Source organism: Hibiscus syriacus, unplaced genomic scaffold, assembly GCF_006381635.1.
Source record: "Hibiscus syriacus cultivar Baekdansim isolate YM2019G1 unplaced genomic scaffold, ASM638163v2 tig00110462_pilon, whole genome shotgun sequence".
NCBI classification, from domain to species: domain Eukaryota; kingdom Viridiplantae; phylum Streptophyta; class Magnoliopsida; order Malvales; family Malvaceae; genus Hibiscus; species Hibiscus syriacus.
The window spans coordinates 1,529,293-1,673,471 of NW_024062747.1; the positions used below are offsets into that span (position 1 = coordinate 1,529,293).

Consider the following 144,179-nt stretch of genomic DNA (forward strand, 5'->3'; position numbering starts at 1 on the left):
TATGCATGTGCTTGTGAAAAATCATCCAAATTTGGGGAAAAATAATTCTAAATTAGAATATTCAATGTATAAAGCATTTTTCTTACTAGGGACGACCAAAACCCCTATGAAATCGTGACTGATCAATCGTCGATCGACGACGAATTGACTTTTTATACCCTGCGAACCTTAGGATGAAAATCGCGATCCCACGTGATTCTGACGACTAATCAGCGACAAATATGACAACATATAACTAGGATGATGACAGAGATTACGTCGACAACGATGGTCATGGCCGAAAAGGGAGGCGGTGGCGGGTTAGTGTTAGGATTTTAGGGATTTAGAGGCTTTTTTTTATAATTTAAAAGAAATTAGTTTTTTTAAAATATAATAAATTTTTAATTTAAAAAAATAAATTTCAAAATTACCAGATTGTGACACATGTCACTTAACGGAAAAAACTAATGGTTGTAACGTCCCGCGCAACTAAAATAGTCATGTTTGTAATGTCCAGATTGTGACACATATTGTACCTTATCTGAGTTATAATTATATATTTTTTACTTTATCAAATAATATTTTGATTACAAAAGTTAATATTTATTGAATCTGAAGCTTAGATATTAATACTGTCATTTATCATTTTCAAAATACAATAGATTCTATACCAACAAATAATTGATAGCTGAAATTATTAAAGATAATGGAATGTTTGATTCACTGCCATCCGTATACAAAATTTAAAGATATTACATATTGTCGGTAGATTGTACGTTTAATTACCTACCTAATCATAATCATATACGATTGATTAACGATATAAAGAAAAAGGTTTCCTTAAATGAGAACAATGGTAAGTTCATTTGCTTGCAGTTCTCTTTAATGACAATTTACGTGTATTCTTTTAGATAAAATACATTACAACGAATATTTATTAATACAAGTACATAAAAAGAAGGTAAAGAAAGGAGTAACCTGTATTCCTTTTCGAGCATAAAAATTATGCACGAATCGTGACCCCGGGTGCTTAATATTTATAATAGGTGAGCTCAATCCCTGAATATAATTCAATGTTTAAATGGTCCTTTTTTGGGTGCAGATTATTGTGCGACCCATGGAATTTTATCTTGTGATATTCGGAGTCCCAGCTGTCATCTTGAATGTAGTTGATCAATTATACTCGACGGTTCACACCTACCAAGAGAGATTTTGATCAATGCCGATGGTCGCCCACTATCTACCTAAAACCCAAGATTTAAATGACCAATATCTTGTATTTTGATTTTAATTAATTATTCTAAAAAAATTATATATCTATTCTACTTTAAATGATATTCAAATGATTTTAAATCTTAAATATTAAAAATTTATAACAATGAACTCGTTTGTTAAATATTCTTTTCCACCATAGATTATGAGATCATATTTCAGTTTGATTTTTGCATTGAAGATTATAAAGTGGACTACGTAGAGACAGATGGCATAAAAGATTTTTAGATTCAAAAGACCAAGTTTTACAAGGCACTGTCGCATTATTTTACTTCCAAAACGTCAAATAGAAGAGGTAACCAAATACAAACCGACAAAGCGAGCCTCACATTTTTCCTGCAGCAATAGCGGCTTGTACGAAATCCTCACACCGCGTAAATCCGCCTGATAAAACATCTCCCAGGGCCCCGATGATGTCGAACGCCTCCTGCAAATCGCTTGCAGAATTCATGTCATCGAGCCATGAGAGTAACTCTTTGGAGAACCCTAGCATTTCCTTCACATTTAACAACCGCTCTTTCATTACCACTTCCCAGCCTTCCAACCCTTCGCCTTCAGTTCCGGTCGATGTTCCTTCGGCTTTGCCTTTGACGGTTGCCATACTTGATGATTTCTTCACCTTGAATATTTGCTGCAATTGCTCAATCAAACCCGTATACACCAGCATGGGTCGAACAATCGACAATAGCTCATCACCACTAGATTCTGTGGAGGTGAGACTTTTGCTGCTACTTGCTGGTTCAATCTTAGCCGTTGACCGACCGTGAGTATGCTGCATGTAGGCATGATATATTCCGCGTTGCAAAAAGTCACGTCGATGTTGCAGCCATGACTCGTACGGCTCCGAAAGCAGTGAATTTACCATCATGAACTGAACGGTTTCCTCAGTCCCACTGGTGGCGGATTTTGAATCTAATGATGAAGAGGATATATATGTTGCTATTGCCTTGGCCATGTTACGTCTCTGAGAGGGGCCTCCCTGTTCGAGAAGGTGACGAGCCATTTGGATCATGAAAGGCAAAAAACGGGAGTTGCTTTCCCTTCCACCACCCCTACACTCTGCACTGAATGATGCTCCTGTTGCAAATCGAGCTAGCATCTGTAGAGAAAATAAGCAGATATATAAGGCCATCTACAAATGTAACATACAATAAAGTCGATAACAAGCTTACATGCAAGAGCATACCAGAACAATATCATAAGTCAACAGCCGGAGCCGACTTCCATCAGCACGACCAAGAGCATTGAGGTTATCCCAGTATTGATCGACACAGCGAACATACAGTGCTAGTGGAACTGATGGGCCTCTCACAGGAAATAAAGAATTGCAAAGCGATTCATTGTTTCTGAGAGTAGCACCCTCCCACTCTTTCTTTGGATTCCTCAAAGCAGCATCTGCTCTTTTGGCCTCCTGATGGCACTGAAAATGAATAATATTGAAGTAACTAACAGTAGTGTAAACACACTCTCCACGTGCACTTCCTGACGTGCCAACACCCAGGTTTACTCGCTTGCTATAAGAGTAAACACCCAGCAAGTCAGTGGGTCTCAAACTATAGCCTTCTCGACACACCATACAAGCCAGCCCATCTTCCTCCTCCTCCACATCTTCCAAACCTTCCAGAAGAGGCCGAGAAACAACTATTCGCTCACCACCATCTGAAGCTAATTCTTGTCGCATTCCAAGTCCCTGTATAGTCACCAGGAGAACACGATACAAAGAGTTGGCTCAGCTAGTAAAAAAGAAAAGAGAAGAACTGGTATGTGAATGCTTTGTATCTACAAGAATGGAGTAAGATTTATATTTTAAAGAAATACAACCATGCAATTGAAACCATTCCCGAATATAATTTCCAATATAAAAGAGATGGAGGTAAAAGGCTATGTAAAAAGACAACCCAGATACAAAATTGCAACTCATTTGGAAAATTCCACTTTCCTGCAACATGTATGCAAGCTCATACAGAAGTAGAGGAATTCAAATTCAATGAAGAGTACCTGAAGCAACTCTTCCCTTTTCCTTAGAGCTCGCCGTCTCATTTCATCTCTGGTTGCATGCCGCAACTTTCGCACCTTCTCCTCCAAGAATCCATCTCCTTTGCTTTCCTTATCTGATAGTGTGTCCAACAAATTCTCAGCCTTCGCTCCAATCTCATTTTCTCCGGGCACACCTTCCAAAGCATGGACTAAGGGCAAAATTCCACTTTCATCAATGCATCTTTGAGTGGCAAAGTGCCCCATTGATAAGCCCCTTAGCATTGACAAAACAAGTGGGACAGATGGCAGTTTCAAAGCTAAAGCCCATTCTGAACTAGATTTAAAGCCAGCCTGTCCTGCAATTGCAAAACTCTCACTCAAATGTCTGACAGCTACACCTGTAATGCCCTTCTCTAGGATAATATCCTTCAATCTCTCCCCACAGGAACTTGTCTTTAGAGATTCTGAAACCATAACAAAATTTTCCACTGTGAACCTCTGCTTGGCTGCTTGCAGGGCGATGGTTTCATCTTTCGGATCATCTTGATGCTGCTTCTGCAATCGGTCGAATTCTCCCCAGTCTTGCAAGTAGGGGTTAAAATGCTGGATAAGAGCTTCCATAGCATCAGGTTCACCATAAGTCAAGTAGGGTAATATTCTTGCGACCATCTCAGTGTTCCTCTGTTGTTTGTTTGATTTCTTATGACCAGAAGGATGAGACAGCCTCTCCAGGAACATAAGAACTATTTTCTTTGCTTGGTCTCCAGTGCCAGTTTCCTCACTGGTGACGGTAAGAACACTCTGTGAAATACTAATAGTGTCACTCTCATTTGCTTCAATTGTCAGACTCTCCACAATCAAAAGAATCCATTCAGCTGGCTCCATGGCATCCACGGTGAACGCACGCCTTGCTGTTTCAAGCAGTAGACCTAAAGCGCCAAGCCTTAATAAGGCCCTCCTGTTCTCTCTAATCTTGCAGCAGTGCATGAGGAGATTGAGAACAGCCACCAACTGCTCCTGATTGGACTTGAAGTCATCTCGCAAACGCTGTACATTCAGAGTACGAATAAGTTTCGACTTAAAGTTGTCCATTTATGAACCTCAAATTTCTATGCATGAGGTAAATAAAAAGTATGTGGAATCATTATCTATAAAAGGAAACGAATCCACACACCTGAATCATGCGCAACAAGGTTTCCAGCCCATCATACTCACGAACTGCACCAGCTATTGCAAATTCAACCTCAGGATCTTGTGATTCTTCTCTATCTTCCTCCAGTTCTTTTATCATAGGCTCAGTAGCTTCACCATCTAAACCCTGTGGAATCATTATGTAAATAAAACATAAATGCTAGATTACTTTTGGTCTCATAATAGCATATAAAGGCCATTTAGCATCAAATGTCATAAGCTCCACTCAAAATGGATTTTAAGTTCAAAACTGCAGAAAACATAGGATAAGCATGATTTTAAGTTCAAAGAATACAATCCCAAAAAAGGATTAGCATATGCAAAAACCATTGCAAAGGATTGATGGGCGAGCATTCCCAAAAATACATTCCTGCACAATTGAATCATAAAGTCCTTTATGAAAGACAAGGGATTGACTACAAAAAACAGTATCAAACCTGAAGTCGGTATGTCACAATCATGGGCGAGCATTCTCTACTTGATGTAACAGCACCAGAGGATAAAAGTGAAGAGTTAGACAAAGAATTTGAAGATTGACTATTTGACTTCTTCCAGACTTGTTCATAAACCTGAGCAATGCTCAAATCAAGAGAAATTATATTCCCGGCTACTAAGAGTTCCATGCCATAGTCATCTTCAAGAAGACCTATGAGATCCAATTGATGGCAAATTTTATTTTTAACATCACGCATTAGCGGACCAATCTCAGCACTTGAATAAGGATTTTTAGTCATTGATCCTCTGATAAACTCTTCCTGTGTGTGAGCTTTGTTGAGAACCAACAAATAAGTGGCCTCCGGTTTTGATGGGCAGATCAAGTTGCAGAGTTGCTCTAAAATAAACTGCCATAAAATTCATACAATTGAAGTTAATTGCAACATTATATCATTAGTAAATTAGAAGTTGGCATTATTGAAACCCAAGAGAACATTACAAAGGAAAAAAGGGATAACCAAGTTCCCCATACCAGACAAGTTCTTCCTTTCTTCTCCTCGCCATGAATCTGCAGACCGCATATACAAGCACGGATAAATTGCCTTTTGTTCTCACTACTCTCGAGCAGCAGACTATCTAGAAGATCTTTTAGAAGTCGGTTGCAATCACTAATTAACTTAGTCTTCTGCACTATCAAACCACGAATTACAATAAGTGCCTCAAGGACTTCAGTCAGCAAATTGTCTTGCATGAACCTGTTGTCAAAACAAATTCAATTAGAACATGAGGGAGAAATTTCATTATTAGTGAAAATAATTAGTAGTAATACCTGGATCTGATATTGGGAACCTCCAGAAATTTGCCAAGTAGCTCTATGAGCTTATGGAGGATGAATCCTTGCGAAATGTCAATATGCAAGCTCCTCTCAAGTGATTCAATATTCCCCACTTCTTTGGTAATCAACTTACAAATTGTATCTAGACACCCCCTTACTGTCAAGAATAGACAGCATCTTCTGATTCAATCATCTTGAATAGCAACTCAAAATACTCTGCAGCACTTTCACCAGCAGCAAGAGTTGACGGTAACAGACCCATCAGTAGGTTTAGCAACCGAAATCGCCTTGATGGGCTTTGAGCACAAAGTAAACTAATTAGCATACACATCTCAGACCTAATAGACTGGGAGCAAGCACTCAAAACAAGTTCTGTAACCCATGATCCTAGCTCAAATACTGACAAGTCACCTTTGTTTGCTTTACAAGCAGATCGTTTCCACCTTAGTCCATATTTGAGGGCTAGGAAGTCAGTTCGATGCGGACGAGACCTCGGGCCCATACCTTTGACAGTTTGAGACACTTTATATTGCCTTCGGACAAAATCAAGATAAGATGCCCCCTTCTCCCACTCAGAATAACTTAGCAATTGAATATCTTGGGTCTTATGAGAAGCAACCCAATTTTTTTCCATAGGTTCTGGCATTAGCTTACTGGAACTGATACCACCACCATGAGATCCAAATATAGTTGAATTATTTTCATCCTTCTGTTGCATAACTGGATTAGATTTGCCAACACCTTGCTCCTTTTCTGCAGTATCAGGTTTTGGAGGAGTACAAGCCAAAGATATAATCCTTAGGCAAGGAAGAACTATATGCTCCGATATGGCAGGATGCTTCGCACCCAATTTTATGGAAGAAAATAACAGATGAAAAACAACACGCAATCTTGATTCCCAGAATTCATCAGCAAGGGAGCACACCTCTGAAAGCAATAACAATTCCTCACGAGAGGCAACAGCAATGTCCATGGAGCGATGATGTTCAAGACAGTACATGACTTTCTTCTGTATCAAACTGTTCAACTCAGATACTGCATTAACATCGCCTTCAGAGAAAGCACAAAGGGCTGCCCTAGCTTGTACGCGAGCAGTTTTTGGACCTTGGTGAATATTATTTTCAAACAACTCAGACAAGATGCCAGATGAGACAAGTTGTTTCTTAGAATTTTGATGTTTCGACAGAACCTGGAGGATCTCAAGACACTGTGTGACAAATGTCATTGCACAACCATAGCAATTATTTGGAGATCTGGAAATCACAAACCTTGATGCAACCCCAGAGTTATCTGAATGTTTCTGGTGTAAGTAATTCATTAGAACCCGACGAAGACCCTGCAGTGTCTGTACACTCTTACTGACAGAATCGAAAGCAGCTTTGCACTTCTCACCATAGAGGACACCTAGAAGAGCAATTTTGCGGTTTATCTTGCATGAAGGACCAGGCAAGGAGACCATCATTTGCTGAACGGAGTCTTTCTGCTGCGAATCCATCTCATTTTCACCAATGCTTGACACAATCTTCAGAAGGGGCTTCTTAAAGCCCAGAAGTTGCTGATATCTCCTATGAGCATTTTCAGATTCAGCTTCTATAGCTGCCAGCCCTTTCTTCATGTCTTCATCATTCTCCATGTTGTCAAATGTAAAACTTGGCTTTGCCATGAAGTTGAACTCGAACCGACCATACTTGCTGTATCCACACTCATTGCATAGAAAAGAATCCAGATTTTCATAATTGATATTACGGCACTGCCTGCATTGATATGCATTTTCATGGCAGTTACTGCAAATTCCATGCTTATCAGTTACAGGTCGACTGCAACGGGGGCATTGCAATGGTTCAAGGGATAAGGCTTGAAGATTCTCATAGAAAGAATCAAGCTCAATCATGAAGTTACATGCAGTAATTGGAATGGGGAACTCCACTTTGAGCTCGCTCTGGTTGAAAGCAAGATGACAACTCTTTGCACGCTTCCATAATGACCAATTATTTTTCAGTTCTGACAAGTCAGCCACAGGTCGATTGTTGTAATACAGGTTCAGGACTTTAACTGACTTGGACTTACGGGCATCATGAACATTCATAGTCACAGTCTGGATTGTATAACTTCCAGTGCACTTCACAATGATGCGGTTGTCAGTGAACTTGGTTTCAGATTTAAGACTTTCCAACTTCATTCTGCTAAATGGGACCTCAGGAGTGCTGCAGGCAACACATGGTTCACTCTCAAGATAATAACCATCAAATTCCACCAGACCACTCAAGGTGTTGTATATCCGAGAATTCGGATGATTAGCTATGAGTTCATTTTGCGAATGAAGTGCCTCAAATATACTCCTAATAACATCAGGGGTCAAGCAGTGGTCCACAATTTCAGTCTGTTGTTTCGAACTTTTATCAGGGAACTCACCCAGTAACCAAGTGATAAGTTCAGTATACTCCACAATATTCTGACCATACATTGGCAGGCATTTAACCTTCCGCAGGAGAGCTGCCAACACAGTTTCCTTGAATGAATGTTTCCCATGATGCCACACCCATAAAGAACACACTTAGCCTCAGCACGGACAGAACTCGAGTTCCATTCCAGCAAAAAACAATCAATAAATTGCCTCAAGACATCACTCCCCTTATCAGTAAAGATTTCAACCACCATTTCCATATCCACAAAAGACTTCTCTAAACCAGTTTCAGCTCCATCATCACCCTTCTTCTTCTTTTTTGAATCCAAAGACTGCGTACCTGTTCTGTTCGAAATGGTACCTGAATCCCCAGATTCCGCTTTTTGCAAAGAGTGATTCATATCCTTCCCTAAATAGAATGCCAAATTTAATAATTTAAGAGTCTGAATGACAGACTCCTCACCAAAATAGAAAATCCCATTCATTAGGAAGGGCAAAACATCACTATGTCTCAAGCAATACTTCTGCCAGTTCCGAGGCCGAGCAGCAGCCACTTCAGCAATGGTAGAGAAGCACTTAACTATCTTAACACTTCTTTCATACGGAACAGGATTTTGAAATCCACCAGATTTGTTCACATGTTTGTATAGTTTCTTCACTTCAGTTGAGAATTGCCAAGAATCCCGAACACTATAATAGTGAGTTTTGCTTCCACACAGATGTAGAAAAAGTCTCCTTGCATATCTTCTCACGAATGTTGTATGGGGATTATTTATATAACTGCAGAGGACTTCCTGATATCCATCAAGCTTCAAATCCTTGCCAGAGGATGCCTTATAAACCTTATCTTTCTCCCCATTTTTGTCATGTTTTTCTGGCCTTACCAAGGTGTACACCAGTCGAAATGCATTCTCCAACAACAGCCTGTGGTAGTCCATAAAAGTATCTGCCCGATGAGCTTTGGCATATGAATCCGAAAAGAATGGAGAAAAATTACCAGCAGGTAGATCTCTTCGGATTGTTAATAGAGCCCCACATCCAGAAGCAACATTTGAACCATGGGCATTTTCAAGACCAGCTCCTGGTGACTTGAAAACATGCACTAGCTGTTGCAGAATATCCATTAGATAATTAACAAAAGCTTGGTTCCTAAGAGAGTTGCAAGCTCGAAGAAGTTGGGATGCAAAGTCATTTTTTTCATGATCCACCAAGGAAGACCGAGAGGCAGCGGAACTGGAGACTTGAGGAACACTTTTATCAGGACTGTCTGTATTTCCAGTTCCTTTTGAAGCAGTACCATCACTACCAGGCTGATGCCAGTTTCGGAGCATCAATGTGAAAACATGAAGACTAGGATTGCCACTTCTCCAAAAGAAGAACGTTTTCTGGCAACAAAAGGTTTGTTGAGGTTAATTTCATCCAGAAACCATTTAATTAGTTTCTCCAAATCTAAGGTTTCAGACTTTGAACTGTCAATAAAAGGCCCACCAACAGCAGATGATAATCTGTAGAAAAGTTGCATAACAGGAATAGCTCGAATACCAGAGGTGGTCTCCATCCACCCTTTCAACTGCTCAAGAAGCTCAGACAGAAGCAAGGAATTCACAGCTCGTTTTGAAGCAGAAATTGAGACAGATCAGTCATTGAAGAAGAGAACTCCATGGATTCACTTGGTTCCAAGACATGAATGGAAGGTGCTGAAGTCTGCATTCCAACATCTGTTACATTTGTCACAAGTTTGCATCACTCAAATCATCTGTAGAGAAGCGGATTTCACTGCCATCTCCTCCAAGAGATTCCACTTCAATTGGAATTGCAGTCATAGGGTGATCTCTAGAATGGGGCGGAGGAAGCCGATCAGCATCTAGAACTTCATAGCATGCCTCACATAAGTCAAAATCAGGACAAACAGTGCAATGCCATCTCCGCCTCAGAATGGGAACGGTAGAACATCCATCACAAGAATATTGAACAGATGAGGTTATAGAATCTTCTTCGATCATGACTTGTGAATTTCCACCAGATGTATCAGCAGGAACAGAGGTCGTTACTGCACTTTCTACCACATCATCAGTTCCTAACATGGTTTGTTTTGGAAATGGAACCTGGAGCAGTCTTGATGATATGGCCAAACTGAAAAGAAAGCAAAAGTGAGCACCCTAAAAGCTTTAAATGGACTGAAAAGAAGCGGCAATTTGTAATAAGACATTCTAAACATTGGAAATAACTTGTCAATAAATATTTGATTCATCTGAGCAAATACCTGCTTGAAGTTTGAACTGCCTCATTTGGGAAGAAGAGAAGCTTTTTAAATAATATAACTGCAGGTGCCACAGGGCGCCTCCCTGTGTCCTTTCCTTGCAGAGCCAAACATTCAGCATAACTGTAAATGAGCTCTACAGCAGACATCACGATATTGTTCATAGTTTGTGTGTCAGGAAGTTCCAAGTCTAAAATTCCCCACAGAACTTGCACAAGCCCATCCACCACTTCAGAACCTGCGTCAACAAAAATGGGTTTAGAAATATTAAAACAGCTCCCCCTACCCTAATCAGTAATCACACAAATAAAAAAACTTCTACATGCAAAACACAAATCCATTTCCTTTATATGGAAATACTTAGCATATTTACAAAGTGTTAACAAATTAACCCTATATTAACAGTTTGTTAACCAAAATACACAAATAATATACAAGAACACCAAGAGATAAAAACAATCACCAGTCAACAAGCATTCAAGCTTCAGAAAATTGTTTTTTTTCCCAGTTACATGCAGTGAGGTATTGAATATGCATAAGGCCTCTAGCCAAATGGCATAGCTTGAGGAAGTATCAGTATTAATTAAAAAATACACAATCATATGCCACATTTACAATAGAGAGAAACTATGCATAAAGATTATACCATTTATCTCCAAGAAAGAAGCTAGATTGGAGCGACGGTGAAGTGCAATTTTAGACACAGCCCGCATCTGGGCAGTGAACTCTTCAATAAGCCACCGTCCAGTTGCACCACCAATTCCAAGCATTGAAGAAAGAACAGACGTTGACTTGACCACCCCAAGAAGACGCATGGCGTCCTTTATCTAGAGCAAAGAATCTTGTTAGACACTAATGATGCACTCAAATTAAGTCATGCAGTCCAGTATTAGGTCATAAACATTCCATTTGGTGAGTACCTGGTAGTATATCTTTCTTAGGAAACACGGCCTGCAGGACACGGCAAGCAGCAGCCAGCATCAAGGGTTCCCTATCACTCTCAAATATTGCTTCCAACAACTGCTTGCTCTTTAGCTTGCTCAGATCAACTTTTAGCTCTTCTTCTTGTCGTCTGCAGAGAGAGTAAATCCTGGAGAGAAGCTTAAGACCATCAGCCACCACCTGTTCCTGAATTGGAGCAGACTGCATTGACCGGCTCTTTTTGCTAGATCCTGCAAGCACAGAATTAGCACCAAGAACACGAGCTTCTATATCTAACACAGCATCCATTTTCTCCTTCCAGCCAAATTCATCTTTAGGTCGACCATAAACTTCAAGTGAGTCTATTCTAGGTAGGGATGTGCCACTGAAGGTTGGACCAACAGAGATGATGAACTCTTCATCAGAAAGGAGTGATTCAGCTACAGTAAATGGAATGTCATACCAGGACCTCATGCCCTCATCAAGCTTAATCACCCTTTGGAAAATGGTGATCTCAGAAGGTATATGGTTTGCTGATTGATTACCCACATAAACACGAAAGCCGACCATGACAATATCAGGGTTTGAATTGGAAACAGATATCTGGGGGAAAAAAAGAAAAAAGATCAGTTATAATAGTCAGAGATGAATATATAAGAATTTAACAAATAGAACTCAACCATATGTAACAGCCTAAACAAGCACCAACTCTTCCTGCATGATTGATAGGATGCTTTAGGAAATAATGTTGGATGACCACTAAGCTTAACATTGCCAAAATACCAGTTTAAGTGAAATGTGAACAGTAGAAATATTGTTGTAGAAGAGACAACTCATTAAATGGCAATTTTACATCACAATGATAATATGGCAAATCCAACTAGCAGCTAGTAAAGGACAAAATCGAGTATATCTTGTCCGGGCCCATACATATTTGACTAAGCCTGACCTGGCCCAAATTATGGGCCTCGAATTTTGTCCAAGCCCTTCCATATTTGTAAATTGCTAAACCAAGCCAGTTTAGGTGCACCGTATTTTTTAAGCTCATTATTTTTTATTTAATAATTAAAAATTTTGTATGTTTTCTTTTGTAAACACAAAAAACTTGAAAAATTTTAGTATTAAATTATAATATTATATGTTCAACTTCCAAGCCGAGTAAATTACATAATGTAAATAAAAGAAGCTAAGAAAGATTACGTGTTACAAAATAAAAAAAGGGCCAGGCTGGGTTGGGCTCAAGCTTTGGATATTGGAGCCAAACCTGGCCCATATTTTAATCAAAAGACTAATTTTCCAAGCTTATTTTTGGTTTAAATATTTTCTCAAATCCTCCCAAATATTGGGTGGGCCATTGGGACTGGGCAGGTAGTCCAACTCCTGGACAGGAGTACATAAGCAAATATTATGTCACTTGCCAAAGCCAAACATAGAAGAACTAATGGCCTTAAAAGCTATAGATAACAAGAAAGAAAAAAAGCAATACCTTAAATCCTGCAGGACTTGGACTTTCTAGAAAACCATCCTCTGATGCCAAGCTCTGTTTAGCTCCTTCAAAATCACCATTCCTGATTGCATCACCACCCAGTTTCAAATCTGCTGTAATGCAAACTGTTTTCTCGAAGAAGTCAAGGGGGAATTCTGGCTTTGTGCCAGCATAAGCTTTATTATTAAGGATATTAGAACCCAATTTTTTCACTTTCTCAGTGGCACTAGCAGCAGCATCCACTCCCATAGGAACATGAGAGTATATCTGAAGGCTCCCATCATCATGTAAAACAAGGCAGTGGACTTTGTCTTTGGATAAGGGCTTATATGCAGTTATCCCCACTAAAGGCGAGGAAGAACTCACAGCATGCCTCAAATTCTGTGCAAATAACTCATTTGTGCTGAAGGACACCGCAATAGCAGAATTTGATTTCACACTTGAGAAGCCACAGAATAATCCACTACCAATCAGTAACTCTTTCCATCGATGCAATCCAGCTGGTCGCAGCATACCATCTTGTTCCTTCTCATAGGCACCAGATATCTCTGTCAATGATGTGGCATCGGGACTCAACCGACCTATCAAAGTAGTGCCATCTTGATAGGACAAGAAAAGTAACTTATAAGTACAAGAGAAGTACAAAGATGAGCCTTTTGCATGAATTTCTCTGTCCTGAATATGAATTATTTCCTTCAAAGGTGTAGCCCCCACATGACCCTCCAAAGATAATCCCAGCTTAAATAAGCTCCCTCGTTCCGAAAGGACAATAAGAAACATCCTTCCCTGAGAGGCCACAAAAAGTGTTGCATCTACTATTGTGTCATCTGGCAGTGTAAAGTAATGCATTGGACTGATGTTGTCTTGGGAGAGATCATATATTTTCACAAACCTGTTAGTAACCACCATCAACTGAACCTGAGAACCAGGTACCCACTCTATCCGTCTGATATAAGCACCTTGCAGGGCAAGTTCAATGGCTAGACGATCAGTCACTTCTCCACGAGGATTCAAAGTAAGAACCTGGCAATCTTCATAGCCAGCCACAGCAAGATAATTCTCTACGACATGATTAAATGCAAGGAGAACAATTTCAAATCGGGCGAGGTTCTTGGATAAAGCCTTGAGATTGGCCTTGTCAGCTGTTACAGGTGCAATAGTTGCTTGTCCTATCAACTGCCCAACATCAAAAATAGTAACTTTGTCACCTTCTCCAACAGCAAGTCTTCCTCGAATACTGACACTAAGCAATGATTTGACGAGAGAACCACTAGCTAAATGCATTTTAAGTTCTTTTCCATTTGAATAATCAGTCTTTATCTTCAGGTCCAACGACCCACTTTTATATGCCTTCTTCAACTGCAAGAGATCCATACCATATGAAAGCACTTTGTCTTTACCCAGAAAAATTTTCTTATCCGTTGAAATGTTGGATTCCCTCCTGCTTGTTATTGAAGGCAACAATGCAGAGCATAGTTCAAGCACCTGACTCTCAACATCAAGTTCTTCAATCAACATGGAGATCCCATCTTGCAAATCTTTTGGAATTGACAACCTCAGCGAGTTCTCAATATCAGCCCCGACATCCTCATCCACATCTGAATCACTTTCTGGCAGCTGATCTGCATCCTCTGTGAGAGGTAAAAAGGACTGAAAATTGTTGGCACTACAATTAAGGGCACTATCAGTACCAGTGAATTTTCGAGGCTTCAAGCATTGGCAACTACTGCCCCTAACACCTCCTGCTCCACAGTCGCAGAAAAATCGACTAGAGCGAGAATAAACAACACGATGACCACGATGACAAACTTTAGCACAAACAGAGCAGCAGCCTTTTGATACTGTTAGATCACAGGTATAACAAAAATACCAATGTTGCTCCATGAAATTGCTGCCACTTGAAGTGAAAGTACAAACTTTAGAAGCAAGGGCCCTTTCACTGTTAGTATCCTCTTCCTCCTCCTTATCAATGCTAGCTTCCTCACCATCAGATGTTCCATCATCCTCATCTTCATCCACAGAAGTAGCATCACATTCGAGAGCAGCAGATGCCCCATCTCGATTTGCAGAAAGAACCAGAACATCAGAATTCTTCCTGGACCCCAATGGTTTAGAAGCTACAGGGCCCACTGCAACACTACTGACAGATGGAGACTTCCCAGAACACTTTTCTGTTGTATTGCCTGGGGACCCACAATCACTCAAGAAACATCCAAGAAAGCCAAAGATAAACTTCAATCCTGGTAGTAAACGCTCGTCGTCTGCCAGTTTCTGCATCAACATTATTGTCCTCTTCAAAAGCCACTTCATTGAATTCTCCCCTCTTGCAAGTTGGACAACAAAATGGAAATATGACTTTGCAGTATGAATATCAAATTGCAAAAAAGAAGTCTCAAGTGAGATCAATACAGCTTCAAACAAATGATTGTATAGCTTTGATTGTAATTCAGATTGTGATGATACAAGGCACAAAATAAAACTCATAGTTGATTCTCTAAGAGAAACAGAATTTGCTTTGACAGTCTTTACCCCATCCATGGCTTCAGCTGTGTAACCTAGTAGCCGCTTCTCCAACCACTTGGACAATAATACTAAATCCATGCTAAGGAATTTAGTCTGTATCTTCAGTTTAAGATTGGGGCATATCTCTCCAGATAAAAGATCGACAAGGAAGCTAAGCACCTTAATGTTAACCGATTCAGAGTGACAGTTGGCCACTGAGTCAATAAGAACCATTATATCACCACGCTTTGACCCATGCAGCTCTTTAAGCGGTTCAGACATATCTTCAGCTCCAAGATAAAATTTGAAAACTGTAGATTTCTTAGGATCTTTTCTGAGGGCATCCATGGTATCAATTGTCTTGGTAATTACCCATTCAAGGATACTGGTGTCACCCAGTTCTCCAGAATGGATACATCTTAGAAATCCCTCCATGTGCTTCAGTAGAAACAGTTCAGTATAATCAGACAGTTCTAATCCAGCATTCAAGTTGAGACAAACATCATCACATTTTCCATGAAGCCTTTCAAGGATGCGATCCAATTTCACACTTGTCAATGAATCAAGAATTTGGTGTTGTACATCAATCTCCAAGAAAATATTCCCTTTCAACTTGGCTAGTTTCAGTAATCCATCCAAAGTGAAAATAATCCCCCTTATATTGAGAATGCAAGAAAGTAGGATTCCGCTAGAAGTTTGAAGATGAGAAGGAAAACCATGCAACATACATTCCCAAAATACCTTGGCTAAAATGCCAGAAGCTCTCTTCTCAACTGCTCCATCTACCTTCAATAAGATGTCAAGAACAGACTCCAACTGACGAGAATCCACACCACACTTCTTAAGGAGTTTATCCCAGAGGAACTTGTCAAACGTAGATAGCTTGATAAGCAGCACAGGCGAGAACATACAGTCATCATGCTGACTATCACCAAGGGTAGCAAGAAAAGCTTTTTCATAAGTCTGCAGATATCCTTTTAAGAAGGATGCGAACATTCTCAACAACTCTGAAATGTGACCATCTGAAATCAAGCAGGAAATGAAGCCTTCTGCAGAATTGCTATACACACTATCACCAGGTCTGTTCTCTATCCAAAATCGACCACCCCAAGGAATGTTCTTTACACAATATCTTCTGATGCCAACATTAAAAAAAGAGAGTACCAAAGACATCCACATTTCTTTTCTCAAGAAATCCCATCCTAGACTCTCAAAATTATCCTGCATATTTGCACCATGCAGGCGCCTTAGCAATCCAACCACAAGATTTTGAAAGTCGGCACCATTGCCAATAACATTACACTGGCCCAAAAGTGAATGGCTGAAGCGAAAGAAATGTTCTATGCTAGATATTTCCATGGTCTGCAGGTTGCTCCCTTGTGAAAGCTGATGATCCAACGGAGACTTCATACAGGGCATATCCCAACAAAGCAAGAAAATATACCGTTCAATAATAAGGTCTTCCATAGTTGCAGCTTTTTTACCATTCCACAACCCCATAAGATATGAGAAGCTTGAACACAGATCATCCCAACTCAAACATAATGATCCAATGGAAACATCATCAATGCAAAGTGGAGACTGAAGGTATGCAGCATCGATCAGTTGGTGAAACAGGCTACTGCTGCTTGGCTCTTCATCAACCAAAGCCCCTGTCAAATCCTTTGCTGCAATTGATGCCAGGGAGGAAAAATCATCAAAAGAATTTGTTGGCACATGAGAATCAAAACATTGGGTGTCCCTCATCTTTGATCGAAAAGCCAGCAGCAATGATGGTGGACAAGCTCTGGGATGTAAAATCATGTGACGAAGCACCAATATCAACCTTGAAACTACCAATGCCCAGCAAGAGAGCTTCATGCCATAAGAACCAGGAGATGGAACATCAGTTGTTCGAAGGGCAGAAAACATGAAGTTTGCCATGGTTGCCTTGTCTTCATCAGGTGATAAATGGAACGCCATGAGAAGAATTTCAATGTGAAATACAGATGGAAGTGTGACCAGAAGTTCCTTCAGATTAGGACAGTCAGAGCAAATAGATCTTGCCTTCTCAACAATAAAAGAAACAAATCCTCTGTATATTTTCGTTCTCAACTGGCTTCCAGCTAAGCCCACTCTAGAGAAAAGTGCATGAGCCAACAAGGTTAAGGTCTGATCATTATAAACAAAGGTACCATCTTCAACATTTAGAATTCGCACAACTAGGTAATCCTCAAGTGAACCAGACAATGCATGTTGGGTAAGAAGATTGCGCAGAAGTTGAAAAGAAAGTTCTTGGATATGCCCACTCTTCCTATCTTCATGAGCAGATGCAAAGTTATCTTCAAAATTGCACCCCTGACAGCTAAGTATGTAAAGTAAAATATCAATGTGTTCTGCACTAAGCATTTTGCAAGCATCCTCAAAAACAAAAGGAAGCCATTCATGAGAGAAGATGCATCCTTTCAGAAAGCTCAACAGTGCCGTAGCTGCTTGCATTGGCATATTGCAATTGTTGGAGCTAGAACTTACAGCAGATGTTTGATCACATACATCTCCAGATCCTAATGTCCGACTACCCTCTGAGAAAAGATTCCCAAAAAGGGCTTCATCATCATGACAAACAGCATTTTCCAATTCTAAGGAGCAATTAGATCTTCCAGAACTGGTTGAATTCTCCATTTTCGGCTTTAATTTCATTCCTTCAGAATGAAGAAAAGAGAAAAGATGCATCAGATTGTCCATCCACTTACTTGATGACGGAAATATCATTCTCGATAGTTCGTCGACAGTGAACCTCTTAAGCAAGGGAATCTTCTGAACACGTAAACAGCACGAAGGAGAATCATTTGATAAATCAACACAACCACCAAGTTCTGTGCTAAGCTCCTTCAAATCAACTACCTCATTTAATTGGATTCTGAGATCCTGAATGAGCTTCAGGGTATAAATAACAGTTCGAGGGAAGTAGGCTAAAGGGGCCTTTATGTTCGAAGCAGCCTTATTGTATCTCCATATGGAAGGACCAAGATGTTCCAAAATAGATGCTGCTATACAGGCTTGCACATTCTGAAAAATGACACTGTTGCAGAAAATAACTCGAACCAGATGAATAAACTCTTCCACTAGTGACAGTGCAAGACTCTCGAAATTACCCTCAGTAGCAGCAGTATTATTGACAAATTCAAAGCTGGGTCTAAACAAATTAGGCAACAGATCAGCACATGATGCAACTGCTTCTAACATTGAGGAATTGTATTCTACATATGCCACGTCCTTTACAAGGCATCCAAGTGACTTCAAAATCCTCAAACTGAAGGAAAGTCTCTTGCGCAAATTTGTACCTGCTATCCTTTCATCAAATATATAAGGAAAATCAACAAGCTCTTTGCACTGTAAAATCAAACTCCGAATACATTCTGCATGAGCAACTGCCCAATGTTGGGACAGGAATATTAGGCTATTCAAATCATGATGGAAAGTAGGAGCCTCAAACCCTGAAGCATTTCTTTCAGGTTGCACACACTCAGAAGCTAAGGCTAATAGAAGTTGATCCACTTGCTTCTCTGCCCTCGGGCACTTAATACCTTCTCAAAATTGTTTGAAGAGCAAATAGAATCAGTAAAAAGTCAGGCCAGTAAAATAAGAACAGAGTTTGAAAGAATTGAAGATACCTTGAAGACAACATTTTATGCTCTCATCCAGCTCAATTCCATCCAAATTGCTAGAAACTATTGGCAACAAGTCTACAAGGCTATTTACAGAGGCAGGTTGCGAGAAATCAACTATTTTGTCGGTTCCACCGCCCAATATAATCTCCAAAATTTGTATCATATTACTCTGGAAATCCAAAGAAAAAAAAAGCAAATTTACATCTGTGATTAGATTGGAGGGAAAAATAAATACTGCATCAAATATTTAGATATAGTTGGCTATAGAAAAAGCAGAAAGCATAAGATCAAAACAGAAAAGGAAAAAAAAGAACAAAACAGCGATCATAAGAAATGAGACAATAATGTTAGATTCAAATTTGCAGAAACTACTACAATGAGAAGCAAACAGTGCTAAGAAGAATGAACCTCCACTTTATACAACAAACAAATAAATTAGCCTTTTCTTTCTAGAGATGAAAGTTCCAATGCCTCCTTAGATCTCTCAAGCTAAAAGCCATAGTCTAGTTAATAAAGATAATCAATCTAGACATAAACAACCCAGCAAACAGCATAGTTACCCTAGACCACCCACAATCATATTCAACAGCTGCTACTAGAAATTTAAACTAATAATTAATAACAAAGTTTCTTTTTCGTAACAGCAACCATCACACAGGACTGGGCAATCAAATTATACAAATTTAAACTAATAATTAATAACAAAGTTTCTTTTTCGTACCTGTAAGCTCAAATCATCTCCACAAAAGTCTGATTTTTCTAAAAAAGAAACAGTAAATTCCACTAGTTTCCTTGCCACAGCAACAATTATCGGCTCCAATTGTTCCACTGCTCCAAAAAAAAAAATCTTTTGATTGATATCCTACATCATTGAAAAATAAAACGAAAGCCCAAAATTCCTTCCCTTAAAAAACAAAATAAGTTAAAGTCGATCGTATCAAAAACCCAACAACAAAGAAATCTAACTTTTGAAAAAGAAAACCAAGAAAAACAAACAAAAATAAAACCACGACAAAATAATGGCAAAAAAGGCCTATAAATTTCAGAGATCTTACAGTAAAAAGTAACAAAACCAGTTAACGAGCGAAAAAATTCTTTAAAAAAACTACACATGTATTCAAAACAAATACAAATATACACCAAGTATTGAAAAAGTAGAAGAAACGAACCTGAGAGAGATTGAAAGACGGTAATACAATAACCTAGAGAAGCGAGGGAGAGGATCTGATTATCGGACCATAACTTAAAACGGGGATGGGAACCGGGTTCGATCGTGTCGAGTCCAGCTTGAAGAATCAAGTATAACTGTTGGAGCCCTAGCTTGATCGACTCATCGGAACGAATCTTCCGAAGAAGATCAAGCGATGAAGACGATGGCGAGAGCTTCTCCTCGGCGAGGAATTGGCAGAGTCGCGTTAAGTGATCCGCCATTTCTTTTTGAGAAAGGAAATGAAATGAGAAACTACTAGATAAAGATATATGTAGTATGGTTACTATGCGAGACGGTTTTTTTTTTTTTTTGGATAAATCGAGACGGGTTTATTGAGAGAAGCAAGGACATGGGAAAAATAGAAGGGCCTTATTGAATTAAATAGAAACTATGAGGCGGTGGGAGAGATATTTTCACACTTTTTTTTCCCGTTTTGTTATAAAATGAAAGTCCACTTTTACTTTCTCAAATTATTTTTTCTCCCCCAATTTGTTTTTCTCTTTGAGGCGACACGTCTTGAGGTTATAAAAACTTGCATGAATTTAACTTTCAACTAATGGAAAAAAGTTAATAAAAGAATAAAAGCCAATTATTTATTCCTATGAAGTGGTTTTGTTTTCCTTTTATCTTTAATAAAAATACCTTCATGTTATTTATTTTTTTTCTTTAAAATTTATTAGCAATTAGGGGTGTGGATTTTTAGATATTAAATATTATCTATCTAAAATTTCGGTTCAGATACCTAAAAATTTAAATTATTAAAATTGAGAAATGTATATGTATTTGAATATAAAATTTAAATTTTATATTTTATGCCATGCCTTTTATACCAATTATAAAATTTAATCTAAAAGTAACATAAATTTTAACATTTGTTACATCGCTAATTATGATTTAAAGCTATGATAAGAGTGGGATGTGTTGGGAAATAAACGAGAACAATTAATTTCCCTATAACTAGATTAGTGAGAATGCGAAATAAAAGCGGAAAAATAATACCCGAAATTGATAACGGAGTTCAGCCAATTTGCTTACGTATCCGGACTGCTGCAGATCTTTTACTAAGAGAGAAATTTTACAGGTGTTTACAAAACACTCACTACTCACAAGAAAACTCTCTAGTATTTGGAGAAAGAAATGATTTTGGGATGATATTGAAGCTAAATGGGTTAGGGTATTTATATTTGAAACTTAAGGACTAATCTTGTAAATACCTTGAAGTGCAATGACTATTTATAATTATCCCATTATTATTTTTCAACAAACATCTACCAAACTTTGAAAAACTATTTTTCAAATAAACATTTACCAAACTTTGAAAATCATTTTTTTCAAAGTTGGTTACCAAACTTTGAACTAATACTTTCAACAATCTCCCACTCGAAGACTGATTTTAATCTGTCTTCACACCTCGATCGATGCAACAGCATTTCTAGTCTTGTTATTCTAGCATGTCAACTGAAGTTGAACACAACTTCAGTTTGTTCGTGGTCACCGTCTTTGTCAACATGTCTGTCGAATTTTGAGCTCCACTAATCTTTTCAAGTTTCAAAATCCATTCTTCCAAAAGAGACTGGATAAAATGATATCGCAATTGTATGTGCTTCATCCTGGAATAAAAAGATGGATTCTTTGCTAGATGGATAGTGCTTTGACTGTCGCAATACAAGACATTGTTATCTTGTTTCTTGCCTAACTCTTTTAAGAAACTTTGGAGCCAAACCATCTCCTTGCTGGCTTACGTAACAACGGCATATTCTGCTTCAGTTGTGGAGAGAGCAACTATCTTTTGTAGTTGAGAAATCCAACTCACTGCAATACCTCATAGAGTATAGACATACCCTGTAGTGCTCCTTCTGATATCAACATTTTCGGCTAAGTCAGCATCTACATAGCCTGTCAGTATCGTATCTCCACCTTTGAAACAAAGTGCTTTGTTTGTAGTATCCCGTAGATATATGAGGATCCATTTGACAGCTTTCTAGTGTACCTTGCCTGGATTATCCATGTACCTACTAACAGCTCCCACTGCATGAGCAATATCTGGTCTAGTACAAACATGGCATACGTCAGACTTCCAATTGCTGAGGCATACGACACATTCATCATGTGTGCACGTTCTTCCTCCGTCTTTGGTGACTGTTCTTTGGAGAGTCTAAAATGAACACCTAAAGGTGTACTTACTAGTTTAGCATCTTGCATACCTAGAGATACTTTCTTGATGTACTCAGCCTGTGATAACATCAAAGTCCCTGACTGTGTGTCTCTCTTGATCCTCATCCCAAGAATCTACTTTGCAGTGCCCAGATCTTTCATTGCAAACTGCTTCTACAATTTTTGCTTCAAGTTTATAATCTCTTGCATGTTTGAACCTGCAACAAGCATGTCATCAATATACAACAATAAAATAATGAAGTTGTTTTCGAACTTCTTGATATAGCAACAATGATCTGCTTGGCATCTGGTGAAATTGTTGCTACTCATGAAACTATCAAACTTCTTGTACCACTGTCTAGAAGCTTGTTTTAAACCATACAAGCTCTTTTTCAACCTGCATACCAGGTTTTTCTTGCCTGTCTCTATGAAGCCTTCTGGCTGTCTCATATAGATTTCTTCCTCCAAATCACCATGAAGGAAAATTGTCTTTACATCTAACTGCTCATGATGTAATTCTCTGCAACTACAATTTTCAACATCAGTCTGATTGTAGACAGTTTCACGACTGGAGAGAAAATTTCATTGTAGTTAATACCTTTTTTTTGCTGAAAACATTTGACAACCAATCTTGCCTTGTAGCGTTTTCTCCCATCAAGCTCTTCTTTGATCTTGTAAATCCACTTGTTATGGAGCACTTTCTTGCCTAGTGGTAATTCAGCTAATTCTCACGTCTGATTTGACATAAGCGAGTCAATCTCATCTTTCATGGAAGACTCCCACTTGACTGAATCCTCCACCTGTATTGCTTCATCATAGCACTCTGGTTCACCATTGTCAGTCAGCAACAAGTAGTGCAAAGAAGGCGAATAACGTTGAGTTGGTTTAGGAATTCTGGAGGAGCGTCTCAGTTCTGGTGTGTCTGGTTCTTATTGAACAGCTTCAGGACTGATCTGAACATCATTTCCAGAAATCTCCTCAAACTCAACAAATTCCTTTGTTTCAGCTTCGGTATTGGAGCTACTTGATTCTATGGTTGACCTGTCTTTGTACATCACATTTTTATTGAAAATGATATCTCTTATTCTGATGATCTTCTGATTTTCGTAGTCCCAAAATCGGTATCCGAACTCATCACCACCATAACCAACAAAGATGCATTTGTTGGACTTGGCATCAAGTTTGCTTCTTTCAGCATAATTTATGTGTACATAAGAAATACAACCAAACGCTCTTAAGTGTGAAAGGTTTATTTATTTCTTGCTCCAAACTTCCTCTGGTATTCTGCCATCCAAAGGAACTGAGGGCCCACGGTTGATCAGGTAAGTTGCAGTGTTGATAGCTTCAGCCCATAGCAATTTTGGCAATCCGGCATGTATCCTCATGCTTCTGATACGTTTATTTAGAGTTTTGTTCATGCGCTCTGCTACACCATTCTGCTGCGGTGTCATGGAACTGTTGTCTCCATCTTGATCCCAATGTTTGCACGCAAATCTCTGATCTACTATTTCTATACTCTCATTCATTGTCAGACCTCAACCGCTTGACTTTCAGACCAGTCTCATTTTCCACCATGGTCTTCCATTTTCTGAATGTATCAAAGACTTCTGTTTTCTTCTTCAGAAAATAAACTCACACCTTCCTTGTAGAATCATCGATGAAGGTGACATAATATAGTGATCCTGCAAGAGATAGAACTGGAGATGGTCCCCATACATCAGTATGAACCAACTCTAACTTTTCTGCCTTGGGTATCTTGCCAATCTTTGCAAAACTGAATTTTTTTTGTTTACCAAAGATGCAATCCTCGTATAGTCCGACATCTACACTCTTTAGATCCGGCAGCTTCCCTTTTGATAAAAGTGTATTCATCCCTTTCTCGCTCATATGGTCAAGCCTTTGGTACCATAGGTTTGATTTTTCATCAGCATCTACTACTGCAATGATATTCTCTAAGTTTGAGGTTACATAGAGAGTATCAATCTTCTTACCACGAGCAATGACGAGTGCTCATTTGGTAATCTTCCATTTACAGCTTGAAAAGGTTGTACTATATCCTTCTCTATCAAGCTGTCCTACAGAAATCAAATTTCTTTTGAGGTCAAGAATATGTCTTACTCCTTTCAGCGTACAGGTGGTATGGTTTGGCAACTTTAATCGGACGTTTCCTTTAAAGATGCCCCTGAATCCAAGATCCATGATTCAATCGGACTGTTGACGCTTAGAATCATGGCATCGCTTGTCTCCTCTGTTATGTTGGCAGATTCCTGTGCGCCGGTATCTTTCTTCAGTGCTCGCCAATCTCTTTTAAAGTGACTATTCTTGCCACAATTATAATAGGTAAAATCTTTTTTTCCCGTTCTTGATTTTCCCCTTATGGATTTCGATCTGCCACGATTTGAATTTCTTTCTGAAGTTCTCCCTCTAGACTCCGTGAGCAAGGCTGAGGAGCTTGATGCTTCACTTGATTCTCTCCGTCGAATTTCTTCACTCAATACAAGATCTTGAACATCGTCGAATTTTAATTTGTTGTTTCCCGACAAGCTGCTGACCGTTGTAACAGTAGCATTCCAACTGTCTGGTAGAGATGATAAGAGAATTAAAGCTTGAACTTCATCATCGAATTCAATTTCCACGGAACTCAACTGGGTTGTGATTGTGTTGAGTTCATTTAGGTGTTGAGCCACTGATGCACCTTCCGTCATCCGCAAATTGAATAATCGCCTCATCAAGTGAACTTTGTTTGAGGCCGATGGCTTCTCATACATGCTGGAGAGAACCGCCATAAGATCCGCCGTGGTCTTTTCCTTTGCTATGTTAAAAGCAATATTTCGGGACAACGTCAGTCGAATAACTCGAGGGCTTGTCTGTCGAGAAGAACTCAATCTTCATTTTTCATGCCCTCTGGTTGCTTTCTTGAGAGAGGTTGATATAGATTTTTTTGGTACAGAAAATCTTTAATCTGCATCTTCCAAAAGCCAAAGTCCGCACCATCGAACTTTTCAATTTTCACATTCCATTCGTCTGCAGCCATCGCTCTCACTCGAATCTGGTTTTGTTTGGATCGTTTCTGACAATTCTTGACAATCATCGTGTATTAGAACATCTCCGTCGACAAATTCGTATCGCCAACCAAATTTTACTATTCACGAAATTTACTATTTATGTGAATAGTAACCTCGCAAAAATTGACAAATTCACAACCAAAAGCTCTGATACCAGTTGTTGGGAAATAAATGAAACAATTTCTCTATAACCAAATTAGTGAGAATGCGAAATAAAAGCGAAAAAATAATACCCGAAATTGATAACGGAGTTAAGTCAATTTGCTTACGTCTCCAGACTGTTGCAGATCTTTTACTAAGAGAGAAAATTTACAGGTGTTTACAAAACACTCACTACTCACAAGAAAACTCTCTAGTATTGGGAGAAAGAAATGATTTTGGGATAATATTGAAGCTAAATGGGTTAGGGTATTTATAGTTGAAGCTTAAGGACTAATCTGTAAGTACCTTAAAGTGCAATGACTATTTGTAATTATCTCATTTTTCAACAAACATCTACCAAACTTTGAAAAACTATTTTCAAAGAAACATTTACCAAACTTTGAAAACCATTTTTTCAAAGTTGGTTGCCAAACTTTGAACTAATACTTTCAACAGGATGTAACCACAATTTCTATGTTTTTGGAACTGTTTAATATTTACAGCCACAGACCAGAAAGGAGTAGATGAGGGGATTTGGGAATTTTGAGATATAAGTATCTCTTATTGTCATGCGTGTGCGTGAGAAGTTTGTGTGTGAAACTGGAGGGAATTTAGGAATTTTGTTACCTAAAATCTAAAATGAATATTTTCGATATTAATATTTTCGGTAAAAAATAATATTTTAAGTATACCCGATTATATTTTCGGTAGGAAAAATAACATTTTAAGTAGTACTCTAACGGAAATGTTAAAATTAATATTTTCTATAATATATTTTATTAGTGTTATATTAAGTTGTCTTTCCTTATACATTCTTAGTTAAGTTAGAGGGTTACTCGATTGGGTTGTCTTTTGGATTAACTTTTATTGGACTAGAGATTAGGGAGGCTATCTATAATATAATTTAAAGGTTCATAAATTTTTGAATTTCCAGATAATTTAAAATTAAAATTTGTTCGATCCGTATTCATTCTAATTATACAAAAAAATAATATTTAATCTGAATTATTAAAAAAAAGTAGATCAAATATTCAAAATATGCGGATCGGATTATTTTACATACTCCTATTAGCAAAGGATGTCAATATGTATTCTACTTGCATAAATTTAAAAATACTTATTATATTATTAAAAATCATTTATTTACACAACTTTAAAATGTTAATGGAGTATAAAGTTAGATATCATGTGTAGATAATCAAAATGTGTATCAATTTTTAGTAATATAATTTTGAAGATAAACTAATTGAATGTGAAATTCTAATACTTTTATTTATTGCCGTAAATTATGGGTAAAGTATACCATTGATGGGTGAACTATACTGAAATGATATTTTTATCATTAAAATTTCAAAATGATAAAATGATAATTAAATTTTATAAATGATTATAGAATGATTGTAATTTGTCAAACTATTACAAAATAGGCACTAAACTATCAAATTATTACAAAATAATCCTTAATTTATCAAAATTTATCACTACTTTATAACATATAATGATCATTTTGTAGTATCACGATAAGTTTAATTTTTTGTTTATAAATTTCAAAATTTCAATGACCGAAAAGATAACTCAACATAGCTTAGTGACTATTTGTATATTATACTCTAAATTTATTTAGCCAACATTTAAAAAAAATGAATTATACGGTTCCTCTTTTCTTCTACAAATATCCCATTAGAATAGGATGTTCATTGTCCTGTTGTTAGTACTTTGGAGTAATAAAGTTTAACCCACCAAATGTCTCGATATGGACCGTCGGATGAATTTCACTTACAGTAGACAAATCAAGACCGTCCCTTTAAGTGTACAAGACATTTTCATTGAGCCATGCTTTTTGAATTCAGTTCCTTCTGCTTCTGCAACTTAGTATTATACAATTGCAAAGAGAAAGGCCATAATGAGCCAAGGTTTGTTTGTGTTCTTCTAAACTAATACATTTAGTAATCGATGTGGGATATTAAGAACATTTTGATGTGGTTTATTCAGGATTACCAGAGCATCTGTTGCATAAGAATCGTTTACAAGAATATGCTCAGAAATCAGAGCTAGATCTTCCGGTTTACGAGAGCAGCAGCGAAGGGTTCCCTCATGCCCCGAAGTTCAGGGCCACGGTTCGTGTCGATCGAACCACTTACACTTCTCACCAAACTTTCCCACACAGGAAACAAGCGGAGCAAAACATTGCCAAAATTGCTCTTCAAGCCATCACACAAACCAGTGCAACCATGGAAGAGAACAAGAAGCTCACCACTTCTGCTCTTTATCGGGTACTATAAAGAAACTTGAACATTTTACAACCATTTAACTTGGTTTTGTTTTCTAATTTCTGACCAAGTGAACCCTTTTTGTGTAGGGTCCAAAATGTTGTAAATCAATCCTTAATGAGTTTGCTTTTAGGCTGAATCTAACGAGTCCTAAATACACAACTATCCAACAGGATAAGCTGCACCCAGTTTATCTATCTTCATTGGTTTTCGATGGTGAAACTTATCGTGGCAGAGTTTGCCGAAGCAAGAAAGAAGCAGAACAGTTAGTCGCACAGATCGCCATCGAGTCTCGTCTTGGTACTTTCGGAAAACTTGGCTTTGTTCTTGTATCACGATCCATGCATTCTATGCAAAAGTAGCTTTGATTTCATTCTAAACGAAAATGGAAAAAAGAAAGAGGTTCATGCTACACTAAATTTGAAAAGAAAAATAACTATGTTGCAGGATCTGATTCAGGCATTCTTCTTCAAATAATCAATTCCAAAAACAAAGCTCATAACGATAAAAACAAGATTAATGGCAATAGCAACATCAGTCAGATCAACACTCAAAGACCAGGATCATCAGAAGAACCTGCTGTTAATGTATCTGTAAGTGATTTATCTCTTTAGGAATGCTACAAACTATTATTGTCGGAGATGATAAAACTATAAGTTTGTTATAATATTAACTTAAATTTTTGTGTGTGAATAATCTTCTATTGCCAACTTACTGCTCAGGGTCCAAGTGATAATGCTGATGATCGTAACAAGAAGCGGAAACTGCAGGGCGAGAGTTGGCATCAGAAACAAATGCGATATAATCAGCAGTAAATTTATGCAGAAATATGGTGTGCAATCTGCATCAAGTAGGAAAACTAAGCTATTTTCTTATTACTATTTACTGTGATCACAAAAGTAAAAGGAAAAACATGGAAGAAATGTGGCCTTAGCTAATCATGAACTCCTAAATTTACAAATTTGGTAATATTTTTTCTTCTTGTGTTTTTTATTCTCACATTTCAAAACCCATTGTTGGTACCGTACTTTCCTTTCATTATTAAGTTGGGTGAAATGGATTCCCCATCTCAGCATGTTAGATAATCAAAAGTGCTTAATGACATCTCCAAAATTACAATTTGTATCCTGGATTTGAATACTCCAGGATTTAATTTATTATGGTACGATAATTGTGACACAGTGATTATTATTGGGAATTTGCGTTTAGGACAAATTACAAGAGACTGACAAGAATGTTAAAAAGGTATTATTGGGATTCGCTGGGGGGACGCCAGGGAAGGGAGGAACAGGAGTGAAAGGAAATGGTGGAAGAGGAAACGGGAATCCGGGTGATGGTGACGGCGGCGGAGATGGTGGAGGAGTTAGCCCTGGAATTGGCGGCAAAGATGGTGTAACCGGTGCTGGTGGAGGCTGAAGTGGATTTGGAACTAGCGGAGCTGGCGGTGGCTGAAGTGGGTTTGGAGAAAGCAATGGCGGTGGTTGAAGTGGGTTTGGAGGAAGCAATGGCGGTGGCTGAAGTGGGTTTGGAGGAAGCAGTGGCGGAGGCAGAAGCTGATTCGGGTGAATAGATAACGGTGGTGGTTTGTTTTTGAGTTGTTTCAAGCTATCAACACTCGGTTTCTGGTTACACAAGAAAGGTTGTTTCAATGGCTTAAAGGTGAAAACCCCAGCTGAGAAAACATGAGCTCCTTGCTTCCTTGACTCGAGATGGAGTGAAGAAGAAGTTGCCGACGAAGCCACCGCACAATATGGTTCACTGCTTTTAATCAATTTCACCGAACACCCCTCGATTTGCTTCACGTGTTTGCTCACTGGAAACGGCAAACGAACTCTGAACTCGCCATGTTTGTTACTTTTCACTTGTAGCCGAAAGCTTGGCCTTGGACTCTCGACATCTTTGCATTCCACTGCAACAGTTGCACCTACAGACAGAACAGGGTTGAGAAGAAACATAGGTGAATTGCAGCTAATAATTAAATATAAAACCTGAAATGAAATGGGTGGCCCTTGGAAAATCCTGGTGGAAACACGTGTCGCAATACACAGTTCCAACAACAACAGCAGCTGATCCATGGCTACCCTATGAGGTAACATTAAAAATGAAGAAACTGAGCAGCAATGTTAAGAGAAACCCACACATCTTTCAACTCTGTTTTCCTTCCTGGAACAAGGATATGGTGCTTATAAGGAACTTGTTTCACCTTTGGTTCACGAGACCTTTTGGAGTAGCCACAGAATAAGTCCACGAGTCACCCCAATGACATTGGTGTCAACTTGAAGATGACACTGTAATTTGTAGTTCGTTCAGTAATTTCGCATCCTTTGTGAAGTAGAGATAATCATTAATTCATTTACATAAAAAAAAAGTCGTCACCAAAGCGGTTGAATATTAAAGATTTGTTTAGTATAAATAAAATGAAAGAAAATGGATCTGTCAATTAATTTTTTTTTTTTGTTCTTTTCTGGATTCACGGGTAAGTTGGAGTACTTTTAAACAATGTTGGTGTTGGATTATTTATCGGTGGGATAAGAACAAAGAATGTGCTCAACATTCTCTCATAGAAGTCCACATTGTGAGCATTACAAACTCACATTTTTACTATCAGTTTTGCATTAAATTCTGAAATATCAAACTCACATTACATAGATCAGATTAAAATTTTCCATTAAATGTAAACCACGTTAAATTACAAATCTTAAATGAAGGGAAATAGAGTGGTCAACATGACAACTAGTGAACTTCAACATAATAATTCTGATACGACAGAAAGTAGAAGAGTGATATTTGGTTGGTTTTACAAATTAGGCTGCGCTTTCATATTGATTAATATCACAGTTTGAGATGTCTAATTCTTTCCAGGAATGGGTGGAATAGGGAGCAATGGAAGGGGTAGGAGGAGAGGGGGGAGTTGAGGGAGTTGTGGTAATGGTGGCAGACTGGGAAGCAATGGAGTTGGCTGTGGTACTGTTGCAGGGTCTTGGAGTGGAGGTGGAAATATGGGATAGTTTGGTTCCCCAAATTCCATGGTGCTTTTGGTGTTGGATTCCTTGGAATCTGCAACTTTTGGTTTCTTGTTTCATGTTTTTGGTTGTTTCTGTGGCTTGAAACTGAGAATCCCAGCTGAGAAAATGTGGGTTCTTTGGTTTGATGACTTGAGGTGTAGTGATGATGAAGTTGCAGATGAGGCCACTGCACAGTATGGCTCACTGCTTCTCACAAGTTTCACTGAACATCTCTTGATTTCTTCACTTTTTTGGTTACTGAGAATGGCAAACGAACTTTGAATTCTCCGTGCTGGTCGGTTTTCACTTCTTGTCGAAAAATCAGCCTCGTATCCCCATCTTTACATTCCACTGCAACTGATGCACCTGCAGAAACAAAATCCCAGAAAAAAAATCAAACTAAACAGATCAAAATACAAAAATCTCGCAAGTAGTAAAACAGCTGACCAGGAATGAAATGATGGGCTTTTGAGAAATCTTGGGAACAAATATCACAGTGAACAGATCCAGAAACAACAGCAGAATGTAGCTTATGTCCATGACTAGCCTCTGATAGATTATTGATTGTTAAAGTAAGCAACAATATTAAGGAAAACCAAGTGATTTTCATCTTTCAAATCTCTTCAAATACCTCTGTTTTCTTTTCCTTTTTTTTTTTGTTCTGAATTAATGCCCTGAACTTGGAGCAATTTTTATAGTGCAGCCTATCAACCTTCTTTATATCATTCATGCAAAAACCAGTGAACTGTAAAGTGTAGAGTATCAAAAGGAATGTATGATTTGGGGATGGAGGTTTGAATTTGGAGATGGTTGGGAATTAGATTTACAATTATAGAATTGGTTCTATTGAATTTGATGTTATAAATTCAACAATATTGGATAGTTGGAGTGGTTCCTGCATGATGACGAGCAGCCACAGATATCATGTGCCGATGCCATGAGAAGTATGAGGAATTATTCACGAGAATGTAATTATTTTTGCTGGATCATGTTCTTCATATTTCATCCTGCTTTTTGCAAATAGGGGACAACTAATCAAATATTTATAAATTTTTAATATTTGAATTGGAATTTGATCTTAAAATAATTTACTATTCGAATATTGTTGTCCAAAACCATAATTAATTTTAAAAAATAGTATCCATCAAACATTTGAACCACCTTGTAAATAAAGCAAATTCGAGTAACGAATTGAGATATCTACATTGTTCAAACTGAAACAAAAGTAAATTTAGATATGATTTTATGAATCACTGCTGAAAAGAAAGCTACATTGTAAGCAGATGATCATTTCACAAGTTGGCAAAAATCTCTTTACAACACAAAGAGAGGTAACTTGTGTTTTTATAGTGTTTTCTTCTGGGAAATTCAAACCATACTACTACATACACGTACAGGGCTTTAGTGTAGAAAGTGTGTTTCCCAGTAAGCAAACAAAGTTTCACAAAACTTCCTTATCATAAAATGCAAGAAGTTGCTTTACATGAGAATGCCAAGCTCCAACATTCTGTCTATCAACTGTAACCCAATCAACAACAGTTGATGCCGGTTGCTCCCACCACTCGTCAAGCTGCAACACGATGTTAAAGAATGAAGGCAAATCTATGGAAAATAGAGTGTATGTAGGTACACGTCGGACACATAAGTTTAACACTGGTACTTTAAGGAAAAGAGAGTGCTTGAATAGCATAGACCTTGTATTTTGATATAAACAAGTTCAATTCCCAATTCCCAATCCCCTTTCCCTTGTTTCTCTTCTCACAATAAATAAATAAACAAACAAATAAGGTCATTGCTATGGCCAGAAACATCGTCCCCAGTAAATAACCAGTCTATCACACTGCTCCCTACCTCACTCTGATTCACAACTCCAACCCGCACTCATGATTATCAAAAAACCAATTGATTTCTTTCTTTTTACCATACTAATATTCAAATAGGTTGCATATAAACTGAAGAAAACAGTAGAATACACATGCACATAGCAAGAGCTGTAATGATATGGCCAAAACAATAATGCCGTTACTTACCAAACCCCTCACGTATTTGCAGTCCTCCAAGCACTTCTGAGCATTCAAAACTGCAGATCTAAGTTCAGATAGCCATTTCTCTGCGACAATCTTATCTTGCTCGGCAGCCAAATTCAAACAATAATTTGTTGTCCTGCATCATGCAGCAAGAAGGCACACAACAAATAATAATAAGAATTGTATAAGACTACATCTAATACAAGAATCTACCACTTCATATATATACTCTGTCCAAAAATGTATGTCAAACATTATCATGGTTGTTTCTTTTACTATTTGTATTTTTATATTTTTCTTCTGCTTCTTAAAAGGTAATATGAAGTGAGAAAAAAACAAATGACAAAACAATAATTAATCAAAAAATACTAAAATTTAACACACTTATGAGTGATTTGATAGTAAAATCATATAGTTCACCATATTTAACAAAAATAATTACTCACTTTTAATTATTTAAAAACAGTTTTCGACTTTGTATCCAAGTGTACTTTTTTTTTTTGAAAAGCAAATGACAAACATAAAAGCAACAACCACATGATGCCTAAGAAAGAATAGCCAAATCGATTTCAGATGAAGCACTATCTACTTATACAAACAAAGAGAGGGGAAAAGGAAAAACAGATGACTTCTATACAATTGTAACTTCCAAGAAGATAAACAGTAATTTATTACCTTGCATATTCTTGTTGAGCACGGTAAGCATGGTTCAATAGCGCATGACCACTTTCAACAAGGTCTTGCCGAATATGGACCAAATTTATTGCCTTTGCCAATTCCTCCAAGACACTAGCCTCAGAACCACGAAGCTTCAAACAGAACTCTAGAGACTCCAACACTGATGCCAAACCAGCATCAGAACCGTCCAAACCTAACCAAACAATGCCATTAGATAGAAAACAATTACAACTGAAAGAAATAAAATAGACATTTAAATGGGCTTTATGATCATTCAAATCCTCAACTCAACCAAGCAAATAATCAAACTTCTGAGTATTAGAAGGTGATTTGAAAGGAGAACTCTTTGGTTAATAAACCAAATAAATTCTTTTTGTTTTGGTAGAAACCAAAAATGATGTTAGTTAACAATTTATTCAACCCCCACAGTCAATCAAACACCACCAGCACTGTCACAAGTCAACTCAAAATCACAACCAGGGCTGCTATGAATCAAGCCTGCTTCATTGGAGAACAAAACTCACCAGCAGGGAATTGAAGAGCAGCTGAAACACGACATATGGATGGAATTGCTGATGGATCCCTGGCACCAGCCCTTGCAGTCAACAAGGAAGCGTTTTTCTCTGCAGCAGCCACATCTTCAGGTCCCGTAGATCCACTAGCACCCATGGACTCTAAAAGAGCCTGAAGTTGAAGAAATGAAACAAAAAAGAGAGGCATGTAATTGGAATTTGCAATTTATTAAAAATAAGATGAGAAGCAAGGTAGGAAGGGGGTAGTCTTAAAAGTTGATTTTCGTAGAGTTTATGATACGGTGAAATGGCCGATTCTCCTTAAATTAATGAAAGCTATGGGTTTTGGAGAGAAATAGGTTTCGTGGATTGCTTACTGCCTATCTTATGCATCAATTTCTGTTCTAGTAAATGGTTCTCCTACTGAGGAATTCACAATGGCAAAAGGGTTAAGACAAGGTTGTAGTCTTTCCCCTCTATTGTTTAATTTAATTGGTGAACTTCTACATCTAATGTTGATTAAAGCTTCTGATTTGGGACTTTTTCATGGGTTTGATACCGGTAGGTCAGTTAATCCTTTCCAACTGACTAACTTACAGTTCGCAGATGACCTTATTTTGTTCTGCCATGACTCTTTTACACATATCCAGAATATCAAGAGAGTGCTGAGGATTTTTAGTTTAATGACAGGGTTACATTTAAACCTTTCTAAGAGTAATTTGTTCGGTATTAATGTTGAAGCTACTATATTAAATGAATGGGCTACTGCTATTGGCTGCTCAGTGGGTTGTTTTCCTATGGAGTATCTTGGCCTACCTATAGGTGCAAAGAAAAATTCTGAAGTTCTTTGGGAGCCGGTTTTACAGAATTTTAATAAGAAATTAACTGATTGGAAGGCCTCTTCATTGTCAATGGCGGGCATATTGGTGCTTATAAAATCGGTGCTATCTTCGCTACCGATTTTTTTCTTATCTATTTTTAAAATGCCGTTCAAAGTTAGGCAGAAGGTTAATACATTGATGGCTAACTTTCTTTGGGGGGAAGGATCAAATAAAAGTCGTATTCACTGGGTTAATTGGAAGTCAGTTTGTAAACCTTTGGAAGATGGTAGCTTGGGAATTTTGGATGTGAACATCACAAATAGAGCTTTGTTGGGCAAATGGGTGTGGAAATTTGCAAATGAAAAAGAATCCCTTTGGAAAAAGATGATGTGCAGTAAACTCAACGTTAGTAACTTATCCCTGTCAATTGACAATGTAGTTTCACCTCAAGATTCTTGGATTTGGAAAGGAATTGTGAACAATTATTTGAAAAATTATGATATTGGAGGATGTTTGAGGTCTCATACTAGGATTCAATTGGGAAATGGCAAGTCTATTTCGTTCTGGAATGATGCTTGGGTTAATAACTCACCCTTGAAGACTCAATTTCCCAGGATCTTTGCATTATAAAATAATAAAACAGGTAAGGTGGCGGATTTTGGCAGCTTTGATGTAAATGGCTGGGTGTGGAATGTTCAAACTAGAAGGAACTTATGTGATTGGGAATTGAACCAATGGGTTGAATTAATGTCAACACTTAATTGTTTTGATTTATCTGATTCAATGGAGGACTTTCTTTCTTGGTATGGGAAGGGGGATGGTCACTTCTCGGTGAAATCCTGCAGGTTGGCATTATCAAATAATCTTGGAGTGTGTTTTTTCTGGAAAAAGTGGGTTTGGTCAGGTTTGGCTCCTCCAAGAGTAGAAACCTTTCTTTGGCAAATCTCTCACCATAAATTGGCAGTCAAAACAGAGCTGAGGAAAAGAGGGGTTCCTTTGGAAGACGTTCTATGCCCACTTTGTCAAAAGAACAAAGAAACAGTCCAGCATCTTTTTATCTCATGTTCAGTTGCAGGGGATCTTTGGAACAAATTTTTCAGGATGTGGGATATATATACAGCTTTGCCTCATGATCCACAAGTTTTGTTAAGTTCATGGTCGGAATTAAAGATTAATTTGAACATATGGAATTTCATCCCGGGAGTAGTTCTATGGTCTATTTGGAAAGCAAGGAATTCAATTGTTTTTGATAATATGAGCTTTGATATAACCTATCTCTTCTTCCTTATAAGATTTAGGTTGGCTAAATGGTTTCTAGCTAAGTTTCCCCAAGTCCAAATACAAGTTTATTTGTTGGTAGGGACCCCTCTCTTGCAGACAGTTTGTTTTATCAGCAGGTTCACAGAAGTTTGATACAAAGATGGCATCCTCCCCTACCAGATTTTTATAAATTTAATGTTGATGGGCAATTAAGTATGATGGGTGGACTGGTGGAATTTGAGATATTTTGAGAGACTGTAACAGTCTTATTTTATCAACATTCTCTGTTAGTGTTGATCCAAGCCCTCCTCCTTTGGCTGAGTTGAAAGCTATTAAGAAAGGCATAGACATGCTTCTATCATCAGATTGGGCTGTGAAGGGAAGACTGATCTTAGAAAGTGATTGCAAATCTGCAGTAGACTGGATCTTGTCACCTAATTCTGCTCCTATTGTCTTCAGTTCCATTGATTTGGATATTGTGTCCTTAGTTTTAGAGAGGGCGATTATTATTAGATTGATTCCTTGGGGCTGTAATTGGGAGGCTGATAAACTAGCTAAGGAGGGGATTGGTTGATTGTAAGGGTAGTTTTATAGGCAGCTTTAAGGTTTTTAGTTTTTATCTTCTGCCCTAAATGCATTGGTGTATTTTATTGTAATAGTTTCTCTATATAATAAATTGAGGCACTCTTTTTCTCCTTCCGCTAGTTACTCTTTTCTAGAGTCAACTAAGAGGGAGGTTTTTAATGAGGCTTACTATTCCTATAAAAAAAATTAAAAATAAGATGAAGAATTCGATTTCATTTAAACTAAATTTGCATCAGACCTAAACCCAGAACAGAAATAAGGAATGAATATGCATATATATAAAGGCCTTCCACTTGAGTTAAAAACAAGCAAAAATTTTAAGGGATGCAGGAATTATAATTACATGATGCAAGCAAAGAGTCTAAAATATAATGTCAAGCCTGCAAAGATATTCTCTAGGGGCTCGAAATATTATTCTGACTCTTTATTTTCCTTTGAGTACCCGTGTACAACACATTTTTGGATATGAGTATGAAGATAGGACCCTCCAAATAATGGAAAAAATTCAACATGCTTGTATCAGGCAAATAGTATCCGATACTCAACACCCGAGTCAGAGTAACATAAGCTCAAAGAATTTTATTTTTAAAAATTCAGATCTAAATAATATATTGTTGAAAAAGATAAATAATTCAGATAAATCAGTTGATTAGATTGAACCATTTTGATCATTTTCTAACATCTGTGTTTATCTTTGTGCTTATCATGTATTTATCTTGTAGTCATGGCCTATCTAAAATAGTTATCATGTATCTATCTCTGAGTTTCAGTCCATCTAAAAATTGTAAATCTTAACACTTTGTACCTATATATACCAAAGGAATACAGGATGGCTTTGTGTGTTTTCTTTGTAAGAATAGCTATCTTACTAAATTTCTCAGATATATGCATAAAATGGTAGAGTTTAAAAACTAAGGTAGAGCTCCCTTAACACGAAACATACATTCAAAAGTTCCAAGAACCAACAGATCAAATATGAGAATATCTACATAGTTAAAATCCACCGAGACAACTATCCACGAGTTTATGTCAAAAGTTACATGCAATTGATTAAGAAATATAAGATTTGGTCAAATAATAATGGTAGGTGAGAACTTGGAATATATTTTTATCAGTGCCAGAACCACCTATCGAGACTATGATCCTATTAAGAATGGGAACTCAAACCGCCATGCCATATTACATCCAAGATAAAATAACAAACAAATTATTCAGGGGAAAAAATTGACTACGTACTATATCATTCAATAGTTTATTTATTTTTACTGTATTTACAACTGAAAGAAGTGCGCTGTCCTACAAACCTGTGGAGTTGATGGAAGAATGTAGAGGCTATTATCAGGACTTCTATAAAATGCAGAAAATTCTTTAACAATATACTCTTTTGCACGATTTGAAATGTCTGCAACAACATTGCAAACTGGAATAATGGTGCTGGAAGCATACTCCCTCGCAGCCAATGGCTGTTGGTTCCAGAAAGCAGCTGCATCCTTTAAAACAACCAAAATCAGAATGAATCCTGTTAGATATCTGAGTTGGATCATAATGTGCGGTAAAAGTCAAGACTGAACTCTTTAAAGTGACAAAGCATCCATAATAAGAAAACAAACAAAATAAGTCCACTATTTAAATCCATTGTTATAAAACATAAATGATATTTGTTTAAACTGTTGATACTAACTATACCATCTAATCGGAGCTATACATGATTATTACAACACTATTACAGCATTTATCAGCCAAAGTATCTAGTATAACATCTAAGCTCTCCTCTTTTGAACCCTTTGTCTCTTCTTGAGAAGATGGATACAGATACCAACAAGAAGATATATTCTCTAATATTTTGGAACAAAAGAAAATGAAACAGGATATATGTATAGAGAATTTCCGTTGGATAAAAGAAGAAAGATTTTTCTATTTACAAGATAATTAAATAGAACATGTATATCTATATCTTTTTTTTTGGAAAAAATATATATCTATATCTTTTCTTACAAATAAGAGAAGTAATCCAAGATAACACGGATAGAGGAAAGAAAGAACATTATTAACCTATAATTGAAAAAGTTCAACCACAGTGCAAAGCGTAAGTTGGTAAAAAGTAATAATTGGTATCTAACAGCATCATAGTTGCACCGGCAGCACTGCCAACATGTTCCTACTGTTGTGTTTTACAATGAAAATGGACAAACTACCTTACCATATTAGCCTTCAGAAGAGTAGTATATATGGTTTCAAGTTCAGATCTACGCGAGTCAAACTCTTCAATCTTCTTCCACTTCTTTCTTAATGAATCTTCAGCTTCTTTCCTCTCTGCACACAATTTATTCAACCGCTGTATTTCAGACATTAATGTATTTAGGCTTGCCTTTAACCCAGCAGCCTCTCTCTCCTTGGCCCAAACCTCCAACTGAAAGAGGAAATTAACCGTACAATATAGCATGAGTAAATAAACATCAAGATGAAAGGTGTCAATAAAAACATCTAATCACACATGTTTTCTTGGAAAATCTAGTAATTCATAACCTTAAGAATCACCTCAAATTGTCTAAGACTGCCAACATTCTGTGTTGCAGCTCCAACAAGAGAGCGTGAAGGAACTAAATCACTACCTCCTTGTAGACGTTTTATAAGCTTTTGACACAAGTCCCTAGCTTCTGTAGCTTTGTTGAGAGCATCTTCAGTGGCTAAAAATTGTTGAACATGTGCTTTCTGCAAACAAATATGTATTTATAAATCAAACCACAAAAGGATGACTTAGCATAATCAACATAAGAAAACAGTGGAGTTAACAATGTTGATCCCAGCCAACAAGCATTCATTCAACTTAAAAGAAAATGCCACTAGTTTCATAATCCTCTTAACAAAAGCATTGTCAGATACAAGTAAAAGAGTAAATTTGTATAAGTTGAACTCTCAAAAGGAAACGAGACCTGTCATTCAAGAAGTTGATCATCCATTGCTATCTTCCCATTACCATAAAGTTGATAGTTTAAGGGTGAGCTCGCATCTTGAGCGGAAACATCCATAACTCTGTTGTTCTCATATTTGTACCTGATAAATATATAACTTTTTATTCAATGCAAGGTGCATTCAAACCAAACAAGCAACCAAGAAATTTAACTAAAAGATATTTGCATGAACAAAAAAAAAAACGTTTTAATATGGATATAACCAAAAAATATAGTTTTGGCCTCTCATAAATTGAAAAATAAAAATTTATAGGAAAAAAAAGATACTAGGAGTCTGCATGCCAACAACTTTCAACAACATATTCCAGACACAATGCAGAGACATTCTCAAATGCCTGACCATAAAGAAACTAGAAGCTAAAGATACTTAAAGAATAGAAGCTTTTACATAGAGAAGATATAGTTTGCAACCAAAACAGAACCCAAGCATGTCACTCACTAAAAATGAGACAGCTATAACAATGTGACTATAAAAGTTAACCTAGTAGTAGCAGCATTATGATATTTCTTTTTGGCTTATTTACTGCATAATTTTCTTCGTTTTAAGAACAGTAGGATTAAATAAAAGGAATAACTAGACAAATTGTAGTATTTTCTGTGCAACAATAAAGCAAGCAAATAGTTGCTAAGAAGCAAATTGCAGATGTAAGATTCTAAACAACAGTACACAGACAAAAACAGTTAATTATATGTGACCATACAGCTTAGACAAAGCTTGATAAGTAGAAGGAAATCCAACAAAGCTTATCTCAAATCCTATAACCACCAACAAGAAGGACACGAAAATAAAAGCCTACCTTAAGGTTTCAGCATCAGCTCTAACGTCAACTTTCTCTATTTCTCTAGAAATCAGGATTTTAAGCCTTGAAGTGTGTGTGGTAATTGACTGAAGTAATTGAGGAGGATTTTTTAGGCAATTTACAATAACAGTGCTAGTGTCATCAGGTATCTCCTCATCGAAATAAAAGCCTAATTTGGTAGCTTCTGGTTGAGGACTCAGATGGATCCCATTTCCTTCATATGCTGGAAAAGAATTTCGCACTTTTTCAATCATGCGTTCGGCAAGAGTTTCACATGCCTTTCGAATGTTTCTTTCCCGAGTTGTTTCAATAAGAATGACATCATCTGCTGCTTTAGTTCCTTTAACAGTTGAATATACAGCTTCCTTCTCACTGTTTCCGCCATAGTTGCTAACTACTTCAATAGAAGAATCAACACTTGATCTTTGAGCATCCCTCGCTTGATTTACATATTGATGAAGACGTTTGTGGTACTCTGCAAATATTTTTGCAGCCTCATCGCATTGTTGATCATAAGCTTCCAACAACACTTGTTTGTGCCTAGAGTACAATAAGGTATGTAATAACACAGGATATGAAAACGAGATTTGACGAGAAAACGAAATACATCTAGTAACTTCAGCTTTCAAGCAAGCTAAGGTCATTCTTAGTTTTATCATAACAAAAAAAATAATGTCTAGAATCAATGCTTAGATTAACAAAATGCACATCCAGTCCTCATTTATTCATTAAAATACATAAACCTACTATCAATCATTTATTTATTGTAAACTAATATAGCTCAAATGCAGCTTGACAATAGAGCATATGGTCACCCAAGTCCATAATAAACAGCATATCCACAAGATCAAAAAAGATAAACAATGTGATCTTGATCATCTTGGAAGAACAAGGATAAAGAAAATAATAGAGATAGTTGATTTCAAAAATCCAAACAAAGTACACGATAAACAAAAAAAGATGGTCCATAACTCTAGAAACACAATGAATCTAGTTAGCATTAAAGGTTTAGTTTCATCTTCTGCCTCCATAATGACGTTAAAATGCCACAAATTATAAGAAAAATCCTAAAGAATAATGAAACCCGATGTCGTGAAATGTAGCTATTAGATAAATTCGAACTGAATCGACTATTTATTGGTGAGCAGTTAAAATTAATTAGGAAAATGCTAAGGCATTTTTCAATTCTAAAACAAAGTGGGGGGGGGGGCATTAAAATTGAGGAGCAAAAAACCTGTAATTGGCCCTTTCGTCAAGCATTCTTTTCCTTTCTGCTTCCTCTCTAGAAACCTCTAACATCCTACCCTTCAAATCTTTCCTTTGTCTCCTCACAATATGCTTCAACCTCTCCACTTCCTTGGCAGCGGCTTCCCGTTCTCTTATCGCTGCTTCCCAAATTTCCGCCGCACCTGAACCCTCCCCTCCACCAATACCACCAGAACCAGCCGCCTTCTCTTTCCTCCTCCCTCCTCCTCCTTTACTCCTCCCCTCCTCTTGCCCCAAATTTCCAACACTCTCACTCTTTCCCCCCTTCTCCGTGCACGGTGATGTTCTTCCGGATATTTTGGACGGTTTTCTCGGATTTAACGCGGGTTAACAAGAAATGCCAAAGGGGTAACATATTTCCTCTACAAATCATGCGAAGCGAATCGATTGAAGGTAAATTCGACTTGTTGGAAGAAGAATTGTAGGGTCCTAAGGGGCGGTAAACCATTTCCTTTTGAAGCCATTCCAGTATAACTTCTGGCTGCACATTTGAGCTCTGCATTTTGGATTCAATTCCAACAAATCCTTCCCCGCAAATAAGAAAGAAATTGTGGACTAAACTAACATTAGGGATTTTCAAATGAAAATCAGATTCAGCTTTTAAAAAAGGAAAGGTATTTTGATAGATCTGAGAATGAGAAAGCCAATTTGACCGGCAAAAGTGAAGAGGAAGACTGTAAACGAAGCTGGTAGAATGGCAGTATTGTAATTTCGGGAACTTTTCTAACCTTTTTTTAGAGAACAATTTAAGAAAAAGTAAGTTTTAAATTAAAGTCCCGCTTGCTTCATACGGTAGCGTTTCTGTATTTTTTTCATTTAATTGTTCAAATTTAAAATGTTAATATAATAAATCCAAATTTAAAATATTAAATGAAAATTTGATTTTATGTGAATTTAATCACGAAGATTAAAATTCAAATTTAACCCAAATTAAAATATTAATATAATAAATGTATTAAAAATATTAATATAATAACAAAATTTATTTTATATTTAATTTATATTTTAAAATATATTTTTAAATATTAACATAAATATCCTAAAGCTGGAATTTCGGATATAATATCATTATCTCCCTTTTCTTAGGTATTGTTGGATTACCGGTATTTTGGACTAAAATGCCCTTATTTTTTTTTTCAAAAATATTATTCTTCTGTCATTAAATAATAAAAATTCTACGAAAGTTAAATTATAAATTTATCTTTAAACTATTTTAGATTTACAAAAAAAATTATAATTAAAATTTTATATAAAATTTTTATATGAAATTCAGGGATTAAAATAAAATTTTAACATTTTATAAAAAAATTATATAAATTTTATGAATTTACAAATTTTAAAAAATATATATAAATATTTTCTAATTTGTTAAAAAAACAAATATATAATAAGGACAATTTGGTCAAATATACATTTTAATAATCTTTTATTCTTTTAACCAAATACGATAATCTTGCATTCCTATTAAATTAACTAAACACAAAATATAAAATTCTCAATAATCTTATTTTTTGATAATATTACTATTTTTATTTATAATATTATATTTTGTGAACTAAAATATCAGCTCATCAAATGCACTTCACATTTGTTTAGCTGTCTCTGTCACTATCTCTTTCATTTTTTCCCCTAACTTTTCCTATCTTTTTAGTAAGTTTATATTTTCGAGATTCCCGGAGCTCTCTTTGGTTTGGTTCACTGTTCTTCTTACCTTCACCCACTCCCAATTAAATAAGTATTTATGTATGTATATATAATATAATAAAATAAAATTCTTCGCGCTGTCACTCAGCTGAATTTCCATCCAGGTAACTTATTTTATGTTCATCAGTATAAGATGTTTAACCGTGTCCTATTGGGATAATCTGAATTGGGATTTTTTCATTTTTTTTCAGTCCATGCATGTTTTGGACCAAAATCTGTGCTTTTATGTTGATTTCTTTTTTCTGCTTTCATTTTAGATGACCAAATTGGGTTCGCTTTACTTGATTGATCCAAGCTTGTTTCTGGGTTGATCTTTAGGTTTTTGATGGACTTTTTGGTGTTGATTTGATGAAAACCTAAATATTTGAATGGTCAAGTTGTATGTTTCTTATTCTGCTGATTTAAAGAGAAATATTTTTCACGTGTAACATTTAATTCCCAAATTGATCGTGATTTTTCTGTCGATATTTCCAATTTCCACTTCTTAATATTAAAGAAAAGAACCTTTTTTCTCATTACGATTAAAGCCTTAAAAGATGGCTATTACTTTCCCCATAACCAAAAAAGGAAGACATGTAATTCTTTGAAGTAGTTTTTCCTTTACTTCAAAAGGAAAGCTCTTTGGCTTCTTATTAGTGGCATTGTGAACTTGCTATGAAGATTGTTTTGCTGGTTCAGCTATTCACAAAATTGGCTCACATATGGTGACTCGTTAGGTTTATGTTATCTACAAAATTGACATTAGTATTTTTATTTTTTATTTTACAGCTGAAGATAGCTATTTAGCTAAATTTTACACGGCCATTCAGCATATTGTAAATAGAATAGAAGGAGTTCTGGTTGGTACAAGTGCCCGGGACTTCTGCGAGTTCGGTGTCCTCTCACATTGCCTTTTTTAGCTTCGAGAACTTTGATCTTGATGTATATGTATAACTAGAACGATTGAGCCATATTGATGAAGTTGTGTTGCGTAAAGAGTTTTAACTGAAGGGGAAAGCTTAAAAGTTCACATTATGGGTTCAGTTTGTTGCTGCTTGCATGCTGAGGATTTTGAAGACTACATGAATTCAAACAATAATATTTATAGAAACTGTTTGTGCATCGGTTGCTTCTTTCAGAATTTTATACAAATGGTATGTTTTCTGATACTTGTCAGTAAGCATTGGTTTGGGCTCCAGTATTGTTTCTTCAAATAATAGTATTTTCATGTCTCACTCGAGGTTATAAAAGTGGTTGTTCTATTGATTATTTCTTTCGTGCCACTTTTATGTTGTTAAAAATTAGGGTTATCATTGGAAATATAACTCTTCTATCTTTTCTCTTTGTGGCACATGTAAGTGGCACTAGCCTATTATGTCCACAATAATTTTGCATAGAGCATTGTAATAATTTACTAAAGATAAATCTCTATTGTTAATGCAGGCAAAGTCCTTTGTTAACTTTTTTACTGAGCCCCATGCTTATATTTTTGTGGAAGCCTTGGAGAGGGTTAGGGAGGGATGAGGTTTGGTGAATGAAGGAAGCTGAAAGAATGAATATAAAGTAGGAGTGGCTAATATGTAGACAAATTTCCCTAAGCCGGGGAAAGTTCCTTTATGGTTTACAATGTGTGTAGGGCTTTGGTAGTCTAGTTCATGTTTATGCAATAAAATGGAATAAGATAATTAACATGTCAGTGACTCAGTGCCTAAAGACTGTTTTGCTTAAAGAACTATCTTTATAGGCTCTTGGAGCAAGTGAAATCTGCTTACAATGTGAATACCTGAGTTCTTGATCTAGCAAATTCCATCAGCATTGACCTATATTGACTTTTTGGTGAACAGATATCTATTGAAGTCAATCATGGACCATGTACTAACCTAATCTTGAAAATTATCACTTGATCGTTTACATTCTGAATTCTGTGTTTGATTAATATTAAGAAAAGGAGGTTGACCGGAAATGTGCTTGGTATTACATCTTACATTTCTCTGAATTGATCAGAACTTTATCCTCAAATATTTCAGTGATGGAGTTTCAAATTTTTTGTCCTTATGTTGTTTCTTTGGTCCCTGTAATTATAGTGTACAACATTATTGCAACGAGGAGAGCTGCACTCTGTCCCTTCATCCATTCAGGGAACAGCATCTATGAACTCTTCTGTATCACTAGACAACTCACTTTCTGACATGTACTGTTCTACCCCAAGGCCCTTTCCTTGTGATGTTGATACCAGATATTTTCGCTTACAACGTGATGGTCTTGTTTCAAGACGTGAGAAGGGTTCAAGTCATTCACAAGAGGAATCAGAGCCTTTAAGAGGTGAAGATGATGTAGGTTCTGATTCTTTGAGTAGAGGGGGAAAATGGAATGCTTGTGAACAAGGCTCAATTGAGCAGCATTCTAAATCCTCACAACTGACATCAACAAAAACATCAGTTGGAATTGGGTACATCTATTCAACAGTAGAAGAGGAGGATGTCTGCCCAACATGTCTGGAAGGTAAGTTATCTATCTTGACAATGATGATGTTCTAGGCACTATATTATGCTATGAAATATTGTTACTAGAGATCATAGCCAATCTGCTATGATGCTGCAATGATGGCCGATGTGCATTTCTTGGCATGCGTCAATACCATCTTGGACTCTTACCCACTTATATCTATTTTGTGCTTTTGTGAACCTGGTTGGGTGTTCAGTCAATTTTCAGGCATGTTGTTTCATTTTCCCATCTTGTGTTTGCATTTGCTTGAACCTAAATTAGAAAATTTTATCACCTTGGAATTACAAAGAATGGATTTTACTTTCATTCCACATAAAAGGGAAAATGATGCTTGTTGCCATAATAGTTTGTCAAGAATATTGGGGTTTTCGCTTATTCGCCTTCGGAAGTTTGTAGCACTCAGCAATATCAATTCATGCCACCGTTGATTTGTGTCTTCCTCTCTCCCCTTCAACAAGGTTTCATAAATGATTGGTTGAATAGACCAAGTTTTCTAGAACTCATAATGGATGCCTTGTAATGCCAAGTTTCTGCTATATGTTTCTATCAAAAAAAGTTTCGGCTATATATTGCTTCTCTAACCTGGGTGCTTGTGTCATTAATTGGACCAGATGCTTGTGATTGAGTATTAAGAAATCCTGATTTAATTAGAGGAATCAGTCCTTTAGTCTTATACTAAGTCCTTTATATTAGAAACAATCAGTCAATCACTGCTATCAGAAACTGATAATGTCGCAAATCATATTAGGTTGGACTTTTTATAGATATATTATCCTTATTTAAACATATTGTTATAATTTATGTGCAGAATATACTCCAGAGAATCCGAAGATAATAACAAAATGTTCCCACCATTTCCATCTTGGTTGCATTTATGAATGGATGGAGAGAAGTGAACATTGTCCAGTCTGTGGGAAGGTAACCTGTTTTCGGCTAAATGATAATAGATGACTCATCAATAATCGTGCTGTTTACATTTTATTTTTATACCGCTTTAATCAGCAATTCTTTTCTTTCTAGAATTCCGATTTTACTAGGATCTACAAGCCTTCAAGGTTTACAAGTACTAGCATCTTAATTTGCCTTTGATATGTTCTAAATTTTGTGCCTTGCTCTCTTCTTTTACAAGTATCTGCATAAGATTTTTCATTGGTTTGTTTATCAACGCTCACGCACATTAATGGTTATTTGGTGTATGATTTTGTGTAGCTTTTCAACTAGTACTCATCTAATGGAATTGACATGTTTGGATGTTCAATGATAATTACTTCTCTTGTAAAACAATATAAACACTTGTTTGGTTTGCAAGTATATGTCATTTTTAAAGATAATTCTGGGAAAACTCATGCATTTTTCCCCTGTTTTTTTGGTTTACTTGGCTTTTCACCTTGGAATCGACTGGCAAATATCCTAGTTTCTTAAACTTTTCTTATCTCAACTTTGTATTTGTTTTGTTTGCTTTTCCAGGTGAAACAACTTAATCTTGCTTGGAAGTTTTTGTTGCAGATGAACGTCAACGACAACAACAGAAGATAGAACCAAGGAAAGACAACTCCTTTGTGAATAATTCAGGACAAGGTGATTGTCTCATACCATAAATATGAAAAGTGTCTTGTATAAAGATTTTAATTTAATTGTCTTTGTAACCCGGGAAGTGTTTTTTTTTTTTGGGGGGGGGGGGGGGAAGAAACCATATGGATGATTGCATTATTGTTGGGTAACTAAGTGTGGATTGTTTATATATATATATATATAAAGGAGGTTGGGTTGGGTAGTTGGATTCAGATTTGGATCTTGGATATGCTCTTACGGAACATGTTAATTTTCTTAAAAAGTTCAGTCATTTTGTATTTGTTACACAAATACTTCAAGATAAAACTCTAAGAACATAGGTTCCATCATTAACAAATGCGAGTTTATTAAATGGTCAATTTAATAAACTCACATTTGTTACTCAAAATGGTGAAACAAAAAGTGAAACTTGAGGCAAATCGAATCATGGCAATAGGGAGTTCAAAGAATATGGTAAGACCTTGGTCATACGAGCTCGAGATCCAAACTTCCTCTCAAAGTATTCTTCTCATAAATTTTTTTATTTCTATAAAAGGATGAACACAGTCTTTTCAATTTTTAATCGCTTATGTTTAAGACGGTGCAATGATTTTAATAAATTTATTTATAAAACTTAAATTTTGCAACGATACAAACTCATCTCTTTTGTTTTAGCTTAAAGAAATAATATGATAGAACATGATTTATTCAGTGTACTGAATGAAAGTTTTTAACTTCGAAAAATTAAGAACTCGTCATCTTTGTCATTTTTCTTAATATAATAATCTAATAATCTATGTTAAAAACTATGTGAATTACCACAAGCTTCCTACACAACCATAATCTTTCCACTTTGTTCATAATGACTGTCTAAAATTGGATGGCAGACATGTTAACAAGCAGCTGAGCCATGGAAGAATAACTTTACTCCATCACCCAAAAAAGTGTAGGCAAGAACAACAGTGCTTAACTAGTGTCAAAGCAAGAAAGGAACACAATTTTAATTATATAAAGCTTTTTGTCAAGTCTTCCATTGTTATATATAAAGAAGCTTAATTACAAGCCTCTTGTCTTACCAGCAAATTCAGTCACTGCGGTAGAGTTTTATGTCAATGCAGGATATTATGCATATATGCACTTGAAACCATTTTTACACACTTCCAGCGAGAAGAAGCATTTTTAGCTACTAGAGTTTATGATCATTTTAACCAATATTGGTGAAACCAAAAATTTAGAGCATCCATCCATGGATAAAGCCATTGACTTGATGAGCATGAGTTGTTGCAGCCATCTGGTCTGAAGCTACAGGGTTGCAGTACCTGCAGCAGGAAACAAGATTTAAGAGATTAAGAACAGGGATATGCTTATGATACTCAAACATCCATGTCCGAATATGTAAAGAATAAAGGAGTTGAAACACTACCCTATCTGCAAAGTAGGGTTGCATTCCAATGGCTGATATAACCCCATAGATTGAGCCTGCTGGTTACTGAATGATACACTTTGCTCACCACCTTCCCATGTTGCTCGAAACTGATTTCTGGCATTAGTTTCTTCAAGCTGTACAACACAAGAAAACTCTTCAGCCGATGAAATGGCAACTATAGGGATATGAAGAAACAGTCAGACGAAGGCCAAACAGAGATTGTCAAGTACAATGAATTAAAAAGAGCAATGGTAAAGAATAGTTGGCTACTTATTTTAAACCCAAAGTAACTCGTCACCTCCATACGACGAGTTCAAGATTTTATATTTTTTAAATTTTTGATAAAAAATACTACAAATTAAAAAAATTAATATTATTTTAATAGAACTCGTCTCATATATGATGATAATCTCAACAATATCCGTGCTACTATTCATCCATTCCAAGGGAAGACTGACCCGGAAGCATATATAGATTGAGAAACCAAGGTAGAACATGTTTTCGGATGTCATAACTACCAAAAGTACTACTCCCTCCATCCCATAATTTGTGTTTGATATTGACTATGCACATAATGTTTTGTAAACTAAACTATTGTTTTCACTATCATTAGGTGGGTATGATTGGAGTAAGTGTTTCAGCATAGTCTATGACTAATAAGACCTTACCAGCACACACCTCTGCTTTGTACATAGGCTATTCATCTCTTTTTCATGATATCCACAGCTTCACATTCATATTGGATCTTATGGGAGTCTAAGTATCAAATCTTTAATATGGATAGTGAGAAAGTAAAATATGGTTTGTTGGTCCCATAGGAGAGCAAGTAATTAAAATGATCCAATCCAACGTACAAGCTGCTTAGGGTCACTCATATACTATGTTACCTAGAAGTTCAGCTATGCAGATTTAATTTGTAAAATTCTTCATCACCATAATATCAACTTCAGCTCGTAACTTTTATCAGCTTACAATGTTTCCATGGAATACAAACTCTTATGTTACTTGCACTCGGGTATTGTGTAACAACCCGATTTTCAAAATAATATTTAATTGAAATTTTAGAGGTTAATTGTGAAAATTGGTAAATTGTTGGTGACTAAATCAAAATTTATGAGAGTTTATAGGCCATTTTAGAAGTGAAGAAAATCCAAGGACCAAGCCTTGAATTTACCCTAAAACTGTCGGCAGCTTTGATTATAAGCGTGCATATGGTTCTGATTTTCAGAACCAAAAGGCTTCCAATTTTCCTTTCCCATACGCAGTTTCCAACTCCGATTCCGACGCCGTCCAAATTCCGATCATCGTTTTAAACCCACCGTTGTGTTCATCATCGAGCGAGGAACAAACCCTTCAAATTAATTGAAGCGAAACGCGGCCAAACGTCGGGAATTTCCAGTCAAAGTAGCGACGGTTTTGTTAGCTCTATCGCCGAGGAAATCTTAAATTCACCGCTGATCGTTGCTCCGTTTACGACACCTCCCGCACCATCGTGTTCCTTGTGCCGTTCCGAGTTCACCGGTGTCAACCTTGTCCGCCGTAGACGGCGGCGCGTGAGGAGGTGGTGCAGTCAAAGATTCGGCCGATTTGAAATCGAGCTCTCCGCCGTTCAAAAATTTGAACCGATCGTTGTAAGTATCTTGAAATCGCTCAAAATAATTTTTAGAAATTTTTCCGGGATTTTTAGGGCCCCGGAGGACGCCTCACGCGCCACACGCGCCGCCGCAGGGCGAGTGGCTGCTGGAAACCGGTTTAACCGGTTTTCAACCGGTTCTGACCGGTTTGACCGGTTTCAACCGGTTCGAACCGGTTTGACCGGTCTGACTCGGTTTGACCGGTCTGACCCGACCCGACCGTTGACCCGACCCGACCCGACCGTTGACCCGACCCGACCCGACCGTTGACCGTTGACCGTTGACCGTTGACCGTTGACTTTCTTTGACCAAAACTTAAAATGGCTTTGACCGAGCATTAAACGACCGTTAATCTTTTCCGAGTATACCTATCCTGATAGTTTTCGACGTGCCGAATCCGTTTCCGTGGTCTGTTTTGTCAAATTCGAATCCGAAGGTCTCCAAATCTACGGTCAAAGTGGTTGACTTTGACTTTGACCAAGAATTTGAATTTTCAAAAAGTCATACTTTATGTTTTTCGACGTCCTGATTCCGATTCCGTAATCCGTTTGGCCAAATTCAGACTCGAAATACCTCAAATTGATAGTCAAACCCGAAAAATGCGTATATACTTAAGAAGTTTAGCTTTGAACAATTAAATAGGATTTGAGACTGATAAATATTATTGTTTGAAGGTACAAGAGACTCTCCGGATCGTTCGACAGCTCGACCCAGCTCTTCTAGATCAGTTAAACCACGTGTGCCAGTATTTACCCGTTCGAAAACTGTAGCAGAGCGTGGTGAAACCAGCAATCAGTAGATTTGTTATTTGAATCTATTGTCGAGGTGTGTTCCCTACTTATTATTGAACTGTTTTATTGGTTTTAATATGTGGTACACCGAATTCATTGGCTATTGTTTTATGGATGCACCAATTTAATGTGACAATTTATGGAATATGGCTGCTATCTAATTTTTGTTTTGAAATGGTATATGATTACCATGTTTTTGGATTTATGGAATTTATGTCACGGTGCAATTGAATTTTGGAATTGAAATACGATGGAATAGCTCTGATCAAGCTAATTGGGCCTAATGTGACTCTTGAGGGCCCCAAGATGTTTCATTAGGTCGGCTTTCCTTTGCTGTGTGCTTAGGGTAAGCTATATGGACTTATTGACTTGGGCTTAAGGATACAAGCTTCAGAGCCTATCCTTAAGTCGGCTTTCTTTTTGCTATGTGCATAAAGTAAGCTATATGGAAATTAATTTTGGGAACTACTGATGGTGTACCAGAAAAGGGTTTAAACTATGATTTTCAAAAAGTTAAACTCTGTTACGAATTTGTGAGATTTCTGGACTATGATTTGTACCTATTGTGATTTTATGGAAATGTTGGGACACACTGAGCCTAGCTCACCTTTTGAAAATGTTTTCCCCTTTCAGATACTGTTGGGTAGATACCTTGGTTCGAGCACTTGGAGGATCAACATATCTCTTGAAGTAAATCAGATTGTAATGTTTTTATCTGGCAAGTTTACTTTATTTTGGTGACATGGACCTTATTTTAAAATATCGGATTTTATAATGATAACACTTTTGCTACTACTGCTCGGTTTATTGTGATTTTGAATTTGAAGACATGTTTTAAATTAAATTATTATTTATTTGTACTATATTTACGAGTTGGTTTTTGATAGTATAAATTGTTTATAATTTCATGTTTTTATAATGTGATTTTATATTGATGGAATAACGGTTGCGAAAAATGTCTTTAATAATTATAATGTGATCCACTAGACTTAGTCGAAACGCATAGGCCGGGTCTAGGGGGTTACATTTATTGGTATCAGAGCTTTTGGTTTTTAACCCTCGGACTGTGTATGAGTCCACATTGAAAATACGGTTTTGAAATATTTTACAAAACGAGTTACTAAGGCCATGTCACAAAGTTATTAAGATTTTAACTATGTTTGAGACTCCAAGTGCTTATCTAACCCTAAGTTTTATCTTCTGTAGTAAACTTGAGATCCATCAAAATGAGTGCTAGACGTGGTCGTCGAACTAGCCGTGGACGAGGTCGAGTGGCTAGATTTGCAGATCCGATCGATGAGATACGAGTAGATCCCCCACCTCCGATAGGTGATCCTGCTCCTACGACCCCAACGAATCTGCCTCCTACCGATGGTATTGGCATGACTACACCGATCATAGGAGCGACAGATATTGAGTCAGAATCTACCGGAGTTGCTTTGGATGAGACTTTTGGTAGACAATTTCTGCAGTTGATACAGGGAGCAGTCAGAGCTGCTGGTGTTGTATCTGAGGTTCCTATTTCGCAGACTTTGATTGCCAATGGAGTTAGAACTTTTGGGGGACAGATAGGTGGAGCTCCTACTGAAGCTGAGGATTGGCTCCAGGATACAGAGAGACGCATGGATCAGTTGGGTTTGGACTCAATTAAGAGATATCAGGGTGCTGTGGCGATGTTAGATGGCAATGCCTACACTTGGTGGGAGTCAGTGACCAGTAGTGTTCCTACCGATCGTTTGACCTGGAATTTCTTTAAGGATCGCTTTCGGAGCCGTTTTCTGGGAGAGCGCTACTTAGCTCAGAGACGACAACAGTTTCAAGACCTGGCTCAGGGAGACATGACTGTTTCTGAATATGAGATCGAGTTCCTGAAATTGCTGAAGTATGGATTCAGTATGGTACCGACGGAGAGAGATCGATGTCGTAAATTTGCCCTTGGACTCAGATACGAGCTGCGTAGGCAAGTTGTAACCCATCAGGATGAGATATTTGATGTGCTGGTGGGCAGAGCCAAAGATGCGGAAGAGGTGGAGTTTTTAGCTTCTGGTAGAGAGCGTGTTGATCAAGATCGATCTAAGAAATTTTCAGGCCCGATGGAGTCATCAGCACAGTCCGGAAAGAGGACTCGTACTTCAGCTCCTCAGAGAAGCAATACACGTTTCAGGCCTGCAGCATCCTCACCTTTAGCTGTCAGTCGAGGAGGTTCCTCGTCGTATTATAATGGGCCCCTTTGTGAGTATTGTGGTAAACAACACTCAGGAGAGTGTCGTAAGAAGATGGGTCTTTGCTATCAGTGTGGATCTAGTGGTCATTATCGGAGAGATTGTCCTCAGTTAGTTTCGTTTGAGCAGACCACTACCCAAACTCCTGTGCGTTCGCAGACTACAGTACAGACCCCAATTAGAGATCGTAGTCAAGGAAAGACTCGAGGATCAGCGTCCAGGACAGACAGTAGAGCCCGACCTCAGCAAAATAGAGGGCCAACAGCTTCTGAGGCTAGACAGCCAGCTTTGGTTTATGCAACTAGACGTCGTGATGACAGAGATGAGCCTGAGGTTATTGCAGGTACATTTACTATTTATTCTATCCCATACTTTGCATTACTGGACAATGGCTCCACTCACTCCTATGTATCGAGCTCAGTATCTCGAAACCTTCAGATTCCGATAGAGAACACTGAAAATACTGTTACAGTTACGAGTCCAGTAGGACAAGCAGTATTAGTGAATAAAGTATTTCGGTGTTGCCCTCTCGAGGTTCAGGGAGAAATTTTTCTCGCTGATCTTATGGAGCTTCCTCTAGAGGAGTTTGATCTAATTCTTGGAATGGATTGGTTGAATAAACACAAGGTAAAGCTGGATTGCGAATACAAGCGGGCTACTCTGAAGACTTCAGATGGTCGGACTGTTGTGTTAATTGGGGAACGGCGTGGCTATCTCTCCAATATAGTTTCAGCGATGGAAATTGATCGTATGATCCGAAAGGGATATGAGACCTTCATTGCTTGTATTTTGAACACCAAAGGTGCATTGTCCACGATCGAGGAGATTCGTACAGTTAGCGAGTTTCCTGATGTTTTTCCGGAGGAGTTGCCTGGGTTACCTCCTGATAGAGAGGTAGAGTTCGAGATTGAGACTTATCCAGGATCTTCACCTATTTCTATGGCACCTTATCGTATGGCTCCAAAGGAACTTAAGGAGTTGAAAGTCCAATTGCAAGAATTATTCGATCGAGGATTTATCCGACATAGTACTTCACCATGGGGAGCTCCAGTTCTATTCGTGAAAAAGAAGGATGGGTCGCTAAGATTATGTATTGACTATCGGAAATTGAACAAGATGACGGTCAAGAATAAATACCCATTACCCAGGAATGATGACTTATTTGATCAATTGCGAGGAGCTACTGTATTCTCTAAAATTGATCTTCGTTCGGGGTATTATCAATTGAAAGTTAAAGGATCTGATGTTGCAAAAACGGCCATTCGCACTAGATATGGTCATTATGAATTTTAGTGATGCCTTTTGGTTTGACGAACGCTCCTGCAGCTTTTATGGATTTGATGAATCGGGTGTTCCGACCATATTTGGATCAATTTGTGGTGGTCTTCATTGACGATATTCTAATCTATTCTCGTACTGAGGCAGAGCATGACGAGCATTTGAAGATCGTTCTGCGGACTTTGAGAGAGCATCGTCTATATGCCAAACTAAGCAAGTGTGAGTTTTGGCTTCAAGAAGTGTCATTTTTGGGGCATATTATTTCTGCGCGAGGTGTTCAGGTTGATCCCAGCAAGATAGAGGCTATTATGAATTGGAAACGACCTAAGAACGTATCTGAAATCCGCAGTTTCTTGGGCTTGGCTGGTTATTATCGACGTTTTGTTGAGGGCTTTTCGATCATTGCTTCTCCTTTGACAAAGTTGTTAAGGAAGAATGTGTCGTTTGACTGGGGCGAGGCACAACAAGAGAGCTTTGAGAAATTAAAGGCGGTTTTGACTCAAGCACCGGTGTTGATTCAACCACAGTCCGGGAAGGATTTTACAGTGTATAGTGATGCTTCACATTCAGGACTTGGTTGTGTTTTAATGCAGGAAAGTAAGGTGGTGGCTTATGCATCCCGTCAGCTGCGACCGCATGAGTGTAATTATCCTACTCACGATTTAGAGCTGGCAGCAGTAATTTTTGCCTTGAAGATTTGGAGACACTATCTTTATGGAGAGAAGTGTTACATTTTCACAGATCATAAGAGCTTAAAGTATCTTCTGACCCAGAAGGAACTTAATTTGAGACAGCGTCGCTGGTTAGAGCTTCTAAAGGATTATGATTGCGTGATTGATTACCACCCTGGTAAAGCTAACATTGTAGCAGATGCTTTGAGTCGAAAGACGGTATCGGAGTTGAGGTCTTTAATGGCCAAGATGAATTTATATGACGATGGCACTTTGTTAGCAGAATTGCAAGTTAAGCCGACCTTGGTTGATGAGATCAAAGCTAAGCAGCCCCTTGATAGCTCCTTGCTTTCCATCTTTGAGCAAGTAGAGCAGGGGACAAACACAGATTACGCAATTGATCAGGATGAAGTTTTATGCTTTAAAGGTAGATATTGTGTGCCTGATGACGCTGAATTGAGGCAGACTATCCTTACTGAGGCTCATAGTAGTCCATATGCTATGCACCCCGGAGGAGATAAGATGTACCGGAATTTGAGAGAGAGGTATTATTGGACTGGTATGAAGAAAGACATATCTGACTTTGTGGCTAGGTGTTTGACTTGTCAACAAGTTAAGGCAGAACATCAACATCCATCAGGTTTGTTACAACCTATCAAGATTCCTGAATGGAAATGGGAGCGTATTACTATGGATTTTGTTACTGGCTTGCCTATGACTCCTTTGAAAAAAGATTCAGTTTGGGTGATTGTTGACAGACTTACAAAGTCAGCTCACTTCATTCCTGTGCGAGTAAATTATACTTTGGATAAGCTGGCAATATTGTATATTTCAGAGATTGTCAGATTGCATGGTGTTCCATTGTCTATTATTTCTGATCGAGATCCGAGATTTACTTCGAGATTTTGGAAGGCGTTACATACGGCTTTGGGAACAAGATTGGATTATAGTACATCCTTTCATCCACAAACTGATGGTCAATCTGAGAGAGTAATTCAGATTCTGGAGGATATGTTGCGGGGTTGCGTAATCGATTTTCATGGTAGTTGGGAGAACTTTTTGCCGTTGGCTGAATTTGCTTACAATAACAGTTATCAGACCAGTATTCGTATGGCACCCTATGAAGCACTCTATGGGCGTAAATGTCGCACTCCGATCTGTTGGACTGAGTTGCGTGATAGGAAGACGTTGGGACCTGAGTTAGTGCGAGAGACGGAGGACACAGTCAGATTGATTCGTGACCGTCTGAAAGAGGCATTTGATAGGCAGAAGTCTTATGCAGATCAAAGAAGGAAAGATATACAGTTTGAGGCTGGAGATCAGGTCTTTTTAAAGGTTTCACCCTGGAAGAAAGTATTGAGATTCGGGCGTAAGGGTAAATTAAGTCCAAGATTTATTGGACCATTTCGTATCTTGAAGAGGGTAGGACCTGTTGCATATCAGCTTGAGTTGCCTTCTGAGCTAAGTCGTATTCATGATGTCTTTCATGTATCAATGTTGAGGAGATACCGTCCAGATCCAGGTCACATTATTCAAGTTGAAGAAGTAGAGCTGAGACCTGATTTGTCATATGAAGAGGAGCCCATTCAGATCTTGGAGAGAGATGAACGAGTTCTTCGGAATAGACGAATTCCAATGGTCAAAGTTCAGTGGAGAAATCGAGGCCCCACAGAAGCTACTTGGGAGACATTGGAGTCAATGGAGGCTCAGTTTCCTCAACTATTCTCATAAGGTAAATTTCGAGGACGAAATTTCTTGTAGAGGGGGAGAATTGTAACAACCCGATTTTCAAAATAATATTTAATTGAAATTTTAGAGGTTAATTGTGAAAATTGGTAAATTGTTGGTGACTAAATCAAAATTTATGAGAGTTTATAGGCCATTTTAGAAGTGAAGAAAATCCAAGGACCAAGCCTTGAATTTACCCTAAAACTGTCGGCAGCTTTGATTATAAGCGTGCATATGGTTCTGATTTTCAGAACCAAAAGGCTTCCAATTTTCCTTTCCCATACGCAGTTTCCAACTCCGATTCCGACGCCGTCCAAATTCCGATCATCGTTTTAAACCCACCGTTGTGTTCATCATCGAGCGAGGAACAAACCCTTCAAATTAATTGAAGCGAAACGCGGCCAAACGTCGGGAATTTCCAGTCAAAGTAGCGACGGTTTTGTTAGCTCTATCGCCGAGGAAATCTTAAATTCACCGCTGATCGTTGCTCCGTTTACGACACCTCCCGCACCATCGTGTTCCTTGTGCCGTTCCGAGTTCACCGGTGTCAACCTTGTCCGCCGTAGACGGCGGCGCGTGAGGAGGTGGTGCAGTCAAAGATTCGGCCGATTTGAAATCGAGCTCTCCGCCGTTCAAAAATTTGAACCGATCGTTGTAAGTATCTTGAAATCGCTCAAAATAATTTTTAGAAATTTTTCCGGGATTTTTAGGGCCCCGGAGGACGCCTCACGCGCCACACGCGCCGCCGCAGGGCGAGTGGCTGCTGGAAACCGGTTTAACCGGTTTTCAACCGGTTCTGACCGGTTTGACCGGTTTCAACCGGTTCGAACCGGTTTGACCGGTCTGACTCGGTTTGACCGGTCTGACCCGACCCGACCGTTGACCCGACCCGACCCGACCGTTGACCCGACCCGACCCGACCGTTGACCGTTGACCGTTGACCGTTGACCGTTGACTTTCTTTGACCAAAACTTAAAATGGCTTTGACCGAGCATTAAACGACCGTTAATCTTTTCCGAGTATACCTATCCTGATAGTTTTCGACGTGCCGAATCCGTTTCCGTGGTCTGTTTTGTCAAATTCGAATCCGAAGGTCTCCAAATCTACGGTCAAAGTGGTTGACTTTGACTTTGACCAAGAATTTGAATTTTCAAAAAGTCATACTTTATGTTTTTCGACGTCCTGATTCCGATTCCGTAATCCGTTTGGCCAAATTCAGACTCGAAATACCTCAAATTGATAGTCAAACCCGAAAAATGCGTATATACTTAAGAAGTTTAGCTTTGAACAATTAAATAGGATTTGAGACTGATAAATATTATTGTTTGAAGGTACAAGAGACTCTCCGGATCGTTCGACAGCTCGACCCAGCTCTTCTAGATCAGTTAAACCACGTGTGCCAGTATTTACCCGTTCGAAAACTGTAGCAGAGCGTGGTGAAACCAGCAATCAGTAGATTTGTTATTTGAATCTATTGTCGAGGTGTGTTCCCTACTTATTATTGAACTGTTTTATTGGTTTTAATATGTGGTACACCGAATTCATTGGCTATTGTTTTATGGATGCACCAATTTAATGTGACAATTTATGGAATATGGCTGCTATCTAATTTTTGTTTTGAAATGGTATATGATTACCATGTTTTGGATTTATGGAATTTATGTCACGGTGCAATTGAATTTTGGAATTGAAATACGATGGAATAGCTCTGATCAAGCTAATTGGGCCTAATGTGACTCTTGAGGGCCCCAAGATGTTTCATTAGGTCGGCTTTCCTTTGCTGTGTGCTTAGGGTAAGCTATATGGACTTATTGACTTGGGCTTAAGGATACAAGCTTCAGAGCCTATCCTTAAGTCGGCTTTCTTTTTGCTATGTGCATAAAGTAAGCTATATGGAAATTAATTTTGGGAACTACTGATGGTGTACCAGAAAAGGGTTTAAACTATGATTTTCAAAAAGTTAAACTCTGTTACGAATTTGTGAGATTTCTGGACTATGATTTGTACCTATTGTGATTTTATGGAAATGTTGGGACACACTGAGCCTAGCTCACCTTTTGAAAATGTTTTCCCCTTTCAGATACTGTTGGGTAGATACCTTGGTTCGAGCACTTGGAGGATCAACATATCTCTTGAAGTAAATCAGATTGTAATGTTTTTATCTGGCAAGTTTACTTTATTTTGGTGACATGGACCTTATTTTAAAATATCGGATTTTTATAATGATAACACTTTTGCTACTACTGCTCGGTTTAATTGTGATTTTGAATTTGAAGACATGTTTTAAATTAAATTATTATTTATTTGTACTATATTTACGAGTTGGTTTTTGATAGTATAAATTGTTTATAATTTCATGTTTTTATAATGTGATTTTATATTGATGGAATAACGGTTGCGAAAAATGTCTTTAATAATTATAATGTGATCCACTAGACTTAGTCGAAACGCATAGGCCGGGTCTAGGGGGTTACATATTGAGTGTTGACATAAAGAATATTTATTTTTTAAAAGTTTTTTTTATATTTGAAAGATTTTAGAGGCAATGTCCTATGCTCATTTAAAAAAGTATTTACCGTCACATCTTGTTTTTGCATCTACATCTGTTTGTACTCTTGGAGTTTCAGTTAAAGTTTGTTTAACCTAGCTAAACACTTTCGATTTGATAAACAGTTACTTTGCTTTTTGGTATCTCAATTTGGCTTTATAGATTAAATTAGTATTTATACATTTTTTTTAACCGAACCAAAATGTACACAAAAGTCAAATTTGGATACCAATTATTATCCACAAATAATAAATATTATTATTATTTTAGAAAAATATCAGTTTATTTTTATTAGGTAAAAGTTTATCTCTTTCATTGTAGCCTATGTATAAGAGGCCTTTTCCCTATTCAATAGATATAAGCAACATTTTGGTAAACCATGACATGAGTTAGGTCCTTTCAAGTTGGCATATCATATATAGTTAAAAAGTTGGTGAAAGCAGATTACTTTTTACAATTTAAGAGATGAATTTACCTTTATTGACAAAGCCCTGTTAGCTTCAATTAGCATTTGTTCCTGTACTTAAAGCCCGTGAGTATATTAGTAGCACAAAAACTTCAGCTCTTTTACCCAAAATTCAGATGATTACCTTGTTCTGAAGATCAGAAAGCTGGTCAAGCATATATTGGGTCTGCAGAAGGAGATTGGAATAAAAACAAATGTTAGAATATGGAAACTTAAACTTGAAAAACATTAGGAGAAACAAATGAATATTGAATTTGACAAGTTAATTATGCCAAAATTACGATGATTAATCTTTTCATGGGAGGAGAAAAAACACTATTTACTGCTCTATGGTATCTTTTAAAAACCTACCAAAATAGTGACCGTTTTGCAGCCATGGTTGATATAAGTAGATATACTATATAAGAATGGTTGATGGTGAAATCAGATTGTGACAACTTTCGACGGTTTATCACTTCCGATTTAGATGGAGAGTCGCGATCAGTTGTTTAGTGGGGGCATAAAGAGCAGACGAGCTGAAGACTACGATGAACAATCGTTGAGGGAGGAAAAGAGCCCGGGAAGAGAAAAGTCTTTCTTTATTAGTCTTGCATAGAGAGGTATATATTGATCCTTAGTACTAGTGTTAAGATTAGGGTGATGATGATTATTTGCATGTTGACATGCTAAATAAATTTAAAAATTTCAGATCACATGAGCCTCTCAATAGTCACTTAAAGATGTTATAGATGTCCGTATGATATAAAATTTCGAAAGCTTAAAGGAACTGTGGAAGTCTTATGGAGTTTCAAACGCTTTGAGGACCTCCAAAAATCTTATGAAGCTATAAAAGATTTGAAGAAATGGTAACATATACGTGACTTTAAGAAAAACTTTGAGAAAATTGGAGGAGGTACAAACAAGTATATAAATTTAATTACATGCGAAACTCAGTTACCTTAGTGGAGCGAACATGTTTCAAGGATGATTCTAGCTGGTGCTCAAGCTGCTCAAGCTCCTTGGAGTTCAATGGGCCCAGGTCTTCGCCAAGGAGATTCCTGTTGAATCAAGGAACAAATAAGATTGCACATAAAACAGTTCATACTAAAATATTCAACCTAGGGATAAATGAATAATCACAATCATTGAACTTGAAGCAAGTTGACTTCTCCAATTCTTACACAAGGCATACATCTCATTTCACAACATGCATACATGTGCTTTCCTACGTTGTTCGTGTTATTTATCGTGTCATAATTATATTTAACATATCATAAGGAAATAAAAATACGGTACCTCTGCGTTCGTTGAAGTTCTTCGTATCTAGCTTTCAGTTTTAGGTACTCCCTATAGCTGCTCTGCAACAGCAAACAATAACAAGTGAAACTATAATCCGAATCATTGTGATCTAAAGGCACAAACAATTAAAAAATATATATACGTTAGATATTTATCAAACAGTGTATGAACATTGCCAAAATCATCACTCACCTCAAGCTCCTTAGCTGGCTTGTTAACTTCCACTGCTCCATAACTGCATTTCTGATATCTATCAAGTGTCTTGAGCATGCTGAGGAGGAAGCAAAAGCGAAAAGACGTTTACCATTCATGATGATAAATTGTACATGGAATAGTTAATCTTTGCATTGAAATATTCAACTTCATTTGCACACGTAGTTTATTAGTATTACATCTTGGATGATAATAAACTCTTTCATTTTTTTCCAGAAGTACTTTCGTATACAAGTACGACCAAAATACGCAATCACGATTTGCATGAATCTAGTTAACAACATGAACGAAAATATACCCTCAAACCTTCTATTTCACTACATACACACAAACAAAAAAAAAACTAGAGGAATCCAATCCATTTTATATCATAAAATCAACTTTACATGCATCCAAAGCTACATTCAAACTTGAGCTACCAAATTTCTGGTTTTATCAAAGGATTTAAAAGAATAATATAAAAATCCATTGAGGAATCATCGTGTGGGCATTTCAAGACATGACTCCCTAGTGACCAATGGTAATGTAACCCTACTGAGGAAAAGACATTTTGTATCTGTCGGCGTTTCAAATCTTCCTTTGAAAGTACTGCTAGTAAAACAAATTTTACTTCATCCAGGAAGAGACTGATCAATCAAAAGTTTAACTCAATTTACAAAGAATTAGCAGAATATTCTTATATGATTCTTATATTAAGGACATGCAAAAAATTCTGGTAGTTAAACTTCAAAAGCTTCACCCTAACAACCTGTAATGAAACGCTGTGTTATTAGAGGACCCCAGAAATTAAAGGTGATCGATTTATTTGTAAGAATTTCATCGACGTGCTTAGAGAAAAAGAAAGTGTAATTTTGACGAATGGAACTTGATTCATGGAGAAAAGTGCCCATATGAGAATTTTAGACAAAGAAACATCCGTAGGAATAAGGAAGGAAACTTGCTGTTTTATTACCTAGCTCGATCGATCTGCCATAAAAAAGGACGAGAGTTCTACACCTGAACTTGTAAATAGTTTCTAGAATAAGAGAAAACCTAGAAAAAAAATGTCATCTTCTGTATTTTTGTAGACATTGATTGTATTAAAATCCTCATTTTGTTGCTTAAGATGGAAACTTTTAGCTTAATCATCACAAGAAACTTCAACTTAGAAGCAAATAAACAAACGAAAATCATGAATCCAATTCAGATCTTAAAAAACTAGACCCGAAACTTAAAAAATAGAAAAATGAGCAAAAAGTAGGAAAATTATAACCTAATGAACCTCCTAATTCTAAAGCTCCATGGAAAGAGAGTACTCGAAGAAAACCATAACAAATAAAGCTTAAATAAAAACAAGTTTAAAATCAAAATAAAAAAAACAAAACAAACAAACAAATCCACGGATCAAAACAGAAAAAAGGGGGGATGAAGAAAGAAGAGAGGCGAAAGAGAAAGATCAGAAAAGGGTTGATACCTAGAGCTGCTACAGAACTCATAGAGCTTGCCACGGTTAGAGAAAACGATAAGAGCAACCTCAGCTTCACATAAAACTGAGAGCTCATAAGCTTTCTTGAGCAATCCATTTCTTCTCTTTGCAAATGTAACTTGTCTATTTATCTTGTTCTCTATCCTCTTCAACTCTACTCTTCCTCTCCCCATAATCTTCCTTAAAAAACCCTTTTTCACCTTTAATTCCTTACTATATTTATACTAACAACACACCCCTATAACTTTAGATTATCTATTATATCTCTCTTTGTATATAATTGTTTCTTCTTTTGCTAAAATTATGTTGTTGTTTTTCTCGGTTCTTGGGAAGCAGCTGCTGGTTGAAGGGTTGGTTTTGGTTTTGCTAAGTCAGGATCTCAGGTCCCAAAGTGAAACCAAATTTGTGAAAAACAAAGAGAAAAAAGAAAAGTGGGGTTAGGAAAAAGCAAAATTAATAGCAAGAGAGAAAGAGAAAGAAAACGAGAGAAAATTTGCTTGAATTATTCAGTTCCTTGTAACTTTGGTTCTTCACCAGTTTCAGCTTTCTAACCCCAAGGTTTTCATTTATGTAAAGAGATTATTCTTTTTCCTTTCAAAAAAGATAATTACTGTGTTGTACTGGGGTTGATTTTCTTTCCTCGTTTCGTACAATCTCTGCAAAATTTTGTTGATCTGTTTTGAGTAAGAGTTTTGCGAATTCTCAGTTTTAGCGTTTGATTACACGCTCCTAAGAATTGAACGCGTATCGGTTTAGTGAATGGATAGGATAATTTTACACATGCTATTTTTTAACTAATAAGATTAGGTAGTTTTATTGAATACGTAAAATATATTATTCGGTAAAACAGATATTTGATTCGTGTTTAAAAGATAAAAATAAGTCGATTGAAATTTTGGAGTCCTATGATCCTCGATGACGATGGTCACCGATGATCGATGACGACAATCGATAGTGATCAATAACGGTAATGAGTGGCAGCCAATGATAAAAACTTTAATTGAATTTAGGGTAAGATATTTTATCTAAAGTAACCAAGGTTAACACTCTAGTGATCAAAATAAGACAGATAAAAAATAAAAGTAACTAAAATATAACTTTTTCAAAATTGATGACCAAAATGAAACATATAAAAAATAGAAGAGATCACTAATATAGTTTACCCTATAATATTTTTACTTTTTCCTAAGAAAACAACTAAAAAAATATTGCAAAAAAAAAATCTATCATCCCATTAAATTCGTCCATTTTAGGTTTTAAAATCATCTCATCTAAAATGTCATATTAGAAAAGTTAATAAATAACAATATTTCTATTTCTATTTTTATCTTTATATGTCTCATTCTCTTACACTTATCAAAATAAATATGTTAAATCTATTAATCATTTTTTAAGAATAATTATGTTATTTCTTATATTTTTTAATAATTTAAGATGATTACGATATAGTATTTGTTGTTGCATGTTATTACACGTATTGAATGGAATATTTCGATCTACTTTATTTGGCAGGAAAGAAATGAGAGGAATCATGGGGGAAATTTAGATGTGTTCAGGTGAGTTTTAAGGTTATTAGATCTATTGTGCATACTAGATTGTTTGGAGTAAGGGGTGTGCCCCTTTCTCGGTTGCTTTGTTGAGGGGTTAAAGTTTGACTGGTTTTTAGTTTATACTGATTTTTTTTTGCATGAAATGAAATCATTTGATTATAAAAAAATACCGCACATACAAGATATTATTGGATGAATAATATTCTATTTTATTACCAAATATACTTATTATATAATTAAATGTATCTCTTCAAATTATATGAATGGTTAAAATGAAAAAAATAATGGAACGCGTGGAGTATAAAATATTGGGTGTGATATCACGCGGCAAGTGAGAGCGTGATAAGAAAGTTCATTTTGTTTTGATGGCTACTTTTCTCTCTCAAATTCTAGTTGTGTGTTATCAGAACGTCGTCATCTACATTAAAATGAATTTACACGTGTCAGATATTGGTTGGTTTCAAATGTATACTAGCGCCAATAAATTACAAATATATTAGAATGATTCGGTTAAAAGTTGTATATTGGAAATAAAATAATTGGTGAAAAGATGTTGGAATATAGAAATGTTGAAGTAGTATTTAATTAACATAATAAAATAATATCACTTTATTATGATTATCTTGATGTAATATTATTATATTATTATTAAAAATATTATTCTTTATTTCTCACTAAACGTGTGTTTTTTTAATTATCAAGATAAACAATAACACTTATATTTTTTGATTTTATCCTTTTATATTTGTCAAAATAAATCTAGTAAATATATCAATCACTTTTTAAGGATAATTTTGTCATTTATCTTGGTTAAATATATCTCCTAAAATTATGTGCATAATCAATGTGAGACGCAATTTATGAGATAGAGTGAGTATATTATTTTATTCATTTGATTGAAAATAAAATATAATTTTGTGTTTTATTAAATTATTTTTTAATAATCAACCAATTATCTAGTGAGAAAATATATTAAATCTCTTAAGTAAAATCAAGATTTGAATCATGATGGTGAGAATGAAACAAATGAATTAAAAGAGTTGTTCACATAATAAAATTTTACACTATCCAAGTCGATATTAGGGTTTTTTCTAAATATATTTATGTCGCCCTTCTCTTTCACTTTAATTTTTATTTAGCAGTCGACGGTGTTAGTATAAATGTTGGTTGTCGACCGTCAGTGATTATTAGTTATCTTATTCTTTTCATATTATGTCATTTGTTTTCCTTTTTTTCAGTTTTTATTTTTCAATTATGAATAAGAATCTTTATCCTTATAATACGTTTTTTCTACTCTCGTAGCATGTTTTTGCTTTACTCTTGTTGCATGATCCTTGTGGCTTTTGATACGTTTTTCGCATACATTTGCGATCATTTTGGTGCTCGCACAAATGTCATTTATTTTTTGATTGGTTTGTTGTTTGTCAAATATAGTCAAATCACCTCTTTGTTAAAAAAATTGTTTGTCAATATAATTACTAAATTGTTTTGATGTTGGTCGACATTTTCAAGGAAAGGTTTCGATTTTCTTCATATATTTGGTTTTAATATTTTTTGTATAAATTTTTTTGTGTGACTTTTGTCCCCATTTCTCTATGATTGAGTAAGTTACCATTTAGATTCATTCATTTTTATACTAATGAAATTCAGTTGTCATTGTTAAAAGAAAATTTTTTAATGTCATACTTAGATTAATCAATCAATTAACTAATGTGATGAGTAAAATTATGAAGAACCTATAATTATAATTTAAGAGTTAATTTGTATATGAAAAATAAATAAAAAATTAATATTTTTTTTCACGATCCTCTCTCTCCCTCGTCATCTTCTTTGTATTTCGATTGATCAAAGGTTTTTGAGGTATATAAATTTAAACGGTAAAAAAGTATTAAAAATGAGAATAACCACAATCAAAATTTCTATGTAATCGTGACAGTCAAATTTAAATATTGGAGTATGTATATCCAAAGTAGTTTTTGAATTCATGAATTTTAAGAAAGTTTTTATGACAAACTTGGTGCAAAGTCGAGTTAACAAGAAGCTATAACATTGATATAATATAGCGGCCGGAGCATTCCAAATCTCGTAGAAAACTAAAGGAAAGTATTGCTCACTTTTAATCCCTCTAAATTTCCTGAAATTTATTTCTTTTCGGACACAGTAAATGCGAGAGTTCCATGCGAATCTCGACATCAAAGACATGAGAAGATCTTCATCACTGGTATCTCGTAGACTTGAACCGGTCGAATCTCATTTGTAAAACTCATTTTTAAATTAAATTAGCTTGTAAAACACGTGTTAAAAGTGCCTGAATCTTGGATTCCCACGAAATCGAATTTGTCGGATCCCGTCGGAAAGTTTTACATGGATTACTTGTCATAACACGCTTTACTGCTCTATTGGCGAGTGAGTAAACTACTGGTGGGTCTCAGAGTATCAGGGGCCGTACGAATGCGTAAATATATAGAGTTAAAATTTTAAAAACCACTGTGAGACACGTGGCATTCTTGACGGCTGGCAAAAGTGGCTTTCAGAGCTTAGCTATGCTTTTCAAGAGTAATATTAAAATTTTAGAATGTATAAAATGTTTTCTCCTCTATGAATATTGTAAAAGAGTAGGTTTTTTATTATTATTAGAGAAAAATAGTTCTATAACATTTTCTAGGGATTTTTTTATTTATTAAAATTTAATTCTTATAATACAATACTAAATATCATGTACATGAAATTACCGAAACACTGCAACAAAATGAGAGAATATATGAAGGAAATGAAAGCGGAGAAAGGACATGTCAATGACACAATGCTAAGTTTAGTATTCTGATCAGTTCCACCTTTTATCCTGTTGGTTCATCTTCACTTTTGCACACCATGTCAATCCCAATCTCATTGCTCTTTCAGAATGTGGGATCTGAAAAAATAAAGTTGTCATTGATGATCAAAATGATGGCAATTTGGAGAGGTTAGATTCAATGCACTCTACAAAAGCTAGTAAAAGAAGTCACATCATTTCACGAATCAATAAATGAAAAATTGGGCATACATGCCATGTTACACAGGTTTAAAGTGTGTATCGAATTTGGATATATGTAAGATAATATATTTATTTTTTATGGAGTATGTATTTAGAGATTAAAAGTCGAATTATTGTTTAAATAGGAGAAGGATAATTATTAAATACAAATATTTTAAAGAAAACAATAAACGAGAAAACACAAGCACATTAACTTAGTGGTAGAATTGCATATCCACCCAACGACATGATCATCATCTTGTGAGAAATCAGTAAAAATAATGCTTGAAATTGATAAGCTTATAAAATACAGATGAATGTGAGCTGTCGATTCAACAACCTAAGAAAGAAGATAAGTTTGTGATGTAAAATATGTTGCAAGTGGGTAATAATCATGTCATAATCATATATGCATCTTTATTAGTCGAGGAGATGTTACAATAAAGACGACTAAAACAAATATGATCCAAAACAATCAGATGTACAAGTGGGATTACCAAATTCTTTCCATTCAATCATTTTCCCTAAATCATTCATGTCCAAACGCCGGTGTCTATGACATACCCGAATAAAAGCGATCGGATTCATCAGACATCATCATCATAACATTAGGATTGATGAATAAAACCAGTATAAATAGGTGTCATTGTCACAAATCACCTTCCATAAGTGGATTTACAGAACCCGGTGTACATACAATGGCTTTAGAAAGACAGCTAATGATCATATATTAAACACGAGCACGAGTAAAAACGAATTCCATGGCACGATCGAGAATCATCCAGCAGTTGTATTAGAGCAATCGGGACAGCTGAAGTGACCTCTAGCTTGACATTTTGTACATCCAACAGATTTTACCTTAAATTCCTCGGACTGATACAAATTATCAACGAGGTTAAAACTTAATGGTCCATTTGCTTTGATTAATCCAGTTCCCCTGCATCTCGAGCATGCTATCACCTGTAGATCACCACATCTCTTGCACAAGCCCAATGAACTGCAAGTTAACAGGTTGCATATCAGCTCGTGCATTGTATTAACAACGATCCTAACCGTGCAGATTACAGCAGCCAATTAAACATATACCAGAACTTCTCTTTTTTCTATCAAAGTTGAATAAAAGTGGGGAACCTCATAATATAGATAAGACATATTACCTACCTTAATATGATAATGTGCAACTCAGTTTAGAAAGAAATCGATTTAGTTCATTCACTCGACAATGATGCTGGAGCTTTATCCATTACCCCCCTAAAGCAGTCCTTGCTTAATCCTTATGTTTATCATCAGAAAAACCAAAAAGGCAAACTTTATATGCATTCCACTATTGGCATCCAAGCTTTTCCTAAATAAATGAACCACAATTACTATAGCAGGATAACTACATCACCAAGACGAAAGTGAAGCTGATGATTCTGAAAGGGTTTTTATATTCAGTCTACTACTTCAGGGCCACCTTTTTTTAGATGTAAAGGATGGCATAACTTGGAGATATGGGAAGGGATTACCGGTTTCAAAATTCGAACTCTAACCTGCAAGATATCGCCTCTTAAAAGTTACTGGGCGAACTGAGTAGGCTAAATCCTAGGTTCCTTCCGGGTCACTTTTGATTTGCACTACCATAACATGACAATAAAAAGTCATTTTTTGTTGTTGAATAATTCTATGTAGGGCAGTGCATTGGTTTGAGATACAATCATCACAAAGAACATATATGAAACATGAAGATATAGTAATCATTTCATAAAAATTCAAACAACCCCACAATTAAATCTATTCTAGGAATACATAAGACATTGAAATTATGAACTGAGTTAAAGTACAGTGGTCAGTGGTAGCATTTCCAAAGGACATCCAATTGTAAACCAACAAAGAGAAGAACAAAAACTAAACCAAAATAACAAAAGGTGTCAAAACTCACAAATCATGAACCAAACTAATAATCAAAGCACCCAACTTTTACCCATACCCCCATACCCAGTAAAAAAATGTTTTACTTTTTCCAATGTTTAATACCTAAAAATCTGGGTTTTACTTCCAAACTAAAAATATAGGTGATAATCTTTAAAACAGAAACAAAAAATGGATCTAGAACAGTTACATTCTTTGTGAAGCAGAGATGAAAGCATCGACTTTGGGGGCAGCAATCGTGGCACACAGTAACAAAGTGCCAACTCCAAAGCCTGCAACTTCGCTTGCTGTTATGTGTTCCATTTTTTGCTCTGTTGCTGATCAGACATCTAAAAACCTTATCGATTCAGTAATTCACTTTAGCTTTATGGGGTGCCATGAAATGTACTTTTTTTATATAATAATTAAACATTTTTAATTGAACCCCAACAACAGTGGCCTATTAGCTCAGTTGGTTAAGCGTCGTGCTAATAACGCGAAGGTCGCAGGTTCGAAACCTGCATGGGCCAAATTTAGTTTTTGTCTTTTGCTATAGTGTTAGGCCGATTTGGTCACACTTTGGGCCAAAATCTGACCTTTCGGTTGTTAATTGCTAACTGAAAGTCCATCTAATTATTTAAAACTTGACAAATTGCATTGGTGAATTATTTTATCATCAAATAAAACCTACTCAATTTGAGTACAAATTTTATTTATAATTAAATTATAAATTAAATACCAACAATTAGTTGGTTTAGTAGGATGAGACATTAAATTTTTTTATGTAAGATCATAGATTCAAATTTTGGTGTGTGCGAATAAAGCAAATTAAGTTGAAAGAGTCGCCATCGCATCTGCAATACTCGATTAGGATTAATAATAAATTAAAAATATATATATATATTAAATAATTTATTTTATTACTCATTCATAAAACTTAAAATTTCAAAATAATTTAATTATCATATCTCAAGATATGTTTTCACTTACATATTGAGTTTGTGAATTCTAATTTGTAAGATTTCCCGTTGAACATTGTTGGGTACATTCATGATGAAGGGACCCATTCAAATAACATAATCAAAATGGATTTAAACTTTGCGAAGGTATTCGAAGTCCAAGAACTAAAGGATAAATTATGTGAGAAAAAAGGAACAATTTTAAAAGTCATTTCAAAAGAAAGTTTGTTTATTTTAAGATTAATTTAATTAATTTCAGAATCATATTATTTAACTGCTTATGCAAACAATGTCACACATATCACAATTCGTAAAACAAGTACTAATTAATTAATCTTTTCAACTACGACTTAGTGAAGCAGATGCAGAAGTTCCTGGAGAATAAATCAACAAGGTTCCAAAATTATATAATTAGAAAATGTACCCTCCATCCCCTCCAAAACAATTATAATAAGCTGTATTTGCTTGGTTTTGCATGGCAGTCTTGTTGCAGCAATTACCAGGTTGATGATGATGATCATCATCTAGGTTCCACAATCCCCCCCATAATAACCCTTCCTCTACCAGAAATTGATCTATCCAAGAAGCAGCATTTGCAGTATAAGAATTCTTCGAAGCTGGCTCTTGAAACAAGCACTGATCCTCTGAAATAGGGTACAAGGAAACCATCTCATGCTTCCCTCGCGATTGATCAGTGATCTCTACTGCTTCACTATGTACTTTTCCATGATCTCCAGCTTCTTCTGGTTTTTCCTGTTGCTGTTGTTTTAGCTTTAGAATCTGAGCTTTTCTTTTTTGTTGCTTCAGAGAAGACTTCTCTTTCTTCTTAAAATGTGTTCTCCAATAGTTCTTTATCTCATTATCTGTTCTCCCTGGAAGGTATCTTGCAATTGTAGACCATCTGTTTGATTTTTCACATACAAATCAAACACCATAATCATACATACATACATACATATATATTAAAGGAAAAGTAGAAGAAATAATAATAAATCAAGAAGAAGAAGCATTATTACTTGTTACCCCAAAGTGCAGGCAATTCAATAATGATCCCTTCCTCCTGTGGTGTTATATGACCTCTTTTAAGACCAGGCCTTAGATAATTCACCCACCTAAGCCTGCAACTCTTCCCACTTCTATTCAAACCAGAAAAAAGAAAAATAAAAAACCATAATTCACTTAATATTCTTCATTTAATTTATCCAAGGTAATTACATATATGTACCTGCAGACCTAGCTACTGAACTCCATCGTCCTTTTCCATGAAAGTTAACATATTCAGTAAGCAGCTTATCTTCTTGAGGAGTCCAAGGACCTTTCCTCAACCCTAGTTTTGGAGCTTCCCAGCCCATCATTCTAACCATTCTTTCAACTTCTTTTTCCCAATAACTTTCACTAAAAATTGTTGTCTCCAGATTGCATGACACGAGTTCTCACCTTAACTCTCTTATATATCTCTTCAATCTTGTCAGTTCCATGATTTCCTTTTTAAAAAATCCATTTTGATGATCTCATCAGGAAGACAAGATTATTGAAATCAAATTTCAGCTTGAATTCCTCTCAGTTTAGCACAAGTGTTAAATGTCTAGGTGTTCACCAGCTCAGTCCATTTTTTAACCAGTTAGAGACCGACAAGTGTTGGTTATTACATGATCGTGATTCCATAACACAATCTCGAACTACATTGTCTTGTCATAGTAACAAGATAGACATAATCTGACTCTTTTAGGCCAAAAACACAAGTTGATGTCTCCTTGAAAATGGCTCATGGTCCAATCTTTATGGAACACTTGTTGGCATAAACAATTCTTAAATGCATGCATCAGGAATTGTTTATTACCAAAGAAGGTTCTAGGATGCCATTTATGGTAATGGAGGAATTAAATATATGGTGAAAAGGGGAGATTTTTGATGAGTCATTCATGGTCTTTTTACACCTTTACGTCGTATCTGTATATATAGCATATTTGGAATGTTAGGGCATTGCTTAATTGGACCAAAGTTAATATTCTAATGAACAATGGCTATATATAGGTGTTGATGTGTAAGATATTGAAGCTGTTGATTACTATTATAAAATGAAAAATGGTACATCTAAAGATTTTGTTCATTGTACTCATCGAGATCTTGTTTTATAAAGTAATAAGCTTTGTAAGCAGTGAGGAATGCTTGATTTGATAGTAGTGAAGAATATTTAATAAAAGTTGTGGTATTGGTGTTACCTTTCAAATAAGAGTCACTGGTTAGGCGCTTTTGAGGTTGCTTAGGCGTATGATTTATTGTTTTCTTCACTCTTCTTATTCTCTTTTAAGCTGTTCAAATCTATGGTTGCAAAACGATACTAATTCATTGAATCTATGGTTACATCTTCAAGGCTAGCAATAGTCTCCTGGAGAACGTCCGTCACTTTATTCCTTTCTTGGATCACATGCCGTAAACATACTTTCCATTCATACCTTAACATCATTAGTATTGAATTCACTAACACATAAGCTCTGCAGGAGCTGGTCTGTCCATTCAATATGATTGTAAACTCTCAATTATCCGTCTCGAATTCAATTCTTCTGAAGTTATCTGATTAGTGTTTTGTATTGATTGTTTCTGTTTATAGTGACACGTATAATATATACCTTTGTAATCAATAATCCAAAGAGAAAAATGGATTTTGTACTGCAAGCATCTATAAAAGATGGGATATAGCATCCTCAAAGCTTCTTGGTTTGTAGCTTCAATCTCTGGATTATCTGGCGTTGACAAAATTTAGTTGGTTTTCACTCTTAAGCTTTGGCCTCTAATGCATGGCTTTACTTCCTTTCCACTCTCTCTTTCAACTTAGCTCTATGCAAAGAGACAATGAGAACTGCTGAGCTAAGCGGCTTGCTCGTCCACACGTCCTTTACATTTCATATTTTAGGCAGGTTGAATTAAATTAGGCCATTACCATATATATTTTGATGAGTTATTATTTCAATTGAAATTTTATTGAAAAATTATTATTAAATATTCCTAAAAAATTATTATTAAATAATTTTTTATATCTTATTTATTGATCAACTAATTTAGATTAGATATTATATAGATTCATTATTAGAACGATCATACTTTACTATATTCCTAACGTCATAATTCAAAATTTTAATCTTATTTAAGGAATCTAACATTTCATCCCGTTAAACCAATTGATTGCCGGTTTGCTATCAAATAAACCTTTAAAACTTGATTATAAAATTTTCTAAAAATGGTTCAACTATGACGCTTTTTAATTTGTTTTAGTTTCAAGAGTTTGTTAGATCATAAATTTTTATATAAGAGTTCAATCGAGATAATATTTCCCTTAAAAATTCATTTAATTTGAAAGAAATTAATTTATATAAGTCTAATCTGTATAAAACTTTTCAACTATATTCGATCTCAGAATAATAAAAACAATTTTTGAGTGTATATCGATTATTAATTTATACATAAATTTAATTATGATGTTAACAAGAATGATATTAAACTTATCCAAATTTAAAAAATTTAAAAATAATAATTTGGTTTGAAGTTTTCAACCCCTGTTAAAACCAACAGTTGAAGCAGTAAAAGTTAATAATTTGTCTTTAATCCTTTGTTTTGAAGTCCCATAGGCATACGTGGTTAATTTTTATTTATGAAAAGACTTAATCAATGGTGGGTGAAATTCATCTTACACTATTTGCGTTAGTTTAATTTAAATTTGATTACGGACAAATCAATGAAGAATCTGGGACCTCATCAGTGTCGCAACCCTAAAGCCAAAAGCTAACAAACAATTCAATTTCTGCACCACAAAATGGTGGTTTAGATTAAAATTTATGATAAGAGTATATTATTTTATTCTAATTTTCTATTTAATTAATAAGATATTTTAAAATAACATATCTCTCATAAATGATCTGAATTGGAATAATATTGTTTGTAAAATATATATAAGTTTATCGGAAACTAAATACATAATAAATATTATCATAAAAGCACATAAAAATACTTTAAAATTTTAGATGAAAGTTAATTATATTTATTCTATTTAAATTTACATGAATTATATTTTAGAAACGGACCCTAATCCAATCCTACTCTAGTATAAGTCAACTTATTTGAATCCTATAATTTCTTGTAATTTACAAATAACAAAATATATTTCATGGAAGTCAATTGTGACAAACATTTCCGATATTTGTATTCTTTTTTATGGAACGATTAACATGATTCCAAGAGCTACCCCTCCCATTTCATTCTCACCTGCTCCTCCTCAAACCATGATTCTCCAATAAGTCATCTCCTGCAATCTTCAACAACTTCTAACAAAACTGCACAAGTTCTTTCCATGGCCGAAACGAGTAGCAATCCGAAGCCTGATCAGATGACCTTGTCACTTACACTGTCGCAGGGTTTAACCCCACGCGAGGCCAAGCCCGAAGAAAGAGGCATCCGCCTTATTCAATTGCTCTTAAAATGTGCCAAGCATGCTTCCTCTGGCAACTTACACCGTGCCGATGAGTGTCTCCGGCAGATAACGCTGCTTGCCTCCGTGTCCGGTGACTCCATGCAACGTCTCTCAGCATGGTTCGCCTCTGCTCTTGCCGTGCGCCTTGTTAAGCGTTGGCCTGGCCTACGTAAGGCCTTGAACTACTCTCAATTGCAGAAACAAGAACAGTTCGATCAAGCTCGACCGCATGTTGGGCGAGCGTTTACCTACCTCGCGTTCTCTTATGCCATCATATCTCGGACACTCGTCAAGGCCATGACGAGTGAGCGAGTCATCCATCTTGTCGACCTAGGTTCCGGTGATCTGAACTTGTGGATTCCGCTGATTTAGGAGCTTTTCGTGTTTGCACACCGAACCGCCTCTTTTGAAGATCACTTGCATGAATGCTAACAGGGTAAGATTGGAGAATTTAGGCACAAGGCTAGTGAAAGAGGCCGAAACACTCAACATTCCATTCCAATTTAGCTCTCTAAATGTTAGTTTAAGAGAGCTAACATTAGACAAACTTAAGGTAACGTCAGGGGAAGCCTTAGCTTTCATTTCAATCTTAAATCTCCATACTTTATTAGCCGAAGATGATAGTGTAGATGCACATTTCAGCCACAACAACAAGACTAATGGCATCAAAGATTCGAAGCAAATGTCTCGATTTTTATCGACGATCCGATCATCGTCGCCTAAACTTTTGTTCTTAGTCGAAAAAGAAGCTGACCATAATCTAAACAAATTAATTGATCGATTCGTTGAGGGATTGCATTATTACAGTGCGGTGTTCGATTCGGTCGATGCTACACTCAGGGCCAATGCCTCGAGTGGGGAAAGACTTGTTTTGGAGGAAATGTTTGGGAAAGAAATTGAAAACATTGTGGCATGTGAAGGGGTTGAACGAGTAGAGAGACATGAGAGGTATGGGAGATGGATGGTTCGGTTCGGGCAAGCCGGGTTCAAGCCGGTCCGGATGTGGCATGACTCGATGGAAGATGCCAAGGAAATGATGGAAGCATGTGGTAGAAATGGTTACAATATTGTTAATGAAAAGGCAAGTTTGATGATTTGTTGGCATGATAGACCATTATATGCGGTGTCTGCATGGACTTGTTAGAGGGTACATAATTTTTTGTTATTAAATAGTTTGATGTGATTATAATATAATATTTTAATCTATGAAGCATTCTTAGTAGTTAAAAGGAATATAATTAATAGAAAATAAAGTACTTTAACATCTGTCCAAGAGAGTTTCTTGGCTTCAAAATTTTGTAATTTACAAACTTTCATATGCTAAATTGCAAAAATCAAAGATTCCAAAAAGTTAGGCAGTAACGTTATTATAAACATTTGTTATTCGTAAATATTTATTATGACTAGAACTTTATTTATTATATAAATTTTTTATACATTCTATAATATAATTTTTATATCTATTAAGATTAAAATTTTATTTGATATATATATTTTTAATCTATATGCATAAAGTTTTTTTTTTGAAATAAAATAAATTTTCGTTAAAAATGTCTCTTAACTCGATTAAATTAAGACTCAATCGGAAGGCACTAACCCAAACACACGCCAAAACCAGTGCTTACAGAGCACTGACCGATCTTATAACACAACCAAAGTTAATACCTGCAAAACACACACAATACATCTAGGACTTATCCAATTTTAGTCACCGTAGAATCACTGATTCTGAAAGGCACTATAAATGCTCTTGAGCTGAATTATCCAGCTGCTACTTGTCATCTTCAACCAATGAAGCTCTTGTTGCCAAGAAGCTTAGTGCCATTCTTTTCACCATCTTCGGCAGCATTAACTGAGCAAATCTCCAACCCCTCATAATCACAGTGGAGAGCCCATGTTTGAGCAAGAGCAGCCATCATTTATAAAGGAGACAGAAACTCATTATCAAGAAACGGGGATCTTCCTTTCACTAAAACCGTCACCTGCAAGCAAAATCATAACTACCAGACCACCAAATCCAATCAGTAAAATAATTATCTCACATTCGGTCATTATTTTTAAGCACCCCTTCTTTCGCTAATTAGTGATTACAAATTCTAGGGCAATAACGAATAATCCATTTATTCAAATGAATGGCCTGCGAGATTTCAGAAATTTTATCAGCGTAAATTACCAGAGTTTTAGAGGGATCGACGATCCAGTTTGTTGCAACTTGACTGTCACTCTCAATTATTAATCTGAAACACGTCTTCCATTGGGATGACAAAAAAGCTGTGGTAGCTTGCTTAATTGCACAGATTTCGGCTAGAATAGGTAGACCTGGGCCGATCGACTTAGAGAAAAAAAGCAAGGTCGAACTATTTCCATCCTTTAACACCCACCCCTTTGATTCAGCACTACCATCGCTTTTCATAGCCTCATCAACATCAAATTTCAAAAAGCCAGTATGAGGAGCCAACCACTTAGTAGAAAGTGGCCTCTTCACCTTGATATTAGATAACCTCCATGCACAAAAAGGGTCTCGAACCAAATCCTCGAAAGGAGGAGTAGCATAGGGGAACTTGACCTTGAACCACCAAGTCAATCCAGTCTTGATAAAAAATTTCAATTCCAAGGGGTCATATTCCCCCCCCCCATAAAGATCACATCATTTCGACAAAGTCAAATCGATCATAATACTACAAACGAAATCACGTTCTCAACAAAGCTTCATGCCAAGAGCTCAAGAATAACTTGGGATCAGTTGGAATCAAGAGAGAAATGCTCCATAAAGAGCAAAAATGCATCCATAGCCTCCAAGAGATTTCACATGCGAAGAAAAGATGGGCCACTGTTTCTGGATTAGAATTACAAAGAGGGCATGAAATGTTTTCATCTAACCCAAAACATCTCTTCGCTAATTCAGTATATATTTATTTTCTCTACTTTCCTAATTATATAATTTTTCATTATACAAATAACAATTATTTATTAATTTCACTCATGTACACGTAAAACTAGCTTATTTTTAGTATTGTTTTTGAAAAAAACTATTAGTTATTTTAAATCATTTAAAATAAATGATAATATTGTCAATCAACTATAATGATGTATAATATATAAATAAATTAAAAATTTTAATTTTAATTTTAATTAAAAAAATATGTTTTTCCTATTTGTATTAATCATCTGTTTTAATTCATCTAATTTTACAATAATATAATAAAAAAAATTAGCTGACCCTTATTCTCATATGTAATGGGATAAGGGGGAGGTAGGATGACCCCCAACGCCAGGTTGAGAGCAGCTTCCGTAGGAGACCTCCAAATTATGAAATGCCCACCGTGAGACTCGATCCCATGATCCCAAAATTAAAAGCCTTGTGCTCTACCAACTGACCTGTATGATCATTTGAAAAAATAGTGAGTTTGGTTTGCCTTGGGCCTATGGCCCTTGGGGGTTGAGGTGAGGAGGAGTCTTCCCTATGGCTTGTACATCAAACCTCCCGTTATTTTACAGAAACGCTGCCGTTTTATTTATTTATTTTTAGGGTAAAGTATAGTAATGGTCACTGAACATTTTTGAAGTTTTCATTCAGGTCCCCCAACTTTTAAAACTTGCAATACAATCCCTTAACATTTATTCCGTTTGCAATATGGTCCCCAACTTAAACCACTATTAGAAAATTAGGGTAAATATATAATCGGTCATTAAACTTTTCAGACACTTGAATGTAGGTCTCCCAACTTTTAAAACTTGTAAAACAATCCTTAATTTCATTATAAACCCCAATTTCCAAAGTAATTCAATTTCCTTCTAAACCATTGATTCTACTAAATCATAAATGATCACTGTATGAGCAAATTCAGGTGAATCATAAATGATCGCACTGTAAAGCACTGAAGGGTTAGGTACTCAAATCTGATAAAAAAAATAGCATGCAAGAACATAGTGGTACTTAAATCATAATGCTCCAAATGAGTGTTCCGAATTTCATATTGTCAAAAGTTGAAGAAATGAGCAGAGTTTATGGGAAGTTGAAATACCGAATAGAGTGCTTCCATTTTGCTATTCGGGATGTTTAATCAATGCATATTGTTATTCAAAATTGATATAAATAGTTAAACAAACCTCAAATTTATATTGAAATAAATATTGTCAAATAGTAAATTCATGTTCAAAATTTCAAAACACCTTAATTTCATTCTAAACCCTAACTTCCAAAATAATTCAATTACATTCTAAACCTTAAATTGAATTATTTTAGAATTTGGGGTTTAAAATTTAATTGAATTATTTTGAAATTTAGGGTTTAGAATAAAATTAAATTACTTTGGAAATTGGAGTTTAGAATGAAATTGAGAACTATTTTACAAGTTTTAAAAGTTGGGAGACCTAAATTCAAGTGCCTAAAAAGTTCAATGACCGTTACCCTAATTTTTTAACAGTGGTTTAAGTTGAGGGACCATATTATAAACGGAATAAATATTAGGGAACTATATTGCAAGTTTTAAAAGTTGGGGAACCTAAATGCAAGCTTCAGAAATGTTCAGTGACCATTACTATACTTTACCCTTATTTTTATGGAATTCTTAAATTCCAAACACATATTCAATCTTCCCTCTTCATCGTAATAAGGACGTCGCAGAGCCAACGCCTCTGCTGTGAATGGGTCTTTAGCATTTCTTAAGGTCAGAGCAAAGATAATTATTTGTTTAGAAAACTATTTAATGTTTCATTTTAAAATTAATTTCATTTTTTATTAAGTGCATTGCTATTTATTTCGTTTCACAGATCTTCTCTTCTTTGATTTCTTGTTCGTTCTCCGCAACTGTATCAAGGCTGAACACCCTGTAAGTCCGTAACTCTCCACAGTGTAATATTTTTCTTCTCATTTCCCTGTGTGTTATTTTATTATTTTTAATGAAAAAGCTTGGATTTCTTGAGCAACTCACGGAAAATTAGCATTTTTTTATTAGTTTCTTAAAGATTTGGTTGTCTATGCAAGACGAAAATTTTAGGTTATCGATAATGATCTTAAAAGGGTTGTTTGTTTATTAATATATGAGCAAACTGGAAATGGGTTTTGCCGTTTTTGTCTTATTTATGATAATTAGGGAATAGAAGAGAAATCGGTTGTTAGAGAATCATTTCCGTGGATCTCTTGCAAAATAACAAATCTTATAACGATTCAGTTCTTAGTATACAGTTCTTCGCTAGCTGCAATTAAAAGGAAGAAAATTTAAAATAATTTTTTTCATTGGAAAAGCTTGGGTATGAAGCACATGTATATGTATAGAACTTGAGTATCTTAATGAAGATGTTCGTATCTACAGATTGAATAAGGTGTTATGCCATGAACTTATATGAAACTGTGATTAGTGGCATTAATTTATAGAAACAGTTTGTATAATACTTGGGGAAAACTATTTAGATATCATCAAACTTTAAGCGATGGTTCGTTTATATCATCAAACTTTTAATTTTGTCAATTTTAGCTCCCATGATTAGTTTTACGTTCAATTATGTCATTCAACAGTTAATGACATGGCAGCTGTGTGCCATGTTGCCTCACTAAAACGATGTCGCTTTGATTCCCCAAATGTCCAAAACGATGTCGTTTTGCTTAAGAAAAATTGTTAAAACAATGTGTTTGAAGGGATTCAAATTTCATACCTTTATAAACAAAGGTTATCCTAGGGACTAAACTCAAATTTTCCAATTATATTTTTCTCTCTTCTTCCTCCTCATCTTCATCTGCATGGCCATATGTGATTCATTCACGAACCCTAATTCCATCAATTCAGTTTGGGCCTCAAAATACACTTCTCCCTTTTTATCTCTTCACATCTGTAATACACCTTTTTGTAATTAAATAAGACGCTGCTGTTTTATGGGGTTAGGGGCAAGGATTTTATGATCTTTTTGTATTGAGGGTAAAACCCAAATGGGTGAGGATGTGGACAGATCAGAATTATAGAATGAAAATGTTTTCTCTCTTCATTCGTTTCTTATATTTCTTCTCAGCTTTTCCTACTGCTTAGCTTAATTTCTGCTGCCTTTCTTACCTTGATCTATTCTTCTTCCATTTCTTTTAGTTTTCTGTTTGTACCTGTTACAGCATCCAACTCTCTCATCCTTCGATCCTTCGACCTCCATTATTCAATCCATCTTCCCCTCCCAATTAACTGAGGTATCTCCATTCTTCTCATTCCCCTCTTTCATTTCTGCCTTTTCCTTCATTCTTTTTTTAAAAACTTTTTTGATTTCAGTAATTCCTTTTAGGATTTTTTTTGTGATTGATCACGTCAGTGGATCCTTCTCTATGTATATTCAAAATTTCTATCGAATCTACATTGTTCGGTCGAAAGAGTTGTGATTTTCTTCCGCTTTTAGGGTTGTTTTGGTGATTTTGTGATTGAATTGGCGTCTTCAAATGCTTGTTCTTTGATTAAGGAAAATAGACTCTGTTGAAATATGCTGTTTAGATGTATGCGTTATTATTCAGGGAAATAGAATACAAAATTTTCCATCTTTTCTTTTAACCTGAAATTCAGGCTTTTCATAAATATTCTTGAAAAGTTGGAGGCGTTTGTCATAGTATATTTTCTTCCGCTTTTAGTTTGTTTTGGTGATTTTGGGATTGAATTGGCTTCTTCGAATGCTTGTTCTTTGATTAAGGAAAATAGACTCTGTTGAAATATGCTGTCTAGATGCATGCGTTATTATTCAGGGAAATAGAATGCAAAATTTTCCATCTTTTCTTTTCATAAATATTTTTCAAAAGCTGGAGGCGTTTGTCTTGGTATATTTTCTTGTAAATTTGGTTGCAGCAAAGAATTGGTTTCTCTGTGATTAAAATCCAAAAACACGGGGTTTTAGTCTGCAACTTATCTATGTGAAGTAGTTTTCCCTAATACTTTTTAGCTTTTTGCCGCATAAGAGTCTAAGAGAATACATGTGATTGAAAATAGCACTACATATTATGGGTGATAAAGTTAAATTCAATCCAATTTCTAGGTTTAAGAGGAGTTGACATTCAAATATTTTGTGTTATAAATTCCTATGTTGCCAGAAAGGGAGATTATTTTCCCCCTTCAAAATTTATATTATATGTTGTTATTTATGCCTCCTAGCTTGAGCCAGATGTCACTAGTCATCCGGGATTGCAATTCAATGATAGAAATGGTTACTCTCAAATGCATCCCTTTCATCTGTAATATATATTTCTTCTTCACGGTTTGTCACTTTTCTGAGATTTTGTTTTTTGATAGTTTTCTCTGATCTCTGGCAAGATAGCTCTGCTGTTTACCATAAAAAGTACACTGTTTTGGATTCTATAATAATAAAAAGAAGGGAAGAAAAACCAATGGAAGAACCCCATTCAATGAACAGTCCAAGGACAATCCTTAGTTTTTCAAAAAGAGGAAGAACAACGACAGCCTCTGTCTCATTCGTTGATCCAAATGATGAAAAAACAAATTCCGTGGAGCATGGTCCAAAACCTTCTGAAGTTTATGGATTTGTTGGTTCCATTACGACTGTTGTTGCTACAGGTCCTAATCTCTTACTTCCCGCCTTTTTTATTTATAATTTTATGTTTTTTTTTGGCATGTTATTACTTTGTTGTTTCAGGACTGAGGGTTTTAATGTCAAGGTGGTAAGATGGGGATATGCGAAAAATGCATGTCTGATCGTTTTTCAGTCGGAGGAAGAGAAAATCGCAGCGGTGGAAGACAAATGGGAGGCATTGTCCTTCTGGATTGAAAGGCTGGAGCCTGTCTTGGAGACAAAGGGTGTTCCTTTATCTTACTGTTCTGTGTCCTTGATGGGTGTCCCTCTAAATTGCTGGTCAGTGCCATTTTTTTCTAGTTTGGCTGCAAGATGGGGCAAGCTAGTAAAAATCCAGGATCAAACAGCTCAAAGAGTGGACTGTAGAGTGGCGCATATGTTGTTAAGAGTGGAAAGCCCGTTTGATATACCGTCCCAGGAAATCATTAATACTTATGGTAGATCCTTTATTATTAAGATTAAAGTGGAAGGTTGTGATGAGTTCTTTCCCGAGCTAGATGATGGGGTTGTTGATGGTGGGGTAGAAGATGGTGGTTCTGTGGGAGGTCGAGTCGTCCCGGGGGCAGAAACTCGATCGGAAGGGATCAAAGGGTCAGATGGAGAAGATCTGCAAGGACAGTTGAATTTCCAGTTGATGTCAGGTGCAGCTCATGGGGTTGGCACGAGGATTGATGACAATTTGAATTTTAACATGGAAGTCAATAATATTATAGGAGTTGACCACTGTGTTGAGGGGACAGTACTAGGTGAGACGAAAAGCAAGCAGATTGTGTCAGAGTTTCCTGCTGCTGAGAGAAAAAGGGTGTTCAGCGTGGAAGATGGTACCTCGGGACAAGAGAAAGGAGTCAAAGATTATGGGACTACTTCTATAATGGGTAGATCTGAGGAGGTTGGGCCTGAGCAGTATGGGTTTGTTCCTTCAGCCCAGTGCTGTCCTGTGGATAATGAAAACAATTTTCAGGACCAAATACTATCTGATTCTTATGAGGAAAACAGCAGTATCAGGGTGGAGGAGGTGATTGATAATAGCAAGGAATGTGAGGTTTTGGATAGGGGTAAAAAAAGGTAGCAAATCTAAGAAGGCTATTAGTAATCCGATGGTGAAGAGTTGCAAGAGATGGAGATTGGGATATCAGGTTTCGAAAGGCATGTCAACCAGTAAGACCTCTACAAGTTTGAAGGGTTGTGGACGTTTTGATAGGGTGTACAGAAGGTCGAAAACAAGAAGAGTTTGGCTTTGTTCAGAGGTGAGTCACAGACACATTCAGAACAGGATGGTTCTTCATAATTTCAAACAATGTTCTTCAGCTTCAGGGGATAGGGGTCAGGAAAAGGATTCAATCGGCTCTGCCCTAGATCAGAATACTTCCCCGAGGCACATTAATAGCAGTCTGCCTCCAATTAGGGGGGTGGTAGATCCGTCTATTATTTCAAGGAATAGGAGATTATACAGAAAGAAGAGAAGAGGACTAATCTCAGAAGCTCTAGCCAATACAAAAAGTTTCTACAGTCTACTCTAGTTCTTTCTCTAATGTTCTTGAGGAAGCATTGAGTACTTGGGAAGTATGTCAGAGATTAGGCATTTCTTTCAAGAAAGGGAGGGAGGCTTTTATGGATAAAATTAGAAAGATGGAGGAAGGTGTAGGGGGGATGGATGAAGCTGGTCTGTAAGCCAGTTTCAGTTTCTCGAAGGTTTGGGATTGAAGTGTTTATGATGGAGTGTAATATTATTTCGTGGAATGTTAGGGGCTTAGGAAGAAAGGAAAAGATTAGAGGGGTGTCGAGACTTGTTAATAAGGTCAAACCGATTGTTTTGTTTTTACAGGAGACAAAACTGAGTAAAAGGCAGAAGGGACTTAATCGAAGGTTAGGAGGTAAGCTGTTGAAGGGATTAAGTTTTCAACCAGCGGAGGGGTCTGCGGGTGGACTGATGTGTCTGTGGAATGAAGATGCTTATGAGGTAAATGAGATGTTTAATCACAGTAGATTTCAGGTGTTAATAGGGAAGTTCAAGGTGTCTAAGGTGGAGTGTGTTTTTATCAATGTGTACGGTCCTTCTGTTGAAGAAGATAAGGAGGAGTTTTTCACGCAATTGTTGGGTTATGTTCTCAAGGTTGATCTGCCACTCTGCATTGGTGGAGATTTTAATGCATATCTCGAACAAGAGGAGAAGATAGGTGCATCACAAAATTGGCATTCAATGGGTCTGCTAAGGAATTTCCTCCAACAGTCAAACCTACTAGACTTACCAATGGTAGGTGGCTCGTTCACTTGGGGTAGTAATAGAGAAAGTGCCACTTGGGTAAGGCTTGATCGTTTCTTATTAAGTACTAGCTTCTTAAGATGCTTCCCCAAGTCGGTTCAGAAGTTGCTACCTAGATCCCTTTCTGATCATAACCCGATTCTATTGGTTGAAGATGGGAAGAACTGGGGACCTAAACCCTTTCGTTTTTTTAATTATATGTTGGAGGAAGAAGGCTTCGTAGATATGGTTCAAAATGCAATGTCAGATCGGAACGATGATAGAGGGGGAAGAGAAATGTTCGGTTTATTACAAAGTACTAAAAAGCGTATTAAGGATTGGCCAACCAGAAATAAACAGGGGATATCTGAAGATATTACGAGGTTGGAGCGCAAAATAAATGACTTGGAAATTAAGGCGCAAAGTGGTGGGCTATCCAGTTTGGACTGGGAACAGCTTCTTTCATCCAGGAAAGAGCTTTGGAAAATGCACAGAATTGTGGAAAGGATATGGTGTCAACTGTCGAGGCAGAAACGGATCAAAGATGGTGACAGAAACACTAGGTTCTTTCAAATATGTGCTGTAAACAGAAACAGATTGAACACTATTTCGGCATTGAAAGTGGATGGTGAGGTGATAACAGATCCAGAGTTGATTAAAGTCCATGTTTTTCAGTTCTTTAAGAAAGCTTTTAATTCCAAAGATTTTTTAGAGGTGGAGAACTTAAATCTAAATTTTGATAAATTGAGAGGAGAACAGAGGATTAGTTTGGAGACTATGTTTTCAGAGGAGGAAGTAAGGGAGGCTATTTTCTCTTCGGACAGTTCGAAAGCCCCAGGTCCGGACGGCTTTACAATGGGTTTTTACAAGAAGTTCTGGCCAACTTTGAAGGGACAACTTATGAAGTTTGTTGAGGATTTCTATTATGGGAGAAAATGGGACCATGGTGTCAATCACGCGTTCATTTCTCTGATTTCAAAGAGAAACAATCCGGAATGCATTGAGGACTATAGACCTATAAGTCTAGTTGGCAGTCTCTACAAAATCATCTCCAAAGTCTTAGCTAGAAGACTAGTTTCAGTGATTCAAGATATTGTAAGCCCTTCACAGTTCGCATTTATTCCGGGGAGACAACTTCTTGATTGTGCTTTTATTGCAAACGAAGGTATAGACTGCTGGAGGAAGAAAGGGCTGAAAGGGGCGGTTTTCAAAGCTGATTTTCAGAGGGCGTATGACTCGGTTGAATGGCCAATTATTTTCAGATTATTGAGAGTCATGGGCTTTGGGGACAGATGGGTTTCATGGATAAAATGTTGCCTCTCAACGGCGACAATATCGGTACTAGTGAATGGATCTCCTACAGAGGAGTTCTCGATGGGTAAAGGGCTAAGACAAGGATGTAGTTTGTCTCCTCTATTGTTCAATATAGTGGGGGAACTGTTAAATCGCATGTTATTAAAAGCGGCGGATGTGGGACTTTTTCAGGGTTTGCTTTTGGAAGTTCGGATGCCCTTAGTTTAACTCACCTACAGTTTGCTGATGACCTGATTCTGTTTTGCCGAGAATCATCTACTTACATTCAGAATATTAAGAGAGTCCTGAGGATTTTCAGCATAATGATTGGACTTCATCTGAATTTGTCGAAGAGTAATTTGTATGGGATTAATGTGGAGGTTGAGACATTAAATGAATGGGCGAAAGAGATTGGTTGTGCCGTTGGAGTACTGCCAACAGTATATTTAGGTCTACCATTAGGAGCAAAAAGAAACTCCGAGGCTTTGTGGGAGCCAGTTATGCAAAGTTTTAGAAAGAAGTTATCCGGATGGAAAGCTTCTACATTATCTATGGCAGGCATATTAGTGCTGATTAAATCTGTTTTATCATCTCTACCAATTTTTTTCCTCTCTATTTTCAGGATGCCGAGTAAGGTTTATAGGAAGCTTAACTCTATTATGGCAAACTTTTTGTGGGGGGAGGGTCCTTTAAAGGGCCGAATTCACTGGGTGAATTGGAAAAGGGTCTGTCAACCTTTAGAGGAAGGTGGTTTGGGAATCTTGGATTTGAATTTCGCCAATAGAGTGCTGCTAGGTAAATAGGTGTGGAAGTTCGCAAATGAAAAAGACTCACTTTGGAAGAACATGATTTGCAGCAGACATAATGTGAGCATCCAGTCCTTAGACCTCAGCAAGGCAGTCTCTCCGTCGGATTCTTGGATATGGAAGGGTATTACAAAGAATTTTTTGGCAGAGGACGAAATTGGATATGGTTTGAGATCTCACTCGAAGATTCAAATTGGCAATGGAAAGTCGGTTGATTTCTGGCATGATGTGTGGCTAAACGAGGATTCCTTAAAGAATCAATTTCCAAGGATTTACGCTCTTTGTAATAATAAGTGGGGTAAAGTTTCAGAGTTTGGCAGTCTAATGAGGAACAAATGGATTTGGAACATTCAGACGAGGAGGAATCTCTGTGATTGGGAGTTGGATCACTGGATTCTCTTGATGTCATTATTGGAGAATGTCGGTCTCTCGGATTCGGTGGAAGATTTTCTGGTATGGTCGGGGAAGGGAGATGGATTGTTCACTGCTAAAGCTTGCAGGTTGACCCTTTCTTCCAACTCAGAGGGTAATTTCATGTGGAAAAGGTTTGTTTGGTCAGGTTTGGCTCCTCCTAGGGTCGAAACCTTTCTTTGGCAGGTTGCTCATCAAAGATTGGCAGTTAGAACGGAGTTGATTAGAAGAGGAGTTCTTTTAGAGGAGGTCTTTTGTCCTTTTTGTGCTAAACAGAAGGAAACAGTTCAGCATTTGTTCATATCGTGTTTGGTTGCATGGGACGTATGGAGCAAGTTCTGGAGGTTATGGGGAGTCTCGTCTGTGTTGCCTAAAGATCCAGTCTCTTTGCTGTGTTCTTGGTCGGACTTAAGGCCTAAGTCAATTATATGGAGCCTTATTCCGGGGGTAGTTCTATGGTCATTATGGAAGGCTAGAAACTCGGTGGTTTTTGAAGATTGGAAACTGGACAGAGATACTCTTTTCTTCATATGCAGATTCAGATTGGTTAAATGGTTCCTAGCCAAGTACCCGAATTTTTCCATTCAGGTTGACTCTCTTGTAGGGGATCCTACACTGGCAGATAAGCATCAGAGTAGTGACCATAAAAGGATGAAGGTGCAGGGATGGAGTCCTCCTCCACTTCATTTTTTTAAAGTTAATGTTGATGGGGCAGTTAGTGGGGATGGGCTGCTGGGGGGTTTTGGGGGCATTTTAAGAGACTCGGATAGTAAAATTCTAGGGTCTTTCTCGCACGTTGTTGGTCCAGGTCCCCCCCCACTCGCTGAGCTGAAAGCCATTGAGAAAGGCATTGATTTCTTCCTTTCGACGGATTGGGCATTGGAAGGAAGGTTAATTATAGAAAGTGATTGTAAGTCAGTGGTGGATTGGATTTTGTTGCCGACTTCATCTCCTCGTTTTCTTAGTTCGTTGGTTCAAAAAATTGCTTCCATAATCTTGGAGAGGGAAATCATTATTAGACATATCCCGAGGAGTTGTAATTGTGAGGCTGATTCTCTAGCTAAACAGGGGATTGGATGAATATTATTAAGTGTCATAGAGGTTTTCTAGCAGGTTCTTGGTCTATTAAGGCTGAAGGGGCTGGGAAAGTTTTGTTATTGTTTAAGGAAGGTTTGGTCGGTTAGGGAGTTTTGTTTAAATATTATGTAATTTTTATGGCTTTGTCAGTGTGTCTTGGTTGTATTTTATGTAATGAGTCCCTGATCAATAAAATCCTAAGGCACTCTTTTCCTCCCTCCAATGATTAAGGAACTTTCCCAAGAATTCCTTTAATCAAGAAGGGGGATTTTAATGAGGCCTGTTATTTCTATCAAAAAAAAAAAAGATTTTATGTTTATTTCAGGTTCTGTTTAGTTGTGGTTTTTTAAACTGGTATTTTTTTCTGGCAATATAAATCAAGTGCCGTATGGGTTTTATTACTTTATTTTTTGCTCAAATCAACCAAACTGGAAGTATATTGTCAAGTTTCAACGAAATTGAAGTCCAATGGCTAAGTTTCACTTTCACCATTGCAGAATTTCCAATTTCACCTTCATGCCAGTACTAAAATATGAATATTGAGTGTTAATATTTGTGTCAGAACTGATTGGTCTGGTTTTCTCCTGTTGTGATGATTGAGTTTTGTTTTTCCAGTTGATACTTTGAGTTTGCTTGGATGTTCTTGTATGCCTGTGATATTTTAGGAATTGTTCAAATTTTGTATGTTTTTGTGATATTTCTGTGTTGTTTGTCCATTGCTCTTTGTACACCTTGGTCCACATTATCATTTAAAACTAGATATTTTGAAGCAATGTACTGAGGGATTTGTTTAAAGACCTAAACTGTCTCTGAAATTTATCTAACTTGTTTTTGCGCAGCTATTTATTTAGCATGGGCATATATTCCTGAACCTTGGTTACATTCAATCGGGATCTTCTATTATCCTAGCAGGTCAGCAATATTTTTGGTGCTTGCTAAATTTAGGTCTCACACACTTCTCTGTCTCTGAAAAATGGATAAAATAATGTGGGACAAAGTGGTTTGCTTGAATGGTAGTGTTTGAGGGATGATCGGAGGTCTAATATTACATTGATAGTATGTTGAAGCTTAGATCTTAGAATTTTATGACAAGGAAAACAGAAAGGTAGGTTGTAGGAAGCAATAGCAAATCTTTGCTCGATTGACATAAGCAACAAAAAAAAAGGGGGGGGGGAGAGAGAGAGAGAAAATGCATTTGTGGAAAGCAGGCAGTCACACACATAGGGTGTGCTTCCTTGAGTGGAAAGTGATAGGACGAATGAGGAGAATGAAAAAGCAGAAAGAAAATGAATTGGAAGTGTCCTTGGTAAAAAAGTAAAGTGAGATGAAAAACAATACGAAAGAAAGTTACTTCTTTCAATTTTTCAGGTATTGGGCTTTGGCAGTTCCAACTTATGCTATGGTGATAATAGTTCTAGCTGTCACATTTTATATCGGCCTCAACTTCATGTCAACCCCTCCACCAACTTCATTAACCACAATGTTTGGTAAGTTCTAGCTTGCTTTTCTATTGACGTGTTCATGGATTTTGCATCCCTACTAAAAGTGTGTATAAAGATACCATAATATTCTGAAGTCAAAATGGTTTATCACACAAATCTGTTTCGATCTGTTATATAGAAAGAGAGAGAGAAAGTTAAGATCCATTTACACATTTAAAAGTTCTACACTTTTTTTGGATAGATTAACTGAGTTTAGTGACTGAGATTAAAGCTTTAAATTTTGATGATAATTCACTTTTTTTTTGTTTGTAAAAAACTCCTCATTTGCTACTATTAATCTCTGTCTTTCATTTTCACCATCCAACAATTCAGAAAACTTATTGTGAATGGATCCTACCTCGTATATATTGCAATTGCATGATTGGAATTTATACCCTATTTTACATTTCTTTGTAGATGAATTTAGCAGAGAACCTTCGAGCTTTTTGTCTCATATGGAGGGAGATGAGCAGCCAATTGAACCCATATCCGATCTTGGGATCGACAAGATTAATGTTCTCATGTTCGATGATACTAAATGACACGTCCACTCTAGTCGTTCATCTATACTGCCTCTCCATTATTGGGTCTGGAAAGCATCCACGCTTCCCTTTAAACCGGATTAGTTGGCAAGTTTTGAAGAAATTGTCATGCAATTTCTTATTGTTTGAGGGAAAAAAGGTTTGTATTAGGGTTTAGGAGATGTATTTATGAGATGAATCAATTTACCTTCACTCTGTGACATAAGATTGAGGAGTTTTTAGATTAATTCGAAGATGCGTTATTCATTGTAATCGTATGATTTCGTAAATGGTCACATTTCAAATAATGTATTGGATGATGGTTTCATTCCATGCAATGCAATGACTAACTACGATAAAAGTAGCATAATATTTTGACATTTAAGTGATCCAGGGAGGATATTTTGATTTTTCAGTCATTGAAGGGATTCTGATGAAGCTTTAATTAAAGTTTTCATTTTTCAGAAGATTTTCAATATAAATAAATCGTTTCATCTCTACTAATTTTAATTCAATTGATAATATTTGCGAAAATAAATAGAAACATAAAATTAAAAGTTTAAATAAGAATAATGATTACTTAAAAAAATTACGTAATGCACTTTAAAAACATTTTTTTCTTCATTGACAAAATAAAATAATTAAAAAAAGGAAACTAGAAATAGGGTTTCCGCATTCAAAGCACACATGTCGAGAGGGATTTTTTTTTCATGAAGTTGCCGCTTTCACGACCTCTTAACAACAAAAAAACAATTTTAAAGTTCAAACTTCAAACCCCCAACGGATGTTACCAAAACCAAAGTGGGAAATATAAGAAGAAGAAAAGCTGAAAGCTTTTATCTGTTACCTCAAAAACTACTTGAAGATTGGCCAAAAAACAAGAAGGGAAGGGAACCCAGAATTTGTTATTGCATGTAAAAGGAGAAACAATGTCAATGGATCTCAATGATTACACTATCATCAAAGAGGGAGAAGCTGAGATTCTTATGCATGCTAAAAATGAAGTTTTTTACAACAAAACCCAGGTACCAATTTTGCTTTTTTTAAAAAAAAAAATTATTGAATTAATCTGTTAGAATTTTAATTGTTTTTTTTTTATTTTAGTGGGTGGGTAGCTTTCGGTTGAACTGTTGGGAAATTAAAATTTGATTGAATTCATGGTTAATTTTTTACTTAGTTGGAGGCTTTTGGTTTGATTACAAGGTTTTACATTTTTCGTTTTAGTGAGTTAAGCTATATCTCTACGGACTCACTCTTTCGTGAATATTGTAAAGTAATGTCACAGTGATTGGCTACTCAGAAATGGCAGGAAAGGAGAGCAAGTAAAAATTTCTCTTTTCAATGCGTACTACATTTCTGGATGCCTTGAGCGGGATATTGTTTCCTCTGCAGTATATTGTAGTGTTAGTTGTTTGTTTGGTTCTTCTTCACTAGTATGGATCCTAATTATTTACTATGATAATAATAATTAGGTTAACAACAGAGACATGTAAAAGAAACAAATCAGCAGCAAATGTGCCAGAGAAGAATGCTTTGATATCTGACATAGACAATAAAACTAATGGTTCTGATATGAATACCAAAAAATCAAATGAAGAATGTGAAGAGCCTGGAGAAAAACCTGAAGAAGAACGTTGTACCACATCAGAAGAACCAGTTAAGAAAGAGGGAAAAGTTCAAGGGGAGGTCAAACCACCAAGAGTTCTAGAGGTTTTTTCCAAAATCGTCTTTTTTCTCTGTTGTAAATTTCTATGCTTTTCCCTCCCAATGCTAGCCATGCCATTTTCTGAGTTACTTTTAAGGTGATTTTATAGGCCTTGTCAGCTTCCGGGTTAAGGGGTCTGAGATATGCACGGGAAGTAGAAGGGATTGGTCAAGCCTTAGAAAATGATGAAGGTATTATAGATGTATTGATGTTCTGGATGGTATATTTATATTATTTGAAGGATTGAGGGAGGACCTATAGTTTCTCCATTTCTGGTTCCGATGCATGTCCATGCCATTACTGTGTCTCTTCTTGCAGGGGCAGTTGAAGCTTGCCAGAGAAATATAAAGTTCAGTGGTTCTTAGCATGTTCAAAAGTGGAGTCGCATCTCGCTGATGCTCGTGTGTACATGCTTACCAACCCAAAAGAATTTGATGTGGTGTGACATCTGATAAATTATCTTTCAAAGTAACAACTTTATATGAAAATTTTGGCTCGCTGCAAAAGCATTTAATCTGATATGAATATGCAGTTGAAGCTTTAGGTTGAACTCTGTGGAAAATCTTCAATGTAAATCGTTCATATCATGCATTCATTTTATGTCAAAACCACTTTATATGTCTGATATTTTATCTTTTAAATTAACAACTTTACATGAAAATTTTTACTCGCTGCAAAAGAATTTCATCTGATATGAATATGCAGTTGAAGCTTTAGATTGAACTCTGTGGAAAATCTTCAATATAAATCGTTCATATAATCATATTATGCAATCATTTTATGTCAAAACCACTTTATACATAGTAAAAGAATTAGGTTGTTTTTGTTATTCACAATTCATGATTTTTTTTATAACAATTCACAATTCATGATTTTTTTTATAACAATTCACAATTCATGATTAATAGGTAACTTTTATTGTTTTAGGGTGGAACTATTCAAAGGCAAGACATGCTTATATTCTTTATTCCCAAATTTTGTGTTTCAGGTTGATCTTGACCCTTATGGTTCTCCTTCTGTGTTCCTGGACTCTGCAGTTCAATCTGTTGCCGATGGTGCCATGTTGATGTGCACTGCAACTGATATGGCAGTTCTATGTGGGGCTAACGGGGAGGTCTGTTATTCCAAGTAAGATTTACTACTTCTACCCTATTTTGACTGATTTTGAATACTTAAGCTCATCTTATAACTGCACATTGGAACAGATATGGATCTTATCCATTGAGAGGGAAATACTGCCACGGCTTTGAGGATACTGCTAGCCAGCATTGAGGTAGTTTCACGTCCTTCAGAAAACATGTTCGTTAAGCAATTAAGACACATTATTTAGTAAAGGACTCCTTTATTCTTTCACTTGCAGAACTTCTAATTGGTAAAGGACATTAGAAAACATAAATGTAATTATCGCCTTGTCTTAGAACTGCATTCTTTTAGAATTGAATTCCAATAAATTCTTTTTATTTGTCATAATTGGTACATCTTTCTTGAATACAGAGTCATGCAAACCGCTACAAACGATATATTGTTCCTGTACTCTGTCCAGATGGACTTTTATGTCCGTGTCTTTGTTCGCATATACACGTACGTGGCCTGTTTTATTTTAGTTTATTAAAGTAGAAGCTACTCTAACATAATGATGATGGAACGTCAATTAACTTGGTGCAGTTCAGCAAGTGCGATGAAGAATACTCCCCTGAAGCTATCATATGTCTATCAGTGCATCGGTTGTGATTCTTTTCATCTGCAGCCTATTGGGAGAACTGTTTCTAAGGTGTGCTTTCTTATTTATAATGCCATTGGTGCTTCTTATTTGTTATCATGATGCACATCTGAACTCCTTAAAAGAACTTTCCTTTGTCTGCCCATTCAATTGCTTAGTGTTGCCATCGGAGACACGTTCATGCAACTAGTAGGTTCTATAGAGTCTGATGATTGTAGAACTTTCCGTATGTTATCTGACAATATACTTCTCGCTGTTTTATGTGTGCTATGTTTCATCAAAGACTATTTTTCTTGGTGTAGCATAATTTTGAATTTCATGATATTTTGATATTACGTCGACCTTTGTATTTCTAGAATACCAGTGTGAGGTATCTCCCAGGTTTTGCACCTGTTGTCCCTCGAGAGTGTAGCCACTGTGAGAAGAAATTTAACATGGGTGGGCCTATATGGTCTGCTCCAATCCATGATCAAGAGTGGGTAATGAACATACTAGCAGATGTAAAATAAATGAAGGATCGTTATCCTGCCTATGATCGCATCTCTGCTGTTTTGACTACCATTTCAGAGGTATGAATTTTTTTACCGTCAGATGTTATTTCAATAACTTGTAGCCATCCCATTTTCTATTGTGATAATAAATTGTTGAATCAAATTTCAATATAACTGTTTTCACTCAAATATTTCGAACATGGAAATGTCAGCTACAATCTTTCAGATGAACATCCAGTACACGTTTTTAGATATCTATTTATGTATGTTACCTGATTTGAATTTCTTTGCAGGAATTGCCCGATGTGCCTCTCTTTTTGAGTCTGCACAACCTTTGTGCTACACTAAAATGCACTTCCCCATCTGCAGTAATTTTCCTCTCAGCTGTGATCAATGCAGGATATCAAATTTCTGGAACCCATGTGAATCCATTAGGACTAAAATCGGATGCTCCTATGGATGTCATTTGAGACATAATGCGCTGCTGGGTAAGAGGCATCTTTCTTTTGTTTCTATACTTCATTTTGTGTTAACGTGCACACGGAATAAAGTTAAAACAAGTAACCTTGATTACTCATTGGGATTTCAAACCCAACTCCAGTGCATTAATTTGGTCGAGACATGTAATGGAATGTTGTTTCATAAGTTTTTGTTTTTTCTTTAGGTTAAAAACCATCCGGTTAAAGCCCAACCAGCTGATCAGTCCAGAAGTGTAATACTTGCCAAAGAACCAGTTCTTCAAGTATGTTTCCTATGTTGCATTCTTTAATTGCTTACTAATACCCCCGCCATCCCTGGTCTTCCGATCCTTGTTTCATGTAACGCATGTGAACAGATGCATTCTCAGACATAAGTTCAGATTGAAGGTGGCAAAAGTTCTTTTTAACACCCGCAACCCTTTTCCTTTTGACAGGCAAATTTCGCTCGAGCTGTTGCATCCCTGAGCAAGGCACAAGCGAAGAAGGTTGCTCGATTCCTTCCAAATCCTGAAAGGCACTGGGGACCGAAGCTTAGGGCGGCCGCCAAATCACCAGCAAGCACATATCACTTTTGGGTGAAGAGACAGTAAATGGATGTCTCAGCCATCAAGATAGCGAGCTCAACACCAAACGTCAAAAAACCGAACAGATGGAGGATGCTACCACAGAATCATAGACCAGGCTGGCATTAATCTTATATTCCTTCCATCTAAATATTATCATGATTGAATGCAGGTTAGAATGATCGTGGCAGCATAATCAATTTTGCAAAATGTGATTTCTATACTTGATTAAATAATCGAACACATGAGTAAGTTATCATTTCAACGCCATTGAAGCTAAAAGAAGCAAAAGATTCTCCAAGATTTGCTAATGAAGCCACAAAATGAAATAGTACTGTAATTGGATCATTCAATGCCTTGCGTCTTAAGAATTCTATTGCATGTATGCATCTACCTTAACGTTTGCTTTTTTGGTTTTTGGTTTATCTTATGGTAATTATTTATCTATAATTTCAAAGGTAGTACTACACTTTTTTTTTTAGAATTTCAGATCTTATAGTCTAATATACATTTTTATTACCAAAAAGTAAAAATAACAAACAAAATAATCAAATGTATATTTTTATTACAAAGACTGTCACAAGGAGGAATAATATTTCAACAGAATTTTTCAAGTTCCAGTGTTGAATAGGTTAAGGCCATTTGATTGTGCTCCGAATGAAGAAACATGCATATATTTGGATAGAGAAAAACAAGTTAGTGGTTGGCGTAGACATTGATAATACTTTGATAACACTCATCATAGAACAACATTTAGCTTTTTCTGCACCTCTTCGCGCACGTTCCACTGCATTCATAATAAAAAACCACATTTTACAATGTCGTTTTACCTCAAACGAACACTTAAAAACTGAAATAACAACAAAGCTAAAGTGTAGTAGTGTGCCTGCAGGTTGTTAATCTCCTCATCCGTGAGTGATCACTCCATGGATCGATATGCAATCCGATAACAATGACTCGTCATTCCTTTCTTGTTCGTAAAGTTATCTATCAAGCTCACCTGGTTTTGACGAAGCAAAAAGTTATCTATTAAACTCCTACCAGAAAAGATGGTCAAATGCTTGTATCACTGTTGTTGAAAGGCTTTAGGTGATTGTTATTGTTTAAATTGCTTACCTCTTCAACAAGATCCCCGGCTATTCCTCTTATAACTTCACATAAGTTGTTCTCCGTAAACGATTCATTGATCCAAAAACTCATGTCTTTGTAACAGGGAGGATACTGCAAAAACAATTGAGTTGTCAACCCATGCTTCTGTAGTAGGCATTAAACGATTAAAAGAAAAAAATACCGTGGAAAAATGCAAAATTTATACCTTCGAAAAGGGTTTAAACTTCACTCCCATTTGACCTTCAGAAAACTGTAATCAAATAGCTTAATCAAACTTTGGAGGAGACACTACATTAGGATTCCAAGAATTCAACATTCAAATCATGGAGCTACATTAAGTAGCTACCTGTGAGGTAAATCGCTCATCGGTTGTCCAAAATAGGCAAATATCTGGAATGTCGAATAAAACCATTGCTAGCCTCTCCAATCCAAGTCCAAAGGCCCAAGCAACACTGTTCGGTCTGCCGTTACTTTTCAATATTTCTTGCTCCATCACCCCACAACCCAAAACCTCCATACATTTCTCCTGAAATTTGTTGTAGGTTGCTGGTAAGTTATACCCGGTGCTAAAGTTTACCACATGTACTAGTAATCAACTTAAAATGATTCAGATAGAACAACAATCAATGTAGAAAAGAGAACTAAAAGCCAGATTACAAACATGTAGTCACCACCCTCTAATGCTGTTAAACAACCATACAAGAATTTTTTTGACAAAAGGACTATGAACATTGTAATAAATCAAACAAAGGAAAAGGCTAAATAATTTAAACTTAAAGAAAACACTAAGACCATCTTACAGAAATAAAACAAAGAGAATACCTTAAAATAGATTTCAAGTTCATATGAAGGATTGGTAAATGGGAAATAGGCATCAATCCAACGCATCTCCACAGCACCTGGAATGTTAACAGATGAGGCTAATTGACGTATTGTAGTATTTACAATGCAAACCTTTGATGAGTAACTTCATAAAAGTGATCAGAATTTATAGTAGCCAGCTAGATAATTCTTTCCATAAAATCTTTTTTAGATTTCACGGCACTAATATATACATCTCTATGGTATCTCTAATAAAATTGCAAATCTGCAATTAATTCTTGTAAAAAAAGCTCCAACTCCTTGCCAAAACCAATAGTATATTCATGATGTGAACAAAGATATTGGTTCAATATGGAATACGAGTTTTTGCCAACGCCGATAGTATACTCATTGTGGCAGGCATTCATCATTCTGCAAACATGTAATCCTCAACACAGCTTTGAATCTAAAATTTACCAAATAAGTGACGAGCTAGGCCTTCTAGACTTTTCTTTTAAGTCATCAGCTGCATACAAGGTTGGATCCAAACCTGATGCCTCCCAAATATCTGGAGTAAAAGCACTAACCCCTTCCATCTGTAATGTAAAGGGGAATATACTTTAGAGGGGAACAAAATAAATGAACCTGAATTATGAACATTAGCATCTTATAACAAATTTTACATGTCAAATCAAAACTCTTCACCATGTGGCCCACAAAGGATCCCATGGTAGTGCCCAACAAATGGTTGAGCTGCACTTGTAGACTGAGCAGAAAATTACCAAATAAAGCTAGTAAAAATTGAAGATATTTTCAACAAAGTGAAACCTGATGAAACACAGAGTAATGGGTAGAATCTATAGAATCCCTACGGTAAACATCGCCAGTTACAAGGAAATGAGTGTGTCCCCTTCTCAACAGCTCTGCTTGATGAGCACTTGTATGACACCTCAGTACAGTTTGAGAATCAACATAATATGTATCATTATAGCTCCTGCTTACATGATCGGCAGGCACCAGTACATCATCAAAATTCTGGAAAAATAATTAATAAAGATTTACTGCAATAACCAAATAAATACTCTCAAAAACTTGTCCAATGATCCAACATATATTGTAACATAATTAAGACAATTAAATTTGTTCATCATACAGAAGACAAAAAGTCTCTTAAGGAGCACATAAAATTGGATAAAAATAGAGGCCTAGAATCCAATAACGTAGATTTTTGAATATATAAGAATGAATTAATTCATTTAATCATTCCATCGCTTCAAAATTGAATGGCCTTAAAACCAAAATAAAGACATTTTTAGAAGTTGGTCGTACTGCTTGCAGAGCTCCAAAAACAACTATGCAGAGAAGTAAAACCCTTGTGCACTGAAGGACTTGGTGAACATTTATCAAGCCATATGTAAGGAGAAAAATGTCTATCATCTCTCCCTCGGTCACTAATCCACAGACAAAAACATACAGAGAGGTTCAAACTTACATAGTAATCTATGAAATCCATAAGGTAATACACAAGCAGACAAGCTTCTGTTATCTACAAAAGTTCATAGAGATAATAGGAATGAAATTACAGAAATATCTAACCTCAAATTATATTCCCTTTCCATCCAATATTATTTACGAGAGAAAATGAAAATTCAGGGAGCAGTGGATTACGTTGTACCTGTTTCACTGAAACAATTGGGCAGAGATCATCAAACTTATCAAACATAGTAGGGTAATTAGTATCAAAATATTCATATATCCCATTCTTCAGAATCCCAAGTGGGTGGTTATTCCTTCTGTGGAGCTGCATTCCCAGTTTCGAGAAAATCGTGTCCGGGACATTGTTTGTCGGGTCATCCCTCACCACATCTACAAATCCCAACATCCAATAAATACTAAGCCAATTGTAAACTAAGAATACACATAAATCCATGAATCAAAATCCCTCACCTTAAAAATATTTAAACCAAAAAAAATCAACAATTGATTCCCATTGCAGAGAATTTCCAATCATTTAACATTTCAAAAAGAAGGGTGTAATCGGCTTCGATTAACCACCTTATAAAAATCTTCCATTACGAAGCATATCAAACAAATACCCCATAAATTTAATTTCCTTTATCAAATAAAACTTGCACACAAAAAGGCATATTCTCTTTGTTCCAAATTAGATTAATCTAAGGGGACAATGCCCATTCCCCAAAGAAAGAAAGTGCAATAATAGATGGGCTCATCTAGTTAAAATGCAAAATCAGAAAACACTGAAATGACCCAGTTCAAGAACAGTCAAGAAGAAACCAAGTTAACAAAAAAAAATAGCATTTTTGTACCATCTTTAGATATTTTGATTCCACCAAGCTCTAACACAGAGGAAGCCACTGGTTGCCTCCATTTTTTCTTAAAAGAAAGAGAAGAAGCAGAAGAGGAAGAAAAGGGTAAGAAAGAAGAAAAGCGTTTGAAACCATTTATGTGGTGAAAAAGGGAGGTTTTGGAAAAGATAGCTGAATGAGCACTTGAAACTACCGCCATAAAAAAGCCTTGGTCTTTATTTAGTGTCGAGAAACTTAAACCATCTGCCGCCGAATTGGTTTGTTTATCTAACATATTTCTCAAGGTAAATTCAATCTTAGATCATTCTATTATGAGTACATTTACAAATGAGTCACTTTATTTTAAACAATTGTAATCGAGTCATTTAATTGCAAGTGAGTCTTGATGGGTAAATTACAACATATGTCATAGTATTGTAAGTAAATTTATAATTGGATTAATTTAATTATAAATTTTAACAATTATGTCACGCCAATAAAAATAATTTGACTTTTTGTAACATATGATGGTTAAATTTAATTTAAAAAAGATTAATTTAATTAAAAATTAAACTTTAGGACTAAATTTACCTTTATACATTTTATTATTGTAACTTCTTAATAGAATTACATTACATCCCTAGTAAATCTCCTGAAATAAGATAATATTAATACATAAATAAAGGTACAAAAGAAGAAAAAAACTGTTTGTCACTGAGACTAGGAGCTTCAGCTGTTAAGCACAACCTGAACTTCCAAAATACGTTGACAATGGCTTTTGCATATGCTGCAAATTTTCTAACCTGTTTTGCCATTCGACAAAGCAGCAGCAGCAGCAGTGGGGTTGAGCTCATCCCAAACTTGAATCCACGTGACCATGGCCTCGGCGAGCTTGTGGAAGTAAGGGTCAATTTTGCCAAGCTTTTCCTTGATTTGCTTAGACAGTTCGACGTAGCATTTCTGAACAGTGGTGTAGTCTTTTGGAAGAACAACTTGCTGGAAAAATGGGATTATCTCAAATTGCCAGTATATTCCTTTGTATTCTTTAGGTTCACGACTGTGATAGATGTAAGGCAGACCCGTTTTCACTCCCAACTCCGTATGATCACATATCAACTATACATTTAATCATTGAACCAGGCTGGAGATTAATATCTGTAAACTTTATGTTATTTTTTTATGCAAACGGAGAACATGAAAATACCTTGATGCACCAGCCAGCCCACATATGTCATCGTATCGTCCTATTGGCTGATGATCCTCGCCCATGAGTCCGAAGTACATGGCGGGACCAATGAGGTGACGGTAGAAGGCCAAATTCATGCCACACATGGGGAACAAGGTGCTCTTTGGAATTGAGAGGACCGCGTCCACGTGTTCCTCTCTAGAGGTTTCACAAGTTGGGTTGGGGCATTCGTAATCTGGGATGTTTAGCCACAAACCATGAGAAACAGCAGTCGGAAGACCCTCTCGGAGACTGAACGAGTAGCCTGTAGCCACGGATGAAATCTACGCCGTCTGCGATTAGATCATACAACGTTTTCAAAAAGAAGGGAACTGATGGTGATAGCAGGTTCTTGATATGTTGCTCCAGTGCATTGATGGCTTTACCGGATGGGTCCTTAGCGACCTAATCATGAAAAAAAATAATGATCCAGAGAAGATCATAAAATGAACTTTTAACTTACGAAGCAGTCATCGTCGATGGTGAAAATGTATTTCTTCCTGGACACCATGTAACCGAAGCAACGACAAGCGGAGTCCTTGAACGAAATGCAGGAAGCCTTAGGGCCCGGAATCCTGTTAATCTCATTCCTGTTGTAAAGCTCATAATCAAAGTCATTGGGGACCTTGATGATCCTCGAAGGATCACCGTCTTGAACGATGATGAGGTGGTAAGGCTGAAAAAAGCCCTCCACATCTCAAGAAAGTCCAAGTTTCTTATAGTTGGTATAACGATGTCGAGCTCATCTTTCAGCTGATGCTCTGGTGTTGCTGCAACTGCTACTTCTATTGGAGAGGCTGGCTCATCTGTCATAATCGCAATTGTTAATAGAGAAGAGATTTTTGTTGGGGACTGATTGAAAGAGAAGGAGACTGTTAAGGCACATGGAGAAATGAGTGAGGCGTCACGAGTTTACGGATAAAGAGAGCCGAAAGACCTCTTAAAGAGTTTTGCATGGAACGAGGATTTCTTCAAAAGCTCAAAATCCCTATGTTTTAGGCTCAAGACTTGAGCTTTTGTCGAAAAAAAAATGTATTATTTAAAATCATTAAACTACAAAAAGTATTGTTCTCCTTAGAAATTCTCGATTCGAGAATATCTCGAATTCGAATAATTACGTCTTCAAGATATGTGTGCATTCATTGTCAATTGACTAAGTAATCATGTATAATTTATACAGAATTCAATAGTAAAGTTTGTTAATACAATTATACCATTCAGATGACAAAAGTTACATTTCTTGTTAGTAAATAACATCACTTAAACATCGGTTATAAGAACAAAACTACAACCGTTTTCCCTTAAAAAAAACCATAAAATTAGACAATAAACAAAACCCAGAATCAATCTTTTGACAAAGAAGTAGCAAACCATAGAGAATTTATATTTTCAATAACCATTAGAGAATATGAAAGGTGGAACTCTTTGCAGTCTGCAAGCTTTAGGTTGTGATGAATGAGTTGGTGAAGGTACAATGCCGCAAAGTAATATCCCTTGAATCCTTTGAATCTGTTGGTTTGCTTAAGATGGAGAAAGGTGCTGTTTCATAACCCTGCTCGTCAACAGCAAGACAAGTTATTCTAGCAACAGCTCCTTAGAGATGTAAATGAACATAAGGTTCGATGAACTATTCATGAACCGTTCTTATAGCATTTCATTATGTTTGTTTATTGATTTACACTCCTACTCGGATTATCAAGGATATATAAAAAAATGATGCTTCATGGGGAATAGGGTTATTAGTTAGGGAATGTACTTTTAACTGGGGTTGTTTTGGTGCATAATTTACATAGAATGATGCCTTCAACACCAATGGAGAGTGGTTTATCATTCACATCAAGCATGGGTTTGTAAAATGGTTGTGGTTTTGAAGCGTAGCCATAATCACTAGCAGAAGCAAAAACAACCATGAATGAATATAGAATCAAAGATATGAAGAGAGTGGTGAGAGCCATTGACTTGTAATGAAGAATAAACAAAAACACTAATTCAAGGATTAAAGGGATGAAGAGCTATTGCAATATGCCCACACATATATATAATTACATAATATCATTAGATAATCAATGAAAAATGTCTGATTAAAAACCAAATAATAAAATATATGCATAAAGATAGTGAGCTGTGCTTGCACGATGAATTTTTTTATATTTTATGTTAAGCGTATGGTATTAATTCATTGAACTAAAACCATAACAATCTTAAAGAAAATAATAACAAATTGGAACCACTTCTTAGAGCTATATAATTTAGGTTGATAATTGTGGGTTTGGGAACGACAATTTGGGCTTAATTAGGAGAGATAGGTGCTGAACAAAAAATATGGATTTGGAGATGGTATTGGAATTATTAGGAAAATAAAGATGTTTTACGATGTCGGTGACAAAAATCGACTTTGAAAAAAATTATCAGCAAGTTATGGACAACTTTGCTTCATTTTTTATTTTTCAAATTAAGTTAAAAGAAAATTAAACTAGAGGGATTAAAATGAAATTTAATAAAAATAGAATGATGAATTTAAAGAAGATGCCCAAATTTCATTTAATATTAATTTATGGAAAATCATTATTTTAATCCTTTACTTTTATTTCTTTACAATTTGGTATAAAATTATGGGGGGGGGGAATGAAGCAAAGTCGATGACAGATGAGTACGACTTTATCAATAATTGTAGAAACATCTCTATTTTCTTAATTAATCTGATACTATACCAAATCCCTATTTTCCCTATTTTTAAATTGATTATTTTGTTATTTATATTGTGTCCGAAAAGATAAGAGATATACTTAAGGGCCTAGGATTTGTTAAGTGAAATCAGCCTTTTCTTAAGTGGCTAGCCCATCCTCCCATCAGTTTTGCTGGTTCATAAAGATTTGAATTTTAAAGATAATGTTATTAAGAGAAATAATTATGAACTTTGAATATAGATCCTATTAAAATTATCATATTTGGAAATGCATGTTAACTTTATAATTAATTTCATCTTTTTGGCTGAACTTCCAAGCTAAACCATTCATTACATTTGGGACTATTTTCCACAATGATTAGATCCTGGAAACAGGAAAAATTTCCTACTCTTGTTAGAACATATTTTAACTGCACAAAGTTGATCACACTATATTTTACTTATATACATACATCTGTTAGTCGATTAGATGAAACTCTAATGTGCAGTCCATTTGGTGCTTCCACTCTTGGAAATTTCATCAATTTTTGTTCCCCAACTTCTCCCCATCTGCACACAAAAAAGAAAAAAAGAAAAATCAATTTCCCTTTTTTTCCTTCTTAAATGTTGTTTTTCAAGATTAATCAAATTAATTTTTTTAGACAATTAAATTACCTGTATCTAGTTACAAAATAGTGAAGGAAAGTCGAAACTTCTGCAATTCCAAGTTCCTTCCCTGGACATTGCCTGGTGCCCCCTCCAAATATCAAGAAATAACTTTGAGATTCCAAGCCCTTGTCCTGTTTCCATCAACCATTTAAAGTCAAACATTGAATTACATGCATGGATAAAAGGAAAAAAGAAAAAATAGGGTTTACTAACCATCCACCTCCATGGATTGAAAGCTAATGGATCTGGGTATAGGAAAGGATCATAGTTTATTTCCCTTGTATAAACATAAATTCTCCACCCTTCGGGAATCACAAATCCTGAGAAAATAAATAAATAAGATTAGTCATTGGTGAACATTCAATCATTTGACAAAGAGTTGTAAAAGTTCTCTTTTTTTTTTTAAAAAAAAAATCCTTTCTATTCAAAAAATCATTGAAAAAATTAAGACAGATTCATCCAGGGAACAGTCTAGCTGGATTGGTAGGTATACCATTGTAAATAATGATATGGTAAGGTCCACCAAAACAAGATGATCTGATTTTCTTTTACATTTTTTATTAGAAAATGTGTAAAAAAGTGTTCTAAAATGTGCAGTAAACTGCAAAGTCAGCTTATTGATTCCATGAAGTTGAAATTTGTAAAGGTAAAGAATGAAAAGGAATTCATTAATGGCTCACCATTTAGTTCCATTTCTTGAGTAGTTTTCCTCAAAACTCCATTAACAATTGTAGCTAATCTTGAAGTCTCAAAAATCACCTGCATAAAAAATGAACCTTTTACTATTAATTATTAAAAAAGAACAAAGGGCTCTTCAGAAAAGTTACAAATTACTTACTGCTCTTGTAAATCTCATCGACTTCAGGTCATTCCAATCAATTGGTTCATCTGCTTTTTTTCTTGCTCTAATTCCCATATGCTCTTTCTGGGGGAAAATATAACAGTAAATCTAATCCAGAGGAAACAAATGAAACAACGATAGAAAACAGTAAAAGTTGAACTTACTCTTAGCTCTTCAAGAACTGTTGGATAATCATGGAGAAACTTGACAGACATCATTGATGTTGTGGAAACAGTTTCATAACCAGAGTACAAGATTGTAATGATTTGATCAATGATCTCATCATCACTTAGTTTATGTCGATTACTGTCATCATTTCTCATCAAGTAACCTAGCATGTCCTTGTGGGATTCTTCACTCTCTCGTCTCTGTTCTATCAGCTGTCCCAGTATCTTCAAAATGTTTTTTCTTGCCTGAAAAATCATAGTTAGACCGTAAGAACATGAACTGAAGTGAAAGAGCTGGAGAATGGAGATAGCTTGTGAAATTACCTGAAATCCTCCACGATAATTCGTACCAGGAAGATCGATAGGTAGTGATAAGGTGCCTAAAACGAGTTTGAAGAACTCAGGCATGAATTCTTTAGCTACTGAACTGGATTCAGCACTGGCGATTTGCTTAAGTGATGATAAAAAAGCCATCTGTAGAAGAAGAACAAAACAAAAAACATATTAGAAACAGAGGAAAAACTTTGAATGTGATATATACAAGAAAGATACAAATGACGAACCTCTTTGGTCTTGTCTTGGATGTTAATAACTTTGTTGTCCCAATTACAGAGGAAAGCTCTCATGAATTCATCGATTTTGGGGAGGAGTTGTTCTCTGATCATAGTGGGGCTAATGAGAGCAAGGAGGGCTCCTCTCATTTGCTTATGAGTGGAGCCATGGACAGCTGCGATGTTGCATTTGCCCAAGATATCGAGCATGGACTGTGGATAACCGGGAACAAGGCCCTTGGCTTCATTCATTAGTATATACCTGTTGAGCTCTGGATCCATGGAAATAACAGTAGGACACCCTAGGATATGGGATTTGAAGAAAGTGCCATATCTGTTTGTAAATAACCAAAAAAAAAGCTCTATTAAAAACCATGAATTTTACTGTTTCTTTAAGCTAAATTTACAAGAAAACCCTCTCAGAATTGTTTTTGAGTGACCAAAAAGAAAACATCACTGCTTCCATAAAAGGAAAAAAAAAGAAGCAGCTATTTCATCAAACAGGTGTTGTGTTAATGTTAAGATTTGAGGGCTAAATTCACCTTGCTCTTTGGTTTTTCATGAAGTTAGGGCCTTGCTTGAGAAACTCAGTGGTTTCCCCAAAGACAGGCCAACCCATTGTACCAGGGGGCAGACCTTTCTTCCTGTATCTCATCTCATTCCATCTCAGAACAGCAGTGCATATAGAGAGCACCATTAAAAACAACCCAATAATCACCATGAAAACACTCATTGTTTCTCCCAAGAAGCTCTGTCTTCTAAGGAAAAGAAACAGCTTCTCTAAATGGTTAAGAGGGAGTCTCCAAACTCTAAATTATCCAGAAGGTCGAAGGGTGTATATATATAAATACGAGTGTGTATATAAATTAACCCCACCTCTATAGGCAAAACCATGCAGCACACTAGGAAGGGGACCCTACTCTTAGGTGTTTTTTTCACAAAATATAAGATTACTTTAGTAAATAAAACTATTGGAATGTAATTATATTATATTGTATGGTTTATTTAATTGGAGTATAAGATTAATTGGATACATATTTTACTAAATTATCCTAATAATATATGTTATTTTCAACGAGTTAAACTTTAATATTAAATTAAAATATTTGAATGAAATTGATAGAATATTTTAATTATTACACTATCTAACTTTCGAGAAAAAAATGCATTTAACATATAATTAATATAATTAGTATATTAAATTTACATTTTTAAATAATTTTCATAAATATCATGTTTATTTATATAAAACATAATATAATATGAAAAAAATAATATTGTGATCTCGAATGGATAAAAATATTATTTTTCAATTTATAAGATTCTTTTTTTAATAACTCAAAGTTAGATATTATTTCAAATAATTATATTTTATAATAATATCATTTTCACCACATAAAATAATACTAAATGATTATTATATTAAAAATTAAAAATAAATAATTTTTATCTACTCAAATTATTAATATTTTATTAAATCAAACTCTTTGTATATTATTATTATTATTATTATGTTTATAATTTTATGTAAATCACAAATAATAAGAATTGAGAATGATACATATGAAAAGAATTAATTTATTATTTCATGGATATTTTTATCCAAAGTGAGGGAAACTATAGTGATATTCTCAACATTTTAACCAAAAAGATTATTTATCTTAAAAATGATTTTTTCTGTGAACCAAACGTCCCTTAAAGATCTCAAAATAATATAAGCAGGTCCAATAAAAATTAATGTAGGAATCCATGGTTGATTAAAACATTTTTTAATAAGCTAATTATCAAGCCCTCTTAATTAACTAGATATATATTTAAATCTTACACATTTTCCCACTTAACTATGACTTAAAAAATTAATATGTAGATTAAGACACAACTCATTCTTCAAGATTTTCAGCATGGATGTTTGTTTGATAGTGTCAGAGACACCTTTAAGAGTTTATGTTTGATATATTATCGACGTAATTTGATAAATATTTGTAGTTTCATGTGAACTACAAGTATTCTTATTTATCCTCTAAGCAGAAACAAATCATGCAAGTCGTGTTCATAAGAATATAAAATTTCTCTTATAAAACATTGAAAGTTATTGTATTTATATAAAATATTTTTATAATGTTTATTGAGTGTATCCCTTTTCTTTTCTAATATCTAATTTTGTAATTCTAACAATTATGTATCAATTATCCAAATTAAATGTTTGAACGTAATTTTGTAATAATTTTTCATGATGAAGAAATGCTTTTTTTACAGGGAAATGATTCGGATATAATTGGTATGAAAACTAGATGAAAAATGAACAAGAAACAGAGTTAGGAAGTGTGTGAAGAGGCACATGCTCACCATCCTATTGGACCTAAACTTAAATTAAAATTATTATTATCCTTCACATGTTTGTCAACGAGAACTGTTCGTGGAATTACAGAATACCAAGAGGAGTCATATGAAATGAGAACAATATAAATAAATAATATGCCAAAAATTATATATAAAATAAATTATTAATATATCAAAATTTATTTAATTAAATATTGTTTTAAATACAACACGAATGCATGAGTTGTTAATTATGGATCATCACGTGAATAATAGAACATTGGTTTCATTCTAACTACAAGTTCATGGCATTGTACTTCGTAGAAAACTATGATGTTTATCTAATAAACATTTAATTTGATTTACATTTCCAACTCTTTCTTCTTTTATTTTTAAGGTAATTTTCGACAGAGATAAAACGTGAAAGCAATACGATTTTCGAGGAAATCACATGAACAATTAGAAACTATTTATTATTATAATAATTCTGAAATAAGATAAATTACTTCAAAATTGTCTGAATTTAAAAATGTAATCTTTTAGGATCGAGTGCTTCGTATATGGTTTAAGCTCTGATTGACGAGGAAAAAATGTTTTATTTTCTTTGCCAATTTAATTAACTTTTTATTTTTATTTTTTTATGCTTTAAAATTTCATATGAAGATTAAATAGTTTATTTATGTTTAATACATATATAAATTTATATGTCGTCAATTAATCATAACATATTGTCTTTAAAAATAATTATTATATTTATTTTGAAAGATTTCTGCAATTATTTGTTAAAATATTGATGGTGCATGTTAATATTCCAAAAGAAGGGTCAAAAATGAGAATTTTTATATTTACATTAAAAGAGAACAACTCTTGATATTATAAATCAATCACATTGAGTGAATAAAAAAAGATTGGGGATTTGGAGTTTTGTTAATCGATGTTATACGTCAAGCCTTTTTGCTTTACTAATTGATGGAAGGAATATGGGCATAAGCAATCAAACACTTACCCTAAATTTGCATTACGTGCCGAAATTTTCGGAATTTTCTTAATATACCAGTTAAATCATCATAGGTGTCCTTATATATATATATACATATTTATGATTTAATTAAAAAATATTTAAAATTATATCTTTTTATTAATTTCCTAACATTTTTATCAAAAGTAAATGTTTATTATTTTTAAAATTATTAATCCCCTAAATCCCTAAACTTAAAACCACACATCTTTATGAACCCTAAACCCCTAAACTTAAATCCATAAATCTACTAGAACCTTAAATTCCTAAATTTTCAATACCCAAATTCCTAATCCCGAAGCATATTATTATCATTGGACGTCATCAGTGTTGTTGAATATCCGATCACTCGTCGTCAAACCCCATTATTGGTCAACCTCATCACCGTAGCCTCAATCCCCTAAATCTTCATAAACCTTAAATCTCTAAATTTTCAATACTCTAATCTCTAATCTCAAAGTTTATTATTATTGTTGCTACCATCATCCAATATGCACTTTTTGTTGAACTCTCATTGTCAGTTATCCCCTTATCGTCACTCAAATCTCCTAAATTTAAATAGGGCATTTACGTTTTGTATATTTTAGAATCATGATTTTATGAATTTTGGTGTGTCTTATGAAAAATATAAAATTTTAGGTTTTTTTTTGAAAATTTAAGAAATATATTTTTAAAATTAAATTACATTAAAAAGTAGACCACATATTTACTTGACAATTAATAAACATCAGTGTGTATATGACAATTAACAAATTTTTAACGATTGTATTAACAAACATATATCGATAGTTTGAGGATAAAATTGAAATATTCAAAAGTTTAGAGATCAATTTTGAATTAGAATTATATTTTATCGTTAAAATTAAAACATTCAAAAGTTTAAGGACCAATTAAAAATGAAAGTCCTAGTTTGAAAATGAATTTCAAATTTTTAAAAGTTTAGAAACTAATCTATAATAAGAGTCATAATTTAAGAACATATGGTATAATTAACCCTTTCAAGTTAGAAGCAATTGTTGGTATGTGTGGCAAAGATAGTCCTTTTGTCATGGAGAAGTGCAAAGTATGAGAGTCCTTTTGCCATTAATTAGTACTTAATTTCTGCCAAAGATCCACCCGAGGTTGGTATCAGCCACATCTTCTGCCTTAATTTTACGCCTAAAGCATATGATCCATGCGTTAGGTGTAAAATATGGAAAATCATCTAAAAAGATAAGTGGTATTTTATGTAAAGAAAAAATGGTCCCCCAAAAAAAGCTTGTGGTTCTTGCTTCTTGGTATCGAATGAATTATGATAGGGCAAAACCCAATTGCAAATTGCACACGGCTCCGTACTGTAGGTGTACAAGATGATCAGTCTAATCAAGCATGTTATAATGATTTAATTCATAAAGGATACGAATAGCAGCCTTTTGTCTTTGGAATTTCTCTATGGATAAAGTGCATTCTAGATCATTTAATTATGAGTTATATGTCATTTTTAAGTTATAAATATACGTCCTAATTAAAATATTATTACAAATAAGTTATTCATTCATAAAAAATTGAAAGAGATCCATTTGATGTGTCATGGTACAGTAACATCTTTACTTTCTAAAATTTATACATTCTATTAATTTTGTATTAATTTAAAATAATTCAATAAATTTAATTCTTAATACTTAAAGATTCCATCAATTTAATATTTTTTGTGATATTATGAAATCGAGTGAGTCCATCATCAGAGCAATAATTAGAGAACTACATTATGTAATAAACAACAACAAATTAATACCAGAAAAGTAATATAATATCTTTAGGATAACAACAAAGACTTCAAATGATGAAAATTTCAAATATTAAGGGTTATATTTATTGAATTATTTTGAGTTATGATCGAACTTATAAATTGTATAAGCTTTAAGAACTCAAACTATTATCATATCAGATCATATTATTATTTTGTCTAATATTTAACGATAAAGTAACTTATTTGTAATAATATTTAATTGAGTGACTTGTTAGTAACTTTTAGAATAAAAGATAACTTATTTGTTATCAAACCATAATTAAGTGACCTTGAATGTAGTAGTTTATCCTTATCTATTGAATTCTTATAGTTGTTCTTCTTCTACATCCAAATTGTTCCGACTTTTGCTGAAGTTGATGGCTTGTCTTGATGTGGAACTAAAGCTGGAATAGATGGCGACCTAATAGAATTCGTAGGATCCATGGCCAGATCCTTAGAAAATGACTTGGCAAAAGTGGTTGAATAATGCAATCAAAAAAAAGTAGTCACATAGTGCAGTCGAACAATTATTTGCTTAAGTACGGTGATTGCTACAGTGACCACCATAAATCTCCAGGAGCATACGACGACCTCCATAGGTCTCCAGGAGCACTTGGCGACCTATGGAGCTGCAACAGCGAGGGAAGAGAGAAGAGTTGCTGCAACAGATGAGGCTTTGTAGCAAGGAGCACTTGGCGACCAATGAGGTCACTGTAACAAACACCCCAGTTCAAGAAATAATTTGGTTAGAGCCCTATATGGGAATTTTTTTTTTCCAAAGCCCTACATGGGCGAGGAAGCCGATTTGACACAAATGATGCAATTAATTTTTTCTCCTATATATATAATTTTTCCTTTTACATAAATCTTAAAAAGCAATTTTTTTCATAAGATTAGGTTTTTAGTTTTTAATGAAAAAAATATATAATTGTTTTTTGAGTTTTTTAAAAAGTTTTATGTATATTTTAAATTTTATGTTTAGAATTTAAGATTATTTTTAATAATATCATTTTTAAAGTTTAAATTTAAATTATTTATTAAAAATATCATTCAAATTTAAATCATTAATAAATTTTAAAACAATCCTCATATAATTAATGTAAAATGAGATTAATCCTTTACTAACCTTTTTTTTAATTGAAATGTGATTTCAAGCTAATGATTTAAGAACGAATAATTTTGTAATACGAAGGTCTTGACATATCTCATGAAATAAGTGATGGAATGTCAGACGACATAGAGTCAAGCAATGAAACTTGATAGTGGTCAAGAGTGGGCGTCTTTGCCAGTCAAATTAGCCGCCATGTTGCATTCTTGTGGGATCCGAAGAAGCTCTGTAAATCAAACTTGATTTTGAATAGCATAGATGGCTTTTACCAGCGGGAGAGGGTTGAAGGCTACGATTGAGACAATGACTAACTTCATGACTTTCACACAGTCCAATTGCTCTTGGAGCCGTTCAAAACCATGGGTCCATGCCACTTGAAGACCAATGTAAAGGCTCCACAGCTCGGCTTGAAGGGGCGTGACGATGTCGAGAGCTTTCTGAAATCCAACGATCTAGCTACCATCACTAGAGCGAGATACACTTTTGATAGATCTGAAACCGATGATAGATGACACCGAGACATGCTATTTAAACATATATAATCTTATGGAGGTGAAGAGTCCTTACAAAGCTAAAACGGACGACGTGGATAGAGTTACTAAAGAGTGAGGTTATATTAAAGTTAGTAAAGGGTTATACACTTTTTTCATTATATATTTTCAATTGTTTTATAAGATTAATACTTTATTTTAAGGTTATACACTATTTGATTTCAATAGTTCCAAACATTAGTCAAAGTACAGGTAGTGGAATCCAAATGATTGAACTCCACAAATCTCCCATATGCATGAAGACTCGAAAGCTCAAACCATGTTAACATACATATTTTTTTCCTACTCACTAACACAAAAGAATGGGAAAAATATATAAATAAAACATTAAAATAAACATATTGATCGTATGCTCGTGGACATATCTAGCATGTGACAGATGGCACAATAAGAACCTTTTAATTTTAAGAGTAAAGTATAGTAATGGTCACTGAACATTTCTGAAGCTTGCATTTAGGTCCCCCAACTTTTAAAACTTGCAATACAGTCCCCCAACACTTATTCAGTTTGCAATATGGTCCCCAACTTAAATCACTATTAGAAAATTAGGGTAAATTATATAAACGGTCATTGAACTTTTCAGGCACTTGAATTTGGGTCCCCAACTTTTAAAACTTACAAAACAGTCCCTCAATAATTTTATTTTCTTATTAAATATAGATGTATAGAAAATATAAATGATTCAATTTATATTTAAATGTATGAATCATTTATATTTTTGATATATTTTATTTTTCTTGTATAAACTAGTATGTAAAATATGTTTATATTTTAATCAAAATATTTCAATATACGAATAAAAATATATTTATATATGTATATTATATTTAGATGTATAAATAAAAAATATATTCATATATTAATGTATGAATCATTTATATTTTTGAATATTTTATTTTTAATAAGAATTAAAATTATTAATTATATTAGAAATACTCAACTTAAGATTATATATATAATCATGAATTATAAATATGAAAATATAATTATTAAATTTAGTTTAAAAATATATAAATCTTAAATTTATTCTTTTAAAATGTTGTATCAACTAATATTTAAAAAATATATTAAATCTATCAAACAATTTATCAAATATAATATTTTTATTGTAAAAAAATATAATATTTTCCCATCATTTATGCTTTCAAATTTTTGCCGAAGTTCAAATCTCATTATTTCCATTTTCCATTATATTCTTTTTTTTCTAGCATTGGTCATACTATTAGTATATGTATTATTGTATATCTCTTAACACAAACGATGGTGTTAGCTTAGTGGCTCTACCCTGTATCTTTCATTTGCGTGACTCAGGTTTGAGTTTGCCCAAGACCCAAATTTTACTTCTTTGTAACTTAATTTTCTTCTAATTAGGTGGTGACATGTGTCACCAATAACATATATCATGATCAGTGTTAACACATGTCAGATCCTGGTTAAATGATTAATTTATTAAATTTTATTAATTTAGGACCAAATTGATAGCATATATAAATAATTAGGTGGTGACATGTGTCACCAATGACACGTGTCATGATCATGTGCTAACACATGTCAGATCCTAATTAAATGATTAATTTATTAAATTCTATTTAATTTAGGATCAAATTGATTATATAAATAATAAAGACTGAATGTATAATAATGTCAATTCCTTTTAACTGCCACTTCATCATTTGTATCAATTGGTAACGACTAGTGGCTTAGTTGAAACAGTTAAATAATTATGTTGTATGATTGATAAATTTAAAAGATCGATGACAAAAGTAAAAAGGGCTAGATAGTTAAGTTGTCAACCTAGTAGTTTACACTTTTATTTATATGTCAAAATAACATTTTATAAATTTAAAATTCGAATTATTTTCAACCTCTTCTATATCCTAATTACTTTTTTTAATTAAAAAATTTCTTCAACAGATAAGAATTATACTATTATATTTATATAAAAACGTATCACATGAAAAATGAAATTAAATAATAATAATCTGACATAATTGAATTTAATTGAATTATTTTGGAATTTAGGGTTTAGAATGAAATTGAATTACTTTGGAAATTGGGGTTTAGAATGAAATTGAGGACTGTTTTGCAAGTTTTAAAAGTTGGAGGACCTAAATTCAAGTGTCTGAAAAGTTAAATAACCTTTTATATAATTTATCCTAATTTCTAACGGTGGTTTAAGTTGGGGGACCATATTGCAAACGGAATAAATGTTGGGGGGCTGTATTGCAAGTTTTAAAAGTTGAGGGACCTAAATGCAAGCTTCAGAAATGTTCAGTGACCATTACTATACTTTACCCTAATTTTAATTATATGCAAAAGAAATAAGATAAAATATAATTGAGAGGAAGATTGCGGACACAAATATTGGCATTTGATTACAACGGAATAGAAATACTAAAAAACAAATGAAACACAACAATATATTATGGGATAAAAGAATGAAAATGAAAGAAATCAGACAGATAATAATATTCCATATCAATTAAATTAGAGTTAAATTTAATATTATTTTATATTAATTATACATTATTGAAAAATTATTACCAATTAATTATAGGTCGGGAGGCAGAAGGGAAGAAGTGAGGAATGTCTACCCACACGAACACATGCATCTCATTTGCACTTTTAGCTTTTGCCATTCAATTAATAATAAATATTTATTTATTATTATTAATATAAAGTTGTGATGTACATTAAAAGTATTCCAGTTGGTGCACGAGGGCACTTTTTTGTTCTCTTCTGCTTTTCATTTTTCTCTTCGTTATTGGTTCCCCACATATTTATTTATCAATCATTGTAGTCTGAACCCATGCGTGCGTGCAGTGTATGTGAAAAGGATGGCCAAATTATTCTTCCAACGTCTTAATTTTGTATTTGTTTTCGATTAAATTATGTGCTAATATTATGCTCGTCCCTCTTGTTAGCCAATGGAATTCCAAATGATGACTCAAACTTTTTATGTGACCCATCATTCCATATCCGGGATGTATTTATATTAGTTTGAAAGTTCAATTATTTGATTCCATAACTTAAACTTTATTAATATATAATAAGTGAAATAGAACGAAAGAGAGTGTGAGAAAAATTTGGGATTATACACGGTGATGGTCAACCGTTTTTAATGTGGGGGAGAACAATTAGCATATGACGGTGCTTTGAGAGTTTTAAAAAGAGAATTAGAGCGAAAGAGAGTGCGAGAGAATTTTAGAATGAGAGGGAAAAAATATGATCTTTTGAACGTGAGTCCATATTTATTGTTGTCTCTATTCCTTATGTTTTATCATATGATCGTTGTAGGTGTGGATATAAGATGGTGGTAGGTGACTTAAAGTTGTCATTCAGTCGAGAGATTTATTTCTTTTCTTAATCTTTTGGCTTAAAGTTTACTTTTGTCCTTGTAGTTGATTTAATTTATTATTTTCATCCCTATAATATTTTCGTATCAATTTAGTCTTTAAAGTTATTTTGGATTCTCGATATTGATGACCCAAACTTTTTATATGACCCATCATTCCATATCCGGGATGTATTACATTAGTTTGAAAGTCAATTATTTGATTCCATAATTTAAACTTTATTAATATATAAGTGAAATAGAGCGAAAGAGAGAGTGAGAAAAATTTGGGATTATCCACGGTGATGGTCAACCGTTTTTAATGTGGGGGAGAACAATTAGCATATGACGGTGCTTTGAGAGTTTTTAAAAGAGAATTAGAGCGAAAGAGAGTGCGAGAGAATTTTAGAATGAGAGGGAAAAAATATGATCTTTTGAACGTGAGTCCATATTTATTGTTGTCTCTATTCCTTATGTTTTGTCATATGATCGTTGTAGGTGTGGATATAAGATGGTGGTAGGTGACTTAAAGTTGTCATTCAGTCGAGAGATTTATTTCTTTTCTTAATCTTTTGGCTTAAAGTTTACTTTTGTCCTTGTAGTTGATTTAATTTATTATTTTCATCCCTATAATATTTTCGTATCAATTTAGTCTTTAAAGTTATTTTGGATTCTCGATATTGATGACCCAAACTTTTTATATGACCCATCATTCCATATCCGGGATGTATTTACATTAGTTTGAAAGTTCAATTATTTGATTCCATAATTTAAACTTTATTAATATATAATAAGTGAAATAGAGCGAAAGAGAGAGTGAGAAAAATTTGGGATTATACACGGTGATGGTCAACCGTTTTTAATGTGGGGGGAACAATTAGCATAAGACGGTGCTTTGAGAGTTTTAAAAAGAGAATTAGAGCGAAAGAGAGTGCGAGAGAATTTTAGAATGAGAGGGAAAAAATATGATCTTTTGAACGTGAGTCCATATTTATTGTTGTCTCTATTCCTTATGTTTTGTCATATGATCGTTGTAGGTGTGGATATAAGATGGTGGTAGGTGACTTAAAGTTGTCATTCAGTCGAGAGATTTATTTCTTTTCTTAATCTTTTGGCTTAAAGTTTACTTTTGTCCTTGTAGTTGATTTAATTTATTATTTTCATCCCTATAATATTTCGTATCAATTTAGTCTTTAAAGTTATTTTGAATTCTCGATATTGATGACCCAAACTTTTATATGACCCATCATTCCATATCCGGGATGTATTTACATTAGTTTGAAAGTTCAATTATTTGATTCCATAATTTAAACTTTATTAATATATAATAAGTGAAATAGAGCGAAAGAGAGTGTGAGAAAAATTTGGGATTATACACGGTGATGGTCAACCGTTTTTAATGTGGGGGAGAACATTAGCATATGACGGTGCTTTGAGAGTTTTAAAAAGAGAATTAGAGCGAAAGAGAGTGCGAGAGAATTTTAGAATGAGAGGGAAAAAATATGATCTTTTGAACGTGAGTCCATATTTATTGTTGTCTCTATTCCTTATGTTTTGTCATATGATCGTTGTAGGTGTGGATATAAGATGGTGGTAGGTGACTTAAAGTTGTCATTCAGTCGAGAGATTTATTTCTTTTCTTAATCTTTTGGCTTAAAGTTTACTTTTGTCCTTGTAGTTGATTTAATTTATTATTTTCATCCCTATAATATTTCGTATCAATTAGTCTTTAAAGTTATTTTGGATTCTCGATATTGATGACCCAAACTTTTTATATGACCCATCATTCCATATCCGGGATGTATTTACATTAGTTTGAAAGTTCAATTATTTGATTCCATAAATTAAACTTTATTAATATATAATAAGTGAAATAGAGCGAAAGAGAGTGTGAGAAAAATTTGGGATTATACATGGTGATGGTCAACCGTTTTTAATGTGGGGGAGAACAATTAGCATATGACGGTGCTTTGAGAGTTTTAAAAAGAGAATTAGAGCGAAAGAGAGTGCGAGAGAATTTTAGAATGAGAGGGAAAAAATATGATCTTTTGAATGGGAGTCCATATTTATTGTTGTCTCTATTCCTTATGTTTTTGTCATATGATCGTTGTAGGTGTGGATATAATGGTGGTAGGTGACTTAAAGTTGTCATTCAGTCGAGAGATTTATTTCTTTTCTTAATCTTTTGGCTTAAAGTTTACTTTTCCTTGTAGTTGATTTAATTTATTATTCTCATCCCTATAATATTTTCGTATCAATTTAGTCTTTAAAGTTATTTTGGATTCTCGATATTGATGACCCAAACTTTTTATATGACCCATCATTCCATATCCGGGATGTATTTACATTAGTTTGAAAGTTCAATTATTTGATTCCATAATTTAAACTTTATTAATATAATAAGTGAAATAGAGCGAAAGAGAGTGTGAGAAAAATTTGGGATTATACACGTGATGGTCAACCGTTTTTAATGTGGGGGAGAACATTAGCATATGACGGTGCTTTGAGAGTTTTAAAAAGAGAATTAGAGCGAAAGAGAGTGCGAGAGAATTTTAGAATGAGAGGGAAAAAATATGATCTTTTGAACGTGAGTCCATATTTATTGTTGTCTCTATTCCTTATGTTTTGTCATATGATCGTTGTAGGTGTGGATATAAGATGGTGGTAGGTGACTTAAAGTTGTCATTCAGGCGAGAGATTTATTTCTTTTCTTAATCTTTTGGATTAAAGTTTACTTTTGTCCTTGTAGTTGATTTAATTTATTATTCTCATCCCTATAATATTTTCGTATCAATTTAGTCTTTAAAGTTATTTTGGATTCTCGATATTGATGACCCAAACTTTTTATATGACCCATCATTCCATATCCGGGATGTATTTACATTAGTTTGAAAGTTCAATTATTTGATTCCATAATTTAAACTTTATTAATATATAATAAGTGAAATAGAGCGAAAGAGAGTGTGAGAAAAATTTGGGATTATACACGGTGATGGTCAACATTTTTAATGTGGGGGAGAACAATTAGCATATGACGGTGCTTTGAGAGTTTTAAAAAGAGAATTAGAGCGAAAGAGAGTGCGAGAGAATTTTAGAATGAGAGGGAAAAATATGATCTTTTGAACGTGAGTCCATATTTATTGTTGTCTCTATTCCTTATGTTTTGTCATATGATCGTTGTAGGTGTGGATATAAGATGGTGGTAGGTGACTTAAAGTTGTCATTCAGTCGAGAGATTTATTTCTTTTCTTAATCTTTTGGCTTAAAGTTTACTTTTGTCCTTGTAGTTGATTTAATTTATTATTTCATCCCTATAATATTTTCGTATCAATTTAGTCTTTAAAGTTATTTTGGATTCTCGATATTGATGACCCAAACTTTTTATATGACCCATCATTCCATATCCGGGATGTATTTACATTAGTTTGAAAGTTCAATTATTTGATTCCATAATTTAAACTTTATTAATATAATAAGTGAAATAGAGCGAAAGAGAGTGTGAGAAAAATTTGGGATTATACACGGTGATGGTCAACCGTTTTTAATATAGGGGAGAACAATTAGCATATGACGGTGCTTTGAGAGTTTTAAAAAGAAAATTAGAGCAAAAGGGAGTGCGAGAGAATTTTAGAATGAGAGGGAAAAATATGATCTTTTGAACGTGAGTCCATATTTATTGTTGTCTCTATTCCTTATGTTTTGTCATATGATCGTTGTAGGTGTGGATATAAGATGGTGGTAGGTGACTTAAAGTTGTCATTCAGTCGAGAGATTTATTTCTTTTCTTAATCTTTTGGCTTAAAGTTTACTTTTGTCCTTGTAGTTGATTTAATTTATTATTTCATCCCTATAATATTTTCGTATCAATTTAGTCTTTAAAGTTATTTTGGATTCTCGATATTGATGACCCAAACTTTTTATATGACCCATCATTCCATATCCGGATGTATTTACATTAGTTTGAAAGTTCAATTATATGATTCCTAATTTAAACTTTATTAATATATAATAAGTGAAATAGAGCGAAAGAGAGTGTGAGAAAAATTTGGGATTATACACGGTGATGGTCAACCATTTTTAATGTGGGGGAGAACAATTAGCATATGACGGTGCTTTGAGAGTTTTAAAAAGAGAATTAGAGCGAAAGAGAGTGCGAGAGAATTTTAGAATGAGAGGGAAAAATATGATCTTTTGAACGTGAGTCCATATTTATTGTTGTCTCTATTCCTTATGTTTTGTCATATGATCGTTGTAGTGTGGATATAAGATGGTGGTAGGTGACTTAAAGTTGTCATTCAGTCGAGAGATTTATTTCTTTTCTTAATCTTTTGGCTTAAAGTTTACTTTTGTCCTTGTAGTTGATTTAATTTATTATTTTCATCCCTATAATATTTTCGTATCAATTTAGTCTTTAAAGTTATTTTGGATTCTCGATATTGATGACCCAAACTTTTATATGACCCATCATCCCATATCGGGATGTATTTACATTAGTTTGAAAGTTCAATTATTTGATTCCATAATTTAAACTTTATTAATATATAATAAGTGAAATAGAACGAAAGAGAGTGTGAGAAAAATTTGGGATTATACACGGTGATGGTCAACCGTTTTTAATGTGGGGGAGAACAATTAGCATATGACGGTGCTTTGAGAGTTTTAAAAAGAGATTAGAGCGAAAGAGAGTACGTGAGAATTTTAGAATGAGAGGGAAAAATAATGATCTTTTGAACGTGAGTCCATATTTATTGTTGTCTCTATTCCTTATGTTTTGTCATATGATCGTTGTAGGTGTGGATATAAGATGGTGGTAGGTGACTTAAAGTTGTCATTCAGTCGAGAGATTTATTTCTTTTCTTAATCTTTTGGCTTAAAGTTTACTTTTGTCCTTGTAGTTGATTTAATTTATTATTTTCATCCCTATAATATTTTCGTCTCAATTTAGTCTTTAAAGTTATTTTGGATTCTCGATATTGATGACCCAAACTTTTTATATGACCCATCATTCCATATCCGGGATGTATTTACATTAGTTTGAAAGTTCAATTATTTGATTCCATAATTTAAACTTTATTAATATATAATAAGTGAAATAGAGCGAAAGAGAGTGTGAGAAAATTTGGGATTATACACGGTGATGGTCAACCGTTTTTAATGTGGGGAGAACAATTAGCATATGACGGTGCTTTGAGAGTTTTAAAAAGAATTAGAGCGAAAGAGAGTGCGAGAGAATTTTAGAATGAGAGGGAAAAAATGATCTTTTGAACGTGAGTCCATATTTATTGTTGTCTCTATTCCTTATGTTTTGTCATATGATCGTTGTAGGTGTGGATATAAGATGGTGGTAGGTGACTTAAAGTTGTCATTCAGTCGAGAGATTTATTTCTTTTCTTAATTTTTTGGCTTAAAGTTTACTTTTGTCCTTGTAGTTGATTTAATTTATTATTTTCATCCCTATAATATTTTCGTATCAATTTAGTCTTTAAAGTTATTTTGGATTCTCGATATTGATGACCCAAACTTTTTATGACCCATCATTCCATATCCGGGATGTATTTACATTAGTTTGAAAGTTCAATTATTTGATTCCATAATTTAAACTTTATTAATATATAATAAGTGAAATAGAGCGAAAGAGAGTGTGAGAAAAATTTGGGATTATACACGGTGATGGTCAACCGTTTTTAATGTAGGGGAGAACAATTAGCATATGACGATGCTTTGAGAGTTTTAAAAAGAAAATTAGAGCGAAAGAGAGTGCGAGAGAATTTTAGAATGAGAGGGAAAAAAATATGATCTTTTGAACGTGAGTCCATATTTATTGTTGTCTCTATTCCTTATGTTTTGTCATATGATCGTTGTAGGTGTGGATATAAGATGGTGGTAGGTGACTTAAAGTTGTCATTCAGTCGAGAGATTTATTTCTTTTCTTAATCTTTTGGCTTAAAGTTTACTTTTGTCCTTGTAGTTGATTTAATTTGTTATTTTCATCCCTATAATATTTTCGTATCAATTTAGTCTTTAAAGTTATTTTGGATTCTCGATATTGATTACCCAAACTTTTTATATGACCCATCATTCCATATCCGAGATGTATTTACATTAGTTTGAAAGTTCAATTATATGATTCCCTAACTTAAACTTTATTAATATATAATAAGTGAAATAGAGCGAAAGAGAGTGTGAGAAAAATTTGGGATTATACACGGTGATGGTCAACCGTTTTTAATGTGGGGGAGAACAATTAGCATATGACGGTGCTTTGAGAGTTTTAAAAAGAGAATTAGAGCGAAAGAGAGTGCGAGAGAATTTTAGAATGAGAGTGAAAAAATATGATCTTTTGAACGTGAGTCCATATTTATTGGTGTCTCTATTCCTTATGTTTTGTCATATGATCGTTGTAGGTGTGGATATAAGATGGTGGTAGGTGGCTTAAAGTTGTCATTCAGTCGAGAGATTTATTTCTTTTCTTAATCTTTTGGCTTAAAGTTTACTTTGTCCTTGTAGTTGATTTAATTTATTATTTTCATCCCTATAATATTTTCGTATCAATTTAGTCTTTAAAGTTATTTTGGATTCTTGATATTGATGACCCAAACTTTTTATATGACCCATCATTCCATATCCGGGATGTATTTACATTAGTTTGAAAGTTCAATTATTTGATTCCATAATTTAAACTTTATTAATATATAATAAGTGAAATAGAGCGAAAGAGAGTGTGAGAAAAATTTGGGATTATACACGGTGATGGTCAACCGTTTTTAATGTGGGGGAGAACATTAGCATATGACGGTGCTTTGAGAGTTTTAAAAGAGAATTAGAGCGAAAGAGTGCGAGAGAATTTAGAATGTGAGGGAAAAAATATGATCTTTTGAACGTGAGTCCATATTTATTGTTGTCTCTATTCCTTATGTTTGTCATATGATCGTTGTAGGTGTGGATATAAGATGGTGGTAGGTGACTTAAAGTTGTCATTCAGTCGAGAGATTTATTTCTTTTCTTAATCTTTTGGCTTAAAGTTTACTTTTGTCCTTGTAGTTGATTTAATTTATTATTTTCATCCCTATAATATTTTCGTATCAATTTAGTCTTTAAAGTTATTTTGGATTCTCGATATTGATGACCCAAACTTTTTATATGACCCATCATTCCATATCCGGGATGTATTTACATTAGTTTGAAAGTTCAATTATTTGATTCCATAATTTAAACTTTATTAATATATAATAAGTGAAATAGAGCGAAAGAGAGTGTGAGAAAAATTTGGGATTATACACGTGATGGTCAACCGTTTTTAATGTGGGGAGAACAATTAGCATATGACGGTGCTTTGAGAGTTTTAAAAAGAATTAGAGCGAAAGAGAGTGCGAGAGAATTTTAGAATGAGAGGGAAAAAATATGATCTTTTGAATGGGAGTCCATATTTATTGTTGTCTCTATTCCTTATGTTTTGTCATATGATCGTTGTAGGTGTGGATATAAGATGGTGGTAGGTGACTTAAAGTTGTCATTCAGTCGAGAGATTTATTTCTTTTCTTAATCTTTTGGCTTAAAGTTTACTTTTGTCCTTGTAGTTGATTTAATTTATTATTCTCATCCCTATAATATTTTCGTATCAATTTAGTCTTTAAAGTTATTTTGGATTCTCGATATTGATGACCCAAACTTTTTATATGACCCATCATTCCATATCCGGGATGTATTTACATTAGTTTGAAAGTTCAATTATTTGATTCCATAATTTAAACTTTATTAATATATAATAAGTGAAATAGAGCGAAAGAGAGTGTGAGAAAAATTTGGGATTATACACGGTGATGGTCAACCGTTTTTAATGTGGGGGAGAACAATTAGCATATGACGGTGCTTTGAGAGTTTTAAAAAGAGAATTAGAGCGAAAGAGAGTGCGAGAGAATTTTAGAATGAGAGGAAAAAATATGATCTTTTGAATGGGAGTCCATATTATTGTTGTCTCTATTCCTTATGTTTTGTCATATGATCGTTGTAGGTGTGGATATAAGATGGTGGTAGGTGACTTAAAGTTGTCATTCAGTCGAGAGATTTATTTCTTTTCTTAATCTTTTGGCTTAAAGTTTACTTTTGTCCTTGTAGTTGATTTAATTTATTATTCTCATCCCTATATATTTTCGTATCAATTTAGTCTTTAAAGTTATTTTGGATTCTCGATATTGATGACCCAAACTTTTTATATGACCCATCATTCCATATCCGGGATGTATTTACATTAGTTTGAAAGTTCAATTATTTGATTCCATAATTTAAACTTTATTAATATATAATAAGTGAAATAGAGCGAAAGAGAGTGTGAGAAAAATTTGGGATTATACACGGTGATGGTCAACCGTTTTTAATGTGGGGAGAACAATTAGCATATGACGGTGCTTTGAGAGTTTTAAAAAGAGAATTAGAGCGAAAGAGAGTGCGAGAAATTTTAGAATGAGAGGGAAAAAATATGATCTTTTGAACGTGAGTCCATATTTATTGTTGTCTCTATTCCTTATGTTTTGTCATATGATCGTTGTAGGTGGATATAAGATGGTGGTAGGTGACTTAAAGTTGTCATTCAGTCGAGAGATTTATTTCTTTTCTTAATTTTTGGCTTAAAGTTTACTTTTGTCCTTGTAGTTGATTTAATTTATTATTTTCATCCCTATAATATTTTCGTATCAATTTAGTCTTTAAAGTTATTTTGGATTCTCGATATTGATGACCCAAACTTTTTATATGACCCATCATTCCATATCCGGGATGTATTTACATTAGTTTGAAAGTTCAATTATTTGATTCCATAATTTAAACTTTATTAATATATAATAAGTGAAATAGAGCGAAAGAGAGTGTGAGAAAAATTTGGGATTATACACGTGATGGTCAACCGTTTTAATGTGGGGAGAACAATTAGCATATGACGGCTTTGAGAGTTTTAAAAGAAATTAGAGCGAAAGAGAGTGCGAGAGAATTTTAGAATGAGAGGGAAAAAAATATGATCTTTGAACGTGAGTCCATATTTATTGTTGTCTCTATTCCTTATGTTTTGTCATATGATCGTTGTAGGTGTGGATATAAGATGGTGGTAGGTGACTTAAAGTTGTCATTCAGTCGAGAGATTTATTTCTTTTCTTAATCTTTTGGCTTAAAGTTTACTTTTGTCCTTGTAGTTGATTTAATTTGTTATTTTCATCCCTATAATATTTTCGTATCAATTTAGTCTTTAAAGTTATTTTGGATTCTCGATATTGATTACCCAAACTTTTTATATGACCCATCATTCCATATCCGAGATGTATTTACATTAGTTTGAAAGTTCAATTATTGATTCCCTAACTTAAACTTTATTAATATATAATAAGTGAAATAGAGCGAAAGAGAGTGTGAGAAAATTTGGGATTATACACGGTGATGGTCAACCATTTTTAATGTGGGGGAGAACAATTAGCATATGACGGTGCTTTGAGAGTTTTAAAAAGAGAATTAGAGCGAAAGAGAGTGCGAGAGAATTTTAGAATGAGAGGAAAAAATATGATCTTTTGAACGTGAGTCCATATTTATTGGTGTCTCTATTCCTTATGTTTTGTCATATGATCGTTGTAGGTGTGGATATAAGATGGTGGTAGGTGCTTAAAGTTGTCATTCAGTCGAGAGATTTATTTCTTTTCTTAATCTTTTGGCTTAAAGTTTACTTTTGTCCTTGTAGTTGATTTAATTTATTATTTTCATCCCTATAATATTTTCGTATCAATTAGTCTTTAAAGTTATTTTGGATTCTGATATTGATGACCCAACTTTTTATATGACCCATCATTCCATATCCGGGATGTATTTACATTAGTTTGAAAGTTCAATTATTTGATTCCATAATTTAAACTTTATTAATATATAATAAGTGAAATAGAGCGAAAGAGAGTGTGAGAAAAATTTGGGATTATACACGGTGATGGTCAACCGTTTTTAATGTGGGGGAGAACAATTAGCATATGACGGTGCTTTGAGAGTTTTAAAAAGAATTAGAGCGAAAGAGAGTGCGAGAGAATTTTAGAATGAGAGGGAAAAAATATGATCTTTTGAACGTGAGTCCATATTTATTGTTGTCTCTATTCCTTATGTTTTGTCATATGATCGTTGTAGGTGTGGATATAAGATGGTGGTAGGTGACTTAAAGTTGTCATTCAGTCGAGAGATTTATTTCTTTTCTTAATCTTTTGGCTTAAAGTTTACTTTTGTCCTTGTAGTTGATTAAATTTATTATTTTCATCCCTATATATTTTCGTATCAATTTAGTCTTTAAAGTTATTTTGGATTCTCGATATTGATGACCCAAACTTTTATATGACCCATCATTCCATATCCGGGATGTATTTACATTAGTTTGAAAGTTCAATTATTTGATTCCATAATTTAAACTTTATTAATATATAATAAGTGAAATAGAGCGAAAGAGAGTGTGAGAAAAATTTGGGATTATACACGGTGATGGTCAACCGTTTTTAATGTGGGGGAACAATTAGCATATGACGGTGCTTTGAGAGTTTTAAAAAGAGAATTAGAGCGAAAGAGAGTGCGAGAGAATTTTAGAATGAGAGGGAAAAAATATGATCTTTTGAATGGGAGTCCATATTTATTGTTGTCTCTATTCCTTATGTTTTGTCATATGATCGTTGTAGGTGTGGATATAATGGTGGTAGGTGACTTAAAGTTGTCATTCAGTCGAGAGATTTATTCTTTTCTTAATCTTTTGGCTTAAAGTTTACTTTTGTCCTTGTAGTTGATTTAATTTATTATTCTCATCCCTATAATATTTTCGTATCAATTTAGTCTTTAAAGTTATTTTGGATTCTCGATATTGATGACCCAAACTTTTTATATGACCCATCATTCCATATCCGGGATGTATTTACATTAGTTTGAAAGTTCAATTATTTGATTCCATAATTTAAACTTTATTAATATATATAAGTGAAATAGAGCGAAAGAGAGTGTGAGAAAAATTTGGGATTATACACGGTGATGGTCAACCGTTTTTAATGTGGGGGAGAACAATTAGCATATGACGGTGCTTTGAGAGTTTTAAAAAGAATTAGAGCGAAAGAGAGTGCGAGAGAATTTTAGAATGAGAGGGAAAAAATATGATCTTTTGAACGTGAGTCCATATTTATTGTTGTCTCTATTCCTTATGTTTTGTCATATGATCGTTGTAGGTGTGGATATAAGATGGTGGTAGGTGACTTAAAGTTGTCATTCAGCGAGAGATTTATTTCTTTTCTTAATCTTTTGGATTAAAGTTTACTTTTGTCCTTGTAGTTGATTTAATTTTTATTCTCATCCATAAATATTTTCGTATCAATTTAGTCTTTAAAGTTATTTTGGATTCTCGATATTGATGACCCAAACTTTTTATATGACCCATCATTCCATATCCGGGATGTATTTACATTAGTTTGAAAGTTCAATTATTTGATTCCATAATTTAAACTTTATTAATATATAATAAGTGAAATAGAGCGAAAGAGAGTGTGAGAAAAATTTGGGATTATACACGGTGATGGTCAACCGTTTTTAATGTGGGGAGAACAATTAGCATATGACGGTGCTTTGAGAGTTTTAAAAAGAGAATTAGAGCGAAAGAGAGTGCGAGAGAATTTTAGAATGAGAGGGAAAAATATGATCTTTTGAACGTGAGTCCATATTTATTGTTGTCTCTATTCCTTATGTTTTGTCATATGATCGTTGTAGGTGTGGATATAAGATGGTGGTAGGTGACTTAAAGTTGTCATTCAGTCGAGAGATTTATTTCTTTTCTTAATCTTTTGGCTTAAAGTTTACTTTTGTCCTTGTAGTTGATTTAATTTATTATTTTCATCCCTATAATATTTTCGTATCAATTTAGTCTTTAAAGTTATTTTGGATTCTCGATATTGATGACCCAAACTTTTTATATGACCCATCATTCCATATCCGGGATGTATTTACATTAGTTTGAAAGTTCAATTATTTGATTCCATAATTTAAACTTTATTAATATATAATAAGTGAAATAGAGCGAAAGAGAGTGTGAGAAAAATTTGGGATTATACACGGTGATGGTCAACCGTTTTTAATATAGGGGAGAACAATTAGCATATGACGGTGCTTTGAGAGTTTTAAAAAGAGAATTAGAGCGAAAGAGAGTGCGAGAGAATTTTAGAATGAGAGGGAAAAATATGATCTTTTGAACGTGAGTCCATATTTATTGGTGTCTCTATTCCTTATGTTTTGTCATATGATCGTTGTAGGTGTGGATATAAGATGGTGGTAGGTGGCTTAAAGTTGTCATTCAGTCGAGAGATTTATTTCTTTTCTTAATCTTTTGGCTTAAAGTTTACTTTTGTCCTTGTAGTTGATTTAATTTATTATTTTCATCCCTATAATATTTTCGTATCAATTTAGTCTTTAAAGTTATTTTGGATTCACGATATTGATGACCCAAACTTTTTATATGACCCATCATTCCATATCCGGGATGTATTTACATTAGTTTGAAAGTTCAATTATTTGATTCCATAATTTAAACTTTATTAATATATAATAAGTGAAATAGAGCGAAAGAGAGTGTGAGAAAAATTTGGGATTATACACGGTGATGGTCAACCGTTTTTAATGTGGGGAGAACAATTAGCATATGACGGTGCTTTGAGAGTTTTAAAAGAGAATTAGAGCGAAAGAGAGTGCGAGAGAATTTTAGAATGAGAGGGAAAAAATATGATCTTTTGAACGTGATCCATATTTATTGTTGTCTCTATTCCTTATGTTTTGTCATATGATCGTTGTAGGTGTGGATATAAGATGGTGGTAGGTGACTTAAAGTTGTCATTCAGTCGAGAGATTTATTTCTTTTCTTAATCTTTTGGCTTAAAGTTTACTTTTGTCCTTGTAGTTGATTTAATTTATTATTTTCATCCCTATAATATTTTCGTATCAATTTAGTCTTTAAAGTTATTTTGGATTCTCGATATTGATGACCCAAACTTTTTATATGACCCATATTCCATATCCGGGATGTATTTACATTAGTTTGAAAGTTCAATTATTTGATTCCATAATTTAAACTTTATTAATATATAATAAGTGAAATAGAGCGAAGAGAGTGTGAGAAAATTTGGGATTATACACGGTGATGGTCAACCGTTTTTAATGTGGGGGAGAACAATTAGCATATGACGGTGCTTTGAGAGTTTTAAAAAGAGAATTAGAGCGAAAGAGAGTGCGAGAGAATTTTAGAATGAGAGGGAAAAAATATGATCTTTTGAATGGGAGTCCATATTTATTGTTGTCTCTATTCCTTATGTTTTGTCATATGATCGTTGTAGGTGTGGATATAAGATGGTGGTAGGTGACTTAAAGTTGTCATTCAGTCGAGAGATTTATTTCTTTTCTTAATCTTTTGGCTTAAAGTTTACTTTTGTCCTTGTAGTTGATTTAATTTATTATTCTCATCCCTATAATATTTTCGTATCAATTTAGTCTTTAAAGTTATTTTGGATTCTCGATATTGATGACCCAAACTTTTTATATGACCCATCATTCCATATCCGGGATGTATTTACATTAGTTTGAAAGTTCAATTATTTGATTCCATAATTTAAACTTTATTAATATATAATAAGTGAAATAGAGCGAAAGAGAGTGTGAGAAAAATTTGGGATTATACACGGTGATGGTCAACCGTTTTTAATGTGGGGGAGAACAATTAGCATATGACGGTGCTTTGAGAGTTTTAAAAAGAGAATTAGAGCGAAAGAGAGTGCGAGAGAATTTTAGAATGAGAGGGAAAAAATATGATCTTTTGAACGTGAGTCCATATTTATTGTTGTCTCTATTCCTTATGTTTTGTCATATGATCGTTGTAGGTGTGGATATAAGATGGTGGTAGGTGACTTAAAGTTGTCATTCAGGCGAGAGACTTATTTCTTTTCTTAATCTTTTGGATTAAAGTTTACTTTTGTCCTTGTAGTTGATTTAATTTATTATTCTCATCCTATAATATTTTCGTATCAATTTAGTCTTTAAAGTTATTTTGGATTCTCGATATTGATGACCCAAACTTTTTATATGACCCATCATTCCATATCCGGGATGTATTTACATTAGTTTGAAAGTTCAATTATTTGATTCCATAATTTAAACTTTATTAATATATAATAAGTGAAATAGAGCGAAAGAGAGTGTGAGAAAAATTTGGGATTATACACGGTGATGGTCAACCGTTTTTAATGTGGGGGAGAACAATTAGCATATGACGGTGCTTTGAGAGTTTTAAAAGAGAATTAGAGCGAAAGAGAGTGCGAGAGAATTTTAGAATGAGAGGGAAAAATATGATCTTTTGAACGTGAGTCCATATATTGTTGTCTCTATTCCTTATGTTTTGTCATATGATCGTTGTAGGTGTGGATATAAGATGGTGGTAGGTGACTTAAAGTTGTCATTCAGTCGAGAGATTTATTTCTTTTCTTAATCTTTTGGCTTAAAGTTTACTTTTGTCCTTGTAGTTGATTTAATTTATTATTTTCATCCCTATAATATTTTCGTATCAATTTAGTCTTTAAAGTTATTTTGGATTCTCGATATTGATGACCCAAACTTTTTATATGACCCATCATTCCATATCCGGGATGTATTTACATTAGTTTGAAAGTTCAATTATTTGATTCCATAATTTAAACTTTATTAATATATAATAAGTGAAATAGAGTGAAAGAGAGTGTGAGAAAAATTTGGGATTATACACGGTGATGGTCAACCGTTTTTAATATAGGGGAGAACAATTAGCATATGACGGTGCTTTGAGAGTTTTAAAAAGAAAATTAGAGCGAAAGAGAGTGCGAGAGAATTTTAGAATGAGAGGGAAAAATATGATCTTTTGAACGTGAGTCCATATTTATTGTTGTCTCTATTCCTTATGTTTTGTCATATGATCGTTGTAGGTGTGGATATAAGATGGTGGTAGGTGACTTAAAGTTGTCATTCAGTCGAGAGATTTATTTCTTTTCTTAATCTTTTGGCTTAAAGTTTACTTTTGTCCTTGTAGTTGATTTAATTTATTATTTTCATCCCTATAATATTTTCGTATCAATTTAGTCTTTAAAGTTATTTTGGATTCTCGATATTGATGACCCAAACTTTTTATATGACCCATCATTCCATATCCGGGATGTATTTACATTAGTTTGAAAGTTCAATTATGATTCCCTAATTTAAACTTTATTAATATAATAAGTGAAATAGAGCGAAAGAGAGTGTGAGAAAAATTTGGGATTATACACGGTGATGGTCAACCATTTTTAATGTGGGGAGAACAATTAGCATATGACGGTGCTTTGAGAGTTTTAAAAAGAGAATTAGAGCGAAAGAGAGTGCGAGAGAATTTTAGAAAGAGAGGGAAAAAATATGATCTTTTGAACGTGAGTCCATATTTATTGTTGTCTCTATTCCTTATGTTTTGTCATATGATCGTTGTAGGTGTGGATATAAGATGGTGGTAGGTGACTTAAAGTTGTCATTCAGTCGAGAGATTTATTTCTTTTCTTAATCTTTTGGCTTAAAGTTTACTTTTGTCCTTGTAGTTGATTTAATTTATTATTTTCATCCCTATAATATTTTCGTATCAATTTAGTCTTTAAAGTTATTTTGGATTCTCGATATTGATGACCCAAACTTTTTATATGACCCATCATTCCATATCCGGGATGTATTTACATTAGTTTGAAAGTTCAATTATATGATTCCTAATTAAACTTTATTAATATATAATAAGTGAAATAGAGCGAAAGAGAGTGTGAGAAAAATTTGGGATTATACACGGTGATGGTCAACCGTTTTTAATGTGGGGGAGAACAATTAGCATATGACGGTGCTTTGAGAGTTTTAAAAAGAGAATTAGAGCGAAAGAGAGTACGTGAGAATTTTAGAATGAGAGGGAAAAATATGATCTTTTGAACGTGAGTCCATATTTATTGTTGTCTCTATTCCTTATGTTTATATGATCGTTGTAGGTGTGGATATAAGATGGTGGTAGGTGACTTAAAGTTGTCATTCAGTCGAGAGATTTATTTCTTTTCTTAATCTTTTGGCTTAAAGTTTACTTTTGTCCTTGTAGTTGATTTAATTTATTATTTTCATCCCTATAATATTTTCGTATCAATTTAGTCTTTAAAGTTATTTTGGATTCTCGATATTGATGACCCAAACTTTTTATATGACCCATCATTCCATATCCGGGATGTATTTACATTAGTTTGAAAGTTCAATTATATGATTCCTAATTTAAACTTTATTAATATATAATAAGTGAAATAGAGCGAAAGAGAGTGTGAGAAAAATTTGGGATTATACACGGTGATGGTCAACCATTTTTAATGTGGGGGAGAACAATTAGCATATGACGGTGCTTTGAGAGTTTTAAAAAGAGAATTAGAGCGAAAGAGAGTGCGAGAGAATTTTAGAAAGAGAGGGAAAAAATATGATCTTTTGAACGTGAGTCCATATTTATTGTTGTCTCTATTCCTTATGTTTTGTCATATGATCGTTGTAGGTGTGGATATAAGATGGTGGTAGGTGACTTAAAGTTGTCATTCAGTCGAGAGATTTATTTCTTTTCTTAATCTTTTGGCTTAAAGTTTACTTTTGTCCTTGTAGTTGATTTAATTTATTATTTTCATCCCTATAATATTTTCGTATCAATTTAGTCTTTAAAGTTATTTGGATTCTCGATATTGATGACCCAAACTTTTTATATGACCCATCATCCATATCGGGATGTATTTACATTAGTTTGAAAGTTCAATTATTTGATTCCATAATTTAAACTTTATTAATATATAATAAGTGAAATAGAACAAAAGAGAGTGTGAGAAAAATTTGGGATTATACACGGTGATGGTCAACCGTTTTTAATGTGGGGGAGAACAATTAGCATATGACGGTGCTTTGAGAGTTTTAAAAAGAGAATTAGAGCGAAAGAGAGTACGTGAGAATTTTAGAATGAGAGGGAAAAATAATGATCTTTTGAACGTGAGTCCATATTTATTGTTGTCTCTATTCCTTATGTTTTATCATATGATCGTTGTAGGTGTGGATATAAGATGGTGGTAGGTGACTTAAAGTTGTCATTTAGTCGAGAGATTTATTTCTTTTCTTAATCTTTTGGCTTAAAGTTTACTTTTGTCCTTGTAGTTGATTTAATTTATTATTTTCATCCCTATAATATTTTCGTATCAATTTAGTCTTTAAAGTTATTTTGGATTCTCGATATTGATGACCCAAACTTTTTATATGACCCATCATTCCATATCCGGGATGTATTTACATTAGTTTGAAAGTTCAATTATTTGATTCCATAATTTAAACTTTATTATATATAATAAGTGAAATAGAGCGAAAGAGAGTGAGAAAAATTTGGGATTATCCACGGTGATGGTCAACCGTTTTTAATGTGGGGAGAACAATTAGCATATGACGGTGCTTTGAGAGTTTTAAAAAGAGAATTAGAGCGAAAGAGAGTGCGAGAGAATTTTAGAATGAGAGGGAAAAATATGATCTTTTGAACGTGAGTCCATATTTATTGTTGTCTCTATTCCTTATGTTTTGTCATATGATCGTTGTAGGTGTGGATATACGATGGTGGTAGGTGACTTAAAGTTGTCATTCAGTCGAGAGATTTATTTCTTTTCTTAATCTTTTGGCTTAAAGTTTACTTTTGTCCTTGTAGTTGATTTAATTTATTATTTTCATCCCTATAATATTTTCGTATCAATTTAGTCTTTAAAGTTATTTTGGATTCTCGATATTGATGACCCAAACTTTTTATATGACCCATCATTCCATATCCGGGATGTATTTCATTAGTTTGAAAGTTCAATTATTTGATTCCATAATTTAAACTTTATTAATATAATAAGTGAAATAGAGCGAAAGAGAGTGTGAGAAAAATTTGGGATTATACACGGTGATGGTCAACTGTTTTTAATGTAGGGGAGAACAATTAGCATATGACGGTGCTTTGAGAGTTTTAAAAAGAAATTAGAGCGAAAGAGTGCGAGAGAATTTTAGAATGAGAGGAAAAAATATGATCTTTTGAACGTGAGTCCATATTTATTGTTGTCTCTATTCCTTATGTTTTGTCATATGATCGTTGTAGGTGTGGATATAAGATGGTGGTAGGCTTAAAGTTGTCATTCAGTCGAGAGATTTATTTCTTTTCTTAATCTTTTGGCTTAAAGTTTACTTTTGTCCTTGTAGTTGATTTAATTTATTATTTTCATCCCTATAATATTTTCGTATCAATTTAGTCTTTAAAGTTATTTTGGATTCACGATATTGATGACCCAAACTTTTTATATGACCCATCATTCCATATCCGGGATGTATTTACATTAGTTTGAAAGTTCAATTATTTGATTCCATAATTTAAACTTTATTAATATATAATAAGTGAAATAGAGCGAAAGAGAGTGTGAGAAAAATTTGGGATTATACACGGTGATGGTCAACCGTTTTTAATGTGGGGGAGAACAATTAGCATATGACGGTGCTTTGAGAGTTTTAAAAAGAGAATTAGAGCGAAAGAGAGTGCGAGAGAATTTTAGAATGAGAGGGAAAAAATATGATCTTTTGAACGTGATTCCATATTTATTGTTGTCTCTATTCCTTATGTTTTGTCATATGATCGTTGTAGGTGTGGATATAAGATGGTGGTAGGTGACTTAAAGTTGTCATTCAGTCGAGAGATTTATTTCTTTTCTTAATCTTTTGGCTTAAAGTTTACTTTTGTCCTTGTAGTTGATTTAATTTATTATTTTCATCCCTATAATATTTTCGTATCAATTTAGTCTTTAAAGTTATTTTGGATTCTCGATATTGATGACCCAAACTTTTTATATGACCCATCATTCCATATCCGGGATGTATTTACATTAGTTTGAAAGTTCAATTATTTGATTCCATAATTTAAACTTTATTAATATATAATAAGTGAAATAGAGCGAAAGAGAGTGTGAGAAAAATTTGGGATTATACACGGTGATGGTCAACCGTTTTTAATGTGGGGGAGAACAATTAGCATATGACGGTGCTTTGAGAGTTTTAAAAAGAGAATTAGAGCGAAAGAGAGTGCGAGAGAATTTTAGAATGAGAGGGAAAAATATGATCTTTTGAATGGAGTCCATATTTATTGTTGTCTCTATTCCTTATGTTTTGTCATATGATCGTTGTAGGTGTGGATATAAGATGGTGGTAGGTGACTTAAAGTTGTCATTCAGTCGAGAGATTTATTTCTTTTCTTAATCTTTTGGCTTAAAGTTTACTTTTGTCCTTGTAGTTGATTTAATTTATTATTCTCATCCCTATAATATTTTCGTATCAATTTAGTCTTTAAAGTTATTTTGGATTCTCGATATTGATGACCCAAACTTTTTATATGACCCATCATTCCATATCCGGGATGTATTTACATTAGTTTGAAAGTTCAATTATTTGATTCCATAATTTAAACTTTATTAATATATAAGTGAAATAGAGCGAAAGAGAGTGTGAGAAAAATTTGGGATTATACACGGTGATGGTCAACCGTTTTTAATGTGGGGGAGAACAATTAGCATATGACGGTGCTTTGAGAGTTTTAAAAAGAGAATTAGAGCGAAAGAGAGTGCGAGAGAATTTTAGAATGAGAGGGAAAAAATATGATCTTTTGAACGTGAGTCCATATTTATTGTTGTCTCTATTCCTTATGTTTTGTCATATGATCGTTGTAGGTGTGGATATAAGATGGTGGTAGGTGACTTAAAGTTGTCATTCAGGCGAGAGATTTATTTCTTTTCTTAATCTTTTGGATTAAAGTTTACTTTTGTCCTTGTAGTTGATTTAATTTATTATTCTCATCCATATAATATTTTCGTATCAATTTAGTCTTTAAAGTTATTTTGGATTCTCGATATTGATGACCCAAACTTTTTATATGACCCATCATTCCATATCCGGGATGTATTTACATTAGTTTGAAAGTTCAATTATTTGATTCCATAATTTAAACTTTATTAATATATAATAAGTGAAATAGAGCGAAAGAGAGTGTGAGAAAAATTTGGGATTATACACGGTGATGGTCAACCGTTTTTAATGTGGGGGAGAACAATTAGCATATGACGGTGCTTTGAGAGTTTTAAAAAGAGAATTAGAGCGAAAGAGAGTGCGAGAGAATTTTAGAATGAGAGGGAAAAAATATGATCTTTTGAACGTGAGTCCATATTTATTGTTGTCTCTATTCCTTATGTTTTGTCATATGATCGTTGTAGGTGTGGATATAAGATGGTGGTAGGTGACTTAAAGTTGTCATTCAGTCGAGAGATTTATTTCTTTTCTTAATCTTTTGGCTTAAAGTTTACTTTTGTCCTTGTAGTTGATTTAATTTATTATTTTCATCCCTATAATATTTTCGTATCAATTTAGTCTTTAAAGTTATTTTGGATTCTCGATATTGATGACCCAAACTTTTTATATGACCCATCATTCCATATCCGGGATGTATTTACATTAGTTTGAAAGTTCAATTATTTGATTCCATAATTTAAACTTTATTAATATATAATAAGTGAAATAGAGTGAAAGAGAGTGTGAGAAAAATTTGGGATTATACACGGTGATGGTCAACCGTTTTTAATATAGGGGAGAACAATTAGCATATGACGGTGCTTTGAGAGTTTTAAAAAGAAATTAGAGCGAAAGAGAGTGCGAGAGAATTTTAGAATGAGAGGGAAAAATATGATCTTTTGAACGTGAGTCCATATTTATTGTTGTCTCTATTCCTTATGTTTTGTCATATGATCGTTGTAGGTGTGGATATAAGATGGTGGTAGGTGACTTAAAGTTGTCATTCAGTCGAGAGATTTATTTCTTTTCTTAATCTTTTGGCTTAAAGTTTACTTTTGTCCTTGTAGTTGATTTAATTTATTATTTTCATCCCTATAATATTTTCGTATCAATTTAGTCTTTAAAGTTATTTTGGATTCTCGATATTGATGACCCAAACTTTTTATATGACCCATCATTCCATATCCGGGATGTATTTACATTAGTTTGAAAGTTCAATTATATGATTCCCTAATTTAAACTTTATTAATATATAATAAGTGAAATAGAGCGAAAGAGAGTGTGAGAAAAATTTGGGATTATACACGGTGATGGTCAACCAATTTTAATGTGGGGGAGAACAATTAGCATATGACGGTGCTTTGAGAGTTTTAAAAAGAGAATTAGAGCGAAAGAGAGTGCGAGAGAATTTTAGAAAGAGAGGGAAAAAATATGATCTTTTGAACGTGAGTCCATATTTATTGTTGTCTCTATTCCTTATGTTTTGTCATATGATCGTTGTAGGTGTGGATATAAGATGGTGGTAGGTGACTTAAAGTTGTCATTCAGTCGAGAGATTTATTTCTTTTCTTAATCTTTTGGCTTAAAGTTTACTTTTGTCCTTGTAGTTGATTTAATTTATTATTTTCATCCCTATAATATTTTCGTATCAATTTAGTCTTTAAAGTTATTTTGGATTCTCGATATTGATGACCCAAACTTTTTATATGACCCATCATTCCATATCCGGGATGTATTTACATTAGTTTGAAAGTTCAATTATATGATTCCCTAACTTAAACTTTATTAATATATAATAAGTGAAATAGAGCGAAAGAGAGTGTGAGAAAAATTTGGGATTATACACGGTGATGGTCAACCGTTTTTAATGTGGGGGAGAACAATTAGCATATGACGGTGCTTTGAGAGTTTTAAAAAGAGAATTAGAGCGAAAGAGAGTACGTGAGAATTTTAGAATGAGAGGGAAAAATAATGATCTTTTGAACGTGAGTCCATATTTATTGTTGTCTCTATTCCTTATGTTTTATCATATGATCGTTGTAGGTGTGGATATAAGATGGTGGTAGGTGACTTAAAGTTGTCATTCAGTCGAGAGATTTATTTCTTTTCTTAATCTTTTGGCTTAAAGTTTACTTTTGTCCTTGTAGTTGATTTAATTTATTATTTTCATCCCTATAATATTTTCGTATCAATTTAGTCTTTAAAGTTATTTTGGATTCTCGATATTGATGACCCAAACTTTTTATATGACCCATCATTCCATATCCGGGATGTATTTACATTAGTTTGAAAGTTCAATTATATGATTCCCTAATTTAAACTTTATTAATATATAATAAGTGAAATAGAGCGAAAGAGAGTGTGAGAAAAATTTGGGATTATACACGGTGATGGTCAACCATTTTTAATGTGGGGGAGAACAATTAGCATATGACGGTGCTTTGAGAGTTTTAAAAAGAGAATTAGAGCGAAAGAGAGTGCGAGAGAATTTTAGAAAGAGAGGGAAAAAATATGATCTTTTGAACGTGAGTCCATATTTATTGTTGTCTCTATTCCTTATGTTTTTTCATATGATCGTTGTAGGTGTGGATATAAGATGGTGGTAGGTGACTTAAAGTTGTCATTCAGTCGAGAGATTTATTTCTTTTCTTAATCTTTTGGCTTAAAGTTTACTTTTGTCCTTGTAGTTGATTTAATTTATTATTTTCATCCCTATAATATTTTCGTATCAATTTAGTCTTTAAAGTTATTTTGGATTCTCGATATTGATGACCCAAACTTTTTATATGACCCATCATCCCATATTCGGGATGTATTTACATTAGTTTGAAAGTTCAATTATTTGATTCCATAATTTAAACTTTATTAATATATAATAAGTGAAATAGAACAAAAGAGAGTGTGAGAAAAATTTGGGATTATACACGGTGATGGTCAACCGTTTTTAATGTGGGGGAGAACAATTAGCATATGACGGTGCTTTGAGAGTTTTAAAAAGAGAATTAGAGCGAAAGAGAGTACGTGAGAATTTTAGAATGAGAGGGAAAAATAATGATCTTTTGAACGTGAGTCCATATTTATTGTTGTCTCTATTCCTTATGTTTTATCATATGATCGTTGTAGGTGTGGATATAAGATGGTGGTAGGTGACTTAAAGTTGTCATTCAGTCGAGAGATTTATTTCTTTTCTTAATCTTTTGGCTTAAAGTTTACTTTTGTCCTTGTAGTTGATTTAATTTATTATTTTCATCCCTATAATATTTTCGTATCAATTTAGTCTTTAAAGTTATTTTGGATTCTCGATATTGATGACCCAAACTTTTTATATGACCCATCATTCCATATCCGGGATGTATTTACATTAGTTTGAAAGTTCAATTATTTGATTCCATAATTTAAACTTTATTAATATATAATAAGTGAAATAGAGCGAAAGAGAGAGTGAGAAAAATTTGGGATTATCCACGGTGATGGTCAACCGTTTTTAATGTGGGGGAGAACAATTAGCATATGACGGTGCTTTGAGAGTTTTAAAAAGAGAATTAGAGCGAAAGAGAGTGCGAGAGAATTTTAGAATGAGAGGGAAAAAATATGATCTTTTGAACGTGAGTCCATATTTATTGTTGTCTCTATTCCTTATGTTTTGTCATATGATCGTTGTAGGTGTGGATATACGATGGTGGTAGGTGACTTAAAGTTGTCATTCAGTCGAGAGATTTATTTCTTTTCTTAATCTTTTGGCTTAAAGTTTACTTTTGTCCTTGTAGTTGATTTAATTTATTATTTTCATCCCTATAATATTTTCGTATCAATTTAGTCTTTAAAGTTATTTTGGATTCTCGATATTGATGACCCAAACTTTTTATATGACCCATCATTCCATATCCGGGATGTATTTTCATTAGTTTGAAAGTTCAATTATTTGATTCCATAATTTAAACTTTATTAATATATAATAAGTGAAATAGAGCGAAAGAGAGTGTGAGAAAAATTTGGGATTATACACGGTGATGGTCAACTGTTTTTAATGTAGGGGAGAACAATTAGCATATGACGGTGCTTTGAGAGTTTTAAAAAGAAAATTAGAGCGAAAGAGTGTGCGAGAGAATTTTAGAATGAGAGGAAAAAAAATATGATCTTTTGAACGTGAGTCCATATTTATTGTTGTCTCTATTCCTTATGTTTTGTCATATGATCGTTGTAGGTGTGGATATAAGATGGTGGTAGGTGACTTAAAGTTGTCATTCAGTCGAGAGATTTATTTCTTTTCTTAATCTTTTGGCTTAAAGTTTACTTTTGTCCTTGTAGTTGATTTAATTTGTTATTTTCATCCCTATAATATTTTCGTATCAATTTAGTCTTTAAAGTTATTTTGGATTCTCGATATTGATTACCCAAACTTTTTATATGACCCATCATTCCATATCCGGGATGTATTTACATTAGTTTGAAAGTTCAATTATATGATTCCCTAACTTAAACTTTATTAATATATAATAAGTGAAATAGAGCGAAAGAGAGTGTGAGAAAAATTTGGGATTATACACGGTGATGGTCAACCATTTTTAATGTGGGGGAGAACAATTAACATATGACGGTGCTTTGAGAGTTTTAAAAAGAGAATTAGAGCGAAAGAGAGTGCGAGAGAATTTTAGAATGAGAGGGAAAAAATATGATCTTTTGAACGTGAGTCCATATTTATTGGTGTCTCTATTCCTTATGTTTTGTCATATGATCGTTGTAGGTGTGGATATAAGATGGTGGTAGGTGACTTAAAGTTGTCATTCAGTCGAGAGATTTATTTCTTTTCTTAATCTTTTGGCTTAAAGTTTACTTTTGTCCTTGTAGTTGATTTAATTTATTATTTTCATCCCTATAATATTTCGTATCAATTAGTCTTTAAAGTTATTTTGGATTCTCGATATTGATGACCCAAACTTTTTATATGACCCATCATTCCATATCCGGGATGTATTTACATTAGTTTGAAAGTTCAATTATTTGATTCCCTAATTTAAACTTTATTAATATATAATAAGTGAAATAGAGCGAAAGAGAGTGTGAGAAAAATTTGGGATTATACACGGTGATGGTCAACCGTTTTTAATGTGGGGGAGAACAATAGCATATGACGGTGCTTTGAGAGTTTTAAAAGAGAATTAGAGCGAAAGAGAGTGCGAGAGAATTTTAGAATGAGAGGGAAAAAATATGATCTTTTGAACGTGTGTCCATATTTATTGTTGTCTCTATTCCTTATGTTTTGTCATATGATCGTTGTAGGTGTGGATATAAGATGGTGGTAGGTGACTTAAAGTTGTCATTCAGTCGAGAGATTTATTTCTTTTCTTAATCTTTTGGCTTAAAGTTTACTTTTGTCCTTGTAGTTGATTTAATTTATTATTTTCATCCCTATAATATTTTCGTATCAATTTAGTCTTTAAAGTTATTTTGGATTCTCGATATTGATGACCCAAACTTTTTATATGACCCATCATTCCATATCCGGGATGTATTTACATTAGTTTGAAAGTTCAATATTTGATTCCATAATTTAAACTTTATTAATATATAATAAGTGAAATAGAGCGAAAGAGAGTGTGAGAAAAATTTGGGATTATACACGGTGATGGTCAACCGTTTTTAATGTGGGGAGAACAATTAGCATATAACGGTTCTTTGAGAGTTTTAAAAAGAGAATTAGAGCGAAAGAGAGTGCGAGAGAATTTTAGAATGAGAGGGAAAAAATATGATCTTTTGAACGTGAGTCCATATTTATTGTTGTCTCTATTCCTTATGTTTTGTCATATGATCGTTGTAGGTGTGGATATAGATGGTGGTAGGTGACTTAAAGTTGTCATTCAGTCGAGAGATTATTTCTTTTCTTAATCTTTTGGCTTAAAGTTTACTTTTGTCCTTGTAGTTGATTTAATTTATTATTTTCATCCCTATAATATTTTCGTATCAATTTAGTCTTTAAAGTTATTTTGGATTCTCGATATTGATGACCCAAACTTTTTATATGACCCATCATTCCATATCCGGGATGTATTTACATTAGTTTGAAAGTTCAATTATTTGATTTCATAATTTAAACTTTATTAATATATAATAAGTGAAATAGAGCGAAAGAGAGTGTGAGAAAAATTTGGGATTATACACGGTGATGGTCAACCGTTTTTAATGTGGGGAGAACAATTAGCATATGACGGTGCTTTGAGAGTTTTAAAAAGAGAATTAGAGCAAAAGAGAGTGCGAGAGAATTTTAGAATGAGAGGGAAAAAATATGATCTTTTGAACGTGAGTCCATATTTATTCTTGTCTCTATTCCTTATGTTTTGTCATATGATCGTTGTAGGTGTGGATATAAGATGGTGGTAGGCATGGGCGGACCCAGGACAAAAATTCAGGGGTTGCACAAAAAAATTCTTATAAATTTTTTTAGGGGTTGCACAATATTAAAGGTGACACTTGTATTAATTAAAAAAATTAGAAAAAATTAACACTAAGTAGTCAATTTTGTTGTATAATTTTTTTTCTATAAGAATTTAACTGAAATATAAGGATTCTACCTAAAAATCACAAAATATATATATAAAAATACTAAAATAATAACATTTGATCAATGTTCCTCATAATTTGAGGGGTTGCCCTTGCTACCCCTGGCAACCTCCTAGGTCCGCCCCTGGTGGTAGGTGACTTAAAGTTGTCATTCAGTCGAGAGATTTATTTCTTTTCTTAATCTTTTGGCTTAAAGGTTATTTTTGTTCTTGTAGTTGATTTAATTTATGATTTTCATCCCTATAATATTTTCGTATCAATTTAGCCTTTAAAGTTATTTAGGGGCATCAACCTAGCCCTCGAGAAATTTGTTTTGACTAACAAAACTGTTAGTCTTCTATGTCTGTGAACACCAGTAATTTCCACGTTAGCCAATATTACCGACGTGGCTTGATGATGACGTGACATTTATTAAATAAATAAATAATAAAATATTTACTAAACACAATAGTTAGAAAGAAAATCCCCAAGATTTTAACATAGTCCCTTAATCTCACTAAAATAAATAATAAATTTTTGGAATTTTTTTCTAACTGTTGTGTTTAGTAAATATTTTAACTTAATCCCTTAATCCACATACGCAAAAGATTAACGATTATGTTTGTCAGAACGGTCAACGAACTTTGATGGCTAGAATGATGCCCCTAAATAACTTCAACGGCTAAATTGATGTAAAAATACCATAGAGGTGAAAATGAAGAGTTGTGTCTACTACATACAAAAGCAAAACTAATACTTAGGCCTAATCTTTTTATCATTAGACGTAGAGATGGTCAATTATCACCATATTAATTTTTGGTTATTGAATTCATAATGTGTCCAAACTTCATCTTTCATGACCCTTTAAATTGGAGTGATGTGATGGGTCATGGTTCTGTAGTCTTCTGAAACGATTAAACGATGTATCTGAAATAATATTTTCGAAACGATACTGATGTGGATATAATAAACTTATATTTAAATTCATCAAGTTATTTTGATTTTAAATTAGTATTTTTTTAATTGACGTATAAATCAATCATTCTATTCAAATTTCAATAAATAAATTATTGGTGTAATGCTAAAAAATTACATTACTTTCATAAATTTATTTGATACCAAATTTAGGGTTTAAAAGTAAACGTCCCCGTTTAAAAAACCATCTTAATATGTTATTATATCATGTCATGAAGTGAGGTGATTGGAACCCTAAACTAAAAGTTCAAAAGTAGGGGGTTAAGAGATTGTAATTGATTGAAATGATTGAAAATTGGCTTGGCTCGTAACATTAGTCGTCACTCGGCAATGTGTTGGAAACTAAGACGCGTTCCTTGTTAGACTAGTACAACTTACCTGAAATATTATTACTAACGCATCTGTTTGTCAAGTACCTGTAGGGTCCCGTAGGATTGAAATTGAATGTTGCCTAACTTGTTTGCACGAGCAATATTAATCGATCAACTTAAGATGATGAATTGTTTTTTCATTTGCAGAGGGGATGACGGCAAGGTGTTCGATAAATTGCCAAAACGAGGGTTTTGTTTGTATCTTAGATTGGCAAAAGATTTTGAGGGTCGTGGATCCGAATAACTTCAAGGCCAAGTTTGTCTTCTTCGTCGCGACCAAAACTTTATGGTGGGCAATGTTCCCTTGTTGGTGAGAGCATTAGTAAATGAACCATCTCAATCTGTGACTCGGACCCAATATTTATGTCTATTGTTGAGATAAATTAACCATAAATTTTTGCGCAAACATTTTGCCTTTAATGAGATTTCTTCCATGAAATGTAGAGGTGGGATGTTTTATCCGAATGAAACCATGGGGTAGTTAGCATATGAACAAAATTGAATTATCTATATTATTGTACGTGATGGATGGTACGTGTTTAGTCCTTTCTTTGTTTGCTAACTCAACTGTTGAAATTCATTTTCTTTC

At 34.6% G+C, this 144,179-nt stretch overlaps 6 protein-coding genes, 1 long non-coding RNA gene, 1 other non-coding gene and 7 pseudogenes across 10 annotated transcripts; 6 read left to right on the forward strand and 9 right to left on the reverse strand.

Annotated features, from left to right (window-relative positions):
• Positions 1-1,460: 1,460 nt before the first annotated feature.
• LOC120127047 lies at positions 1,461-20,378 on the reverse strand (annotated as a pseudogene).
• A 7,468-nt stretch (positions 20,379-27,846) lies between these two features.
• LOC120126985 lies at positions 27,847-28,611 on the forward strand. Its single transcript, XR_005516496.1, has 3 exons — positions 27,847-28,052; positions 28,200-28,345; positions 28,475-28,611. It is a non-coding gene; the product is annotated as an uncharacterized LOC120126985 (long non-coding RNA).
• Positions 28,612-28,933: 322 nt separating this feature from the next.
• Positions 28,934-31,422, reverse strand: LOC120126958 (annotated as a pseudogene).
• A 618-nt stretch (positions 31,423-32,040) lies between these two features.
• On the reverse strand, positions 32,041-42,395 carry LOC120127150 (annotated as a pseudogene).
• Positions 42,396-43,366: 971 nt separating this feature from the next.
• Positions 43,367-47,563, forward strand: LOC120127148 (E3 ubiquitin-protein ligase At3g02290-like). 2 transcript variants are annotated; one of them, XM_039145140.1, is made up of 5 exons: positions 43,367-43,486; positions 44,151-44,515; positions 45,446-45,863; positions 46,675-46,784; positions 47,334-47,563. In XM_039145140.1, exons 2-5 carry the CDS (start codon positions 44,396-44,398, stop codon positions 47,400-47,402), a joined length of 717 nt encoding a protein of 238 aa, XP_039001071.1. In that variant the 5' UTR covers positions 43,367-43,486; positions 44,151-44,395; the 3' UTR covers positions 47,403-47,563. The 2 variants fall into 2 exon arrangements, with proteins under 2 accessions (XP_039001071.1, XP_039001072.1); XM_039145141.1 differs by having other exon boundaries at positions 43,368-43,486; positions 47,373-47,561.
• A 1,037-nt stretch (positions 47,564-48,600) lies between these two features.
• Positions 48,601-63,631, reverse strand: LOC120127147 (agamous-like MADS-box protein MADS2). Its single transcript, XM_039145139.1, has 8 exons — positions 63,126-63,631; positions 61,652-61,730; positions 61,457-61,518; positions 61,119-61,218; positions 60,306-60,347; positions 60,191-60,232; positions 48,841-48,977; positions 48,601-48,736 (listed from the first exon to the last, which is right to left on the reverse strand). Exons 1-8 carry the CDS (start codon positions 63,308-63,310, stop codon positions 48,649-48,651), a joined length of 735 nt encoding a protein of 244 aa, XP_039001070.1. The 5' UTR covers positions 63,311-63,631; the 3' UTR covers positions 48,601-48,648.
• A 4,579-nt stretch (positions 63,632-68,210) lies between these two features.
• On the reverse strand, positions 68,211-69,958 carry LOC120126912. The gene is made up of 2 exons (XM_039144952.1): positions 69,802-69,958; positions 68,211-68,697 (listed from the first exon to the last, which is right to left on the reverse strand). Exons 1-2 carry the CDS (start codon positions 69,912-69,914, stop codon positions 68,478-68,480), a joined length of 333 nt encoding a protein of 110 aa, XP_039000883.1. The 5' UTR covers positions 69,915-69,958; the 3' UTR covers positions 68,211-68,477.
• An 89-nt stretch (positions 69,959-70,047) lies between these two features.
• Positions 70,048-70,120, forward strand: TRNAI-AAU. The gene has a single exon. It is a non-coding gene; the product is annotated as a tRNA-Ile (tRNA).
• An 840-nt stretch (positions 70,121-70,960) lies between these two features.
• Positions 70,961-71,913, reverse strand: LOC120126828 (transcription factor WER-like). The gene is made up of 3 exons (XM_039144901.1): positions 71,778-71,913; positions 71,566-71,698; positions 70,961-71,450 (listed from the first exon to the last, which is right to left on the reverse strand). The coding sequence occupies exons 1-3, from the start codon at positions 71,911-71,913 to the stop codon at positions 70,961-70,963; spliced, it is 759 nt and encodes a 252-aa protein (XP_039000832.1).
• Positions 71,914-74,894: 2,981 nt separating this feature from the next.
• Positions 74,895-76,158, forward strand: LOC120126829 (annotated as a pseudogene).
• Positions 76,159-80,777: 4,619 nt separating this feature from the next.
• On the forward strand, positions 80,778-90,739 carry LOC120127050 (phosphatidylinositol N-acetylglucosaminyltransferase subunit P-like). The gene is made up of 5 exons (XM_039145062.1): positions 80,778-81,186; positions 82,268-82,549; positions 89,234-89,306; positions 89,763-89,881; positions 90,293-90,739. The coding sequence occupies exons 2-5, from the start codon at positions 82,363-82,365 to the stop codon at positions 90,415-90,417; spliced, it is 504 nt and encodes a 167-aa protein (XP_039000993.1). The 5' UTR covers positions 80,778-81,186; positions 82,268-82,362; the 3' UTR covers positions 90,418-90,739.
• A 381-nt stretch (positions 90,740-91,120) lies between these two features.
• LOC120127051 lies at positions 91,121-95,662 on the forward strand (annotated as a pseudogene).
• A 431-nt stretch (positions 95,663-96,093) lies between these two features.
• On the reverse strand, positions 96,094-106,255 carry LOC120126830 (annotated as a pseudogene).
• On the reverse strand, positions 100,735-101,655 carry LOC120127049 (annotated as a pseudogene).
• LOC120127048 (cytochrome P450 85A-like) lies at positions 102,298-106,491 on the reverse strand. 2 transcript variants are annotated; one of them, XM_039145061.1, is made up of 11 exons: positions 106,232-106,491; positions 105,702-106,023; positions 105,463-105,612; positions 105,136-105,384; positions 104,969-105,055; positions 104,811-104,889; positions 104,344-104,450; positions 104,137-104,261; positions 103,935-104,031; positions 102,553-102,683; positions 102,298-102,389 (listed from the first exon to the last, which is right to left on the reverse strand). In XM_039145061.1, the coding sequence occupies exons 1-10, from the start codon at positions 106,420-106,422 to the stop codon at positions 102,681-102,683; spliced, it is 1,410 nt and encodes a 469-aa protein (XP_039000992.1). In that variant the 5' UTR covers positions 106,423-106,491; the 3' UTR covers positions 102,298-102,389; positions 102,553-102,680. The 2 variants fall into 2 exon arrangements, with proteins under 2 accessions (XP_039000992.1, XP_039000991.1); XM_039145060.1 differs by lacking the exons at positions 102,298-102,389; positions 102,553-102,683 and having other exon boundaries at positions 103,849-104,031.
• Between the last annotated feature and the right edge of the window lie 37,688 nt (positions 106,492-144,179).

Bases quoted from the DNA above. Each gene is read 5' to 3' on its own strand.
- LOC120126912 (XM_039144952.1), bottom strand. From the start codon at position 69,914: ATGGAACACATAACAGCAAGCGAAGTTGCAGGCTTTGGAGTTGGCACT. The intron at 68,698-69,801 runs GTAACTGTTCTA...GTTAACTTGCAG, and splicing joins ATCTCTGCTTCACAAAGAAT to TTCATTGGGCTTGTGCAAGA.
- LOC120127048 (XM_039145060.1), bottom strand. From the start codon at position 106,422: ATGAGTGTTTTCATGGTGATTATTGGGTTGTTTTTAATGGTGCTCTCT. The intron at 105,385-105,462 runs GTAATTTCACAA...ATGATTTTTCAG, and splicing joins ATTATCGTGGAGGATTTCAG to GCAAGAAAAAACATTTTGAA. The intron at 104,451-104,810 runs GTGAGCCATTAA...TTATTTTCTCAG, and splicing joins TCAAGAAATGGAACTAAATG to GATTTGTGATTCCCGAAGGG.
- LOC120127050 (XM_039145062.1), top strand. From the start codon at position 82,363: ATGGAAGAACCCCATTCAATGAACAGTCCAAGGACAATCCTTAGTTTT. The intron at 82,550-89,233 runs GTCCTAATCTCT...GTTTTTGCGCAG, and splicing joins TACGACTGTTGTTGCTACAG to CTATTTATTTAGCATGGGCA. The intron at 89,882-90,292 runs GTAAGTTCTAGC...ATTTCTTTGTAG, and splicing joins TTCATTAACCACAATGTTTG to ATGAATTTAGCAGAGAACCT.
- LOC120127147 (XM_039145139.1), bottom strand. From the start codon at position 63,310: ATGGGGAGAGGAAGAGTAGAGTTGAAGAGGATAGAGAACAAGATAAAT. The intron at 61,519-61,651 runs GTGAGTGATGAT...TTGCTGTTGCAG, and splicing joins AGCCAGCTAAGGAGCTTGAG to AGCAGCTATAGGGAGTACCT. The intron at 48,737-48,840 runs GTAGTGTTTCAA...TTCCTGCTGCAG, and splicing joins AACCCTACTTTGCAGATAGG to GTACTGCAACCCTGTAGCTT.
- LOC120126828 (XM_039144901.1), bottom strand. From the start codon at position 71,913: ATGGTTAGAATGATGGGCTGGGAAGCTCCAAAACTAGGGTTGAGGAAA. The intron at 71,699-71,777 runs CAGGTACATATA...TTTTTCTTTTTT, and splicing joins GAGTTCAGTAGCTAGGTCTG to CTGGTTTGAATAGAAGTGGG. The intron at 71,451-71,565 runs GTAATAATGCTT...AAAATCAAACAG, and splicing joins CCTGCACTTTGGGGTAACAA to ATGGTCTACAATTGCAAGAT.
- LOC120127148 (XM_039145140.1), top strand. From the start codon at position 44,396: ATGGGTTCAGTTTGTTGCTGCTTGCATGCTGAGGATTTTGAAGACTAC. The intron at 45,864-46,674 runs GTAAGTTATCTA...ATTTATGTGCAG, and splicing joins CTGCCCAACATGTCTGGAAG to AATATACTCCAGAGAATCCG. The intron at 46,785-47,333 runs GTAACCTGTTTT...TTGCTTTTCCAG, and splicing joins ATTGTCCAGTCTGTGGGAAG to GTGAAACAACTTAATCTTGC.